The 132724-nt window shown below is 32.7% G+C and overlaps 21 protein-coding genes across 21 annotated transcripts in view; 10 read left to right on the top strand and 11 right to left on the bottom strand.

Moving 5' to 3' along the window:
* Nucleotides 1-7622: 7622 nt before the first annotated feature.
* On the bottom strand, nucleotides 7623-8768 carry TRIADDRAFT_55699 (uncharacterized protein; the record flags this gene model as incomplete). Its single annotated transcript, XM_002111520.1, has 1 exon — nucleotides 7623-8768. One exon carries the CDS (start codon nucleotides 8766-8768, stop codon nucleotides 7623-7625), a length of 1146 nt encoding a protein of 381 aa, XP_002111556.1.
* A 13440-nt stretch (nucleotides 8769-22208) lies between these two features.
* Nucleotides 22209-22586, bottom strand: TRIADDRAFT_24240 (uncharacterized protein; the record flags this gene model as incomplete). The annotated part of the gene is made up of 1 exon (XM_002111519.1): nucleotides 22209-22586. The coding sequence occupies one exon, from the start codon at nucleotides 22584-22586 to the stop codon at nucleotides 22209-22211; it is 378 nt and encodes a 125-aa protein (XP_002111555.1).
* Nucleotides 22587-25039: 2453 nt separating this feature from the next.
* Nucleotides 25040-27104, bottom strand: TRIADDRAFT_24324 (uncharacterized protein; the record flags this gene model as incomplete). The annotated part of the gene is made up of 6 exons (XM_002111518.1): nucleotides 25040-25299; nucleotides 25384-25465; nucleotides 25553-25696; nucleotides 25788-25916; nucleotides 25999-26165; nucleotides 26966-27104. The coding sequence occupies 6 exons, from the start codon at nucleotides 27102-27104 to the stop codon at nucleotides 25040-25042; spliced, it is 921 nt and encodes a 306-aa protein (XP_002111554.1).
* A 430-nt stretch (nucleotides 27105-27534) lies between these two features.
* On the top strand, nucleotides 27535-29983 carry TRIADDRAFT_55696 (uncharacterized protein; the record flags this gene model as incomplete). Its single annotated transcript, XM_002112015.1, has 8 exons — nucleotides 27535-27718; nucleotides 28070-28135; nucleotides 28249-28303; nucleotides 28423-28550; nucleotides 28648-29388; nucleotides 29462-29561; nucleotides 29650-29736; nucleotides 29812-29983. 8 exons carry the CDS (start codon nucleotides 27535-27537, stop codon nucleotides 29981-29983), a joined length of 1533 nt encoding a protein of 510 aa, XP_002112051.1.
* Nucleotides 29984-31074: 1091 nt separating this feature from the next.
* Nucleotides 31075-33431, bottom strand: TRIADDRAFT_35852 (expressed hypothetical protein; the record flags this gene model as incomplete). Its single annotated transcript, XM_002111517.1, has 5 exons — nucleotides 31075-31347; nucleotides 31889-31982; nucleotides 32829-32907; nucleotides 33166-33221; nucleotides 33398-33431. 5 exons carry the CDS (start codon nucleotides 33429-33431, stop codon nucleotides 31254-31256), a joined length of 357 nt encoding a protein of 118 aa, XP_002111553.1. The 3' UTR covers nucleotides 31075-31253.
* Nucleotides 33432-35240: 1809 nt separating this feature from the next.
* Nucleotides 35241-37399, top strand: TRIADDRAFT_24299 (uncharacterized protein; the record flags this gene model as incomplete). Its single annotated transcript, XM_002112014.1, has 9 exons — nucleotides 35241-35319; nucleotides 35570-35721; nucleotides 35924-36013; nucleotides 36157-36294; nucleotides 36359-36378; nucleotides 36554-36602; nucleotides 36757-36865; nucleotides 37014-37075; nucleotides 37214-37399. The coding sequence occupies 9 exons, from the start codon at nucleotides 35241-35243 to the stop codon at nucleotides 37397-37399; spliced, it is 885 nt and encodes a 294-aa protein (XP_002112050.1).
* An 82-nt stretch (nucleotides 37400-37481) lies between these two features.
* TRIADDRAFT_50208 (uncharacterized protein) lies at nucleotides 37482-41661 on the bottom strand (the record flags this gene model as incomplete). The annotated part of the gene is made up of 16 exons (XM_002111516.1): nucleotides 37482-37538; nucleotides 38679-38822; nucleotides 38932-39058; nucleotides 39143-39228; nucleotides 39378-39463; nucleotides 39553-39726; nucleotides 39837-39938; nucleotides 40018-40078; nucleotides 40153-40272; nucleotides 40350-40475; nucleotides 40573-40676; nucleotides 40768-40844; nucleotides 40961-41054; nucleotides 41165-41327; nucleotides 41430-41501; nucleotides 41611-41661. 16 exons carry the CDS (start codon nucleotides 41659-41661, stop codon nucleotides 37482-37484), a joined length of 1644 nt encoding a protein of 547 aa, XP_002111552.1.
* Nucleotides 41662-51751: 10090 nt separating this feature from the next.
* Nucleotides 51752-52932, bottom strand: TRIADDRAFT_23729 (uncharacterized protein; the record flags this gene model as incomplete). The annotated part of the gene is made up of 4 exons (XM_002111515.1): nucleotides 51752-51999; nucleotides 52128-52315; nucleotides 52487-52611; nucleotides 52822-52932. Coding segments are annotated over 4 exons (672 nt in total), but the record flags the coding sequence as incomplete, so codon positions are not given.
* A 3808-nt stretch (nucleotides 52933-56740) lies between these two features.
* TRIADDRAFT_55691 (uncharacterized protein) lies at nucleotides 56741-61843 on the top strand (the record flags this gene model as incomplete). Its single annotated transcript, XM_002112013.1, has 21 exons — nucleotides 56741-56781; nucleotides 57154-57289; nucleotides 57418-57503; nucleotides 57839-57873; nucleotides 58028-58116; nucleotides 58204-58320; nucleotides 58464-58541; nucleotides 58612-58789; nucleotides 58864-58940; nucleotides 59064-59255; nucleotides 59357-59515; nucleotides 59593-59673; nucleotides 59787-59871; nucleotides 59953-60022; nucleotides 60178-60343; nucleotides 60466-60578; nucleotides 60776-60976; nucleotides 61058-61142; nucleotides 61269-61428; nucleotides 61506-61610; nucleotides 61704-61843. 21 exons carry the CDS (start codon nucleotides 56741-56743, stop codon nucleotides 61841-61843), a joined length of 2394 nt encoding a protein of 797 aa, XP_002112049.1.
* A 2082-nt stretch (nucleotides 61844-63925) lies between these two features.
* TRIADDRAFT_23940 (uncharacterized protein) lies at nucleotides 63926-64851 on the bottom strand (the record flags this gene model as incomplete). The annotated part of the gene is made up of 2 exons (XM_002111514.1): nucleotides 63926-64106; nucleotides 64661-64851. The coding sequence occupies 2 exons, from the start codon at nucleotides 64849-64851 to the stop codon at nucleotides 63926-63928; spliced, it is 372 nt and encodes a 123-aa protein (XP_002111550.1).
* Nucleotides 64852-69064: 4213 nt separating this feature from the next.
* Nucleotides 69065-71548, top strand: TRIADDRAFT_55689 (uncharacterized protein; the record flags this gene model as incomplete). The annotated part of the gene is made up of 6 exons (XM_002112012.1): nucleotides 69065-69376; nucleotides 69467-69681; nucleotides 70004-70053; nucleotides 70190-70284; nucleotides 70438-70747; nucleotides 70953-71548. The coding sequence occupies 6 exons, from the start codon at nucleotides 69065-69067 to the stop codon at nucleotides 71546-71548; spliced, it is 1578 nt and encodes a 525-aa protein (XP_002112048.1).
* A 2729-nt stretch (nucleotides 71549-74277) lies between these two features.
* On the top strand, nucleotides 74278-77612 carry TRIADDRAFT_55688 (uncharacterized protein; the record flags this gene model as incomplete). Its single annotated transcript, XM_002112011.1, has 4 exons — nucleotides 74278-74838; nucleotides 76698-76880; nucleotides 77055-77165; nucleotides 77406-77612. 4 exons carry the CDS (start codon nucleotides 74278-74280, stop codon nucleotides 77610-77612), a joined length of 1062 nt encoding a protein of 353 aa, XP_002112047.1.
* Nucleotides 77613-79397: 1785 nt separating this feature from the next.
* Nucleotides 79398-83972, bottom strand: TRIADDRAFT_55687 (uncharacterized protein; the record flags this gene model as incomplete). The annotated part of the gene is made up of 15 exons (XM_002111513.1): nucleotides 79398-79550; nucleotides 79665-79724; nucleotides 79896-79963; nucleotides 80093-80243; nucleotides 80649-80758; nucleotides 80906-81038; nucleotides 81119-81194; nucleotides 81272-81333; nucleotides 81431-81780; nucleotides 81909-82057; nucleotides 82304-82472; nucleotides 82598-82641; nucleotides 82716-82820; nucleotides 82916-82991; nucleotides 83900-83972. 15 exons carry the CDS (start codon nucleotides 83970-83972, stop codon nucleotides 79398-79400), a joined length of 1779 nt encoding a protein of 592 aa, XP_002111549.1.
* A 1531-nt stretch (nucleotides 83973-85503) lies between these two features.
* On the top strand, nucleotides 85504-88784 carry TRIADDRAFT_55686 (uncharacterized protein; the record flags this gene model as incomplete). The annotated part of the gene is made up of 11 exons (XM_002112010.1): nucleotides 85504-85554; nucleotides 86442-86574; nucleotides 86714-86946; nucleotides 87128-87185; nucleotides 87305-87394; nucleotides 87478-87569; nucleotides 87727-87780; nucleotides 87870-88016; nucleotides 88130-88344; nucleotides 88440-88584; nucleotides 88665-88784. 11 exons carry the CDS (start codon nucleotides 85504-85506, stop codon nucleotides 88782-88784), a joined length of 1338 nt encoding a protein of 445 aa, XP_002112046.1.
* Nucleotides 88785-89825: 1041 nt separating this feature from the next.
* On the bottom strand, nucleotides 89826-90943 carry TRIADDRAFT_23561 (uncharacterized protein; the record flags this gene model as incomplete). The annotated part of the gene is made up of 3 exons (XM_002111512.1): nucleotides 89826-90047; nucleotides 90137-90259; nucleotides 90371-90943. 3 exons carry the CDS (start codon nucleotides 90941-90943, stop codon nucleotides 89826-89828), a joined length of 918 nt encoding a protein of 305 aa, XP_002111548.1.
* Nucleotides 90944-92356: 1413 nt separating this feature from the next.
* TRIADDRAFT_50205 (uncharacterized protein) lies at nucleotides 92357-94633 on the top strand (the record flags this gene model as incomplete). Its single annotated transcript, XM_002112009.1, has 5 exons — nucleotides 92357-92461; nucleotides 92935-92938; nucleotides 93152-93312; nucleotides 94272-94317; nucleotides 94539-94633. 5 exons carry the CDS (start codon nucleotides 92357-92359, stop codon nucleotides 94631-94633), a joined length of 411 nt encoding a protein of 136 aa, XP_002112045.1.
* Nucleotides 94634-96234: 1601 nt separating this feature from the next.
* Nucleotides 96235-97491, bottom strand: TRIADDRAFT_24432 (uncharacterized protein; the record flags this gene model as incomplete). The annotated part of the gene is made up of 2 exons (XM_002111511.1): nucleotides 96235-96932; nucleotides 97062-97491. The coding sequence occupies 2 exons, from the start codon at nucleotides 97489-97491 to the stop codon at nucleotides 96235-96237; spliced, it is 1128 nt and encodes a 375-aa protein (XP_002111547.1).
* A 7477-nt stretch (nucleotides 97492-104968) lies between these two features.
* TRIADDRAFT_23639 (uncharacterized protein) lies at nucleotides 104969-107997 on the top strand (the record flags this gene model as incomplete). The annotated part of the gene is made up of 15 exons (XM_002112008.1): nucleotides 104969-105179; nucleotides 105298-105373; nucleotides 105446-105542; nucleotides 105673-105741; nucleotides 105804-105888; nucleotides 105964-106102; nucleotides 106219-106282; nucleotides 106462-106593; nucleotides 106705-106829; nucleotides 106932-107031; nucleotides 107125-107223; nucleotides 107320-107444; nucleotides 107595-107677; nucleotides 107765-107790; nucleotides 107953-107997. Coding segments are annotated over 15 exons (1476 nt in total), but the record flags the coding sequence as incomplete, so codon positions are not given.
* A 406-nt stretch (nucleotides 107998-108403) lies between these two features.
* Nucleotides 108404-109898, bottom strand: TRIADDRAFT_24567 (uncharacterized protein; the record flags this gene model as incomplete). The annotated part of the gene is made up of 4 exons (XM_002111510.1): nucleotides 108404-108753; nucleotides 108850-108988; nucleotides 109147-109364; nucleotides 109637-109898. Coding segments are annotated over 4 exons (969 nt in total), but the record flags the coding sequence as incomplete, so codon positions are not given.
* A 5919-nt stretch (nucleotides 109899-115817) lies between these two features.
* TRIADDRAFT_55681 (uncharacterized protein) lies at nucleotides 115818-122802 on the top strand (the record flags this gene model as incomplete). Its single annotated transcript, XM_002112007.1, has 26 exons — nucleotides 115818-115829; nucleotides 115877-116157; nucleotides 116728-116787; nucleotides 117234-117319; nucleotides 117405-117625; nucleotides 117705-118143; nucleotides 118420-118497; nucleotides 118614-118870; nucleotides 118967-119037; nucleotides 119138-119219; nucleotides 119374-119442; nucleotides 119584-119640; nucleotides 119740-119811; nucleotides 119903-119963; nucleotides 120086-120117; nucleotides 120195-120287; nucleotides 120424-120506; nucleotides 120778-120848; nucleotides 120975-121089; nucleotides 121194-121290; nucleotides 121481-121567; nucleotides 121637-121732; nucleotides 121820-121888; nucleotides 122300-122437; nucleotides 122560-122664; nucleotides 122755-122802. 26 exons carry the CDS (start codon nucleotides 115818-115820, stop codon nucleotides 122800-122802), a joined length of 2880 nt encoding a protein of 959 aa, XP_002112043.1.
* A 9729-nt stretch (nucleotides 122803-132531) lies between these two features.
* Nucleotides 132532-132724, top strand: part of TRIADDRAFT_55680 (uncharacterized protein) — a gene marked incomplete at both ends in the record, with an annotated part of 2017 nt that continues 1824 nt past the window's right edge. The window contains one exon of the mRNA XM_002112006.1: nucleotides 132532-132556. Coding sequence (XP_002112042.1) covers nucleotides 132532-132556 — 25 coding nt within the window. The remainder of the gene's footprint in view (nucleotides 132557-132724) is intronic.

Here is a 132724-nt window from a genome sequence, read left to right as displayed (position 1 = left end):
ACCAATAATTTGTATCAAAAATCAAACTTATTTATTTCTATCAATCAAAACAAAACTAAAACGTTTATAACTATAATTAGTTTTACTTTCAAAGTCAAGATCAATAGTTGTCATTTCAAATCAAAGCGGGGTCTTCCTTCAGACTGCCTCAAAACTAGAATTATTTAGTTTTTTCTACTATTCAGCTCTATTGCCAAGTTTGAAACTAATAATTTTCCATTCATATAAAGCCTTAACTGAGCCTATAAAATCATTATAAATCATCGACTTGATGTTCGATTAGCTGCAACAATACTAAAATCCCTTCTCATGTACCAGCTGAAAATTTTAGCTGGTAGCACCGAAGAAATGACTATGTCTTTAATTTAATCTATAGTCAAAAGTGGAATGATTTCAACTTCTTTCCCCTTTCATTATGCAATCAGCGAGAAATGGTAACTATTTGCTACCAAGGATCAGTAGCTCAGCCAGTCAACTACAATTCAGCAGTGTCCACGAAGTTAGCTATAATATATCTTTAATTTGAACACTGTAAAATATCTCAGTAGCTATGGTGTACCATTTCCCAGAAGCATCTGCTATGTTAACATGACATTGTATAAAGCTGCTAATAGGACTACTATCTTCCCTAATTCTTTTATTGAGGCGGTTAGATGTGTAGCTTTTCGATAATAAAAATAGATTGATAATTATTTAATCGAACAGCGAACTTAAGTTGCATTACTTCCAACAAGCTCGTTTAGGTAATATATGTCATAACTCATCCATTTTAATTCAATTTAGTTACCGGATTCCGACCCGATCACTTAATTTTATATGCAAGCAACAGCTGTACCACAAATTTTAATAACTATCGAAATGCCTCTTGATCAAGTAGCATGGCTCTCATAAAATGCTAATCTCCAACCTTCAGTTGATACGCAAATTCTTGCAAGCAAATAAATATTGCTAGAATCGGTAGACTGCCATGTATACTTACCGAAATAAGAATTGAATGGAATACGTTAAACAGTATAAATGTCTGCAGAAAAAGCTTCCTTAATAAACAATTGCAATTGCCTATATTATATGATGTTAAGTAGTTATAATTATGTGGTAAAATAAGAATTGAATACTGTACTAAAATATCAATACTTAAAGCAATTCTTATCGATAGCTATGCAAAATTTTAATGGAATCTTACTATCGCTAGTAAGATTACGGAATACTATAACAGCAAACACATTATCATGAGCTGCAAAATATAAGTCAGCATTAGATATTTAATAAATAGTACATGTATGTTGTTTATTTACAGCAGTTTAATCAAATGAAAGTAAACACTCTGGTAGCTAAAAGGTAATAAAAAGAAAAATATTACTATCATCATTGGAGGGAAATTTTATTTAGAATCAAATCGAATAGTCCTCAAAATAACGTCTCATACCTAAACGGAACTCTAATAGGATCGTACTAGATTTTTATGCAGTAACTAAGGGAGAGACGTACTTGTAATTATATCAACGTTTTCAAATCTAGAAAATTTACATACTGTGGCAATCAATCTAGTTTGAGCTTGAAGGTTCATTAATTCTCAAATGAGGATCATAATGATTTCGTAGACTTTGCTCCTAAAATCATAATCTGTCGATCAAAACTTGAGTTCATTATGCCAAGATTGGCAATCTGATGAAAGAAGAAATGCCGTCAATCTATAAATATCATGTTAGAAACAGGTCAGAGAGTAATTTAAATCTTCTTTATTTCCAGTTAATTTTACCCTTTGAATATTAATGGCTTCGCAACTATAAATAAGCAATCATATCTGTACATCTTCCGTAGAGAGGATTAGAGTATAATTCTCTGATAGACAAGTTGCACTTGTTTATGTTAAATTATACCTTTCCTGACTCTTAAATCAAAATTATTTTACAGGCTTTCAATAACGTACTACTCGCATAAAAGATTTTGACGGACTAGGAAATTGATGATCATTATTACTCTGAGCGTACAAGCGACTAAAAAACGACTACTTTCACCTATAGATTCGATAATGTCCCATTAGTTTAGGATTAAATTTACAATGGATCACAAATAGATTATATTAGAATTTAGTCTTAATTAAATTAATTTATAACGACTGCAATTAATGTAATGCAGCAGCACTCCATGAGCATTGCTTTAAAATTTTAATAATTATTAAACATGCAATTATTCAAAGCAATATTTGTATTAATTTTATAATCAACGAATTTGCAAAGACTGGCTACTATATAAATGTAATAGCCTTCTATAAGCAAACTATTACTATTTTAATGCCGGACTATTAGATTAAATGAGGCCACATCTGTCCTATTGACGCAAATTCTTTCGTAAGAACTGCCCTATTGCTATAAAGGTAGTCTCTATTGGCGTAGTTACCAAGCCTAATTTACCATGGATAGATTAAACTACGGCAAGGCACCATCTGCACTAAGTAAGAATCAAAGCTACATAGGATGACTATTACTATCGCAAATAATATAATAAGAGCCCATTATTACTGTAGTAGAAGTTTAGCTTGCTTTCATGAAATGTGATGGGATTAAGCACCTTTCGCAATAATCAAATTATTTGTGTCTGTTTGGACTGCTGTTTTAAACCGTAAAAGTATCCAGAGAGTCTGATATTAGAACTAGCTTTACTTCTCAATGAGTTTTCCATTAAATAGAGTATAGCCTGCATATAAACAGTTATTCTCGATTATACAAGTACTAGTAGAGACTATTACAGAAAAAATTGAACGTAACCTCCCCGCCCAATAGAAAAGAACAGTCATTTTACCAGGTAAAGTGGGGTAAATTTTTTCTGTAGAAGTCTCTGAAATTAATTTAGGCTTCTTTAAATTGATAAGCCATAAATATATAGTCTAGTTTGCTTCTAATTTCCCATTACTTCTCGTCTAAATCAACTATTGATATTTTTGCTATCAAATATGGGGTTACTTTTATCATCACAAAACAACTAATGATGGTTCATACTAAATTTAATGTCTTTAATCAAACAGCATTAGTTATATATATATTAACATATATATATGTATGCATACCTTTTCTAAACACATACATGTCTAATCAGCGTATAGTAATCAAGGGAGATACTATTTACTATAAGTAATCTGGCGATGTATGACATAGAATCAATTAAATACGTCCAACGCTTAATAGATAATCAAATTCATTATTAAGAACTTAATATCATCTAATCGGAATAATTGTTCATTAGTATAGTCATGAAATCTTAATTTACTACCGATATTTCTCAATAGAATAAAGTAGCTAATGTACTTATTTGAATTAATTTGTAATTTGTATTACGATTTGTATAATAAATGGAATAGCACCGTAATGAATCATATTAGTATCCTAATTTATAATGAAGATGAGGTAATATAACCAGTAGATCTTGCGTAGATATCCACAGCTAGATTATGCTACCTAATTTGTGACACAATTTTCTTTTAATTTAAGTCATACTTGAATCAATGCCGAACACAACGACTTGAAATTCAGCACTAGCTATTCGATACTTTATCAAAAAATGAGTAAAAGTAATAACTAAAACAAAAATTCGTTAACGAGCATTTTACTCAAAGGGAAAGTAGAAATGCGGATATTCATCATACTTCAGGATATACTTCGAGACTGTTTTGCAGTAGCATTTACTAAGTAACTTCGATATCGATTAGATTGAACTGAAAGGCCCTAAAGCTATTTTGCCTCTTTCTTTCCATTCTTTAACAATTTTTGGCTGATCAATTTATAAACTTACAAACTATTCTATCATGAATGAGTGATTAAGTGACAACATGAATTGGGTTACGCTTTATTAATTTTTGATCAATTCATAAATTACAAGCAATAAATAATGTAGCATTAATTGGCTCCTTGAACATAAATCAATCAATTTATTATAGTTACAGTTAGCATTTCAAGGAAAGAAGTTGTAGGTAATTTATTTTTAGTCTTTGCCATTCCTAGATTATTTTGGGTATATCCACAGCCATAAATCAAATATATACTGTATGTAAGGCAGGGTGCAGAGGCTTATCCTATATTTATGTTAAATTGTTTGTTTCTTCATACGTGAATATCCTAGAAGCATATTCAAAATTATGATCAAGTAAATTATTAAAAGCACGCAATGCCAAATTGAATAGTGATACATTTTTACAATATAAGTCTATTCTACCGGAAATAATAATGTTAATAATAGAAGTTAGACAACTACGCAATCATAATCGTAAATAATAAATAATTGTAGCAAAAAGGTTCAATTCCCCAATACTTATAAGTTGTCAATAATCTAGACAAAAATGGATTGGTAATAACTGAGTCTAATCTAAATTAAGAATGGATAAGACGTGGCCAGTTCAAATATGTTAAAGCTTTGTCCGATAATTATTTAATAACAGAGAATGATTCATTAACTCCCAAGCTTATTTAAATGTTTAACAGAGTAAAATTACAATTAGTAGAGAAATGGCTCATCCAATTCTCTTAGCATTACCGAAAACAATTTTATTCTGACATAGAGATTAGAATATAAAGAGTAAATGATTGAAGATAACAATAATATAGTGCGACAATAATATTAAAGAAAGTATATAGTTGTATCTAAATAGTAACCAAATAAGATTGTCTTTCTTGTCTCACAAGGATACAATAGGCTTGAAATGTATTTCATTTCTTTAACCTTTTTATAGTAATAAGGATATGAGATAGTTGAAAGAAATTACCCATAATTATTGCTTTTAACCATTTATAAGACGCGGAATCATTCTGGCTACTTACATCAATTTCATTTTCGGTAAGGGTAGTCCTTTCTAATTTAGTAAGCGATAAAATCAAATAGATTTTACAGGCAGCTTCAAGCTTGAACTAGTAGACAATTCAAATATTTTACTGTTTTTTCACCGACCCAACTTGCTGATTATAGCAATATCCTAAAAGATTATTTATGTAGTATTATTTCAGTAAATTAACACGAAGTTTACTTTTTAACCAATTTCTTCATGCTTTATATATATAGCATTTCATTTTATTAGAGAAGATATCCTTTTAATCGATCTCACACAACTAGTGCCCTTGGAAAAATTAATTTTAAAGCTATACGTACTATCGAGGTGTTTATTTTAGTGTGGTATGCTAACGTGTTGTCTTTGATGCATAGTATACGTAGTAATTAATTGCGCGAGAAAATTAGCTCTTATTCCTATATTCTTTGCGGTAGCAGGCATATATGTATACAGATATTTCGAGACTAAGACTATTAATTATCAATTATATGCGCTAATAAAGCTTTATGTAAGAGATTCCTGAAAGAATCACAATAAGAAGCCATTATCTAAGACTGCCACACTTCATTGGCATTACGATGAATTCCTATTAAGATTAAAGACTAATTTTGAACTTATCAGCTAGCGTTGCCAAGTGTTTATAAAGTTGTTTATTCTATTTTCAAGACAATACCATCTATCTTTTCTATCATCAATGTATCGTAATAAATCATAGCATTATTTATTACCAATGGAGACGGTTTGTTCCTAATAAACAACTTAACAGACAATTATAATTAACGTCAGTATTTTCTCGTATAGATTTTAAATATTATCGATTTTAAAGTTTAAAAGGTTAATCTTGAACGATAGTACAGAATATTAGCTAACATCGTTTATATAAGTATTTTGACCATATATGAAGAGACTGGCCTGTGATTCCATTAATTTTTTACTCTCTTGTATTTTAATACAATACTATTTGTCTTCTCTTTCATCAATATAAATTATCGTGGTAAACTATAACTTTATTTATTACCGATGTATGGTGCCCATAAAAATTCTCAATTAGTAAATTAATAGACAAAGATGATAAATGTCAGTGTTCAATACTTGCATGATTTAAAGACTAATTTTGAACTGCTGTGGTGTCGCTAGCATCACTTAACGTATATGCGTGTAAAGTAGTTTATCGTACAACATATCCGTATAAAGAGACTTTTGAATTATCATTTAATCAATCCTACTCTATCTTCAAGACAACACTACGTATCCTATCCTAATGATATCGTAATAATAACCCAATTTACAATGATGCAGATATAGAAAGTAATTTATCGTATACAGAGAAAGATTAACTATCATTTAGTCATTCCTACTCTATCTTCAAGGCAATACTATGCATTCTATCTTAAAGATATCCTAATAAATTATAAAACCCATTTACTATTTATGCAGATATATGAAGTAACTTATCGTATATAAACAGATTGTACTATCATTTAATCAATACTACTCTATCTTCAAGACAATACTACCTATTCTTTCATAAAGATATCGTAGTAAATTGCAGCCTTATTTACTACTGATGCAAAGTATCTATTTTAATAAACTAATTAATAAATGATCATAAAGAGTATCAGCATTATCTAATTTAAATAAGTTTAAACTTACATGGTAAAGAAAATATCTTGAATAGGCTGAAAAAATTGATGGCGAAATTTATCCATGACGATATTGTAAATAAATATCTTAAATTAACCTTTCTTTTAAGTATACCATCTTTTTAACATGGAAGATGGATGCTTTTGCATCGTAAGATCGTTTAATTTGATATTAAAGAATTAATATTCAACAGAAGTATCGTTGATTTTGATTTGATTGAAGTATTACGTAATTGACTTCCTTCCAAAATTAAGGATGTGCAAAAAAATAAATTAATAGCAGCGATAAAAGTAAATAAATCAAATTCCATAAGTGTTTAGCTGTAAATTTTTCCAGCAGTGATGTATTCCTTGCCACCACCATCAGTTTTTTAAACACGTTGATTATTTTCAAATCTTTTAAAGGTGGAAGAAATGAAGATTATTATAATGTAGATTATATAGATCTCCATATCGTCATATGGAGATAGTGAGAGGGAATATGGTACGATAATTATTACTAATCTGTAGTAAGAATGATAACTTTTAAGTTTCGTATATATGCAAAGGAGATCCAGTACGTATTAAAATATTTGCATTAAGAATTTAGATAACCCTATCATTGCTATTATTGGTTAAAGTGATAGTGATATATCTGTATAAATAGGGCAAAAGAGAGAGAGAGAGTGATCGATTAAATATTATTCCTATATTCTAAAGTTTTAGTTAGACCTAGGCAGGAGAGGATCAGTAAAATTATTATGGTTCATTATTTTGAATCATTTCATTCTTTCGCGAATTTACGGATAGCTTTTGGTTTCGAATTGCTCGAAAGAACGGCTTTGAGTTTTATGCAAGTATGAAAGATGGTATTTCTAAGTGATTTCACTTGGAATCTTGATATCGATGAAGAGAATTCAGGAGAAGGGTAAATAGCTAGCAATAAACATGTGATCACTGAGAGTGATTATCATGAATCACATTGAATGAATGTTGCCTGCATTAAAGAATCTTTACTTAAATGATTTCTAGATGTTGATTAATAAATTGCCGAGAAGAGATTGTGTTTCACGTCGAAGCGAGAGGAATAAAGGAGATACATAGCTCTAGCTAGAAATAGTTCATTGAACTTATCGGTGATATATATACATATATTCGACAAGTAAAATCGATCCAACAAGCTTCTAGGACGAGCCATTTTGTCCACATGATTCTACTATGGCTTCATCGATGGTATTTCGCTGAATTTGATCTCCATTAGGCAATGTGGAGCGCCGTTTCATCGCGATTTCCTGTGGTGGATTCAAAGGAGCAGCAGCAGTTGTTCTTCTTGTATCCGCAAAGGATCGATCTCGGCGAATGGTAAATACTTTGACAACCACAGAACGTATAGCGATATCGAAATAGGCATAGAGAAAAGGATTGACTGCAGGATAGGCATAAGCTACCTCTTTTAACACAGCCATGGCTCTAACAAGATTACCTAAAATTTTTAAATAACTTAGACGGTCATCGATATTTATTGGCCTCATAGTCACTAATGGTACCATGGCATAACTAATTGCACTACAAATGTAGAAAGGAAGATGCATTAATATAAAGGCGCCAGTAATCGCGATTAAAGGTATTGCCGTCTTAAAATGGAGGCCAATTTTACGGCGTCTTCGTTGAGCTGGTGTATCATCATTGATAAGGAGTTGATGATCGAGTATTTTCTTCCATTGCTGCATAGCAATACAATAAATATAACTATAGGAAATGATCATACATATCACAGGCAAACAAATTAATGTTGAATAAAAAAACCAATGGTAAGGTATTTCATGATCTAATGATACTGTGGTAACACAAGAAAGATTGTTTTCAATCTTATATCGTGTACGAAAAGTAAAGAGGGGATAAAAACCGGCAGCTACTGCAATCAACCAGATAATCATGATTAAGACAACCATTAATTTCTTATTGGATAAAGAAGGGTAATGCAAAGGAAAGCCAATGATTAAAGCTTTATCCACAGCGATAATACATAAATGTAAGCTAATGGCGATGGTTAAAAAATTGCGTATAGGTACACTAATAGAACAGAATAAGCTTTCACGATAGAATATAGTGAAAATATAAGGCAAGCAGTAAAGCAAAGCAAAGAAAATAGCGCAAAAACTCATGCTACATATCATTAAATTATGTAAATTTCTTAATCGGTGTTGCGATAATATGACATAGATTAATGGGCTATTGGTTAAGATGATAACAACTCCAATAATTTCATAAAATATAACATAACGTAACTGGCGCTGTAATTCTACAGTAGCATTATAGGGAGTTGCCATTCTGGATAGTCAATTCTATAATGAAGGGCAAATTAATGGATAAATTGACGATAGAGCTAGATAGCGATGAAAATGATGAATCGTCCACCTGTTCAACTTGACGAAACCAAAATAGATACAGAGACAGGCAAACAGTGATTGTTAAGTCTAATTGAGGTCGGAAAATGAATTTTTGTGTAATAATTAATTGGATTTATTTACTATTCAATTCAATGGGTAAAATTCGTTCCTATACAGGTTTGAGCGGCCAAATGACTGTAAGACTCTTTAACAACTATTGGCAAATTATCGCTTTATGGTGAAGACAGGATATTCTTGAATTAGATGAATGACAAATAGCATCAATGGCCTTAAAATTTTTTTAACACAAGATCAACCTTGGGGTTAAGTTTAGAGAAGCAATCTCAATAGGCTTAAAATTTCCGGTAAAAATCCAATAATTTCTATCACACCAATAGGTTAAAAAATTTTTTTAAATAAAAAATGAAGCCTTGAATAGAATATAGGCTTCAGTAGGAATAAACTTTGTCAAACAGCGCTAGATTAAAATATTCTTCAATAGAAAATCAAAACCGTTGAAATAGAGCGTCAAATCAGTACAGGAATGGATTAAAAATAATTTTTAACGTAAATGAATGTTGTAAAGCATTGAAGGTTTAATCGATTTTCACTAGAAGTTAATCTTGTAAAAACGCTGTGGTGACCTTGATTGTCTTTCCTATGAAAATTTCAATATTTCAATTGCTTTAGCAATAAATTTTTAAAATCTTCTCCTTCTAGTATTAGCGTTAGAAATAGGCCAAAAAGTGGGTAAAATTAAGTCTAATAAAGTAGCCCTTCTGTTTTAAATTGATATTAGTGATACTTTGGCTTAAAGACGAGGATAAATTAAATTCTCACTAGGTCATAAAGCTTTGCCCTACAAGGATGGGCGATACCGTACTTTAATTGGAGAAAAGGATATATGCCAACTAGGTAAATAAGAATTTGTCTTTTAGCGATACTTTGGTTTGATAGCAAGGGTAAATTAAATACCAACGCGATGAAAAAGCTTTGCAACAATAAGCAATCTTTTAATTTGAAGACAAGGATAAATTAAATACAGTTCAAAACTTGCACTATTGCTGGTTGGCAGAAATCAACCGGCTTTAATCGAGACAGGTTGAGATTTCAATCAAAATTCGCCTTGTCAAGCAGTAATCGAATAAATCATATATTAGTCTTGCAGGAAAGCAATCAATGTTTACTTTTTCAAACAAAAAGCCAATTTGGAAATACCGGGCTGTGATTTGATATGAGCTAACTTTGATCGGGATTCAAATTTCTTTGAATCAGTCCCAAATCGATCTTGCACTGCTTTCGCTTGAATCGCTTGAAATTTTCAAGAAAATGTATCTTGTAAAATCTTGGACTGCTTGAATAGGGAATCAATAGGGTTAATTCCTGCAAAAAGAGAATATTGACGTTCCTATTAGTGTATTAGAAAGTTCAACTTTGACCAAGATTAAAATTAATTTTCGATCAACCACAATTCGTATTGCACTGAGCTTGAATTACTTGAAATTTTAAGAAAAAAGTATCTTAAAAACTCTTCTTGAATGGGAAGTCAATAGCGTTTGTCCTTGCAAAAATAGGATGCTCGCGCTCACCTTAGAGTATTAGAAAGCTGAACTTTGACCAGAATGAAAATTTATTTTCAATCAGCCACAGCTAATATTGCACTGAGGTTATTTCAGTTGAAATTTTCAAGAAATGGTCTTGTGAAATCTTCTTGAATATGAAATTAATAGCGTTTATTCCTGCAAAACTTGATCTATTCACACTAATGTTGGTGTACTAGAAAGCTCAATTTTGACTAGGATTAAAAACTCAATCAGCTCCAAGTCGATATTGCTTTGCTTGAGCTAAAACCGCTTAAATTTTTCAAGAAAATAATATCTTGTAAAATCTTGGACTGCCTGAATATGAAATCAATGGCCTTTGTCCTTCCAAAAAAATTAGGATATTGACTGATATTAGTATATTAGAAGGCTTCAGGAAGAAATGGGTTTTCAATTTCAATAAACAGCAGTCTTGGAAATGAACTCAATCCAATCAGCTACAGAAGCTAGCAGTAAGAGATTTGATTCATTTCTTTCCCAACTAGGTATTGCAAAAAAATGAAAAGAATGGTAGTCAAAGTTTATTACAGGAGGATCGAGAAAAGACTGAAAAGAATACTCAAACCGTTACTTATAACTTGTTATGCAAGGTGCGATTTGTAATTATAACATCAATGTTGCTGTCAAATACTGCTCAATAACAGCATAGGATTGATTATTATTAGTCATGGATTGAAAATGAGTTGTTTGTTATTGAATCTACTATATAATTTTGTTGTACTTAAACAAAAAGAGATCAAATAAGCAGAATAAAGAGTGTATAAACTCCTTGTGAACAAAGGGCAAAATAAAATTTGGCCAAGTCAATAGCAATTATAATAATGTATCTCCTGTTTCTGGAGATTAACAATCATGCAATAATATTCGGAAGCATATGTGGATACTGTAAAGGGGAAGAGTAAATTAGTTCATGAGTGAAAAAAGTGAATTAATGCCATTTTGTAATCATCGTTATCATGAGAAAATATTGACTTACGGTACTCAAACTAGTTTGAACGAGGTAGACGAATTAGAAAGGTTTATATAACGCTCCTTTTCGCGACTTATTAATAGATCAAAAATGTAGAAAAAATAGACTATAAAATATTTTCATGAATAATGGATCAACTTACAAATCAGTAAAATGATCAGAAATATGTTTAGTGCGGTTATTAATAAATAGGATTGAATCCAAATCTTTTCAAAATAAAGGAATGATGTAATATCGAGTTTATAGCCTTTAATAATGTACAATCTTCAAGCTAAATTGAAAAAATAACATCATGTTGTCATCCATATCAATAAGAATTATTTCATTAAATGGATGTTATAACATCGAATTTATAACTCTAAATAATATACAATCTTCAAGCTAATGTCATATATATTAATAAAAACTATTTCATCAAATTCATGGTATAATATCAAACTTAAAGCTCTGATGTTTATAATGTACAAGCTTCCAATTCTACCTTCATGTCGTTATTCATATTAATGAAAACCGTTTAATTAAATGGATATTGTAACATCGAACTAATAGCTCTAATAATGTGCAATCTTTAGCCTATATCGAAATTCTATCGTTATGTTTATCATCCATATTAATGGAAATATTTTATTAAATGCATGGTGTCATATCGAATTAATAGTTCTAACAATGAGCAGTCTTCCAGCTTAATTGAAATTCTACCTTCATGTTGTCATCTATGTTAATAAAGCTATTTCATTAAATGATGGGATAATATCGAGTTTATAGCTCTTGGTGATGTACAATCTTCAATCTTCAAACTAAATTGAATTTCTACCGTCATGTTGTCATCCACAATAATGGAAATTATTTCATAGAAATGGATGGTATAATATCGACCTTATAGCTCTAATAATGTATACACAATCTTCAAGCCAAATTGAAATTCTATCATCATACCGCCATCCATATTAATGAAAACCATTTCATTAAATAAATCATATAATATTGAAACTTATAACTCTAATAATGTACAATCTTCAAGCAAAGTTGAATTTCTATTGTTATATTGTCATCGATGTTCAAGAAACTATTTTTTATTCAAATGGATGGTGTAATATCTAGCTTATAGCTCTAGTAATGTACAATGTTTAAGCTAAATTGAAATTCTACCGTCACCTTATCATCGATATTAATGAAAACTATTTCATTCTGTTTGTTTTCTTTTCTACTGCTAAAATTAATCATTGATAACTTCATCAAGAAATCTTCAAAAATCTGCAGCCCTATTTATCAGGATTATTGTTGTCCATCACCGTCATTGTGACATATTCTTTTAACTCGAACTTGGAAAAGATGTATCAACTAGAATGAACTTTGATTTAATGTATCTTCTAGCTAGTGCAATACCTTTGTCCGTGATTTACTCATTTATTGTTCATCAGACATGAGTCAATGAAACGATAGAGGAAGCATAAAATCTATTTGCTTTTATGTGCGTATACCGTAATAAGGATTGCTAAGCTCTCATTAAATGTTATAATTATTAAGGAATAAATAAAATCAAACTCGAACTCCAATAATTTAGTATTTCTAAATGTAAATTAAAATCGAATAAGTGGTAAATATACCTGCAAATATCACTTTCTTATATTTTGGCAATAATGATTTAATAAGCTCATTAGATTATACTTACAGATTTCATGATTTAGTTATGATTAACGTGACCAAGAAATACTTTTTAGAACACGATTAGTGTCAACAAAAGCAAATAAAACTTATGAGTCATTTCGTCGTAGTCAACGTAATCAAGAAATATTATCTATAAAATTATTAGTGTCACCAATAGTGCATAAAGCTTCGAATTATAAATTCACCAACGGCATGATCAAGGAAAGGTTTTATATAGTACTGGTGTTATCGAAAGCGCATAAAATTTACGGGTCACTTCGTCATAGTCATTGAAGTCAAGAAATACTAATTAAACATTATTCATATCATCAAAGGCACAAAAAGCTTCCAAATTATTTAGTCATAATCACTATGGTCAAGAAAAGTGCTTTTAAAAGCATTGATAATGTCATCAAAAACATATGAAAGATGCAAATCATTTAGTCGTATTTGATATAATTACGAAATACTTTTTATATTACTCTTAGGATCACCAAAAGCGCATAAAACTTTGAGGTTATTTTGTTCTATTTTATATGATCAAGAAATACTTTTTATAGCATGCAAAGATGCAAATTATTTAGTTTTATCGGCATAATCATGAAATACTTTTTGTAATACTTCTAGTACGTCAAAAGCGAATAAAAAATTTAAGTCATTTAATTATAATCTACATAGTTAAGAAGTATTATTTATAACATTATTAGTGTCGTTAAAGTCGCACAAAGCTTCCAAATTATGAACTCATCATCAGTATGATCAAGAAATTTTTTTTATAATACTATTAGAATCATCAAAAAGTGCATAAAATTTTTAGGCCATTTAGCTATAGTCTGCACAATCAAGAAATACTTTTTTAATATTATTAGTGTCAAAGGTGCACAAAGCTTCCAAATTGTGAACTCATCATGAGCATAATTAAGAATGCTTTTTATAACTCTATTAGTATCGCCAAAAACGCGTAAAACTTTTAGGTCATTTACTTATAGTCAGCATGATCATAGAATACTATTTAGAACATTATTCGTATCATCGAAGGTCCACAAAGCTCCAAATTATTTAGTTATAATCGATATGATCAAGAGGTACTTTTTACAGCTTTAGCAGAGCCATCAAAATTGTATTAAAGATACAAATCGTTTAGTCATAATCCGCATAATCGTGAAATACTTTTTATAACAGGATTAGTGCCATTAAAAATGCATAAAATTTCCGTATGATCTAATTATAATCAGGATAGTCAAGAAATACGTTCTTTAGAACTATCGATATCATCAAAAGTGCGTAAAACTTACGAATCATTCAATCATAATCAGTATGGTCAAGGAATACTTTTTATAATACTGTTAATGTCATGAAAAGCGCATAAAACATATACATGCAGATCACTAGGTCATAATCAGTAAGGTTAAGGAATCCTTTTCATAGGAGGAAGTATTAGTGTTATAAAAAACCCATAAAAATTATAGATTTAGTCATCATCAATATGGTCAAAAATACTTTCTATAACACTATTCCTATCATCAAAAGGGGTGAAGCTCAAGAATAATTTAGCCCTTAATCAGTATGATCAAGAAGTACTTTCTATAAGATTATTAAAAGCCTTTTTGTACTTCTTTATGTCAGTATCTTCCACGCGGTTATATTTATCAGATAATATTTCAATTAAGATTATATTATAAAATCATTTTGGATATCGTAATTATGACTATGTTAACAGTGATTTATATCAATCTTTTAGACGAGTCTTAAATGAACAGATTATACGTATGATATTCTGATAGAAAATAAAAATTGACTCACCTAGAAAGAATCAAAACTGAACAAAAATATTACTGACACAATTGAGAATATAGCCCATGTCTTGAAAAAATATCATCTAATCATACATTGGTAAGATAGAGAATGGTAAATTAATAAATATTGTGCCTTATTTTTTAGATTCTTTAACATTATAACATCTACTCAAATTTTCTTTTTGACATTACAAATTAATATATCTCAACTAATAGAATAAAGAAAAAATTAATTTATCCTTTCCTATAATAGCTCGCTCAATATTCACCTTTATAAAATTATAATAATAGTACATTATATTTGGCTGAGATTTGATATCCATGTATGAGAATAAGTTAAATCCATATCATAGTAGTTTAAAAGTGTACAAAGTTTATCGTAATAATGGTATATGTTTAACTCCATTTCTCAGTAATTTTATGAAAGAATCAATGCCATAAACTGTAAAAATGTGTCAGTAATTCAAAAAGCTGTTACATTTTGACATGATTTCTTCAGGAATTTTATTTTCGTTCTTTTTCATCGATGACGTCAGAGCTAAATTAATATTTCAAATCAAATTCAATCATTTCAAAAGCTATTGTACTCAGTTTAATGCTCAATAAAATGAGTAAAAAGATGATAGGTGAGGATAACTTGATTTCAGCAATGAAAAGATACTATCAATTTTTGCTTGCTTGCAAGTGGGTAGAATTAAATTGATGTGACAATATTCACATTTAGAACTAATTATCTTCTTGACAATTTGGGGAATAATGCTTGCTGTCATTTCCGCCTATATTCTTATCCATAATTATGACATTGCTAAAATACAGTCTATTAGATCATCATTGGCATGAAAAAAACTTGATCAATGCCGACTGTCGATAATATTACCGTAATAGGCGGCAAGGCAAATATGAGACAGCAGTAATTAAAAATAATTCTTGTACACACTTTTATTAGCGCAATATTTCTATAGAGCCAAGTACATGATTACATGATGATGAAATTCGGTTTTAAATAAATTTTTTGTAACAATTGTGGGATTTAGGATGGAAATCTAGGCTAGCTATAGGATCTATCTGCTCATTATATAATAATCAAATCAGAATAGTAAATGGTTGCGAGTACAAAAATAGAAAAGTCTTAACTATGAAAATACGAACCTAAACCAATTGATGGATAATATAATTTAGGATAGAATTCAGTAATAGCTTGAGCTTGATCTAGCTAATTTATCGAGACTAGTTTTCTTTTTAATTTTTACAGTGACTTTAGTCAAAAAGCTACCAAATAGGAAGAAAATATCTCTATCATAACTTTAATAATCTCTCCATTCTAATAGCCAATTGTTGTTTGTGTTGCTAAGGTATTGGGATGGAATTTGCCTACTCTACGACTATTTGAAAATTTTCTCCTAAGATCTTTAATTGAAGGTTTACTGCTAATATGCGTCTATCCTATGAAATTAGCTCGAATTAAATTCATAACACGTAACCAATCCAATCATTGAGTGAAATAAACAACGCTCAGAAAATGATAACACATTCATGCTTGAATTCATGTTGTTAAATTAATATAATAAAGGAAGATATATTTTCCATATCAGAGTAATTGTGAATATCTTCACAAACCAGGAATGACAAGAATATATCGAACTCTAATGATATCAATGGCTAGATTATTTTCGATTCTACTCATATTGTCCTTGTTAATCCAATTGATGTTTTATGATTAATTTGACCGTGATATATTTAATGGTATCGTCGATATAGTCTTTGTAATGGCATAGTGCATCTTTGGGAATGCCATAGTCTTGCTATCTGGATATATTTAAACTGTTAATTAATGATGTGCATTTCAACTAGTCATGCATCAAAATAGGCCAATTTAAAGTAAACAAATAAATAGAAGAAATTAACTGAAACCTTTCTTCCTCTCTAGCTTTGATTATTATTTTCTACTGAATTAGGGTAGATTTTTTCATTCGTGATAAACAGATTCTAAATCATATTAACATGAAGTCAAGGATCAATTTTAGTTAAATTCATTTGAAAAACAAAAGGGTATAAAAAGATTATTATAACAATAATGCTTTAGTACCCATTGATAATTAATGCAAAAAGTAGAAGAAAAATAATATTTGATTCATAATTATTTACTAGTCTGAGGCAGATTTACACTCTATTTTTATACCTTCTGCGGCCTAATTTATATTGAATGACCTTGTACTCATTCATAATCATAAGTGGAAGATAAAGTAATATTGAATTCACAATAATTTACTAGCTTGAAGCAGATTTCCGCTCTGCTTTAGGTCATATGCTCCGCCTGATTTATAATAAACAATCTAATTAAAAGTTGAAGGGAACGATAACACTTGATTCATAAATATTTACTAGCTTGTGGCGGATTTACACTTCATTAATGCTGCACACTCTACTTTATCGATGTTGAACGACCTATTACTTCTTGATCATTGTTGGAATACGTAGAGGAAAAAGTAACAGTTAGTTCACGATTCGTTTATGCTTCGTTCTATGCTTTATCTATATTAAGCAATCTAGTACTCATTAATCATTATTGCTGTAAAAATATAAAAGTAAAATTAACTTGAAGCAGATTTATCCTCCATTAATATTGCATGCTGTACTTTATCTATATTGAACAATTTAGTACTTCTTGATCATTGTAGAAATAAATATGAATAAATAGAGAAAGAGGTAACAGTTAATTTCTGATTACTCGCTAGAGGAAGCTTTCAAGCTCCACTTGTGCCTCGTTCTATACTTAATCCGTATTAACCAATCGAGTACTCATTGATCATTATTGTAGTAAGTAGAAGGAAGAATAGCATTGGGTTCACGATTATTTACTAAAGTGAGACAAGTTTTCCCTCAATTTTGGTAATGATCGTTAAACTACGTAAAAGGAAAAGTAATACTTTGTTCGAGATTACTAGATTGTGACAGATTTGCCCTCAGTTTTATATCGCATTCTCTACTTAATTCATACTATACGATAGGTACATCGTAGGCTAGATTTAGCACCTATAAAGTGATCAAGTTCAGTATGATTTTATACTATTCATAATAAACCATTTTTCAAAGACAAGAGAATTAGATGAAACAGACAAATTTAATTATTAAAAAAATTGAAGGATGCAAATGGTTATTTGAGAGGCAAAATTGAAATTAAATTAGAACATTTAAACTTGGAAACATTGCATTTTCTCCTGTAGATAATTATAGTAACGGTTGAATGAGTGGGAAAGACATTGAATAGTCATTAAGGACTCTATTTTAGCTTACAAGTTAATTCTACGCATTTATTTTGATTTTGTTAGTTATATTTTTCCACTAACACTTAATACAATATTTTAACTAGTTGTTTTACTATCATTTGTGTGATCAGCTGTAGTATAGTGTTGAAAATCGAGTATCCACTTTGACTAGCAAGTTACTATCATATATTTATTTATTTTAACTCTATCATTCGTTATTTTACTTTATATGAGATCTCTTTCATAAAGTATTTAAACTAGATATTAGTTATCGTTTGCATGATCAGTATTGGTGATGAAAATAGAAAATCAAATCTCCATTTTGATTAATAATTTGTTGCGGTACTACACATTTATGTAATTCAGTCATTTGTTGTTTCGCTTCATTGAGGATATTTTTTTACCACATTATGCTCCATATTTAGATTATCGTTTGTATAATCAGTATTGATAATATAGGTAAAAGTGAGTCTATATTCTGATTAATAACTTACTACTTTGTATTTTTTACTGCATCATTTGTTGTTTTACTTCATAAAAGATCTTTTTATATTTTATTACATATTTTGATTATCGTTTGTGTTATCAGTCTTGATAGCAGTAAGAATTAAAGTATTTGCGTTGATTAAAATGGACTCGCTTATCATGTAGCAAATGAAATGATGACCGTTGCTGACGTTTGAATTTTTAAATGTATCTTTGAAATAAATGAAGAAGAGTCAAAGTATATCGTCAGATAGTCCTTTACTTTAGTAGATTACTTACTTATTCAAAACTGGTATTAGTTATGTTTCTTTAATAGGTTAAAGTTAAATAGTTCATGTAAAAAAGGAAGCAATCGCTATACTGTTAGGAAGGCATTAACAAATCAAAGTTGGGAATATGACGTAAGAAATTAATTTAAAAATGGACAATTTCTATAGCCAAAAAGCCTTATTCTACGATAGCTATGAATTTACCTTCTTCTTTGAGTCGTTAATCAAGTTGATGATAAAATGCTTCAAAATTGAATATTTACATCTGAGTGTTACTGCATGAGTCCTGTTAAAACTTCCTTTTTGTAAGTTGACCATATATTAGAAAGGTCAACTTTTGATTTATTTAAACAGTTATATGCTCAAGCAAAGTGAGTTATAAACAATTACTTAATAGTTACTTTAATAACCGGTAGCTGCTAATGATAATTCATCCGGATTATAAATGGAAGTCAAATAATTAAAAAGATCCATTTAACACATGAACAATGTCAAAAGCTCGATTTAAAGTTATTATAGCGTCTCAGAACAAAGCTAATTGAGGACTTCCAGTATAGAAAAACATTACCTGAATTTGTTACTGCATGTTTTCAAAGTCACAATAGCCTTAGAATATTCAAGTTAAGACATAAACAGTAAAAAAAAAATACTGTATAAAGTTCATAGAGCCAAAAAATAGGATTTAAATATTTTGCTTAGCGAAAAGTTAAAAAATTCTATACTAAGTTACTTAAACTAATAAAAAAATGTTTTTTTCATTCATAGTTTAAAGAAACAAATATGTCGGATATTGTTGCTTCCAAAGTGCAAATATTTTTATTTTACAAAAGCCAAATTAATTTAATGCGATATTTATTAAAAAGATAAACACTTTTTTTACCGACCCAAATGTAAGGTACCTTGTAAGACTCTTCATAGCGTAAAAGTTAAGAATTCTGGTATGATTATTTTGGAGATCATATAAGTATCAAGTTATGCTTTTTCACAATAGTTAAATTAATTTAATTTATCAAATGTAAAGATGGACGCTTTCATGGGATCAAATGGAAGATATCTTGCCAAACTTTAAGAGTGAGAAAGTTGAATATTGTCCCGTGATTATTTTAGGGATCATGTAACCCTTCAATCATGTTATTTTTTCACAAAAACTTAATTAATTTCCTTAATTTAGTATGCCATAATAAGAGATTAGCACCTTTTGGATACAAACGGAGATACCTTGTAAAAACTCTAGTTGCATGAAAGCTACCTATCGTAGTATGATTATTTTGGGATTGTGTATGCGTTAAATCATGCTATGCTGATTGCTGTCTTGACAAGGCAGATCTTTGGCCATTTTCGTCTGGTCCGCCATAGTATATGCAAAGTAGATAACTTTTGTTATTAGGATTTTGCAGCACCGGGTAATCAACATAGTAGAAATATGTAAGAAGCACGTTTGATTTCACTACCAGGTATCTTGGTATAGCCAAAGTTTAAGCCCAATCTCTTTCAGTACAAAAAGAATATTGTTATTCGAAAGATTATTTATATTGATACCCGTACATATTACTGTCAGAGATTTTCTGACTTCACTACGGATTGCCCTGGCTTAGCTACTTTTTTGCCAATAGTCTAGGATTAGGATATCGGTAGTCATTAATTTTTATTAAGGCATAAGAAGTAGTCTAAACACCAGCAACTACTTACAATACCAAATATTTTTATTTATTATAATTTGATAAATTTTTCTAAATAGTTTACATATTAATATCCTTTGATGGTAATGAATTGATAACTACCGCCAGAATCGAATAATATTACTCTTTACGTGTTATGCTTTAATAATAGTTGCTGATCATGGATGATTGTTATACTTTGATATGTTACATCGCAAGCATTTCATGATTGCAAGCTCGTATGCAAATTTCGACTATTTATTCCGATGCCATTGACGACAGTCACAATAACAATTATATCATGATCAAGGATTTAAGACCGTTAGCGTTAGGATTGTTCTCTATTCAGGCTTAGATAAAGAAAGCAATTGGTATAGGCTGTCAGCCAGGTGTTTATTAGCTGATAATGCTGATATTCATAGTGGCGTAAATTAGCTTATATATGAAAGATAAATGATTAGATGAATAATTGACGGATATCATGTGGTACGTCATCACACTAAAAACTAGGCAAGATACTACTATGGTAAAAAAGGATAAAAGTTAAGGCGTAAAATTGTAGTAAGAATACAGCAATTTAAAACATTGTAACTACAAGATGGAAAGTTTATTTCAGAAAGGATCATTTACTAGCAACCCGAAGGATTTAGTATATATTAGCGAATTGTTAGAATAGGAATGTTTACTGTCACTATGCGAGTTCTATATCTCATTATTATATAGATATTACATCAACATTAATCATGTAATCAGGTTATTAGAATATAATCTACATCATATGGGTGAGAAATAGTTACAATAATTAAATATAACTAGAAATTTATACTTTAATGTTCGCATGGATGATCAAGGTAGATCTAATTTGAGTTTTTTTGCTTCATAGATAGCCTTACGAGTACCAGGACTACTACCAGAGATGACTATTATGAAATACTTAAATTAATAATTATACCTAGTCCTATTTTACAGATTAATTCTTATTATCGAATTAATAATACAATAGTCTCAATGAAGGTAAAAAACATTCGATTAAATATGCATGAAAATCTCCGGAACATGATATAACTTGTTCATGGCAATAATCTTTTTAGCTTAATTAGTTTAAAGACATCATTGCTGTTGGCATTATTATTATTTGATTATAAACATCTACATTAGTAATATAAGTTTTTAAATTTTGTGCTCCAACTTACTCTCCATGCAATTAACTGATTTCTATGGAGTACACTAACAGCGTTATTATAAACATAGCATACGAGTATGCAGCGATGGCTGCCTGATTGATAATAATACTATACTAGTATAAAATTGTTTTGCTTTGTTTGCTTACACAATTAATAATTTCTATATAGAGCTAGTTACACAACATTAGTCTTAAAAAATCTAGAGATGAAAGATGGAATACGGTATTATCGTGTAATCACTAGCTAGTTAAGTTTGGCAGCTAACCAGATAGAGAATTTGTAGAAATGATTTGTTGCAGTTATCTAAGTAATCTTGTATCGATACTTTACGAAGCCAAAGACGATTTTAAATAGATTGAATGGATACAAGGAATAGCTTAGATTTTGGGGAACTATAGTTGCCAGTCTTGAACAAATGCTGTACTACATCCATAGGCAAACTCTACAGTTTCGAGCATTCTAGATAGGTAGTCGACAGTTGTATGAAAACAATATTATAATAATCAAAGTTCGTTAGAAAGTTCTAATAAATTTCCATCAGGATCACGAAAATAAATGGATAAAATAGGTCCATTGGCTCCAGTTCTTTGAACAGGACCTTCTTCTAGGCGAATACCTTTGCTTTCTAAACGGGTTTGTATTAATTTGATAGGCTCGGATGTAATAAAACATAAATCGCCACTACCAGGAGTTGGATGGTGAGCTTTCGGCTCGAATTCATTTCCATATTGATGCAAGTTGATTTTTTGCTGGCCAAATTTTAAAGCCTTTCGATCACCTTTAAATGTTATTAGTTCCATTTGTAAATAACGTGTATAAAATGCACAAGTAGCTTGTACATCACGTACCGTTAGAACCAGATGATCCAGTCTTTTAATCATCTCGATGAGACTTACGATAGTATTGTAGTAAGTGCTAATAGTGTAATAGAGAATGAATGGATGAAGATCTTTTTCTTATTTCACGATTGCTGATATCCTAGATGGTAATCTACAAGAAATAACCGCCAACTTGTAAGATTTGATAAGCTTTGATTGCTTGAAAGATTTGATCTATTTTCCTCAAATTCGTGATCAATACCTAACCTACATTCATAATATGATCAGTTATCACCTGTATGATGATCGTCTACGAGAAATAACTCCTTAATTTGTAAGATTTGGGTATAGATATATGGTAAACTGTGATGGTTTTGAAAGATTTGACTAACTTTCCTCAAATCGGTAATCAACGCCTAGCCTACGTTAATACTTCGAAGTATGACTATCTGTTAGTCGTATAAGATACCGTACAAACTTTAGAGTGGCCAAGATCGAGATGATATGGATGATTGCAATCACTAAATCCAACGCTATAACCTGAGATGATCTACTTTCTGTGCGTAGAGCAATTGAGTCGTCTATAAGTAGAGTACTTTGGTTAAAATAAATAAATGATCATAAAATAATTAGTACAACAGCAAATTGCTCTCGGGTGCTGTCATAATATGGTGTCATATGTCCATAGGGCTGTGTATGAGACGCTATATTAAAACGTAGATAGTATCCATGCAATGATGAGAATACAGCAATTACACCGTGGTATATACTCGTATCGCACTATTAATGTAAGAGCATCTATTAAATGGCCAATATTTACTATGCTTGGCTAGAGTTTAATACCGCAGTCTACAGTAGATGCATTTCTTGAATTCATCATGCGTCGATAAAACTCCATATGTTAATAATGTTATACGAAGTTGCATATACAGCATACATTCCTATACAGGTTGCCTCCTAAAATAAAGTCTGTGTAATAGTACCAAATTGCTGATACAGCATTCGTTCCTATATAGATGGTCTTCTAATAAGTGCAAGTTGATTCGGAAATCCGCAAACTTTAGCATGCTCCTGGCAACAAATATGTCTAGTAGAAACCGAAAACACTAACTACTGTACCAATCACAAAACTACTCCTACTTGCTGTAGAATGTAAGAGTACTTTATACTTTACAGCATGCAGGAGCAGTTCTCTTAGCTGAACAATTCCTGATAAATTCATACCTGACTAGAATTTTCCCACCCACTGCTTTAATTAAAGACGCCTAGCAGGAAAATTTGAATCGTCTATTCATTGTTTATTGTACAGTTAATTTTTTGCTTTATCAATCTGTTAAACTAAGTCCAATTCAAACTACTTCTATTTATACTATTAATAATAAATAGTATATATATATGCTAAGTATATTTATCGATTAATACCGAGAAGATAGAGGCTACAGTCATTTTCCAAAAAAGACTTTCGTAATATAGTATGTAATGCGACAGGCTGCACAAAATGGAATGTTCTGCAATGATGTATGAAGAAGCATGCAAAATTGGCCTTCTTAGTTACTGATTAGGGAAATAAATTAATGACCATCTTTTAAATTCAAGTAAATAATTTTCTTAGCTTTTCAATTGATCACAGGTTATCAGCTTAACTTTGTTATGAAATATGGATATTTATTTGCCATAATCTCAAAAAGTTCTTAGTATCCGATAAGAAACTGTTTAAGTACATTACATAAATGCAATACTGAAGAAAGTAATACTGCATGATTCCACTGGTAACAATATTGGGCCCATCCTTCATTTACGATATATTTAATAACAGACCAAGACAGATTTCGCTATTTCCTATGATGATTTATGGAAGACCGAACATTGCAGCTGTTAACCGCTGATTATCTCTCTAAAGCTAAAATATTTCATACAGATTCTACTTGAAACTGTACATACATATAGTGGAATGCAGATATGTCTAGTGACATGGACTTCGTGTAAAATCTAGAAGTCCATGTAAGTGATAACAAATAATAAAATAAAAAGAAGAAAATTTACAAAAGTCGTGATGTTAACATGAAATTTGGTAGTCATTTAGTATAGATAAACAATTAGTATATCATGTAAATGCATTACTTGGATAGAATATTCTTATCTTATTACAATAACAGCTGAAAATTTTTATTTTACAATTTCTACGTTCTATCTAGAATATCCGGTAACTAAAATAATTTTTTCATTTAAATCAAACAGTTAGTAAATTCTAATGAACAGTAATTTAGGTAATCTGTAATTTCAACATTAATTAAACTAGTTAACGAACTCATCAATCGTAGTAGCATCAACGGTTATTATTAAAATTCCCTACCATTCTCTTAATACCAATGCTCTAACAACTTTAATATCATTTGAATTTACTAGATAAGCAAAATTCCAGTAGAAATTTCAATAAGTCTACATATGTTGAACTTCCATTATCATTGCCATCGATGGGTAATACGTAAGATTTTCGTACGAACTAGAGGAAATATTTATTCAGCGTGATATTTCTTCGGTATGACGTTGATCAGTTGATTGAGAAATACGAAACGTTTAACCTTGTTAAAAATAAATAGAAAGATTAATAGTACGGACAAGTACTGAACCCATCCCCATTTAATGAGCTGCCAAAATCCAGGTCGAAAGATTATGGTCTCTTCTGGATAATAAATTCTTCCGCTTATATTAAATGCTTGTTCTGGTGCCTTTCCTGAGACCCACACCGGAGAATGCGATATGTAATTGGTTGTTTCTGTAAGATATGTTAGTAAAATGTATAATTAATTCATGTTATTTGATAAGAACGAGTGCATAAAATTTACTACTGTAAGCTTACCATTTCTAGTTGAATATTCCGAAAAAATTGAGGATAATTTCCATGACGAGGTATAAATACTTGAACTATTTACTACAGGCTTCTAAATGCAATAGACGTAATAAAGTACGATGAATTCGATACGATAGTGTTAGCTTATGTAAGTGTAAATTTCGATCATGCATCTTACATTGTTAACGGAATAAATTCCAGAACTAGGCAAAGGATACTTTTGGTGAAATCGTAAATCTCCTACAGTATAAAATTCAGCCCCAGCTACTGCGGATGAGTAGTGAATGTAGGCCATAGATTCCATAGTAAAGGTTGGATATTTCTGTTAATAGAATTAATATTGTAAATCAATGTTGTAATCACTATAGAATTAAAACATTAAATTCGTAATACGGTATGTAAGGTATTATTACATATAATCTATAGTCGAATGTGAATAGTAATTGAAGCTGGTAAACTGAGTCAGTTCCAGTCATTGGTACTTCAATCGTAAAGTCGAGGTAGTCGTACAGGCCATCGCGATTGCTGTCTGTTTCTGAAGTCTAATTGGCAGAAAAATTTAAGCAGCTTTTTATAAATTAGCGATTTAGATAGAAGGTATTTATAATTTTGGTATGCTTTTACCTGAACAAGCGGAACTCTTAGCTTGCTTTCCATTAACAAATTAAGATTTCTATACGTACTCCAAATTAATTGTGAATCAGGAGTATCGCCCTGCAAGACCATGATTATGTCATGCTTAAATCGTACATCAGGCTGTTCTCTGAAAGTGCTTTCTCGGATCCAGAATCCTTAATACATAAGTAGCGATGTAAGTATAGATTATTGTGTATAGCTGTATATATGCGACGGATACATCAGAAATTTCAGCTAACTGTAGTTACTCTAGACTAAATTATACAGTCTCGTATGGTTCAGCCTCTGCAGTACATTTACAAGAAATTGGATTAGCATAGATATGTCATAGATTGTAACCTTATAAGATAGCCTAAATCAGAAATATTTTGGTAAAAAAGGATATTTGATACAAATTTTACTGGTATAGTAATATAAAAAGTAGTGGCAATAAAACTATATAGTTGTAGTTATTAGAGTTCCGAAATATCGGTAAATGCGCGAATATTAAGTGTTGTACACCACCGTATCTGTATCTTTGTGTGTATTAGTTCGTAAATAACTAACTTATTAGATTTTATACAGTAATGTAACTAAGGTAATTCTTACAGTGAAAAAGAGAACTTTATGTAACTGTGAAATTCTTATAATCTGAAAAATACTATCACATAAGCCAACTTTAGCTTAGTAAATAGTGGATGGGTCAGAATAGCGCATAACGTACAGTAAGTAGTGCGCTTTACGATGGTAAAGTATAGAACGATCATCTCCTATGGATATTACATGATTTTATAGCATATACGACATGATAATAACGTAAAAGCTTCTGTATTGCTTCATCTTATACTATATTGTATCCTATTCGACATTACAGAAGTTTTATAGAATGTGTATGAAATTATTTCAAATATCGTCATTACGTTTTCTAGAAATTTTAACTCGGAATTATTCTCGCTAATACTTTCGTTAGCCTTACCTTGACTATACCAAGCTAAGATTAGCGGTGGAATAAAGGTTAAGATAATACAACATAGCAAAAATATGGTAGCTTTGGAGCAAACACTTGCCGTGTAATGTTGATAAACCGGGCTACTATAAACAGTATAAACCGCCATGACTGCTAGAAGATTTCCATGGAAATATTCCACTTTTGCGCCTGCGTATTATAGTCAAGTACTCCATGTTGATCATTCTCTCCCTGACAATAGTTGGTTGTAGTAGACTGTAGTGTCTAGTTTCTATCAATAATGATACTATATTGTGCTCGTAACAGCGCTCCCTGGTTATACTGTAGTTATTGCATAGAATTGAGAGGATGTTTATGTATGATGCTGAAGTTTAGCTTCAGTTATTGGACGTGCCTAAAGGCTATGCACAATTGAGCAACCATGGATACTGTTAGCACCTGGATTTGTTGCTGAAGCCTTGGAAGTAAGAAATTGTAGACTTATTTTGCTCTTTCTCTATGCTTTTACCTGATATGGAGGAAACGAATGCTCAAATCTTAAAGTGTGTTGTAAAGTAAATAAGTTAGCTAAAATTGTTATGTGGCAAGCTAGCCCAGAAGCAGATGCTGATTTTGCTGAAAGACTAGGTTCGTTATGCCTAAATTTCTACCGATGCAAGCTTAAGAAATCAGGCAAACCGCAAGCTGGTCGAGAATGGACTGTTATGGCCGCTATTGTCAAATCAGAAGCTGTATCTCTTCGCGGATCGCAGGCCAAAAATGGTACAGATTGAGAATAGAACAAGTTGAAAATATCGTGCATGCAAAATTGTAATCATGAATAAATTACATTCTGTAGCTGTACCTATCGTAACTAGAGTTGAAATCGTGATAAATATGTTAAAGAGTCAATCCATCATTAATCTCTTACTGCTACAGTCATTACTGTATAATATCACTTTTATTAATACATTTATTACCTTGGTATCGATATTACTGAGGTTTTCTGAAGAATACAGCTTCATTTTTTAGACTTAAAATAATATATTCCGATGAATCAACAATATCTATATCGTAATAATGTTTATTTCGTATTCTTACTCCTAATTACCATTATTGTCAAATGAAATTAAGAAATGACTGTTGTAGCAATGGGAACTGGATCGAAATGCTTAGGAAGAAATCAAATACCGGCTGATGGTAAGGCATCAATTTACGAGGTTACTTTGATCAATTATATAATAATGATGACTACGCGTATATGAATATTTTATCTGTGAAGTTTGATGCGGTTTATTATTTTTCTTTTTAAGGTGGTAGAGTAAATGACAGCCATGCGGAGGTTCTTGCACGAAGAGCATTCTTAAGGTGAAAGAATGAATTGCTATACAATTTTTATACGAAAGTGACGTTCAGTATAAAGTTTTTGTATTATAATGACAAATTTCTAAGTATCAAGCTGAAATTGTTTTATATTATTATTGTAGATATCTGTACCATCAACTGAGTTTAACCAAGTCTGATAAGAAGAGCATATTTTGCTATAATTCTGAAAAAAGATTTTACCGGTTACGAGACAATGTAACTTTTCACCTATTCATTAGCCATACACCATGTAAGATAATGAAAACGATAACATCTAAATATTTACTTATTTCGTATTATATGGTTCATTATATTCGTACTTCTGTATTTGTAAATATCCTTTATAGGTGGTGACGCATCTATTTTTCCAAAAGGACCAGAAAGTGTAGGAGATAAAGAATTTATTGATATTTTAGAATGTAACTCAAATATCAAAAGGCCAATTGATAAAACAGAAAATGAAGGAACTGTTATAGGAAATAGTATTTATAGAAGCATTCCAGATGTCGAACGCGGCAGTGTCAATAAGAAGTTACGCACTGAAGATACAGAAAGTAAGAGGGATGACTCTTTTATTGAAACCGGCTTAGGTAATGGTATTTTGCATTATCAAGCCAAATTATCTAAAGAGTTGCGTACATGGTCTGATAAATTCATGGATATATATCGTACTGGAGCAAAATGTGTCCCTCGAGCAGCTCAAGATCCCTGCCTCCCTGGTGTAAATTATCATGTATTAGGCGTAGTCCGTACTAAACCAGGACGAGGAGACCCTACTTTATCAACATCCTGTAGCGATAAAATTGCAAAGTGGAACGTCCTTGGTTTACAGGGGGCTTTGTTATCGCACTTTATACACCCCCCTATTTATCTATCATCGATTATTATCGCAAGTTGCCCTTATAGTGAAACAGCGCTCAAAAGAGCAGTGTATGATCGCATTCTGAATATTAATGATTTACCTCAAGGATACAAAGTCAATGAGCCGTTACTATTACAAATTTCTAGTGTCTTTGAGGAATGTAAAGCAGAAGTTATTAAACGATGTAATGACAGAAGCTCCTTGCAACCCTCGATATGCTCTTCAGGTATTGCAGTAGTTGAAATTTACTTCTTTAAATAGAATAAGAGTATGATTCATATGATATCTTATCATCTTAGGTATAATATGGTGTAGCGATGATACGTGCCAGCAGCAGGTGGTAGTTGATGGACGACGACAAGGGTTTTCAAAAAAAAATGCAGCCTCTCCAAAAGCAAGGTTAACATCACGGCTTAAACTTATTTCAACTAGATCCTTACACAAATGATATCTTCTAACTTGTATTATGTGAACACATTACATGAAGGTGCTATATTTGCAAATACGAACTTTTTAAATCATTCTTGAGGGCCATTAAATCGACTAATGCTGATAATATACCAAGAACATTACAGTAAGGATGTTAAATTAATTTACTCTGTCATTTTGTGCAATCTGGACTGCAAGCTTTTTAATTTCTTGATACTAGGGATACTGAACTCACGACTTACATTCACTACAAAATAGCATCTGCAGAATATCGCCGAGCCAGAGAAAAATTTTTCGAGAGATTTCCTTACTGGCCTAGGAAACCAACATCTCTTGAATCTTTTTCAGTTGATTTAGCTGATAATGTGACTAGTCATAATGAAACTGTATAATTAAGAAATATTTTACTATTTATATTTTGTTTTGATAAAAATATTTTAGCTTCTATTTTCGATTGTTTTATATTTGTATATCCGGAAAAATCGTAATACAGTTGGGTAAATTTATGGACGGTGTACATAGATAGATGAAATTCAATGCGATTATTCCTATAATCGATAATGCCACGTAATGTTTACTTTTGCTAATCAGTTTTAAAAACTTTTCACTGAATAAATGTAATAATTAGGCTTGATTGTGTTACTAGACGATATTTTGACCGATTTTACGTTGATGTACATGTAACTTATTAATTCCTACGTGGATACATTAAGGTAACTTAATTGATGGATGTTTTACGTGAGAGATCCCAATACGAAAAAGAGTCAAAGGAATTGTACGTCACGAAATGAATGTTTTAATTGGATTCCTTGGATCTTTATTATAGTGACATTACTTCTGTACAATCCAAATTACCTCACTTGCATGTGCTACATCTGCGACTGATATCATCTAAATAGCGTTTGTAAGATAGTTATTAGAACACAAAACGTCTAAAATGTCTTACAGGTTACCATAGTTACAGAGAATTACTGCTATTGAGCCATAACTAACTTGTACGTAATGAATAACATTTCTCTATCGGCGTAGTTAGGATATAAGTAGCAATCAGTGAGAGCTTACAGTAAACTCGACTTGTCGACTTGTGAATAACGAAGTTTTCGTAGTTGCAAATGTATTCACGAAATGTCTAGATATAGCACTAGTACACAAACAGATGACAAGTACTGAAGCAATCGGGAATGTATTACCGCTGGAATTGTGTATTATTGCTAATACTCGTTGACATTTTAAAACGTAGAAACTCATCAGAATGCAGGTAAACATTTTACTACCACAATTTTAAATGTACGTAGTATTTCTACACAATGTAATAGCAAGTTAGATATAATGCAAAATTAATTCTGCGTACAAATCCTATAACAAGTAGTCAAGTACTAAGTAATATTATAATGATAATCATTAATACCGCAGGTATAAATCCTAACATTGTCTAGACTTTAGGAGTTGATAAATGTTATTGCGTGCGTCGATGTCGAAGGTAGCTAAATAAAGTAATATAGTATAACCTATACAGTATCACTGAATTAATTTAATTATAGACGATTGTTGTTCATGACTAGGAAAGTAATAGCTTTCATTCAGCTGATTCTAATAAAAGTATGATTCAGTAACAATGTCCTTTTTTTCTGTTCGTGGTCAGGTAATGTTTTCGGTACAGGCTTAATCGGTACCAAAGGTATTTTCTCCGCTATATGCTATGTATAGGAATCCATCTTCATCTTTATGTTCTTCATAAATTGCACCCATTGTCGAACTAAGACATACAAGATGATAAAGAAAATTATCAACTGCCTTATATTCAATGAAACTGCTGATCGATCACAGCATTAGTATAACAAAGCTGTATGAATATAGCCATGAAATTAAACAAATAATTTAGTTAACACATTAATTGTAATCTATTCTCACCAAGCGCACATCATTTGGTGACAAGATGAAAGAAATGAAAACTTTATTTACTAATTGGTTAAAGTCAAACTTGTTGGACGATTCTTAGTATAATTTAAAGTATTAGGAAAAGTATAGATAGGCGTGCCTGCTATATGCTGCAGATAAAGAATACAGTAAGCATAGCATCTGCATTACTCTACAGTGTACAGGCATAAGTGTTTTATAGCACATTATATAATAAGTGAGACGCTAGGAGGCAAAGTTTGATTTACTATCATAGCTGTTGCAAAATATAATAAATACAGCATCGATTTTAATACGTGTAGCTTAAAAACAACGTCAATACACATTTTATAAACATGAGATGAATGGTACGGTAATTTTAACACAATTTCATAATGTACCTTGTTGTTGGCAATATCTTGTTGACAAACAGGAACATAGCCTTTTCTGGAGGTAGTTGAATTCTTTTCCTGATGATATACATAAACTGGGCAACTGTTTTATGAAGAAGTGTACAGAAGAAAAAATGTTAGGACTGACTGGTGTTACATATGTCTTCACTCATTTAAACATCGCAAGGGCAACAAGCTTATTTACATGTACTGTACAGTACTGTATAACAAAATCATGATTAGAATTTTATATCCAAAAATATCGATCAGAAACGAGTGGATAATCTTTCCAATGATAATTATTATAATAGGTGCACTTTTATCGAGCAGTTACATGGGCATTTTTAGCTCCTTCAAATCTACTACTACGCCTATTTTAATAGTAACTGCAAGGATATAATTTTAGTCAAAGCATGGTTCTAGTTGGTCATTTTACAGTATTCTACCGAGCGACTGTATACTACATATTTTATACTGCAAACAGATACCAGTCCAATACACTACAGTAGACTATATGACATCCATACATAGACATGTAAGCATTGAGATGTTTCAGGCATGGTACTGTAATGTATGATTATAATAAACTTTTTTTAAAATTTCAATATGACTGCCTACTGTAAACCATCATGTCGTCCGTATGTTCGCTTGTTTTTCTAATAACTAGTATAACTGGGGCTCGTTCTACTTCGCGTACGCTAGTAATGTGATATCCAACATTCAAGCAGTTAAAAGCAGATATCTATTTCTTTGTACGAGTAGAAGCGGAAATATAAATCAGGAAATTTAAACTATTTAACCAAACGCCATCAAGGTCCCCAATCTTTGTTGGAAAATAAGAGTACATACTGTCTAGTACCGTACGATAGGTTTTCATAAGATTGCCGATTCGTTTGAACTATTGTTAAAGTAATAACATAATTAATAGGCAATATGCCCGAGTTTCTACCTGTCAGATCCGATGGCACTAAAAATTTTCTTTTATCGATATCAGGGATACTAGACTTTGCTGCTTTTTCAACCACCACCTATTAAAAGACAAGTATAAAAATTATTGTATAATTAATGATAGAGAAAACATGGATGGAAATGGCGCAGTCCCCTAGTATTGAACGGTATTCGATCTACAGTACATTACTTTAGTTCAAGTTTGGATTTCAATACAAGTAAATGAAAACATGCAGCATTCATACAGACTATTGTACAGTATTACAGAATACAGTCTACGTGTAGGGGGATATTACATTCATCAAAAGAGAATGACGGAAGTCATAGAATTGTCTTACCGGGATTCGGTCTGGGTATTTGGCTCTAATTTTCGCCGATTCTTGTCGCCTTTGCTCTATAAAACATGAATGAAAGCGTCCTTTACTATGATGAATTTGACGCTCGAAAAAAGAGTTGGTTATCTATGTCGCGTCGCGAACTGTACTAATTTGCACTCTGACTTAAAGTAACTTCAAATCGATATCAAACCATCTAGCTTCGAGACACATAAAGACTTTCATTCTAAATAACCTAATGTGTGTTCTTCTTTAAACTGCCACTTCATTCTGATTCTTGTTCACTTTCTCTTGATCAAAAAAAAGTCAGGATAAATATTATGACGATAACAACAATTTCAGCGTTTGAGTAAAATCAAGATACACGTCAAAGCAGTACTCTACCGTACTGTACTGAGTTCACACCGTCCAACTGCACCTTTACGCCTGACCAGCAGTTTTTAACTAGCTTTCCCCACAATACGTCATACAGTATAAGATCGGGACGGACGACGGTACGCGTAGTGTTTTGTACCATCTACGGTACTGTAGATCATCTGTATCGTTGGACTCTACTAGCTCAGTCATGCCTTAGCGTTGTAGACTGGAAAGCAGTCACCCCTCATCTACAGTAATGAGTATGGAGTGTCCCTACGGTGTAGTACAGTACTATATACTGTACATTACAGTACTCGGTATGGTACTCTGGCTACTGTACCTGTCTACTGAATGTACTGTACGTACGGTACGGTACAAATGTTCATCAAACGAAACAACATGGGGTAGTCCAAATCGATGTTGATATTCGATTCTACTACAGCTATTGACTAATGGTTAAATAATGTGTACTCTTCAACTGTATTCATCAGCAAACATATGTTCCTTTTTTATACGAGCGTTGGGTCTGTATAATGTAGCCCGATTGTCTCTCTTTTTCTTAGCTGTTATATCGAATTATTCGTACGTTATTTATTAATTATCTGTTGCAGGTGCGGCTAAATGTTTGCATGTACGACGCCCCGTAGTGGTTCTAATTATAGAAGCTGATATTACCAAGCTGTTACTAAATTTTGAATGGTTATCTAGATGAACTTTTCGCGAGATAATATGCTATTACCATTTTAAATGGAGGGAAAAAATCCTATACCTTCAATGCCTGTAGGAGCACATAATACAATGTACGAATATATATACATCTACTCTATTCATTTTTGAGGATAGTCGAGATATTTATAGTTACAATGATTTCTTTCCTTAATAACCTCTTAATAAAGTCATCTCCATACTACGCATATTTCCTATTTAACCTAACTCTCATGCCAATTTTGGCAGATCTCATTCTTGCTTGGCATATCTCTCAGTCTATGATAACTTGCTGTATACTTGTATGATTAAATGTAAAGGTGATCTTTATCATTTTAACCCATTAGTTTGTATAACCGTTTGTATCAGCACTTCTAATTCAGAAGATATGCAATCTGCAGATACTAGGCAGTGCAGTGCTTGACTTCAAAATAATATTAAAATATATATTGAACTTAAAATAAATAAATGCCAGTACTAGTTACGAAAATAGATAACTTGGAAGTCAGAACATTAAAAGGACCAATTTGTAAAGTGTACAGCAACAGTCTCTGTTATTGACTAAAATCTCTCTAGGATCAGCAGTACTGTCTATATGCACTGGTTGTACGAATATCTACAGTAGAACGTCGAGTCGAATACTAAAATTTCGATTTCAATGCGTGCATGTTGATGAAATCAAATAAAAGTGATGATTCATTGATGATCCTAATAAGATGACATCATCGATAAATGCAGTACTGTACTGTACAGTGTACAGTGCACAGTACACTTTACAGTACTGTACTGTAAGCAATTCTATGGTTGCTCTGTACTGTACTGGATTCGGGACTTCTGAGTTCGTCTTTCCGTCTGAATTCTGTTAATACATTACATTATAGTCTCTAGCAGGAACGAGCAAGAACAGCAGTTTACGGTACTGCACTGTATATCTCCACTGCCTGTATGGGTGTAAACCGTGACTGACAGCAGTAACCATAGCACTGCAGCAGTTGCCTATTTCTGTTTCAATGAAAATGGCAGAAAACGACGGAGAAGTTTCAGAATTGCAGCAGCTACTCGATAGACATAAATTAGAAAGGAAAGAACTGCAAGGTAACCTCGTATTGATTATATAGGATTAACTCCAGCTTGGATTTATACTGTATAGCTTATAAGCTCAATCACTATCGTACTGCAGACGTGCACAGCTGGAACTGTTGCTAGCAAAGATATTGAGCTCTATACAGTACTGATCCATAAATGCGTCAACTGTGCACAGTTTGGAAAGTAATAAGAAAGGTAGAGAAATTGGGCTATTGTTGCGGATGGATATCTTTAAAACTTTTACTCAATTATTCAATAGCTAAAACACAGAAGCTGAAACATGCTGTTCCTAAAGGTGACAAGAAAAAGAAAAAATTCGTTTCAGCTGAAGTAGCACAGCTGGAATTGGAATTGACTCAGCGTCACGAAGCTGAATTAAAAGCTCTGAAAGCACAATCCCCAGACACTCAAGTTCGTATCATAATGCTACATTTGAATGACAAATTATATGAAATTTACTCGATATAAATGGATAATTATGATATCTGCAATTGTGCTATAGACAGTATAATTATATGTATATATTAAGTCTCCAGACATCTTGTAAATAGAGATTGAAGATGATTACTACGGCTATATTGGGTATTATAAACTAATTGTAACGCTATCGTAGGATGAAAATAATTTGGAGATTTCAAATTCTAATGAAAAGAATGAAAAGAATACTTCTACTGCAAGGATATCAAGGGCTGAAAAGAGGCGTGTACGTAGAAACTATAGCACTAAGTTCTGAGATGTAATAGTCTTGTCTGTAAATGTCACAAATACTACACCTACGTGTACGCATATAGGTCTTTTAATGTGCACTCCTTTTGTGAACATAATAAAGTATTTCATACACGTTAGGAAAAGCAAGCAGCTAAAGAACGTGAGCGGCAGCAGAGAATTACTGAAGCTGAAGCAGAAAATATTAATTCTGATCGAAATTTAGAAATTCGAAAGTTTCAAGATATACAAAACAAATATAAATTGATAATGTTTGAGGTACGACGTCATCCTTTCTATTTGTATCAAGATATTTACTCAGGCAATACTTTACTTCTTCTAGGTACCCCCTGATGGAAATTGGTTAGTATCAAATAAAAGTGATACCTGCAAAGACTTACAGTGTCTACTTTACTGAACACCTGAGATAATCTTTCGTCTTATATTTAAGTGTCAAATTAGACAAATTTATCGATTAACTGCTATGCTTTTAAATAGAACAGTAAAATTCGTTAAATTTTACTTGTATTTCATTTAGTTTATATTATGCTATTTCCGACCAACTCGATACTCGCTTAGGAACTAAGGTATCAAAGTAAATCATACACTTATTACATAATGCGGTGCCTCCATGGCATCCCTCAATTGAATAAAAGCGATAACAATTTGTTGTTCTAAGGATACTGAAATAATTAATAATAAATAGTCTAATCCTTCATATAAAAATTTATCTGGCTGTAGGCAACAGTTAGCGATCTTCGACAACAAACAGCTGACTATATGGTAGCCCATGAAAGCGAATTTGTACCTTTTATAGCTTTGGATGGAAATGATAGCTCTCTTGCATCTGGTATAGTACTTTTGTGCTTTGACAAATTTAATATTGCAAATAATGATTTTAAAAAGCTTCGTATATCGAGTTCAGAAATTATTCCGCAGTTCTTAAAAATTTTACGAAATGTTTACATGTACTGTATGCTTCTAACTTGATCGTACAGAAGAGTTTAAATCCTATTGCCAAAATATCACTGAAACAGCAAAGTGGGGTGGTCAATTAGAAGTAAGATTTTCGCACTGTGATTACGGTTCCTTATGCATGGAATATTAAATGTCACTGAAAAAATTGTGAAATGTAATATCATCTACAGTGTAACGCAATATTTCTAAAGCAATACACTAAATTTTTCGATGACTGTAGATCCTTGCATTGTCTAATGTTTACAACGTACCCGTGGATATATATCAGGCCAATGGATCCATCATAAACATTGGAGAGCAGTACGATGTAGAAAATAAGATAAGATTATCTTTTCATCAATATCAGTATGCCCTCGGTAACCATTATAATTCGTTAAGACCGGTTCATGATACAGATACGCAATGAAGGTAAAATTATTTTAGCTTCTCAATTTGAAAATACTATAGAATTTATTCATCAGTTTGTAAGCAGATTTTCGGATCATCAATTACAGACGCCGAGATCGTATGTGTAGCTGTAAAGGTAACAGTTTTATCTGGTGGAGCTACTTGAAATGTTATTAAAATGTGTCAAATACTGTGGTAACTATTTTTTACGTAAACGCGTGATACTCCTATATATTTAGTTGTATACAAGATAATCCATTTAAAAATGAAATAAGATATATTAATTATTTATAATATAAAATAAAAGATTGAATATACTATATTCTTGTTGACAAGAGCCTGTAAAACGAGTACTGTATTGTATAACATAATATATGCAGTACAATATCCACCCGTCCGATATATGGTGCCGATGCACTAGTTTAAAATGCAAAATTGCTTTCCAATGACGATGAAATCACGTCTGTGTTTAGTGTACAGTTTTTGTACGTAAATATTTCGTATAGGCACTTGTGCGTTATGGCTATGCTATCGCCTTAATATTTTCAATGACACCCATCAGGTCCGTTATGATAATGTAAAAATATGTAAAAGCAGCCAACTGCAGATTTCGATAAATACCGCAGACAAAGCCTTCATTGCAATTGTATGTTTTATTATAAAATTGTATAACATATACAATAAGTGATAAAGTAGGTAGGTATATGCAGTATGATAAATTATTGTAAGACTAAAAACAAATTCGCTATAATTAATGTGATTACTATGCTACTTTTATTATATTAGCTGAACATTTCAGCAGATTCTAATATTTGGAGTCCCTAGTTATCGTAAAGACCTCATTCCAAAGAGTTGCAAAAAATATACTCAAGTTCGAGGAACTTTATTTGTATCTAGTATCTGATGTGGTACTGAAAAATTTAATATAACCTTTCGAGACTACAGTACTTGCAAGGGAGATGATATTAATAGTATATAATCCCTTGATACTTGTATTCTTTCAAGCGGTCTAGTTGAACTCTTTCACCTTGAGGTCACCAAATGTCTTCGTGACGAAGTTTTTAAACGGTGGTGTTCCCAGCAATAGGTTTGTCACTTTCAGTTTCGGATTTCGCGGGTACATCCGCTGTCTCAGAGGTTTCTTTTTCCTCTGGTTTCATTGCGGGAAATAGCAAGACTTCCTGTTGTTACAATCATAAGATATAGATATAATCAAAAAGAAAAGGCATTATTCTTATTATAATTATAAGATTGAAAAACTATATTAGTGATGAGGTTAATAGTATCTATGCACGTACCTTAATGTTGTTAGAATCGGTCAAAAACATTACTACGCGATCAATTCCCATTCCCCATCCTGCAGTAGGTGGCAATCCGTATTCCAACGCAGTGCAAAAATTTTCATCAACGAGCTGAGCTTCATCATCACCGGCAGCTTTATCCTAAAGAACAAATCACATATAATGAGATAGAAACTAAACCTTACAAATTATCGGAATGTTTATCGCTAGACCTAAATAAAGCACAGCCTATATTAAATAATAAATATACCTTAGCTTGCATCATAAATCTTTCCCTTTGGACTATAGGATCATTTAACTCCGTGTAGGCGTTAACAATTTCCTTTTTACACATAAACAACTCAAAACGTTCAGTTAGTCCTGGACATGAGCGGTGCCTAATATAATAGAATTATAGGCTATTAATCAAACATTTTATTATACTATATTTGCGTTCGGAAATAACTCCAGAGCTAACTCACCATTTAGATAAAGGGCTCATAATTTCCGGATGACCAACTATATACGTTGGATTTATACATTGGGATTCAATATATTCACCAACAAGCTAAATAAATTAATTAATCATTTCTTTATTACTGACGTAAATAGCTTGCTAGAGAAGCTAGTAGTTTACATCTATGTAGCAGATGTTATAATAAATGGAAAAAATAAAATTTAAAATTTACGACACTTCCTAGAGAGAAATCGTATAACCTTATCAAGAAGCCTAGCCGTAGTTCGCGGAGGATTACACTCAACTCCTTGCTTATCGCATAGATCGGAAAGGAACTGTCTAGTCTCTAGATGGTAAAATACAACGACGAAATAAATTACAATATATAATACTATAATTACGGTTAGCTATTTAAGTAACGATTGCAATATTGACCTTCTGTATGCAATTCGGTTGCCGCAGGAAATTTAACCTTTAAAACATTCTCTAATTCCTCTATCATGTTTACTCTCCGGAAAGGAGGAGTAAAATCTACCGTCCACGTCTCCCCTTCAGGTCCATCTGGGTGGTACTCAATTTGGTGACTTCCTCTAACTGATTTGACCATACCTATGGATTTGAACAATAAAGTAAGACAAGGCATATGCGTAAAATTTACAATTAAAAGTGATACCGATTTTTCATTGAGATAAGTTTAAATTTTATAATCCTTTTGTTACCGTGCAATAGTTGTTCCGTTATAGACATTAAATCGGTGTAATCTGCAAATGCCATGTAAAATTCGCACGAAGTATACTCGGGATTGTGCGTTAAATCGATTCCTGTAATGTTAACGAATGTATCTTAACTACTACGATAACTATCATTTCGTAATGATACGAATGCATTATCGATCGTTACCTTCATTTCGAAAGTTTTTTCCAATTTCAAACACACGATGCAAACCTCCAACGACTAGTTCCTATGAATGAATGGTATCTGATTATTTTGAGACTATAAAGAAAAATTAAATTATTAAATCACGGACAAGTATACCTTTAGATAAAGCTCTGGAGCTATCCTCAAGAATAAATCCATATTTAAATCATTGTGGTGAGTGATGAATGGCTTAGCTGTAGCACCACCAGCAATAGCGTTCATCATCGGGGTTTCTACCTATTTTTGACAATTAAGCGTTCAATGAATGACTTCTACAGACTAGAATAACTAATTAAAATAAAATAGATTATCACCTCCAAAAATCCCAGATTCATAAAATATCGTCGTATGTATTCGATTATCTTAGCGCGAGTAACGAACTTAGAACAGCTAACCGAATTAATCATAAGGTCCAAGTAACGTTGTCTAAATCGTGTTTCCTAAAATGTATATATACACAGCCAATAAGCAGTTATATAGAATGATAAAGTCAGTGAATCCCATCCTTAAACACAATACTTTGTGGAGAGTTTTTACCTTGTCCTTAACACCAAAGTGTAAGTGAGGCATCATGTGTAGGCATGGAGACAACAGTGTTGTTTCAGTAGGTATGATACTAAGTTCACCTTTCTTAGTTTTACCTAGGGAAGCCATAGCAATGATGCAGACAAAATTATTCACCTTATTTTTGTGGTAGTTCATTTTTAATAATTTTGTACCAAGTTCACTGACCTGGATTGCCCTTGAAGCCAACAATGTCACCTCGCCTGATATTTCCATTAACTTCTAAGAAGTCCTGCTGGCACTGTCTACATTATACAACGTGTTTATAAATAAGAACACGGTTGAAAATTACTAGACCTACTTGTAACCGGTTTGTTAATGGGTTAATGACATGTAGAGGTTAGCAACTATTCCTATTTACCTAGCATCAGCCATAACCTGAACTTTAACACTATCTGCTCTTAAATCGTAAAAAATCAGTTTCTGGCCGGACGCCCTCTTGGCGTAAATTCTACCTGTATAATTTTTTGAATAATATTACAGTAAATGTAAAACCTCCACATTAAGAACAATTGTCTTTGATAGCTATTTTTCCTGTATCCTTAATTGTACTATAACGGCAAACCTGCAATACTGACAACGTCTTCCGATCGATCGCCAGGTTGTAGAAGATTGTATTTCTCAATGAAGCGTGGCAAAGATATTGAGACATGAAACTTGTGCGGATAGGGATGATTATCCGAATTTTTTAGCTTGGCAACAGCTTGACTTCTTATCTTGAAGTATTGCTGTAGATAAATAGTGTATGCTATCATATCACCAGTATGCATAGTAAATTTGTAGTGGTAAGATTATTAAGAAAATTTCAACTGTAGAATACTGGCATTTACATTAGGATCAAGATTTTCTTCATCAGCTTCGGCGCTCGTCTGTTTGGCATCCTTTGGTTTGCTTTCAGGTTGCTATAAAGTAGTTGCACAATATATAGTTTAAGCTTTATGGATATTTCATTCTAGTACTATTGTGAAAGACTTTAATTTGTCAAGGGTACGTTATAGTAACAGGGCAAACCTTGCTGGCTGCTTTAGCTTCTTTCTCTTTCTGTTTCTTTTCAGCTTTCATCCTTCTCTTTAATTCACTATTTGGATATCGAAAAAATCAGTTAATGGCGTTTGCTTCCACTGAGAGAAATGGATAAAATGATATATGCGGTAAGCTATGATGTTTTAAGTGTATCTGATAGACCGGTCAATGTATATATCGTACATTGCCATTAACTACAGAGCAAAATGTTGGCAAGTTACAGGTAGAGATACAGACTGTAGTTTATTAAATTGTTACGAGTTATATACTCTTTAACAGTGTATATACATGGTCTACAAAAGATCAAGTACAGTTCTCAGTTCACTTTAAGGATAAGAGGGTTTTTGATAGCTTTTTGAAATGCGATTTTTGATTTTGAAGAATTCAATGGGGTTATTGGCAAACTTGCTACAGTTGAAATATAAACTCATCTATCATGTAGCTTAACAGATGATCCCACTTCGGATCATCATTCCTTATCGAGGTCTAAATCGTCGACATTGACCAAGTTATGGATATCGATCACATTTTACAGTACAGTCTAACAATGACGCAATTTCTCGGTCCATGGCATAACAGTATATGATACCAAAATGACACATTACAGCATAGCGTTCTCCAAACCACAATAGACGTATTGAGCGATGCAAGTACGAAAAATTCTTCCGACTGTATTTTACGGTAAAAAGGAAGTTGAGATGGAATTGAATATGCTGCTAACATGGAATAGCCACTGTAAATCTAGGGAACGGCAGATGGAGCCAAAATAAATTGGATTCATGTCTGGGGAGGAATTTTTTTGACAGTTTATTCCGATCACAATCTGTACAGCACCCATTGCCATGAATGGTATTTGTGCAGTAGGGTTGGTTTACACTACATCGTTGTAATTTGTACATGATTGTAAAAGTAAGCTTCTACCTGACTGTCAGTGCATCTTGATATTGTATATAAATAATGATAATATGACTTTGATTGAGGATTTACCCGCGGTTGTCCATGAATGCCCAAGTACGAGCAATATGGTACATTGACAAGTAAACTCCATTAGTGAGTGAACCATGTGTCGTTGTGGAGTGATTTAATGGAAGTCATGTACAGGGCATCGGATTGACATTACCGGTAGGATTTTTCACTGTTGGAAAGACGAAGTGTTGCCGACACATGTCGCAGCTTTATTAAGAGATCCTTTTCATGCATGAAGGCTTCCTTTCAAATTGAATGTACATCTCTTTGGGTTAGTATTTCAGTCAATAAGTGGAAAATCTTGGCAACATGAAGCTTTCATTGTGGCATCACTATCAATTTTTGTATAGTACAGACTGGCAAAATACGTAGGAAGCACTACTGATCCTATCGCGGAGACTATCAAGCCAATTGAATGTTTTACCCCAATGGCATGGAGATGAAAGGAGGACAACTATTGTGTCAATACGCACTATGTAGCTCGGTGCAGTATTTCAATGGAGTCTTTTCTCATGTATTAGACGACTAAGCTATGTGTCTTTCTTCCATCGTATAGTATCGCCATTTAAACTCGATTCAAGACCATTTTGAACGGCGTAGAATTGAGATTGTATTGAAATTATCCAACTTACTTTTTACTCAATTTCTCTGATTGATTTTCGTCTTCCGCCATAGTCAATCCACGTGTGCCGCCGCCTGCAGATGGAGGAAATGGGCAATGGCCAGTCGGCAAGACTCGCAGTAATTTCAACTGTCTACAACAGTATGTGCCTGACAGTACTGTACTGGACTTACCCCTAACCACGGTATTAGTCAAGTAATGAGGTATTCGCCTGGCTAAAACGTTCATGTATCCCGTTGGTGAAGACACACCAGGCTGTTACCATGGTTTAAGAGTACGAGTGAGGCGACTGAAGTGTCACGTCGCTGCACGTCGTACTTGAAGGAAGAAGTGACGTCGCTACAGCCGGAGAATGGCAGCGATTAGTCGAACCACGGCTGGTCATTTCACTATACCGAAAGACCAGAACCGTACACTTTACACCATACTGTATGCAATCCACTTCGCAGCCTACTCAGCCATAAGACCACTCGAAGATCTGGATCGGACCGAACCCCACCGGACACTCCCCTCGGATAGACGGACTTTCAATACTAGAATGGCAGCGATTAGTCGAACCGCTGCTGGTCATTTCGCTATGCCGAAAGACCAGAACCGTACACTTTACACCATACTGTATGCAATCCACTTCGCAGCCTACTCAGCCCATAGACCACTCGAAAGACCTGGACCGGACCGAATCCGACCGGACACTCCCCTCGGATAGACGGACTTTCAATACTAGAATGGCAGCGATTAGTCGAACTGCTGCTGGTCATTTCACTATACCGAAAGACCAGAACCGTACACTTTACGCAATACTGTATGCAATCCACTTCGCAGCCTACTCAGCCATAGACCACTCGAAAGACCTGGGCCGGACCGAATCCGACCGGACACTCCCCTCGGATAGACTGACTTTCAATACAAGAATGGCAGCGATTAGTCGAACCGTGACTGGTCATTTCGCTATGCCGAAAGACCAGAACCGTACACTTTACACCATACTGTATGCAATCCACTTCGCAGCCTACTCAGCCATAGACCACTCGATAGACCTGGATCGGACCGAATCCGACCGGACACTCCCCTCGGATAGACGGACTTTCAATACTAGAATGGCAGCGATTAGTCGAACCACGGCTGGTCATTTCACTATGTCGAAAGACCAGAACCGTACACTTTACACCATACTGTATGCAATCCACGTCGCAGCCTACTCAGCCATAGACCACTCGATAGACCTGGGCTGGGCCGGACCGAATCCGACCGGACACTCCCCTCGGATAGACGGACTTTCAATACTGTACCCAATGAGGCCGAAAATGTCGAAAAATAATCACTCAGTATACCATAGATTTTCCGTATCTGTTTTCGAAATCATTGGTATTCATTGAAATAACATGGATCATCTAAGTTACTACTTCCAAGCAGAGCTACACTGTACTGTATAGTATTTATAGGAGTTGTTCTTTCAGGTGGATCCACAGAGCTTAGTAACAGCCAATGGGATACAAATGTAATATTACTTCATTTACAAAAAATCAGTCAATTCAAAATCCACTCTCGTTATACTAAAGTCTCGCCATAACCAAGTCTTTGACACAATTTACTGACGAAATGAGGCCAAATGGCTGTCCACCCAACAACTCAGGGTGTACTGTGTAGGACATTACTAAACATTAGAATTGTGTTCTTTCGGTCAGCGAAGTGATAGGACTTAGATAGGACGTTAAGCTAATCCCCACCATTTGTACAGTACTAAAAGGAAAGAGAGGCCAACGGCCTTTCAGTACAACATAATCCTAAGGTTGACTACGTTTCTGGCCATTCTACTAAAAGCTATCACTCAAGTCGTAGAGTACACTTTACAAAACCGTTTCTAGATGGATACTATATTTCTGGAATTCAAGTGGTAGCCACTGCATACAAATCTCTCAAATTAGTACAATTCACTATCTCCAAACTACAGCAGTTTATGGCGATGTGACTTTGTAGAGCATAGTTTTGCTGATGTTGAGTGTGATGAGATACAACTTGATTGTTGGCTTAAGAATTACTGTACACATTATGCGTGAATAATTGTCGTATTTTTTTATAGAGAAACTGCTACAGATAGAAGAAGCACTAATCCTAATGTGCATTATGGTAAAGCAATGAAGACATCAATCAATTGAGTAAAAGTTGACCACTGCTGTAGAACTAATGTAGATGGAGTAATCACCAAGTCCAAGAATCCTCATCATTTCCTTTTTAGGTATACAGTAGATATTTTGGTATCAGTACCTTATCAATACTGTAGCACTATACAGTATGTATAAGAGAAAATATATATCGGTTGTACATATTTTTCGAGCGTTAGTGTTTGCTCATGATTAATGGTAAAAAAATGGGAGTATAGATCATATGCTGTAATGCAGCGGATTATATACTTATATAACATAATTGAATGATAAATAGATATGGATAGAACTCGAGATAACTGCTATTTCAGACGATATGCATACATGCGTATGGATGTCGTTGAAGGCTTGATAAATTGTAAAGTTTACAGCTAAATCAAGCAAAATTATTGTACATTATCCTGATTCCAGGATTTTTCCGAATATTGATGATTGTTATTTACAAATCATACACTTTAGAGGTACCTTTAATGGGTATCTGATAACTTGTGCACGGTGCACGAGCATGGTATACGTACATTAGTAAATAATAATTGGATGATGTATGTATAGATACAGTATATGATGAATAGCACATACACACCTGTACAAGGCCTAGAACAAACTGAAAATTCATATCAGTTGATTTCCTTTACATTATAAAACAGAACAATGTATATAATTTATCAATATCATGAATAGTATTGAAAGGGACATAATTAAATATTATTATAACCGGTATACATCAATAATTCAGATTTATCGTTGGAAATCACCAATTCTACTTTTATCTACACTTGAATCGTACGGTCGTTTTCTTTATCGATGTAGTAGAATTTACAACCTTAGTTAGAATAGCAGCTCCAAGGCCATAAGAGATTTACAAATGATGATTCAATTTCAGGAAGCAATGAATTATATGGATAGATAAACTAAACTTAAATTATGATGTACAGTAAATGGTACAGTAGTATATAAGAGTAATAAAGAGCGACTAAGGTTCAGTCATACAAGAACAATACAGTATAAATACCATCATAGATGTGTATACATGTAATTATAGCTACCTAATTGTTGCATATAAAATCATTACCTTACAAACTGTTTATGATAATCAATGTCTTTTAAAGGTCTAATGAAATTGTAAAAATTTCTTACTCTAGAATGTTAAATCTAAAAATTGGTAGGAAAATAGAATTAATAATCATATACAAAAGGCAGAGGAATGGACTTGTTGCCACACTTAAGAAGGTAGTGTTACAAAAAGTGATGTGGACGAATGTAACATTGCTATGAAATTGGAATAGTAAAAAATATATCAGAACTAGCTCAAATCCAACACCAATAACGATGAAAAATGCAAGTATATTTGCAATATTGTGTCTCAAGTTAACGCTGGATGGATATAATCTCCAGAGGACAAAGAAAGTCACCAGTATCATTGAGCATGAAAAAAGATATAGTGACATTAATAATGTGGTTGCGGGGCCAAAATAGAAATATTGAGGGCGGCAACCGTTAGCGAATAAGTAAAAACCTATGATCAATGAGATAAAATGAAGTCAAAGCTGATTAGATAATTGCCACATGAATCAATTCAATTTAATATATTCTCTTACCTTGCATAGCATAGAAGACAGGCACTACGGTGTAAAGAGCAATTAAAACTAAATAGCATATCGTTCTTGTGATCATTTTCAGACATTCTAGTAACGTAAGCAACAGATAAATCAATAAATATCATCGCATTACTTGTACCTACTTCATGATACAAGTTGAGAAATACGTAAATCAATGTATGTCATTATACTGTATAACAAAATAGATAACTGCTGTGTAATGACCTAGTTTTTCATTAAATTAAAGAGGAAGCCAATATACGATAGGAATATACTACCGTAAAATGGGTGTGCTAACTTTCCATACTGTACTGTACTTTGTGAAACTTGTCCGTTTCTTAGCCAGTACAGACCATAATCTCTATGGCAAAGACACATTTAACAGGTACATCTGCATTCAAGTTTGTTCAAATTAGTCTTGTGTTTTAACTTTCCTATTATGTATATGTCATCGCTGCGTACACCAAGCATATTAAGGGATCAGGTTGTTTTATTATTAGGAAATAAGTTCTATAGTACTATTTCACTAAATATGGGTTACTGCAGTCAGTTTCATATCGTGAACGATTACGTAAAGTACTGTACTATGCTTTTTTTTTTTTTACCGTGAGCGTACGTGTATTTTATACGTCCATTTCGCAGACAATTTTTAAAATCGGTCAAAAAATGTATTCAATTTCATTTTCATGAAGGAATTAGCCTTGAAAAGTGGAAAACGGTCTCTCCAAATTGGCCATCATATCAAACTGATTGGATTCATAATTTTTTTACTAGTCATCAACGGTACTAAAATATCTTTCTAACAGAATTTTCACATTCTATGGTCTTACCTTTAACACGATTTATGCAGCTAGTGCAATATTCCTCGTCTGCCATTAATAATGTAACATAATCGTCTTCATCCATGGCAGTTATAAAGAGTGTAGAGATAAATCCGTGATATTCTATCCAAATCCGGATTCTAAAAAGAGTAAATCACCACAGGACGTTGTTGTGTTGAGGAAGGGTGAAGGCCTTTGCTGAATGATCAAATTCACAATTTCGATGATGTAATTTTTATTAATAGGATAATTACTGATTCGTTTTAGGATCTTAAAATGAAATCAACTTTAAAAGTAGAATATTGATTGGTAAACAAGACAACCAAAATTAAATTGGGTAAATGTTATGATTTTGTAATGGTGAAATTGGAGATGTCTGAAACAACACGACGCGGAGATACTACAAATAATATCTTGATTGACCTACTGTCCGCGTTGTAGTATACAGTACATCTATAGACGGTTTACATCTGACTGTTATTTATACTCTACAATACGTTGAAAAATAGCAGAGCTACTTTACTAAGTACAGTATGGTGGCGGCAGTCCTGTACTGTACAGTATATAGTAGTATAGTGCTCTAGTTACAGACGTACGGTACAGACGGTGCAATCATGGCGTAATTATGGTTGGAGCTACAGTGGAACACTATTACTCGACAGCATCCGAAAGTAGTAAGCACAATTATAGAGTTGTAGATTATTTTCCTAACGAAGCCATAGAAGTGATGTCGATTTTGTATTCTCTGTAGATCGAAATATTAACTGGTTTTCCAAGGTTACTTATAACTTATTGTGGAGTAGTCTTAAAAACTTAATGTAATTGGAATCAAGTAGATCATTTTGCTAACGAAGTTATTGAAGTAGCCTTGATTCCGTAACACGGACAAATAGAAATACACAACACAGTGTAGCGTATGCACATTAATTAATTATCTCATTAAATAAAATAAAATATTATTGGAATGATTACTATCCATAACTAAAGTCTAATTGCGTAATTGGATAATATTTATACGGGTATATGATTAACTACATTTCTGTGATATGTATTTACATTAATTACTGCAATTAATACATCATATAATTTAAAAACATGTGCCCTCACACAAATGGAGGGATTACATAGTGTATTGTATTTATTTGTAGCAAGCCTGTCTGCCTGTGATATACTGACATCTGGACACAAGGGTGACATTTATTTTTTATATTAGGCTAATGTATCCGTTAGTAGCTATAAATTGCTCTAAACAGGATAAAATTTACCAAACAGTTAAAAGAAATTGAAATTTTATTTTCAATTCTATAGTAGTCGTCAACAATATGATACAGCAGTGAATAGTGATTAACAACGTGAATGATACATTTGTACGTTACATTAGTGCTGGTGATCAATTTACCTATTCCTATTTCGTGAAAACATAAACGTCAGCATTCAAAATCTTTCAAGAATATAGCCATTAATATTAAAAATATTAAACTCTCTAACAATGAATAGATAGCAGGTGAAATTAATGGTACATTATAATTATTTTTATTTTTGAATACATCATATCTGGGAGTTGAATGAATTTCATGCAAAATCTATCAACTAAAGAAAGCACTTTAATATATCTTTGTCTATATTTATTTATACCGTCTCAGATTAATTCTCCATCTAATGTCTGTAGTTGAGGCAACAGTTGTTTCACATCTTGACGGTAACTTCTTCGTTGGGAAATAGGGTTATTGCTTAAATCAAGAGACCTAATTGATGCACTGTCTTGCAGAGGCAGCAGGTCATCTATGTTGGTGATGGCTTTGAAAAGTTGTTAAGTACTTCACTGAATTATATGTATTCATAGTTAGTGACAAAAGTAGTATGGTAGTAATTGCATTTTGTAAGCTGTACAATTATAAATATAAATTCAAAGGATACCATTATTCTTTAACAGCAGTTCTTGTAGGTTTGGCAAGTATTGTATATTTTTCAGACTTTTAACCAAGTTATCATTTGCAATTAGAACACGCAAACAATAAAGTGGGCTACAGTCATCAAGATTCACTAATTCATTCTTCGACAGATCAATTTCAGTTATATGGGAATAAAGGTGCATTAAATGCAAACATGATAACTGCTTCTTGGATAAGTCAATCTTTCTAAGTTGCTGATATTGATCATTTAAAAATAGTTAATAAATCAGCATTTACACTTGTTACGATAGTAAAAGTTCTTAGTACCTGATAGGAAGGTTCTTGTATTAAATTTAAAGTATATCTTTCAAGAATGATCTTACTTCCTATATTTACGAAGTAATATTAAAGAAAGACGATTATCTTTTAAAAATTGGATGGCTTATGAAGCGAATAAAGAAAGTAAATCGCTTACTTAAGTCACAATAATAGCCTTTCCTTTTCGGATCGAGCGTGAGTAATTTTTCAATCAGATTATCAAAATCTTCTTCCGAGAATTCATAATCTGGTTTGACGCCATTAAGTGCGTGACCGAGGTAAATTTGAGATAATGTTAACCCTAGTAAAAAATCAAACGAAACTTTTTGTTAATATCGATAAACACATTCTGCGATGGGTTGGAGTTTTTGAGCATAAAATTTAATAAAGAACCGTAGTAAGTGTTAATACTATAACTAATTCTGTTTTAATAAATTACATTTGTTTTCCGGTTCAATTTCATATAGTTCATCTAATAGTTGTTTCTGAGTATTTAGTGTTTCTAATTCGACAGCCATTTTCTCTCTGTATAAGTTCCATAAAAAAGTCAATATTAAGATTTTACATCAATGAAACATAGGACATAATCAATAAATATTTGCACGTCATATGAATGACGCACTTGATCATATTCTCGTCTCTTGATAATACCCAAGCTTTGTTACACCCTACCAAATAAAAACGTTAGTAAATATTTTAAGGATTTTACGTGCTGGTTGTTGAAGCAGCGTTCTTCTAAAGACTTTTTCATTTACTACAAAAACTACAAATGTTGAAAAAGCTTTACTCATGTACGGACAAGTCGAGAATAAGATAAAGGTTGTTTAAAGGGGTGAAAGTCTAACGTTAAAAGATACTACCTTTTTCTAAATTTACTTGTAATGATCCGTGGTCTTTTGATCCAGCATGAATGACATGAGGTTCGCCAGAGATACCTTGTATCTCGGTTACCTTGATAATTTAAATACATTCACATTATCGAACGCAATTCACGGTGTAAAACGGAGGTACACTCAATCAGTGTATTTCAGGCTCATTGACAAATCCTAGGATAATTTTAATTAACTTTGGGTGTGCTGAGAATTCTTTACTTTAAGTAACATATCAGTAATTAAAATCATCATCATACATGACTCATAGTTAGTATATGTAAACTGAACTTAAAAGAAGATAAAAATATTAGATGCAACGCATACATGAATGGACAACATAGTAAATTTCTAAGTGATTAGTTTGTTATAGAAGCAAGTGCTATTTTGTAACGCAATTGATCAACTAGATCAACATTCATGAAATTCACATGTAGTAATGCAATATTTCATACCCAAATGTGAGAGGCATAAGAGTTGTTGTGATTATTTTTCCAGATACAGTCTAATTGCTTTTCATCTAGAGTAATAACTGTTTTGTTAGCTTCATCCACAGTTAGCGGAAGTGACCAAGTTACCATAACGCTGATTTGAGAATTTTCATGTTCAGCATACTTTGCAACATAGAGTGTGCATATGGTGGAAGTTACTTCTTCTATGAAGATATTAAATGAGGAAAGTCAGATACAATACTTCAATTCTGCGTTAGTGTCATCAATGCTAACCTCTACCGAGCAACCATTTATGGTACAGCCAAGCACTCTGGTCGTTAGGATCAGTATAAATAGCATTCATAATGTAATCGAGTTCTTCCAAGATAAATACATCAACGTCAGTATTATAGATGATTTTACTATTACTACACTTGCGTACATTAAAGGTTAGTAATAAAATCTACCACAGATAGTAAATGCCAAAGTTGCTATTATACCTTCTTTCACCCATATAGAATCTTTCCTAGGTATTTCTAGGTTATTATTTACTTTAAGAAGTAATTTACTCCGATAATGCCAAGCAGAAAAATTAGAAAATGTTTGCTTAATTTTCTTCATTGTATATTCTAACTCCGTTACGTCTGTAACTCCTTCTGTATATGCAACTACGAAGCGTCTGTGATCCCAACAGTGAACTGTAGCATAACATTTTTGCATTAGCTTTCTCAGTAACGAAAGTCTTTATGAATAATAATTAACATACGAATAAATTACAATTTAATCCATAATCTATAGTAAGAGTTAGTTTATGAGAGTTACTTACAATTTCTGGAATCATATTCTAGATATTTATTGCATAAGTCTAGTTCATGTTGCCAGTTTGGATATTTCATATGTGTCATGATCCACCTTCGATGACACCAGACACCATATGACTTTGGATTGATTCTCAAACATGCCAAAAGCAATGCAAGCTCATTATTGTATAATTTTTCCATTTCATCATCATCTCTGTTTAAAAATCCATTTGAATACTCGTATGAAGATCTTATTTAAAAATTGAATACAAGGTCAAAATTTATCTCGTCCATTTATTAACAAAATGGTACGATATTTTTAGTGAGATGATTTCCTACTGCAGTATCAAAGGTTAAAATTAATTTAAGATATTCAGTTAGATACTTGATCTCGGCTAATGATAGGAAACTTTCCCGGCGAATATTCCATACTGTATAGAAATCTGGGTTTTGCATTAATAAATTTTGACTATCCTGTAGCATTTTTTCGTCTAATTCCCCATTTTTACGCTACAAAACAGATAAAAAACGTAATCATAGTACGTTATGAAGGAAAGCTATCCATATGAAAGCTGAATGATTATGATAATAATTATTGCATGCTAATAATATAAAATTAATTCATTCATTAATAAAGGCCTCTGTTATACTGGTACACACGTGTGTGTAAAACTAGAAAAGGAATAATAATGTTTAGTTATGTCAGAGTAAACTAATTACCTTAGTAAAAATAGCATCCGTTTCACGAGCGAATTGATGAGCCCGTCTGGTCAGCTCAGCACGTCGCTCAGCTTCCTTTTCGGCTGTTGTCTTAACTTTGACTCTACCATGCTAGGAGAGAAAAGGTACAGTAGACAATTTTATTGAATATGCAATACGTTCATACTTCTTATTACCACTCATGACAGCATTTTATCCGTTACAGCTTCCAATTTTAGTTCAATCACTCAATGTAGATTATTACTTCTCTATGCATTCATTTCTAATTGACACTTCTGATCAAGCATTGTGTCTGTTACAGCTTCCAATCTTAGTTAAATCACTTAATCTAGATGATCACTTGTCTATGCATTCATTTCTGATTGACACTTCTGATCAAGCATTTTATCCGTTATAGCTTCCAATCTTAGTTCAATCACTCAATGTAGATTATTACTTCTCTATGCATTCATTTCTATTCTGATCAAGCATTTTATCCGTTATAGCTTCCAATCTTAGTTCAATCACTTAATCTAGATGATTACTTCTCTATGCATTCATTTCTAATTGACACTCTGATCAAGCATTTTGTCTGTTACAGCTTCCAATCTTAGTTCAATCACTTAATCTAGATAATTACTTCTCTATGCATTCATTTCTAATTGACACTCTGATCAAGCATTTTGTCTGTTACACCTTCCAATCTTAGTTCAATCACTTAATCTAGATGATTACTTGTCTATGCATTCATTTCTAATTGACACTCTGATCAAGCATTTTGTCTGTTACAGCTTCCAATCTTAGTTCAATCGCTTAATCTAGATTATTACTTCTCTATGCATTCATTTCTATTCTGATCAAGCATTTTATCCGTTATAGCTTCCAATCTTAGTTCAATCACTTAATCTAGATGATTACTTCTCTATGCATTCATTTCTAATTGACACTCTGATCAAGCATTTTGTCTGTTACAGCTTCCAATCTTAGTTCAATCACTTAATCTAGATGATCACTTGTCTATGCATTCATTTCTAATTGGCACTTCTGATCAAGCATTTTATCCGTTACAGATTCCAATCTTAGTTCAATCACTTAATCTAGATGATCACTTCTCTATGCATTCATTTCTAATTGACAGTTGTGATTAAGCAAGAACATAATCAAGTTGTTGTGGTGTTCGACCGCTACGTTTATTGCATTCATTCAGTGGCATAATACTACCATGTTATGTATTGCGGGATAGAGTATTGATATTAAATGCTATCACCGCAACATGACACTGTTAGTGTACTCAATATGATCCTATTGCTCACCATCTTTGGCTAGAAGCTGCCTTAATAGCTGAAAATTCCACAGATAGAAGCCGATGGAATGATAGTTTTGCCCTCGACGTCTTGATCGATCTTCTGGAAGATAGAGCAAAGATGATAGAATGTCAATCTATTTCGATTTGAATCATAGTAAATAGCGTAACGCTGAATGTGAAAATTGACAGTCAACACCAGTCTTTTGGCCAAGATGTATTTTCCACGATGACGTCAGCTGGAGCTTACTAGAAAACAGTGAAACTACTTCAGGCGTATCGTATCTCATACGGTAGGCTATATACGGCAGTCTAACGTCAGACAATAAGTCAAAATTGATATCCTATACTGTAACTTTGACAGCGTACTATAAGACTACAGTGTACAGTACATCGATGGTACGGTGCGTTCTGTACGTAATACTGTAGCTGACGCTGGAGCCAAGTTGATTAATTGGAGGTTGCGTTGGACAGTCATGGCTAAGCTGGAATAAGAATTTTCGAATATCCATTACCCACTTTTTTCTCTACCTTATCGTTGTCAGCTATTCAAGACAACTTCAGTTATGAGATTATTGGCCTCAGTACATCCAGATTATTATCTCTGAGTCATATCAAATTGTTACCATACGTATACAAGTCGGTAGTCCAAAGATTGATTAGGTAAGTCTACTCGTACAGTAGGTAAACTACCATTGTGAACTTTGTTGTTGTTGTTATTGATCGTGGATGATTCTGTGGTGCGTTGGATAGTCATAGCTAACCTGGAATAAGAATTTTCGAATATCGATCACCCACTTTTTTCTCTACCTTATCGTTGTCAGCCTTTCAAGACAGCTTTAGTTACGAGATTATTGGCCTCAGTACATCCAGATTATTACCTCTGAGTCATATCAAATTGTTACCGTACTGTATACATGTCGGTAGTCCAAAAGATTGATTGGGTAAGTCTACTCGTACATAGGTAAGCTACCATTGTGAACTTTGTTGATGTTGTTATTGATCGTGGATGATGCGGAGTTTAGCTCTTCAAGAAATCGGATAAACTAATTTTAAAATAAAGGGAATACCGATAATTCTGATTACTCTGTAGGAATTGCAATACAGCAGTTATTATTACCGTCTTGGGCAAAATAAGTAAATACTGTAAGTATCAACTCGACTACGGATAAATAGAGATACACAGGACTAGAACATTTTCTTGTACCATGTTCACAATGTTTACATCGACAGTACTTGAAGGTTACATCATCATGCAATTAGATACAAGTTCATCAAAATATTCTTACAATTAATAGATGGAATAGTAAGATTTTGAATATTTAGCTGATAGGAATCGTAATAGATCAGCTATTACTGTACTGTCTTCATGGAGTAAGATAAGTGTTACACTATTTTACAACATCGCAAATACATAGTAGGAGAAGCACACAGGTTATACAGGTATATAGTACACTGTAATGTATTTTTGCAAGACATGCAACACTGCTTGACCATCTGATCTAATTCGTGCTAGAGAATAGCAATGTAGGTAAACGTTGCATTAGTTTCCTAGATTAATCATTATACAACTCCCGGCTTATAGATGCATCTACAAATGTGTTTTTTGAATTTCTACATTTTACCTACTTTTCGCGTTAACGAATACGACATGGGACTAAGCGTCTGAGCGATTGATTATATTCCTCCTATTGTAGATTATACGTTGCGACCATGGAGCCTATTACTTGCAAGCATGATATTCGCGTAAGTAGAATGATTAATTGGGAATGATAATTTGGCAAATTTACTTTACAAGAATGAGCTAGGACCAAGAGATTTGCCATTGTTTTAAAGGATTAAAACAAAATAATTAATCTGTCGATCATTCGATCAGTTAAGCAGTTGGTTGGACATCGATAAGCAACGCTTACTATTCGCAATTTACTGAGTATTATTCTTGATGGTCAAATTAAGCTCCATATAAAACAGTACACTACAATAGTAGAAATTTTCTTATCTTAAGACTTATTGCAAATAGAAAATTTATAAATTAACTGTATATTACTTTGGAAAGCTGACTACTACAATATTGCTATAGCCAATTGCATTGAGGAAATGATTCTTACCACTATGATGCGCCTTGTGTGGTCAAAATACTTATGATGATCTGTACTATAGAAAAATCCAACTGCAACATTGCATTTGAAATATCAAATCATGAGCTATGCCACCACAATTTATTAAATGAAATGTGCAATTGTACATTAACATGCATTTGGTGTTACGTGTACTAACGACTACCGTTGCATTTCATGCAGCAAGTGTGAATTAATATTAATTACTAAGTAGATAGTTACAAATGTACATGTCATAGTTAGTCAATTTGACAATATACTAAATTGAGTAAACACTAAATGATTGTGTATTAAAGTAAAATGAACGATTTATCATTACTTTAAAATCTTTAAAATTAGTTTAGTAGTAGTCCGATATTATAATCTAATCATTAGCAATAAATCAATTTTCTAATCGTTACATTATCTTTATAAGTAAAATAAGGGACAATAAAATTATTGACGATAAATAAATTATGTGACCTAATGGCATTTTATATCATAAATGCATCTGCTTTTGAACTATCGTCAGGCAACTGCAATGGCCATTGATGGGAGCGGAGCTCGAGCTGCATTAGCATCGTAAGGCTAACTAAGATAATCTCGATGTCTTTAAAGCAAAGTCTATTTGCTTGAGAATTTACCCGTGTGATGATAAATTAATATACTGTACTTTCATGCTACTGCAACAATGTCTAAATAGTTTTTGACTTAGAACTGCCTTTTACGATTTTCATAAAGGATCTAACTACTCATGTTAACAATTTCAATTTATGCAATTTAATTAAAAACAAATATTTGCTCATAGCGATATTTCAACAGCAGCCAAATTACGCAGTAGATTTATCTTATAAATTAGACTTAGGCAATGATTAGTGAAATGCTATAAAAAGCCTTATAATCAGAATTTATTGGGTATAACGCGGCATATTGAAGCTCTGTTCTAATATTTAGGCGTCGACTAATAGCCTTGGTGGATTTAGATGAACCAGACAAAATTGTTTCTACATGGACAAGACCTAGTAAATTCGATGTTAGCAATGTGGAATGGAACCCTCACGTGACTTCTCGTAATTTTATGGCTCTCCTGGTATTTAATTTTTCCTTCATTCAACAATTAATAGAAATAGCCAGCTAAATTAAGGATTTAGCATCATCGGATACATGACATGTTGAAGTAAAAGTTTTTTAATTTTATTTATATCTTTCCTAATTTAGTTGAATCAAAAGGTTGTCATTGCCGAACTTACTGATGGTGCTTTCGAAGAAGTTGGTATCCTAAGAGGCCACACGCGTGTAATTAGGTATATAACTTTAACGATAATAAATAAAGGATGTTGCTATTTAATTGCAGTGTTATTTTTCGTAACAATAGCAGAGTAGATTGCATTAATGAACTACAATCACCAAATTTTTAATACCAACAATTATAATCAGTGATATGGATTGGTCGCCCGCTGAAAGTTCCGTTATAGCGACAAGTTCAATGGATGGCTACGTCTATATTTGGGATACTAGGCATGAATATGTTTTATCGAGATAATTTAAACAAATACGAATAATAGTTTTTATCGCTGTTAAACAAATTATTAATAGTTGTAGTTGGTGCTAATGTGATTATTTTGGTTAATATCTGTAGGCAGTATCGAATTGTATCAAAGTTATGTACACATAGTAAGTCCATGCGAAGTTACAATGCTGCTTGTTTTTAGATTCACGAATCATAAGTTCGTGACTTATTATAATACTAAAGTTAAAAGTATTTAAACACTACTTGTTTTAAATATTCACCTTGATTCTTTGTAATTTTGTAATTGAACTTCTACAGCCGGAATTTCTCAAGTGCGGTGGAATAAAAGTAATCCCAATATTATGGCGACTGCGCACGATGCAGCAATTCGTATATGGGATAACAGGGTTATTAAGCAAAATAGTACTACAGTCATTCATTTATCGACGCTGGAGAAATGTTGTTCTAAATTGATTGATCGATTGTTTATTTAGAAAGGCAATTGCCCTTTATTAAACGTAACTGCACACTCATTGAAAATTCACGGCCTAGATTGGAAGTATAATCAGGGCAACGTACTAGTTTCATGCGGTCAAGATTGCTGTGTTAAGGTTGGTACATGTACTGTATAACTAGACTTTGAACTTGTAACTATTTTAGGTTACATGATCTTACATCAAAGATGCACATACAATTTCACGATTTATTGGATGTATCTTGACAATAGAACCTGTCTATGTAATTCATAAACTAGATTTGGGATACTTCGAAAGACTTGACTACAACTCATAATTTATCACATACAGCTGCAGTCTGGAGAGCTCGTTTTACGGTATGATTGACTACTTGTAAGAGAAATTTTCTTTGCTGATAATAATGTCAATTATCAATTTCAATGATAGCCGTTCAAAAATGGATTAGTAACCGCATCAATGCCGACATCCATATCTGAGCAGAATTTACTTTTGTGGAATGTGTCTAGCTTTTCGAATAACGTGAAACCCGCGCCTATTTATGCCTTTGAAGGATATGATGGTGTCATCGTTGACTTCAGATGGCGTTATCCTTTCAATTTTTCAGGTATCAATATTGTATGATGCTTCCCTTAGATTGCTATAGTATTTAGTATCTTAATTAATATATCTATGTTCTAGGTGATAAGTACACATTGGTAACTTGGTCTACCGATAGAGCTTTACGTTTATGGACAATTGATAAAGAAATGATCGCAGTGAGTATCTTATATTTTAGACATAATGTAATGTTACTAAATTGTATTGATTATAATCAGTTAATACCTTACCAATGGTATAGTCTATTTCGGGCATGAGTATAATAAGTTTTATATTGTTAGAAGTTTATCGGTCCAGAAAAGGAAACTTCGTCGGAATACCAGTATTCAAATAATTCTGTAACTGATAAAAGCAATGATCACCGTTCAAAAATCAGAAAATCAAGCTCGATATCACAGCAGAGACAGTTAGCATTCGATCAAGAATACAATAACATATGCTTCACTAGTTATCAGCCATTAAAAGTACTACAGGTATGTATTAAACTTAAGGCTTAAATATTTTTTCATATCGAAATTAGGTTATAGCGACATGATCACTTCAATTTCAATGTTATTTTCTTCCTATTTCGTAGGATTTTAAAAATCGTAGCTGTTTAGTAACTGGCAAGTACACTGAATTCACCGTCAGCATTAATATCAATTTTCCGGAACACTATCCGAGTGCACCACCAAGGATAAAATTTGTTCACCCTACTACTCTTCCTAATAATTTGCAGGGCCAGTTGTCAACGGTACGACAAATTGACTAGCGTCTTTTCATTCATTTTAAATTGTATATTAAATGCTGTTCATTTTGCTCCGTGTACAGTCTCTGAATGAAGAGGCAGCAAATTATATGGGTAGAAACTGCCTTGAAGCATGTATTAATCAAATTTACTCCTTTCTATCGGTAAGGTGTTTTATTGGTAGTGAATAGTATGTAAAAAATTGTTAATTGCCAATGTATTCTTAATGGCAGTCAAAACTTAGTGAAGGAATTATTCAATAATACTACAATGCTAGGGTCGTGATGATCCCGGTAAGCCACCTGATCCATCCACGCGTGTTCCACCAGCTAGAACAAGCGGTGGTAGATTTAATTCATCAGGTTGTATGCGAGCACTGCTACCTTATCGAAAATCAATGATGATTTCTTTTACTAAGCCATTTTCACTAAATTTATTAATAGGTCTATTTGTTAGCTTTCATCGACCCTTTTCTGAAGAATCTGAAAAGAGAGCTAAGGAAAGCTATACAGAGTTAGTAATCATGATAGAATAATCTCGTTTATCTAGCGTTGTAAATGATTAATAAATATTGTACCTTAGTTATTTAATAATGAAATTATTAGCACTAGTAATTAATCTATAGCTATAACTTCATTATTTATACATTCTATGTAAATTAATATTAGGGTTGAACCAATTCGAAAGCATGGAAACTCTATTATTTATTCCCGACAAGTATCAGTACCAGTTAAAAAATCACAAAAGCACATCATGCGAGGCCATAGTAGTGATACTTTGGAAAATAGACAAAATCCATCTCATGTAGAAAATATTGAACCTGTTTCTTCAAACGTAAATGATATAACAAGGCCATAACATTGTAGACTAGACTTTAAAAGTATAGGTGTTTGGTAATAATGTTGTGCTAGTAGATGTCAATAAGTTTAAAATACACTAACAGTTTTTTGTATCAGCCAAAATTTTTAGAGAGAAGTGTTTCCAATGAATCTCGCTTAAAATTTATGGTGGCAATTAGTGATTTAACAAAATTAGAAGTTGTCAACAAGCAATTAGGAAAGGATTACAAGTAAGTTTCATACTACTGACTGAATTTAGGATGTAGCTTTAGTTTAATTGCTCGGTGGTGTATCAATTTAAGGAACCTTCAATTGTATTAAGTAATTGCTATTATTTTATTACGGAAAACATCGTAATGAAATAGTATTACTCTTCGATAGGCAAACCACTTTTAAGTCTGCTTTAAACTATACCGTATATATTTAGATTACTCCATAATGAAAAATATACATCTGAAGCATGTAAGGCAAACATCCAGTTGGCTGAGCTGATTGGCAGGAGTGATTTGATCCAAACATGGTCGATCTTATCAGAAATTACCGTTAATAATCTGTCGTTTGATGAATCTGATCCCTGGTCTTCTCCTTTCTATGTTCATCCATTTGGAAGGAAGCTAGTAATGTCATTGTGAGTAGACGTAGTTTAAATGATTTGTCGTTTAAATTCATGATGCGTAACGTTAATGTTCGTTTATATCAATTTTTGTAGAATTGATTACTATATCAATTTAAGGGATGTCCAAACATTAGCAATGATGATTTGTTTACTAGGGGGAACCGGATACATTTCATCGGTAATGATAGACTAGCCAGCTACTCGTACTTCTTTAAATTATACTGTTGTAAGGTTCTTACTAAGCGCTCTTATTATACGAGTATATTAGTTCATTGACAATATCGAAATTTCTGTTGCAATTTAGGATCAGTCTAAGCGTCAATGTTGCCTTTTAGATCCATCAAGAAGAAAACAATACATTTCTTTCATCAAATCCTACTCTAACATATTGTATAGCTGGGGATTTTTAATTTCTAGAGCTGAAATTATGAAATATTTAAAGAAAGATAGTGGCAACAGTTTGGGTACGAAATAATTCAAAATGGCAAATAAAAACATGCTTAAGATATTTCATATTATCGTATTTTTTATTGCATCCAAGCAGAATTCTTAGTTCCACACGAAGTAAACAGAACAAACGAAACTGTTTGTAAGGATTGTAAGCATCACCAATTTAGGTGTTCTGTTTGCAATGGTCACGTAAAAGGTGCGTAACAATAGAGAACGTGATGTGATAGTTTTCGTAATTTTAAACAATTCTGAAAACCCTTTTAATTAGTCTGCTATGATATTTATGCAGGGATATCCATTTTTTGCTTCAAATGCAATCATGGAGGTCACTATCATCATTTAAAGAAGTGGTTCGAAAGCAATAATTGTTGTGCGTTAGGTTGTGGTTGTTGTTGCGAAGACTATAATTTTGTAAATATTGGCGAATAGCTTTTCTTGGCTGCATTAATTTAAGTTAATAAGCTATTACAACTTTGATAATGCTGTTTTGGTAAATCGTTTGTGAATGAAATACAGGTTTCGATAGATTTATACATTAGCAGCATTCCGTCAGTATAGCTTGTACTAAATTTCCCATTGTACAGTAGATATATAATGTATCGATATTACTACTTAAAACTTAAACACAGGCTTTGGCTATCTACATTTATATTAATTGGCTGTAACTATTGGTATCTCTGAATAATTTACTCATGAAGGATATATCACAAATAGGTGACTTACAGAATAATTTCTTAACGTTTTTATTCATTAAATCGGATTTATGACAAAAACACTTGAGATTAAAGCATGTATACTCGTACTCTAAATGAGCATATTGTAATGCTTTATAAGAAAAATGAAGAGATAAGTAATAAAGGTATACATTTTGTATTATTTTATGAATATGCATTGAAATGTTTGAGATGCAGCTAAAAACATACGACCTTAGGTCTTGATAATTCTATGTACCTGTAGCACATGATGTTGCATCTTATCATCATTATGTACATATACGGGTATCATAGCTTGCTCTAGAAAGTCGTTTGCTGTTTCTAAATTTTGCTTGCAGAAGTAGCACTATCAGTATAAGTTAATTTCAATAAAGTGAGCTACACAGTCTCTCTTAAGTTCGGCAGCGTAATTTTTTTGTTTTTCTAGTCATTACTTGCTTATCAGGTCATCTTACGTTCAATACACAAGCGCATACTGCTAACATCACTACCATTCTGGGCTGTATCGTACTTATTTCAGATATTTCTCAAGTCGAGTCGCTATGATATATAGTAAGAAGCGATATCATCAAGTACGTACATACAAAATATATTGCAAAAATCGTGCCGCATTTTTATATGTGCAATTAATAAAACATAACCAGTAAATTTCTTAACGTTAATAATTTATGAAGAGAATTCTTTCTTTATACTCGTATATATATACTATAATACTAAGATACAGTTGGGTCCAGTTGGTATTTTAGCAGTGGTACAAACCGCCAGGGTAGACATCTATTAATTCTAAATATGCTTTATGATCTGTTTGCAAATTAATATAAATATCGATCTTGTAAAGAATACTCTTGGTTCATAAAATTCTTATACACAAAAATTTTTTCAACTTTGATCATAATTTTTTTCCATGCAGAAAATTATCTTCTACTCGAAGGTAGATTTGATCAACGTAGAACTACCCAAATAATATAAACGCTGATAACATATAGGTGATAATGCAATGCGGGGTAAATATCGTTAATAACACATGACACATCAAGTACATTGAATCATACAGTGATATAAGTCCCAGAGCATTAATTAAAATTAATTAATTATCGTGTTGGGTTTTATTTATATCTTTAATGCCTTATTTCCGTTGTTTACGAGGGTAGTATACGTATACTTGTCCTAAAATTAACATGTCGATGCAAACTTGTAGACCGCCACAAATCCAAAATTGCGCTGGAGCATGTCTTAATAGAAAGTAACAAGTCTTAAATGTATCCCCTGAGAACCAGCAAAGGACCATTTTTACACTGGAAAAGAAAAATTGAGAGATTAAAATTGATTGTTTTGAGATTCTTAACATGTAACTGTATCCAATTCTGCTAGGCCACAATTCATTGAAGTACTATTAATATACTGTACAATATCATTAATTAAATAAATAAAAAATAACTGTATATCGAGTTTGATATATACATGTATAAATAAAAAGGACTGCCGTCTAGATTAGACATACATACCTCATTCCGGCAGTATTTTTTTTGCAATAATTTTTATAGAATTGTGGTGCGCCTAACATAGATTCGATAAAAACTGAAACAAATCCTAGTGTTTCCATGTATACAGGAATATGCATCAATAGTAATGTGATAACACCTGTAAATGTTGAAAAGACTACTAAAAATATCAAATAATCTTGAAAGTTAGTCCATTGCCAGAAATTTTTCATAGAACAATCTGTTATATAAAAGTAAAAAAGAAAATTATCAAATTATACACTAATTCATTTTTTAACGACTTTAATTGAAATATATCACATAATAAATACAAATATTTCAGGAGTTTGGCCATTATACGTACCAAAAATACTTTTGGGTTTGATAATAATTTCGGAAAGAGCTCTAGTTTTGACACATAATTGCAACATAACTAGCATGGCAATGTTCATGACAAAACTTTGTAGTAATAAAGGCATTTCAAATGGATGGCCAATCCTACAAGATTAAGATAAGTATAACAAGATAATCCGTGAAACAGTTGAAGATGCCGCATTTAGTTAATGGTTTGATAATTCTGTAATAATATGCAAACAGACAGGCTTCATATTCTTACGTATAAAGTACGATACTGTATACTAGTCTTACATTTATCTAGATTCAATTTCAGTACAATCGATAGGTATATGATATATAATATGACATTAACAGAATAATTTTAAGCACTAATGTACTGTAAGATTGATCGGCTTTTTCCTATAAACATTGTATACTTAAAGCAGAAAAATAAGAAATTAAAACTGGGTATTTTCTGAATTATTAAGGGCTATGCTATGCATTGTAAAAATATTTTGGATCAATGCAATAGCCATTTATTAAGAATATTGATAGATAATTTTCTATTTTGGAATATATGTGAGCTAGACATAGCACAATTTATCGGTTAATGTAAGTACGAAAAAGTATTTATGTTAAGTTTTTATAAAAACCGAGCTATTCAACGTAACAGTTTACGTACAGAATTGGTATTAAATGCATTCTATCCTACTGACCAGAAAAATATGCGGAGTGTATTAGCCAGCAGTAATGCCAAACATACATGGATTGAGAAGCCATCTGCATTCTTTGTTTGTAAAATATCTAAATATTGAGGTATATAAGGCACTATACCACCAAATACCATAGCAGTAGAAGCACCAAAAGTAATTAATTTGAGGATATTATCGCTAGTAATCGGAATCATCCTTCTATTCGTCGTAGTTAATTTCTTTTCCTATTTTAATTTTAGCAGTTCTAATGGATAGATATGTAATATGCAAAAGTTAATGAACTGATCAAAGTCGTCCTATTAGAGACACAGTTTTAAGAATACAGTCCTTTTTAATATTTATAACTACCGAACGGTAGTCTACGTGCAACAAATTTAGTGATAGGCCAACGCCGATGGACGTGGATATTTTTATCATACAGTTGGTATCAAAGAATTGCGATATTTTAAAATCCAAGCAATAGTTAAATTTAAATTTTTTTCCATTTCTCGGATAAAAAAAAGGAAGTAGTTGTTGTAAACTAGGCAGGCAATTCTTTTTACAATAAGTATTAAAAATATACGATTAAACAAGGATCAATTTATAGAAGAAAGTTTGTAATGTTGACGTTGGCAATTCAACAAACTATTCGTTTATGTACAATGTATGTTTTCTAATGTTATACTGCATGAAGTACAGGAATCATTGTAGATATTAACCTATAGACTGAAATGTTTTATTAGTTGCTCTGTGCTGCATTGAAGCTAAGACAAGGAGGACTGATCTAATGAAATAGGTATTACAATTTCATAGTACAATAGTTCTAGCGATCAAAAACCGTCGATTAATGTTATCCCAATGGTACAGTATTACAGTATATGACTAGAAATGTAAAATTCTTTTTCCTTTAATCCGTAGATGATGATGATATTCTCTATGTTCACAACGTCAACTATCCATGTAACGCAGTTTACCATTAATTCTAGCCTATATTAATAACTACTTTCTAATAATTAATTATTACTGACAATGTTGTACGATTAGGAATGCAAGTCTTCTTTTAATCCGTGAACAATAATATCGGACTATCGATGTATTACAATTTGGATCGCATTGAACTTCAATAGTCGCTATTATTCGGGGATTGTTTAAGGAAGGATTTGATAAGATCGGACAAAATGATTTAACATAATCAAATAGGCAATTAAAAGGCCTGCATTACATGTTATGTTACTGTATCGATTATACGGCATAGTGACTTGAATAAAATGAAGATTTTAACGGGAATTTGCTCATCATTCAATTATACGCGTACATGTATTACATAAAATAACTTTAATGATTTATTACTTACCATGCATACTCGGAAAGTCCATCAATGCTATCGTAATTACTAGCTATTACAGTAACTGTAAGGCTTAGCAACACCTACATAAAAAAGAATATCATGATGATTACCGTTCAAAATTTATTGCTGTTGTTGTTATTTTTTTTTTCATGCTGGTATCAAAATGAATGTCATTATAGGATCCAATCTGTCAGGGTTATACCTGTAACCGAGTGAAGAAAGCGCTTGGTAGTGATTGTATAGCGCTACTAATTGGTGTTCACTCTTCTAGTTCGTGGTTGAAATAGTCCTAAATTGCAAAAAAAAAGTCGATATTAATCAATGGTCAGATTGAATGGAACAACAATTGTTTTGTAAACGTATGGTAGTTTTTTGTTGATGATTAATCAGGATAGCCTTTGTAGCATTGCATACTGCCGATAGGGATGACAAATCAATTGCAGCCAATCAGAAGTATAAAATTTATCCAATAGTATGAAGACGATGGAAAAACTACATTTAGCGAAGAGTAAAATGAAGAGAATATATGCTCTGTAAACAATGGTTGCAGCCATTATGTAATAAGGTAACTCCACATCCAAGGGAAAACTACCGTTACATAAGTGATTGTATGTTAAACGATGATGGTGTTTTGGGCTAAACTGTAAAGTAGTAATTTAAAGATCTTTTTAGCCAATGATTGCGGTTCAATCCTATGTTTCAATATTAGGATATCAAGTTGGTGGATGACCGTTACGGAAAGAAGATGGAAACAAAAAAACTTTCAAGTCTAAGGCCAGCTATCCTTTACAAATATGATCGCGATCATTGTATTTAAGAGATGGTTGTAACGTAGTTAGCGAGGAGATTATTCTATCCAATGACTCTAGTTGAATATCAGGTTGGGAATAGAGAATAGTGTCAAGGCGATTAAAATAACTAGATAGAGAAAGAACAGATGATGAATATTGTGTTGGATCTTGATCACACTAAACAATGGTTTAAATGATCGGCTGATGATTTGGGTTAGAAAAGCTGGAGTAGTTTTCACCATCGTTAGCCAACAATATCATCAACAGTTAAAATAATAACAGAACTAGTCTATCACACAGTTGACAAGGTAGAATATTGCCTAATCTCAAGAAATTCAAGTCAAAAAACATGGGATCAATCAAGGACTATCTATAAATATGGCTTGCAAGTTAACTGCATCCATTCAATCCGATCTCCAACCTTGATCGCGTCTCCACGTAGGCCATCTGTACAAATTCTGATCACAAGGTGTGGATTATTTTACCCTCGACCATAATCGACGATTGATAATTAAGATCGTACACTAGATATCCTACAAGTAAATACATCATTCAACATCAACATCATTTACCTTGGATATTTCCAACTTGGAGAAGGTAGATATAATGTTGGCAAATTATTTTAGGTAATATTTTGCAATGGAAGGAAGTAGAAAATGAGTTCAGGCTGGTGGTGGTGCGTCTCTAAGAAGTGGTGGGACTGCGATAGCCTAGAATATACTGTATAATACATAGCAACGAGTCTTATAGAAAACCATTCAAATTCTCCAACTGTGTAAATACTGTACTCAGATTCTCTACTATTCCACGCTTGCGGTGAAAGCGTGCAAGTCTTGATGCCATACGAATACAGATTTTTTTCTTATTGAAGAATGTATTCTATGATTATTTGAGCGATGTATGAGCACTCTAGGTGATAGACTTGGAATGAGGTGGTCTGTCTGTCTGTATGTCTATATCGTAACTCGATGATGTCTACTTATTGTGTAAAATGAGCTGTCACCATAATAGAGTGTATATTTAAGTTATCGAACTCAGAAAAATTGACCTATGGGGTGATAATCGTTTTACACATATTATACTCGAGCTACTGTGCTAGAACGCTCGCCTCTGACCAGTCTAACGCCTGTAATTAAACAATCTCTTTACGCCATCTATTGAGATGCTTGCTATGGAAACCAATTGTCGCCATCACCAAATTCTTGTAAGATCTTCATTCCTACGAGGAAGAAATTTTAATCACTCATAGCTATAGCCATAACATCACAATCCTCATTCTTTCCTTTCTAAGCGATGAAGGAAATTGTGTAACATGAAAGATCGTTGAAAGGTCATCGATAGCATGGTAGTACTTGCTGTGTACTGTCAACATTGGTGATTTCCCTTACTACACCTACTTTTGGAAATTATAATCATTATCAAGTCTCTAAACGATGCAAATAATCGCCATCGAACCAAGTTTACATCTATATGGCACCAACTAAGACGAACGACTGCTACAAAATTTCATTTCACCGTAAGTGATTTATCTACTCGTATATTAGGACAGTCTAGTGATGAGATAATTGCATCACAACGATCATGACCTACAATCAACAACAAACAAGTTGATCAAATCCTGCAATGACCTAATAGTAGCCTAACTGGCAGGATATTTTCACTTACGTAGATTGCATTGACAGCTTATTCAAGATTTTATGATCGTTCATCAAAATGGGTAATTTACCAGTTACATTTTAATAGTGATGACAAACAATTTAAATAACGATATTGAAAAACTAACGATCACTACTTGTATTCAATGGATGTACTTTAAGCCATCTTAAACAACTTAGATAATAATATTATTGACAGTTCGTATAGGCTACATCTATTCATTAACAGGAGTTGAATACATACGTTTGCAATTACTGTAAACTAATCTCTTGGTAGCGGTTTATTTACTATGGCAATTTCCAAAATTGATTATGATGAGTATACTATACTTGTAAGTGTACCGCTAGAATGACTACAGATATAGTACTTGTCGTATTAATGTCAGGCAAATAATTATAAAGAACGTCCATAGAATTACTTTTACGAGTATCCAAGATTGCATTACCTAGTTCTTAGATATACATATATATTACAGCATCACAGAACAAGAAGAGGATTCAAAAGAAATCTTAATTAACCGTAATTATAAAAATCAAAGATACTTAACTTTACGTCAACTAAATCACGTATTATTAATCCGTCATATTTACAGGTTATCTATTATGCTAACTATAAATTTAGAAAGACTCAAGCATGGAATCAATCGAAACGATATGTCCTACTGAAGAGGAGTTGAACGTCATCCAGAACCGCGTTCTTTGTCCTGTGGATAAATGTGGCAAGTTATTCTCCAATCCTTCCGCTTTGAAAATGCACTTAGCTAAAATCCATCGAATAACCACTGGATTGAGTCATAACCAAGTTTACAATCCACACCACAACACTCGCCAGCATAAGAATGATCATAAAGGACCACCTAAACGTCATTACTATTGCCCAATAACAGGATGCTCAAGAAGTAAAGATAGTAACAGACCCTTTAATCGATTTTCACAAGTAAAACAGGTAACTTTTATTTAATTTCGCGCTCAACAAGCTTGATCCTACGTCTTGGTAGATTACCTATCTGATTTCCAGTATCTTCTATATCTACAGCATTACTTATCTATCCATGGTGAAAAGAAATTTCACTGCATCAATTGCACGAAATCTTTCGGAATGGCCGATGTTTGCAAACGTCATCAACAATTATGTGGAAAGCTATTCCAGTGTGGGACTTGCAAAAAGCAATTTAATAAACATGCCCTCTTAATGCACCTTAAGCGCACATCTCATCAGATGTCAGAAAGCAACAACTCGAATTATGTAGCGTAAGTGATGCCAACTAAATCTTTACGACAATACTGTCAATAGCTATTAAAGTCCAATTTCAATGCAGGCATAAATCTGTATCCATTTTGCAAATGTGCAATAATACAGTAATCACAAAGGTGTTATCAAATCATGAAATTTTTAGAATCATTCTATTTGCATTTCGCCAATTTCAATTCTATTATTATCGTATTCACGCTTTAAGTCATGGTTAAGGTCAATTCAACTTTATTGTATATAATTGCTAAGTAAGCTTGGTATATGCTTGTACTCTTATAAACATATGATCTTGCAATCATTCACTATTACAACCAACTATAGACACGAAAATTTAAGGAACGACAATATCATCGAGAAAGACTCTGGTACAGGTATAGACTTGTAAAGATCTAAATGGCAAAACGAAACACAGTACTGCTTCTCCACTATTTATGCTATCTTGATGTTGTAATTACGAGATAATGAAAGGATAGGGCTATCCTCTAAAGAATCTTTTTACCTCTACAGGAAATTTGAAAAGTGCACGATATCGCCCTATACTACCTCAACCAGTCTTGAAGGAGGTCAATAAAAATGGAAATCATGAATTGACTGCCTCTGAAGTAATATAAATAAAGTAGCTAACTTTCTTCTTGTTTTAAAAAAAGTTTTGTAAACTATGTATTTATTCATTAGTTGCTAACGGTAATCATTTTTTTTACAATGGTAAGGATAGTAGCATTAGACTAACATTTTTTTGTGTATCCCATTTGTAGATGTTATTTTCCGTAGAAACACAAACTGAAGGTATCGATAGTAATTGCAGTAACAGGCTGCTGGTTTCTTATGGAACACAAACACCATCGCTGACACAAATCCAGACCTACCGGGATGAAGCTACTGAAAGATTGGTGAACAAATGTTCCATGACTTACTTATCGATTTCAGACGACTATGTCCAGACTACGAGTGCTGATGTTATTAGCACTTGTACTCAGACGCAAGACAGACAATCAGCTAGCAAAGATGTTCAATGTAATTTACTAGGAGGTGACGCCTATACTGAGGATCAGACTATTCATTTCGGTAATGATATACAGTAATGTATTGCTTTATAGTTGATGTTTATCTCAGTAGATAGTGAAAGATGTTGTAAAACTTGAAGAACGCTTATATATATACGAAAAGCTATTACAGTATACTGTATTGAGTCAGTATAATGAAATTTACGTTTACCAGGATGCACTTGAGCTTGTATCTTGATTTTCCTTTGGTATTAATTTACTTCTAGTACCGCAAACGCCACAAACCTTTAACAACTGTTGCTCCTCGACGTTAAGCGGTGATAATAATCTGACTGTTGATGATATTGATTTTAATGGCGTTACCGCAACCGATAAAAGCATATATACTGAACCATCACAAAGTACTAGAAATTTAAATTATTCAGATATACCTCGCCATTTCGACGTCAAAGTTCAAACGACTTTATCAGAATATGCTGATATGATTGATTCTGGCACTCAAACACAGTTTAGCACCATCAACGTTGAAGAATTACAGAAATTTTTAGATAGCATCGATACCGTTGACCTTGAAGCATGTGATAAAGAAAAAGGTAAATATGGATTATCTAATTCTTGTCACCATTCGCTTAAAGAGAATCTCGCGTCAAATCAAGAGCCATATAAGGTTGATAGTAATTTTACCCCGTTATTGGAGCACTCGAAAGAAGACCCAGTATTTACTGTTGATAATGGTTGTCAAACAGTATGTAACGAAATCTCTCTTACAGAAGCTGAGACTCAAACTTTACTATCTTCCGCCTTGGATAATGCTATAAATGCCACCGATTTTAATTTTAATATTACGACGAAAAGATTGTAGCCGCAACAATATCTTTCAATATGGAAGTATCTATATTGAAATTCATTCTTGTTGATACAGCCTAAAGATGTCTTTTTAAACTGTTTTATACCATTATCTGTGGTCCATCTGTACGATAAATTCAGTATCGGCTACTAATTGCAACACAATAACTCTGTTTATATTTCAAGTATTTTCTTCTATTAATATGCGAGTATTATTTGTACTATGTGTGTAGATAATATTGTCGGCAACAAATGGATGCAGTTACAATGGCGGATTAAATAAATTATTTCATGATCAGAAATAATATAAAAATGATAGCCTTCTATAATTCTAAAGGTCGATGATAAAGTTACCTCGATCTTGCCTTCAGAGATGTTAAATTGATTTTTGTTTATATATCTATAAAATAAAAAGGTTAAATCACAGTACCACAAATAGAATACCAGCTCCTATGTTTGGCAGCGAAAGAAAGTAAACTACACTGGTAAAAGTAGCTGCTCGGAAATATTATTAAAGCTATTCGCTATAATGTGTAGTATAATTCCACATTTATAGCTCAATATATAATTTAACTGACAAGAAATGTTGTTTAAGCCACAACAATTTTTTACACTTTAGGAACGATTCATGGATTTCATTCATTTCCTTTTAACTAAAAAATCACAATTTTAATAGTAGTAATGCAGATCTTGAAGATGACACTCTTTATCATTGAAAGTATCAATTTTCATTGCATATAATGATGTAAATAATAACTTCATAGAGCTTCAGCATTAATTTGATAGCTGTCCAATTTCAAGTTTGTCCATATTTCGATGTTAATAATCTATATTATAGAAAATCATTTAACCCGTTTTCTGTCTGAGTATCAGTTAGGAAATTCGCGAATTAACGGGCATTATTGCGTTAAATCGCAAACAAATAAATACCATATTTCCTGAAGTATGTAAGAAATGGTTGACTTATTCATTTTTTAATACAGAAAATAATTTGGTCCGTTTTCCGTCTATGTATCAGTTGGCAAATTTGTGAATTTAAAGTAATAGATACATTAAGCCGTAAGCAAACAATCGTATTTCCTGAAGTATTGGAGAAATGGTTGACTTATTCATTTTTTAGTATAGAAAGTAATTTGGCCCGTTGTCCGTCTGTGTATCAGTTGGTAACTTCGTGAATTTAAATGAATTATAGCATTTAGTTGCAGGTATTGTAAACAGATATCGTATTTCCTGAAGTATTTGAGAAATGGCTGACTTGTTCATTTTCTAATATAGAAATAACATGGTCCGTTTTCCGTCTATGTATCAGTTGGAATTATAGCATTGAGCCGTAAGCAAACAAACATCGTATTTCCTGAAGTATTTGAGAAATGATTGACTAGTTCATTTTCTAATATAGAAATAACTTGGTCCATTTTCCGTCTATGTATCAGTTGGAATTATAGCGTTGAGCCGCAAACCAACAAACGTCGTATTTCCTGAAGTATTTGAGAAATGGTTGGCTTATTCATTTTTAGATAACATTTTAACTACCTGACGTCGAATTATGATTGCAGCGAGCGGGCTCAACTAGTTATCATTAAATTAAATTAATTAATTATATATATATATATATATATGCTAGTAATTACTAAGGGTAATCATCCCATAGGATTTATTCAATATAAATTTAGGCATTCCCTAACGTTCGAGTTTGTCTACAACCTGCAGGAGTTTACAGTAATTTACTCGTACGAGGCGGGAAAAAATATTCGATACTATAACACTATTCCTCGGTAATTGTGTGAATGTCCCAAATTTAAAATAGGAAATTCTTGTAGGTAACCTGCCGACATAGGCAGATAGGCCATCGACTGGGACTACTCATCTTCTTATTTTATACTTTCCATACTAAATAGTCAAATTAGTACAGTATATCCCTTTTTCAAACTAGTTAGTCATAGCATTTCATCTGTGAATGCATTATTGAAAAGTAGTATTCTAGAAGCATAGCTGTGAATATAGTAGTGCCTGGCTATTACCGGGATATATATAATGTCGAATGGTAATACTATCTGTTAATTATTAACAAATAAGTACATTATCGTAAACCGTCAGCAAAGCGACGTGAATTTGTATTAGTTTAGTATGAAAACTATGCCCCCCCCCAAAAAGAAGTGAAGTAGTCCGTCCTCCCTCTCACCTGTTTCAATATCCGTTCGTCAACACGTCCGTGCTTGGGTGATGCAATCACTTCAGCTTCACTAGTCGGGGGGGTCACTCGATGATGACTAGTGCCAATGCCGATCCAGAAACAATACCATTTATACTAGATTACAAAGTACTGATGGCGTACTTAGGATTAAGTCAAGCGAACATTGTTTCTTGAATGGGCCCCACCCCATGATCTTCCGATGACGTTTGCACTGTACACTAGAGTGTACAGTGCATTGTATTGTAAATCCCATCAAGCATTACACCAGCATCTACAGTCTTTCATCATCCTGCTACAGTACCAATACCAGGCTTAGAATGGACGAGGTCATATAGTCAAATCGTTAACATCCAATCCCATCTTGCAAGGAGTCTCTCATCAGCTTTGGCCCTCCCTCGCTGTCAACAAATTACGTTATCCAGTTGGAAATCTTGGCAATCATCGATTGGATTTTGCTTGCCGATAGTAATTGAAGCTTGTAATCGATTGATTGGATAATCATTTCCTCTTCAATTGGTGACGAATTGGATAGAGTAAGGTAGAGGATATCCATGGCAGTCGACGATGATAATCGCCATGATAGCGCAGCGATCGATCATAATCATGTGGATGGCGATAGGAAATCAGCAAATGAGATCAATCATGATGATGAAAAAAAACCTGAACAAAATCAGCCATTGACACGGCGACAACGTATCTCTTCTATCTTATTTGCATATCATTTACCGATTGGCTTGATAGTACTCTTGATCTTTGGTATATTAGTGCCACAACCTGGAGCTTACTTATCGCAAACGCCTTTACAGTATATTTGCATCGTTTACATCTTTCTCAATAGTGGCCTGAAATTAAAAACGGATGACTTATTGAAAGCACTCAAATCATTTCGAGCATCGTTATGGGGATTATTAAGTATTTTCTTAGTAACATCAGTTATTGGAACTAAGTTAACATCACTATTACCTTATTTGCCACCGACTACCGCTAATTATACTAATACGTCCAGGAATATCGATAATGCTAGCAGTAATATTCTTGGACCAGCTGATTTCAGTATTGGATTGCAGATATTCTTTTGCTGCCCATGCACCATTTCCTCTGGAGTCTTAATGGTAAGTAATATACATCCAATCTAATCCATTGACTAAAACTAGGACTTATAAATGACGTAAATTGACTAGTCTAGAAATGCATAGACATAAGATAATGATCAACTATCAGATCCATTTCATTTCACAGACCAGTCCTATAGTCCTGGTCCGTGAAATGAAAGTGATCTCAAATGTCGTAAACTTATCAACGCTCTTGTCAATCAATTTAAAATATTAATCCATGACATTCAATGAATAAATGGATAATGAGTTAACGTCAGATAGTAGCTTTATTCTACGCCAACATTCTTATTAAACCCTGATCGGTAACAACAAATACGATCGTTTAAAATTAATTTAGTCATGGGAATTAATCAGTCTACACATGGATAAGCAAGCGGCAATGATCAAACTCATCAAGCCTGTTGTCATACAACTTAAAAAATTAATCCATTATATTTAATGAATGAATGATACGCTAATACAGGATTGTTGCTTTAGTTTACGCCGATATTCTTACTAAACGCAAATAGGTAACCACGATATCATCCTGTTATGCGCTCAAGCTATTCTTATTTTTTATTAATTTAAATCATACAGTAGTAGATATTAATACCTTATAAATTGTCCTCTTACGCGATTTATTGATGTACTATACAGTAATACTGAATAGTTAATCCTCTGACTCAATTCAGCACTCCACGCACTACAGTTCCTAACAAAATAGAGTAGTTTGTTGTATAGAAACTTTTGCAACATAATAGTGACCCTGTGTATGTCACTCTAAAGCATACGTATAAGCAACTTTTAAATTCATTAATGCTGAGGTAGAACATGCATATCAAAAGTATTATCGAGCAGACACGCAGAATTTCCGTAACGGAAAGACTTTGTCCATACTACTTTAATTAATTAATTAATTAAATCCATGCAACAACTCGTAGGGTTATTAGTATTTGCAGAGATAGAGTTTCACTAGCGATACTAATTTCGTCTTTGATATTATGTTACCTCTAGTTATCATAATTTATAGTCATTTCTATAATAAAACAATGAGCTAAATCGTACGACTCTAAGCAGCTCTTGAACCATGCTAAGGTTGAGCGTGTATTACAATAGGCAATACCAATTTTTGCCACTTGTTGTTATATTAAATTTACCCACAGTAGTATGGATAGCTTATACTAAATATTACTCCGAAAAACGACCATATTTATCGTATTATGACTGAAATCTTAGTAACAGCTCTTAAATCAATATACGCGTACGTGTATGATTTAAGAGCTGTAGGGAGTGAGTTCTACACTACGATAATATACTGATTTTATCACTGTTATTATATAGAACCCAAATACGAGTACATATTACTGTTTATAAGGAAGCTGATCTTATTCATGCTACATTAAACACTATTAGCAGCTCTTGAATCATGAGTTTATGTAAAAATAAAGTATAATATTCGTATACACCAGTTTCACTAATAGTATTGAACCTCAACTCTGTACTATAGTTTTATTTTACAGTAATTCTACATAGTTTTATTTTACAGTAATTCTACGCTAAGATGTACGTTAGCCATACCATTTTAGATTTTACAGCTCTTAAATTGTTCACTTCTAGAGATGAAATATATACGGTACTATTATTTTTTTTACTAAATCTTTATAGTTTACTTTATTTCAAATCCATACAAAGACTTTAATTGGATTTTTATAGAGGTAGCTAGGTTACCTATGAATAAAGCCCATTTCCTCGTAAAATTTAAATACTTGTATCTATATGTACCGTAGTAAACTCAAGGCGTTATAAACTTCAAATAATTAATAATCGAATAAAAACTATTTACATACAACAATCTCTTGTTTAAATTATTCTGGCAGGCTGGTCAAGCAGGTGGAAATTATGCATTGGCAGTGATGCTAACTGTAACATCGAACGTTTTAGGGGCTTTCCTTAGCCCGCTAATTGTTGCTTGGCTAACTATCGTCAACTCTTCAATTACTCCTGCTGATATCGGAATTTTAATCCGAAATCTAACCTTAACTGTCTTGTTACCCTTACTGGTAAGAAAGATAGCATTTGGTATACATCTATTAACTTAAGATTGAATTTATTTGCTATGCTTTGTACCGTACTTGTTATAGCTGCATATTACTCACACAAAAGTACTGTGTTATACACGGTAACTATCAGTATGGCCAAAATGACTCATTAAACGTTAATTTCTGTTTGCACAGGTTGGAAAGGCTCTATCATATATTAAAGTAGTCGCGAAATATGTTAAAAAATACAGTAACTTATCAAAATTGACAAGTTCTTTCGCTTTAATCATCATACCTTGGATGAAGGTCAGTAATGCTCGAGCAACTGGGGCATTCAACTTTATAGAACCTCAGAATATAATTATGATTATTCTGTGGTCGCTAGCAATCCATATCATATTTTTATTGACTAATTGGTCAGTATCATGGCTCGTACTACGGTTAGATATTAAAGCAACTAAAAGTGTGGTCATCTTAGCAAGCCAAAAAACTCTTTCTATCGCAGTAGTTTTAATATCATATTCACCCGTCACTCTTGCTAATCAGGGTCTAATGACAGTTTCTGTGGTTATTGCACATATGACACAAATTCTAGCAGATTCGCTCGTAGTTGCTAAATGGTCAAAATACGGTAGAGAGGAAAAAGAGGTGCAAGAGGAAGATACTAATAAACCAATAAGCCAAGATGACGTAAATGTATCCCCAACCGATGGCTCGACCAAACATGGTTCCATTTATGTGTCTACAGTATAGCTAGTATTTTCTATTAACTTTGCTTTAAAATAATATAAATTTAAATCTTGACTTTATATCTAAAATTGAATCGAATGCTTCGTTCATGTTTAGAATTATATTTTGTAATAGATTTGCAAACCTGCATCGGTAGTAAGCAGTTTGTATTAGGATAAATCTGATCTGAAACGTGTTCAAAAACTAAATGCTCGATTATGTTATATGGATGATTATTGTATACTCTCAACCTAGTGATCTCAATGAAATTCAAGAAAGTCTCATACGATAGTATTATAAATTTATGAAAAGATTACCTAATTCCGTCTGAATTTCACCTCAATTTCTATTTAAGTTGAAAATCCCAGCAGCAATGTGTCCTTTTTTAGTTTTTACATTACCAACCTGTAAATTATAACTTTAAGATGACGAAGCTTTTGCAGACTTCACATGTCTAAATACAATATTTGAACTTTTAAAATCAACCCCTACGCTATATTTGCTGCGCACAATACTGTTCAATTTTAAATGATTCAGTATGAAAGTTGCTAAAGATGCTGAATTTTAATAATTTTCTTAATCGTTTACTAATTTGTTTTCTGGAAAAGATTAATTAATTAAAAAATTAATTACATCATTTGTGCAATATTTAAATAATGTGCATAATGTGTGATACTACACATTTTGCGTAACTTTCTTGCCAAATCATAATTTATAATGGTGTTTTAAGATTTAAAAGCAATGAAAGACTAGCTTATCGCAAAATATTGCTATTGCTATACGTATTTATACAAATTATACCATCAAAAATGCTTTTATAATTTATCATTCCTATACTAACGGTATTTTTGTCACCATGATGCTGATAAAATATCACTAAAATACATTATCGGGATATTAACGAATTTGAACTACCACTTTTTGAACGATAAATCACATATATGCGTATACTTTATGCATATGACATTCATTCATATTGGTTATACATATTACGCGTGATATGTATTCTAAGATTCATGCACTTTTATAGACTGTATAGGTATACTAGTCTATCAGATGTGATACAGCACTTATAATAATTACGCTTACGTTTCCAACAAAAGGATTGACCAATAGTAAACTTGAGATCAATTTCGTCTTTCATTACCGTTGAAACTTTATATTAAAAGGCCAAAATACTTTATAATTTTCTTGAACTACGTTAGGAACTATCAGTTTTTTATAGGATTGTTCAAGAATAAATACCTTAGCTTAATTCCAACCGATCATTTATTAAACTGAGCTAATCGAATATTTCCCTATAAGGAAATGGAATATCTTAAAAAGTATATATAAAAGAGAGAATCCAGTTATATGTCCTAAGAACCTGATTCTAGGGCACATATAAATTAATTATCTAATTAGTTATATACAGGCAGGATTAAATTGTTCATATTTGGTAATAAGCCTGAATATCAATCTCAACTTAAATCTTTGGCAATGGTCGCAGCCATCATGACCGCAGATTACAATGCGAGTATATAATTCAATTCATAATTTAAGATAAATAAAACAAGAAAAATAGATTCAGTAGATTTCAATTTATATACATTGATCATTTTATATGAGCAGGTTATAATTTCTTACGAAAATATTAAATCCTGATGGCAATTTCATATTTGAAATAAGTGTTACCAAAAATTCCAATATTCATTTTATAGAATAGCAAAAATATACCCTTTTTGTAGTATTTTCTAATATAAGTAATAGCTTGGAATAGGAAGAAAAAGGAAGAAGCCTAACTTGCAATCTAATCTGCGAGCATCACTTTTATTTTGTGACACTGCGATTTTTAATGAATCGATCAGTAACACAATCGTGATTCCATAAATGTTTGAGTTTTGTATCATCTGGTTTAAATTTCCATTTTCCCGTACCCGGATGGATACTATGATCCTGTAATACTTCTCCCAAAATTTCTTCCTAAGTGGTTACGAGAATAATAGCATAGTAATTACTAAAAGCAATGTTAATACGGATGTTAATTGTATTTAGCATTGTAATGTATAATTTATTAGATTTAATATATATGTTTACCTTATATTGAGTCCATTCTCGATCTAGCTCTCGCTTCACATACTTCTCATTAATTTCCTCCTATTATGATTATACGAAATTGTGGCAGGAGATGCTTAGTATTAACGTGAATATAGAAATTATGGAATAGCATTACGTTTAATTCAGCTCCTAGTGGTCATAAGTAGTGGTCTCACATTTAATTCAATTATCTTTAACGATCAGTTTACTTTGATAATTTTATCGTATTACCTGAGTCAGATCTATACCAGTTGATTCTTCTGATTGCTCAAGGAAAGCAGCTGTTGTACTATCTAATTCTATTTAAATTTAAATGAGAATTTTTTATAAAATAGATATCCATTGTTTACTAATGTCTTTAGATTATGATATCGTGTCTAAAGAGAATAGATAAGTAATAAAGTTTGAAAGTACATAGCGAATCTTACTATTAATTCTAGTTTTGGTTAATAATCCTGCTTCTATTTCAGTCGCGGCAACAATAGTATAAATCTCCGATTTATGACTCAGTACACTTAAATTTCCAAAATAAGCTCCGGGCTGCAATACTCCCATAGGCACTTTTTTACTTCGTGTTGCCTTAATAACAGAAAACGTTAATTGTAATTAGGATCATTGCAAGTAAAAATGAAACAGCATAATTGAATTATACAGATTAAAAATTTAAATCATATGGCATAAATCGATACTAATATGCTATTCATAAAACGAATCGATATCTTAAATAGACGACCTGAGGCAAGTTTAATTTAGGAAAATACACAGTACTAAGATTACATCTTTTATTGGCTTAGAGTTACTAGTGTGATAAAAACGATAAAACAGAGAATGTTGGCTGCTATAACGAGGGCTTAAAGTACGCCATAAATTCGATATAGATATGATTATTTGCGATATATGGCTAGCATCGTATCTTTGAAATACACAGATATAGCAAGAGTAAACAACTGATTTGATAAATATATAATTAGAGTCATTCTCTACCATTTCCGTCATGGATGCCATATAGGGAACCCTAATCTGACGATACACTTGACATTGCCCTTTCTTGAGAAATATAATACTGCGGTTTTGCTCTCCTTCTCGAACAAGGACTGATTGATCAAATAAAGTAATAAAAAATCAGTGAGTTATGTACACAAGAACAGTAAGTAGCTTCTACGTGATCACTTTAGATAGCGACTATGCAAAGGCCAGTAATTTATCTTTACTAATGATCATTAACTATTTGTTTGTAATACCTGTTCCTGGAGGAAAAGTCCTCCAAATGATTAACTTAGACAATCTTGATAGTGTACTTTTCGGCCAACTTGAAAAGAGGAGACATCCACGCAACAATTCAAATTTATTTTTGAAATCTTGTTCCTCAAATTGCTAGGGCAAGAAGGTTTAAAATGGGAAATCATTTAAATACGTAATTTATTAAGTGTAAATTCGACTGTCACAATTTTTACCACTTTTATTCGCTTATAATCATCGATAGATATTCGAAGAAATTCACTCGGCTCTTGTATAGTGACCGCCAGTATTCTATAAGATCCAAAACGCATATTCACTAATTAAAATTTGATTCAATATCTGATACATAATTTCAAAGTACAATTTACTTTGTATAGTTTGGTTTATCTTCTATTTCCACTGTACCAAACGTATCGCCAGCAGTCAATTCCTGAATGATAATATTCAAGAACGAAAATTATAAATCTAATTTTGCTTCATATTATATTACGAATTTTAGTACAATTTTATTCCCATTTATCACTTACCTGCTGATTATTTACTTCTTCAAATGTATTTTCTGATTCATCTTGATTATAATCTTGACCGAATGTAAAGGTTAATGATGCTCGGCTTCTAGCTTGGCTGTAGCGATCTGTTGAAGCAGCAGATACGACTTCGGAATTGCGATCGCCATGAATACCGTCATCATCAGATGTATCAGATATTATACTAAAGTCGCCAGATGTTGCTGATCGCTTTAACTGAAATAGTGTTGGTGTATTTGATGATCGATGCGAGAAATTGCTTGATGATAAATTAAAGTAAGATTCTTGTGCTTCAAGATTTGGTACAACTTTCCCACGAAGGATGAAGTAAAGGCAATTATTGGCAAATGCTTGAAGTGCAAAACAAAGCAGATTTTAAGTTTTGAGTTGAAAATAAATAATTTCAGCAATATTGATATCGTTAGCTGTTTTGATTCAGAAATTATAGCTGTAGTAAAGATATCATTCACTTCTTTACCTGTGTAGCCAACATCAGGCCATTTTTCGTATTGAATTGTAGCTGCTAATTCTTTTAAAATATTCAATGGAATTTGCGATTTTAGTGATGACATGTGCCTTAGATGTTGATATATTATTATTCGTTGTTCTCTAGTTCTTTCATAAGGTCTATTTTAAAATTAAGATTATGTAGAAATTAGTATAGCAGAAACATTTTCAATACCAGTCCATAAGTAGAATTGCAAATAATGCTGTTATGCAATAATTTCTTATTCATAAAATCATTATATTTTAGGAATAAGGTTAGTATGCTATGCTAACTGCACGTTTAATTGAAATGATGATTACGTGTTAACAAAATTATGTAATCAGAATGAATCGAAGAATAAAAACGTCAATTACACGGTAACTTACGTAATTTTCACTAATTTCTTTAGATTTTTAATTCTTTCCAAAAATAGCGCTTCAGGATTTATCATTAATCGTTGACGATGTAAATTTTTAGTGAAATGTGAAATGTTATGGTCCATGGGCTGTGGAGCAGTCATAGTTCTTCGTATTGGGGGTAGTGCACTTGGAATCCCTATGCGTTACAAAATGTAGTTCAGCAATATGATTACTAATTTTAGGCAATAAGTATTGACAGTATGTCCGACTGATTAACTCTAATCGATCATTTCTGACGATATAACATATAAGGTTTTTTACCTGTCGATTGCACTGAATCGGCCTTTGTGGAAGCTTGATCGTCACTATAATTAAAATTGTGTAAGAATGTCAATGCTTCATTAAATTTAGACAATAAAAAATGAAGTGAAATTTATACTTTTTATCATTTTTTAAGATTTCATCTGCTAGCACTGGTTTTTGAAAGATGGTACGGTAGCGTTTCATAAACTCCTGATGAGCTTCTGGGGTTGTCTCTCGATCTCTTTACGATAAGAATCAAAATGTTTAATGCTATTATGAAATGTTAAACAGTATTAATTTAATTAAGAATAGCAATGCCTACTGGCCTAAACTTACCTTGATTTTAATCCCTCTAGATTAAGTAATTCGACCAAATTGGCATAATTGATTTCATAATTTGATCGTTCACGGACTAATACATAAAGTTTTATATATGCCGGTAATAAAAATATAATTGATAATGAGGTATTGTAAAATGATGCGTTGTATAAAAATTGGTCTTTGTAAATTAGAAAAAAATAACGTGGTTAATTAATATTAAAATGCATTAGTTAAGGTTGTCATAATTGCTGCTTCTTAACCTACGCGTACATTGATTCTACTACACATTCTGACAACATATCTTTAGTACAGTCCATGACGATTCATATACCGTAGTTTTAAATGATACTTTCTCTACTTTAACATTTTCGAGAGTTGAATATGCAACCTGGTGCTACTCCGACTTAGAAGAACTTTTAATTTTAAATGTCTGTTATCTTGCGCATCATCGGATTTACGCTATGATAACTCTTAGATCATAAATTTATTATCATTTATTTATTTTAATTTACTGAATGATTGAAAGCACAACTTATTGCTACTTTATTACAGTAAAAAAAATCCATTCTTGATTTTATGTTCGTGTTATTATTGCATAATATCGGATTTGACATGATTGCTAGTAATTATGCAAGTCTTTACGCCTATCATACTCGTTCTTATATTTATTTTAAAGCGTGAAATTTACAACCTGTTGCTATTCTAATGTACTAATAAAATATTTACTATCAGTTTTTAGATTATGAAGTTGATGTCGCATTGATAGAAGCAAACGTAATAAATGAATGCATTTTTTAATTTAATATACATTTAATGAGATCACTAATTACTAGACAGTAGTTTGTTCACGCATTACAAGACGACAAGAGTAATGCAGTAATTTTTCAACTACTAGTAATTCTTACTATTATTCTGCAAATTCATGTACGTATATTAATATTATCGACTGGTATTTAAAAAATACTTTTGCTTAATGAGATAAGTTTATTCTTGGCTTACCTTTAAAATGAGTCGTTTTTGCTCGCCTACCAGCCCAAGCGGTTTCTTTCTTAGAAACTTTAACTAGAGCCATTTTTGATTGACTAACTATGCATAACACAAAACTATCTCTCTCCAAATGGACGAGTATGCTAATGTTATCTTAATAATATCTACAGTATTGTACGTCTTAAATATAGCTAGTTTAATCGCTTAAACGCTTTACTGATTAAAGTAAAATGTAGATGAGCTAAAAATGGATTTATTCCTGTATAAATGGAATAGAATAACACAGTATGTATTCTATATTTCTATGACATGTTCATAACTGATCCAATGTAGATGATACAATAATGTAATATACGATTGGCGACGATATGCGTATCTCGTCGTTGCTATGGCAACACCCTGCAGGTCTAGGATAAGCTTTGATATAGCAACATCGGTAATGGTGCTACTGATGGAAAACAGTAAAATTGTTCGAATAGAGAATAGTAATAATATGTCAACATATTAATGTATAGTCTATTTATTGATTCGTTGATATGCATTCATGAATAGCCTACTGTGGCAATGAACAGTAGCTTTATTGATAATTGCTAGCCATGACTATTCTCTTTATTCATTTGGAGAGATGATATTTTTTCCTATACTGTATTGAGTTACAACATTAAGGTAAGGGAGATATGAAATACTGCCCTATATGAGTTAATATTCGGTACATGGGGTGCAGTGCTATCCATAATTGCATTATTTACTTGGAATATGTGTCTCAAACATGCTCACATGGGCTAGCATTGCCATAAAGTAGTGCAGTGATGATCGTAAGTTAATAAATGCCATGAAAGCTTTCAACCCCTTTGAACAGTCCTATAGCTAGGCGATGCTCTGGCTCTGCAAACTGTATCGACATCCTTGATTGCAAGGGAGATTCCAACACGGAATATGGATTCAAATGTAATCTATACATGAATGCGACAAGGCTCTACAGTATTGCTACGATGAGCAGCATGGTATAGTGTAGTATACTGCAGGGACTACTCGAAAGAACTACTTTCTCTTCTTTCGAGTAGTCCCTGCATAACTGCCATATTAAAATACGCCTCAAGCTGAAGTCATACTAATGTACTGTACTGTTCGATACAGTACCAGAGAAGTTGTTCATACAGTGTCATCTATTCTTTCCTCTTTCTATACTGTAGTCTATATTATGTTCTCTACTTTGGTACAGTTTACTCAACCGTACCTCGTAGACCATCGACTGCCTACAACCGTGGACGCTGAACAGTGCAGCGTTCAGTATAGACTGACTTGGACTCAGTATCTACGCCATAATAAAGTCTATCTTGGTACCCTTACATGCCATTGTGGCAATAGTATGCAGTCAACAAAAATTAGGACGAATTTGGGACATATTTAGGTAAACAGAGCATTGCAAGCCATCACGAATTGAAAAGCATCGGCACTACCTGAAGAAGAATTCTGCGATCGCGATTGCTGCGGCAATATTTGGAGGTAGTATAGATACATCGAGCGATAGAGTCATGATCTAATACGTAATATGGATTATCCATGTTACCTGATGATTTGCCTTTCATTTTGATAGGATTGAATCGATTTCAACCATGGCTGAATTTGATGAAAAACAATTTAGCCAGAAATTAGAAACTGCTGAGGTATAGATGATGGCTAAATTTAAATTGTATCAATTCAATGTCGTCGTCTTACTCTAATGCCCACTATCAGTCTTGTTAAGTTTTCCTAAGTGAATTAACAACACACGTTGATACCAGTCATGACTGCCTTAGTAGATATTGAAGTAGCGAATAGGATTGAGGAGAAAAATAATAACGTTGTGTAAGACGTCAAATTTACAAGTTAACCGGGCAATTGCTTATGGGCGAGTAGTCGCCAAAGTAACGTATCATCGCATAATATATCAATACGCTTAAGAATGATTTTATAAGCCTACGATAGCTTGTAGGCTTTTGTAAATTGTGAGTAATGTTAAATTAATGGTATTTTTTGTGCAGTATGATTAGTGTCAAATTCAAATCACATTGGTACTGAACAGTTTAATGATGAAATACATACGTAATTAATATTAAAACTGAACTTATTAAAAATAACTGTTACACCGGTAGTATTTGTAATTAGTATTTTACTCGTAAAAACTTCAAGCTATTCGCTATGGACCATAGACTGTTAATCAGCATATCCTTTCGCATCCTTACCCACTATCAACGATGGTTTGTTTATCATATTATATTAGTGTTCCAGATTAAGGAATACTGTTACGTTTTCTTCTACATACTGATACGGCATTATGATTACAAATAATGTCAAGAATTCTTTATAGCATTTTGTTATTGAATTTATCAACAACGATCAATAAGGCTATAGGCAATAGTTTACTGTGTATAGCTAGATTTAGAAGTACTCTTTACGAATTATTGAAATCCAATTTTATTAAAATATAAATCAAAAAATGTTGATAAAAATTTAATTTTACTCTCAATGTTAAATCTAAATGTCCAGCTAATGCTTTACCTGGAACTTTTAGAAATCTTTGCAGGAATTATATCATATGAGAGACCACTTCTTTGAGCTATATCCCGTTAAGCTCTCGGATAAAAAGTATTCTATGCTCCGAGAAAAGATGTCTGCTCTTATAGCAATTATCGATCAGATTCAAGGTAACTGTCGAATAACTTGGTAAAGTCGTCATTGATGCTATAATTTGTATATTCTAAACTGTAACAAACTTTTTTGCAACGTTTAATTAAACTAATGAGGTAACGTTATATTTCTTTCTTTATAAATTCAATCAATTAGAGCAAACCGACTTTAGACTGCAATCGAAAGAATATAAATTTAAATGTAGTTACATTAAAGGCAAAGCTCTCAATGTGTTGCCCGATTATAGTGACGAAGCTGAAAAAGCTTCATCTTTAGCTGTTAAATTAGATCCCACCAGTATCGATGCTTGGAATAATTTAGGAGAATGTTATTGGAAGAAAAAAAATATGGAGGCTGCTAAAAATTGTTTTAATGATGCGATAACGAGAGTGAGTAATCATATCTAATTTATAGTATCTTAATTAAGAACAAACATTGTGTTATTATCTATAAACATATTGTGCACAGATTCTACGATATTCACTCGCAGGTGTTGCTTACAATTTAAAAACTTTTTGACTTACATCAATTTGTGTATACTTTATGTCACCTCTATAAATGCGCATGTAGTCTAGAAACAAAGATTCTCTACGAAGATACTCAATGGTACTGAGGCAGCTGGGCAGTGGTAAGTAGCTAAGTATCTAAAGGAAACAATGTAGTATTATCGAACTACGATTTCAGTATTTTAGAACGAAATTACAACCCTGTTAATACGATAACAATGGATAAATTTTGTCCTTATAGATACCTCGGAAAAATTTAAAAATATTTGCGAATCTGTCGATATTGCAAAAGAGGCAGTTTCTCTTGATGTCTCCGATGGCAACTCATGGCGTACGTTATAGCATAAATATATACGCGTATGTTTGACTCTTCTGAAAAAATTTAAATCGAATCGTAATTTACTACCGCTCTAGTCGTACTTGGTAACGCCTATCTTGCTCGCTTTTTTGCTGGTGGCCAATCACCGAAAATACTGCAGCAGTCATTAAGCTCATATTCTCAAGCTGTATGTAGCATACATAATTAAATGCTAAGCATGCGATGTTGCTAAAAATTACCGTACTCAATAAAACATGAAATATGAAAATATCGGACTATCCATTCCTTTAATTAGAAATATATCTTTTCTTACTTTTCGTATGCAATCATTTCACCATTTTAAGGATAAAGATTCATCAACGGCCCTCTGCTCGGATTTACATTTTAATAGAGCAACTGTAAGCTTGATTTATGCTTTGTAAGCTATGTCTAAACCTTCATTAATCTTAATTGATACAAATAGCAATTAACATTGGCTTACCTATAGGTATATAAATATCAAGAGGAGTATCAAAAAGCCATGGAAGGATACGATCGCGCTTTACAATTAGAACCAACGTGGACTCAATGTAAAGAGCGTTTGGAAGACATAACATCTTATCTTAAGAAAATTATGGAATTTATTGAGACCAAGGTATTTATAATATAGTGCTAATTCATTGACCTGATTGTTTTGTTTTTCAATTTATTCGCAATATTACAAAATCGTACTCGTATTATTAACGATATCGATACTTAAATTGGTAGGGTAAAATTAAGCAAAAAAGGTTAACCGCGATGCTCCAGTCTTTGACCGAGAAAAGCCTCGGTCCTTTCGCAGGTGGCAATTATAGTAGTCCATCTGGAAAAACAATTAAGTTAAATCATATTCCCATATCTGGTATACGTCCCGGTATTAACAACGAAACAGTAATTTCTGGTAAAATATTAGGGATAATATCGTATATTGAACCGGTTCCTTAGTAAGTTTACAAGTAAAATTTCTATTCACGATATTTATATAATGTCTAACGTTACCATTTTTAGTTAAGTAAATTTACTATAACTGTTTTGATAGTGTATTTATTATGGCTGATTCTGAGTGCGATATCGTGGCCGTGTCTGTATATAATCTGGCATCAAATGCATCATTCAACATTGGGGATGCAGTTGCTATACCGGAACCATACGTCCAGACTAATGATTTTAGTTTTCGCGAGCAGGTATGCAGGATTTGTAACGTTATTCCTTTTTATTTTCTACACAATTTCATCGATTTAAAATATTTATTTTTTGTTATTAGCATTTTAAATTTGTAGGGGTTCGTGTAGAAAATCCAGTTGTCATGGTAGTGAATGGTAAAAAACTGCATAGAAACAGCCTCTCTCCAATGTTTTTATCAATTACTTCCAAAAGCGAGTGATTCTATTTAATAAATTTGCTATTAATGTTGTGTATAGAGCAAATGTTCTGTTATGAACTTGTTACATACAAGTTTAAGCAGGACTGCGATATTGTTAACCGCAATTTCCCATTTTAATATTTCAAAATGTATCGCATCGACTCATGTAATCTTTACAGAAGACATCATGTTAGTTCCATTGAAGGTTTATCTTCTTGAAGTATTCTCACGATAATAATTTTTTGATGAACATATACTATTTGATATTCTTAGTCTACGTGACTTGCTATAGTTCCATTTATGTCTGTAGATAATCAGAACGAAAATTTGTTAATTTCCCTGAATGAATAGTTGGATATCATTTCTGAAGTTTAGTTTCGATAAAAGTCTAAAATAAAAAGGGCTAATCCAAATCCATAGATCTATTGGTGCTAAAGCACGGTATAAATCAATTTCGAGATAAAATTCAGATGCAATAAATACTTTCCATTGATATGCAACTCATGGATGAAACAACATAGAGATACTGATTTCTAAATAATTGCTAAGCTTGTCATGCAAGCGTTGACATAATTGGACTACACAGTACGCCATGACAATAGCAAAGACTTTCAAAATTTTGTTTATATTAAAAAGTCATAAAGTTAAAGAAAGAACTTAACCCTATAGCGTATGACTTTTATTATTATGAACATTAAGTTATTATCTTGCATTCATTACATCGGATAGTCAGGTAAAGGTTTATCATAAACTTATTAATCCAAAATTACAGAAAGAATAATAGCATATATCTGCTTTGATAGCAATATTACAGAGTGAACCTGACGAAGAAAGTATTAATATTGTAGAGGCATTATAGGCAAGTTTCCTCACGCCTAGCGTTTATTCTTTTTTTTCTTATGTCTAGGATTTTGCTTAACGAGGTCTTGCGCTGATACATTTAGTGCTTGCTTATACGCTTTTTCTCGTGATTTTCGCTGTTGCTCTACAACCGTTCTCTGTTTTGCAGCATTATAAGCTATACCATATATATTAAAATATTAATTGCGTAGTCTTGATGTACTATAGTTTGTCGTTAAAACTAGACATAAGCATATGATATAGCACGGCTAGCTTACCGGTTTTAAAATTGCTGGCAATGCCTTTATCCTTACTTTCTTCCGGAGGAGGTTCAACTTTTATTAGTTCTGGTATACCAAAGGATTTACGAATTCTTGGAGTATTTAAGATTACCATTTGTAACATTGAACAGCTATTTGATGTCAACCAGTAACAGAATATAGCCTAGGCAACAGCGTAGGGATTTAAAAATGGTTAATAACGTGGTAGTAGTGAACCATAATTAAATATACCAGTAAGTATTAATTAATTACGGTAGGAAATTGAGCTGTAACGGGCAACATTCCAATAGCTAGGAATCGAAAGACTATCTTCATAACTTTCATTGTTGCTTGTTGTTGCATTCCAGAATTACGGGCTCCGACTTCGGTACCTAACTGTAGGGTATAGAGTAAATAAAGATTGGCCATTATTCTCTTACAAAGTTAAACGAGTGCAGTGTAGAAATGATTTGATGTTGTATGCTGTGAGATATGTTCAAGTTATACCTCTAAGGTCAGAAGCATCGTCACACACGATAATACAGGTAGGACATAATATGGATCAGCAGCAGTTAAATCAGTAAACCAATACATTCCGCCATCTTTCATACTTTCCAGCGGTGCTGTGCACATTCGACGTAAGCCTAAAAAGAAGGAGATGAATACAGGGACTTGCAATAAAGGAGAAATAAGACTTTTGAAAGGATTGCAATTATGTTTTTGGAATAGTAGCCTAAGTTCTTGCGAATACAAAGCAGCTTCTTGCTGAGTCGGAGCTGCCCTCATCTTATTCATCAATCTGCTAACAGTAGGTGAGATATTATTCATTCTAGCCGAGTTACGATAGGATCGTACTACTAGAGGTAGTGTTAAAGCACGTAAAATAGCTGTAGCCACCATAATTGATCCCCACCACGGTAATCCAACATAAGAGTGCAAGCTATCGATGGCATGTTGCAATAACCCAATAGGTGTATAGCCACCTAAACCTAAATCCGCTAACGTTTGACCAACATGAGTATCATTTACATGGAAGGCAGCATCCGATAATAGATCGGATGTCGATATTGGCGTACTCATCGACGACTCCACACTATTGGCTGTAGCAGCTTGATCTTGAATAAATTCATCGTTATTGGGAATATTAGATTGATATCTACAAAAACTGAGACCAGTCATGGGCAATGATTGATTGATGAAGTTATTACTAATATTATGATGATGAGGTAAATTATTGTGATGAGATTGATTGCAAGACAGTGGAGCTCTAGAGCAACTACGAAGATGTGAACGTGCAACAAGGCTGGTCAATGTTCGTCTTCCCTGGTTAAGAATGAAATTTGTAACGCCTTAGTACGATATCATAGAACCAACTACATCCCTCTATTATCATTCCATCATTTATTAGCATACTATACATCTATCAACAAATTAAAATTGGTTGTCGTTGATTCTACGATATGTAATATCCTTAATCAATTTCTATCTTCTCTATACTTCTACTGTAAACAGTATGTCTTCTATTAAATCATGCACTGCTACCTGCAACAGACGTGCCATGGACGATCCACCACGACCCGATAAATTGCATGCTTTCATTTTAAGATTAACGAGTGCAATCGTTGTCATCTTGCATAAGGATTTACTATCTACCACAAATTAGGATGGAATTATATTGCAATTGTTTCACTTCTACATGGAAGATAGGCTTAGATGGCAACTTGGCATATTCTCCTTCAGACGAAGGCGGCTCGGAGTCTTAACGAGAAAGGAGAGGAGCTGCAGCCGCGTTTGCACATGCACACTGATCGTGTCATGTGCGTGATGATCCCTACTGTAAGCTGTACCATACGGTACTGAGTGCAGTAGTGCTAATAGTAAAGGTAGGCTGAACAAGACGATGCTCTAGAGGCAACTTTACTAATGGAGGTATAAGATTTCTATGCAAATCATTGCTTATTTAGGTACAGTATCGATAAAATAGCCATAGTCAGGAGTGTTTTGTAGCGACTTATTAATTAGCAGAAAACACAATATGATGCGGTACTTGCTTCATTGGCAAATTGGATAGAACCAAAGGGTGACAACTTTTTTGCACAACTATTCTTATACTACCCAGTCAATAATAGAGCAACGAGTAAGAACTTAATACTCTATCGAAGATAACTAAAAAAAAATACCCCAAAGTGTACAAAAAGGATGTCACCTATAGGAATTTTATTTGCCAGTCTAAGTGTGTAAAACGCCAATCAAAAATGATGTCATGTCTAAGGACCATATTTTCCTACTATTTGAAGTAAAAAGTTGTCGCTATAGATGACATTATTAATGCGAACGATTATTCCTTATGATCCAATAAAATCACTCAGCACGGTACGGTTTACAGCAGTATATAAAGTAAGGAACTCATTCACGAAACTACTACATACGTAGAACCCCATCCAGTACAGTAGCAGTAGCCAGTAGCGCCAACTTATTATAACTGCAAGCGACATGTCGAAATTTTCTAGTGCCATCGGATTGGAAAATATCAATCCCACGGTGTTTTCGAAATCGAAAGAAAGAGAAATACTTCCCGAAGAATTAGATGATAATATCGTGGATAAAATTGACGAACGAGAGATATTTGATATCCTACAAACTTGAATTATTTGTTATTGTGTATTTGTCTACTGGTAGTAAAATAGTGTGCAAATGATAGTAATGTTACTTCTATTAGGCTCGTGATCAAATCTTCGAATTCGTCGATGTAGTCATCACGCTAGGTCTATTCTCATTAAGGTGTAATAAAAAAGCGAATGCAGCAACGAAATCATAGCTTATAACATAATAGATAATACAATGATGAGAACTTGTAGTCGAAGTGTATATATTATACACTACGTGTATAGTGTTGACCTTCTTGAAGAGCTTCTCGTTGCAGGTCGAACGGTACCTTCTTATTTCGTTAAGTTGAAGATTTCTGCATGTATTTGAGCGTATAATAATTATTATATTAACGCGAATTATTTTTCTTTAATTTATCATGTAATTCTACTTACTGTCTGCTGAATTTTATTATGTACGAATAGTACGGTCTATAATATGCTGTAAATAACCGTGACTTTTAGTATCATTGATATCTTTATTATTTTTCTAAGCTACTTTATGATTATATTAACTCTAAGAATGCAATGTTCTTGAGAATATCTGACATTCTATTCAATCTCATGCTATTTATCTATTACCTTAACTCTTTGATACATATTATTCGATCAATCAACGATCCTGAACATCCACTAACACTAGAAGAGCTAAATGTTGTAGAGGAATGCAAAATTGACGTGGACGATGATAACAACTTTGTTAAAGTTCACTTTACACCGACTATTCCACATTGTAGTATGGCTACATTGATTGGTTTGTGCATACGTGTGCGTCTCATTAGATCGTTACCTGAAAGATTTAAGGTAGGTGCTGGCATGTTACTGCCATTTTACGAACTACTAGATATCATTCCAGTATATTAATGTATTTATGACATACAAGGTATCCGCTACCCGCAATGTGGCAATGATTTTTAACTAAAAATAAAATCCTATTCGATACATTTTGTAAACTAATTATTAATTCCTTAGTAACATCTAGGATGTAAATACTGCACATTACATAACATTCTTGTTTGGTTCTAAATTAATCAACTAATTGAGTACAGTACGTGAACAATAAGCCTAATGTATAGTACAGCAGTTTAACTTGTTTTGTGATAACTGCTGTAATTTAAAGCTTAGAAAGTGGATGATCATGGACCCTAAAGAGTTACATGCAGGTCCATCAATGTCCTTTCCAAAAGCTAGCAGCATGTAACTATAACTACAACTCTACAGTATGTAGAATGGTGGCGGTCATCGCCGTTCGACTTTTATAATCTATAAGAGCTATACCGCCAGGAACTGGGGGGTATAGCTCAGCGGTAGAGCGCTCGCTTTGCATGCGAGAGGCCACGGGTTCGAACCCCGTTACCTCCAGAATTTTTTATTCTCTACGAGATCTAATACGCGTGCGCAAATTGATCTTAAAATGATATTTTATACAAGGACTACTAAAAAGGATAGAGCTCCACTTTGTTTTTGCCGTTTAACATCCCTCTTTCTTTCCTTTTTAGTAGTTCCTGCAGTACTATAGCATGTAAATACTTTTAGGTGGCAAATCTTCGTTTGGACGATGAGTATGATCGCAGGGTACCGGTCAACTATATTACTAAATACACAACTGCAAACCAAATAGATTGTACAGTACTCGTATAGTTTATTGTTCCTGTGCATTATACTATCCAACTCGGCATATATTCACTTTGCTACTAAAAGAGCAATAAATTTTGCGCAGATCTGTGCGCGAATACTTTAAACTATATTCATTTATTTTACAGGTTGATATCACGGTCACGCCAGGGTCTCATTCTTCTGAAATCGCAGGTGAGGATTATACTTAATTACTACATTATTATCACAGTTGGTGGCCATGGCAGAATTTTAATTAAATAATGTTGGTGTTGTAAGTAAATTTAAACTTACAAGTTCAACTCTACCTGAAACTCATAATCACAAATAACTAATCTTACAGATGTAAAATCACATTTGACAACAAGCGTACTGTCAATCTGTTTCTAATATCGCTACCTGTCACTGTTTTATAGTGAATAAACAACTAGCCGATAAAGAACGCGTTGCTGCAGCTATGGAAAACAGTAACTTATTAAAAGTAGTCAATCAATGTTTAGCTATGGATTGAATTGACGTAATTTACGATTTTAAGAAATGTATATAAACTTCTAATTTTCTACAGCGGCGAAATTCACTCCAAAAATGTCTGCTATAATGCAACGAACCTGCACTTTTCTGATTATTGTATAAGTAATCAAAACCCGTAATTTAGCGGATCATATCACATGATTAAGTGTTTTATACATATGTATGCATACACTGTGTATTCAGATCTGAATTATTACCCAATGCTTGTTCCGTTTCTTTATTCAATATTAATAGAAACTATACAATGTCTATTTGAATAAAGTTATACGTAGCAAGTGAGAAGAAGTAATTTATCCCCTAATCCATTATGAATTAGCTTCTTGTAAACTATGAAACTAAAGTATTCATTATAATTGAAGAATTTTTTAATTACATAGAAAACTTAATTTTACTGGTTCTAGAAACATCAAGATTGTGTGTTTATCATCTTTAATTGCTGACAAAAATAAAATAATATTCCTGTCTGGTTTAGTGATAAAGCTTTATTGTTGACTATTAACAATAACTTATTTTAGGCAGTATTTTGTATTTTGATTGTTACTAAGGTGTTGTATAACAATCCATTCTTTGAAGAAATCATTTTTAATTTTATTGGCAATGATTTTTAACGATATTTACAAATTGATGTATTCCCTGCATAGAATGCTGATTTATACCCATGTACGTCTACTAATGTAGTTGCTGTTATTTATACATGGGAATATACAGTGGTTAGGTTTAGCTGGAATCTGTAAGTTGGTATTAATATACAATACTAGAGTATCATAGAGGTAAGAAATTTCTTACCTCTATACAGAATTGTAATTCTCGTATATAGAATTATCTTGCTATTTAGGTATTGTATTAGGCTCTACCCTCTACAATTCCTTAATAATTCAACTAGTCAAAATGTGAAATTAAATTTGAGTTAACTGTATCAATAACGAAATTTATTTTTCAATCATTACTAATAGTATATTACATTAAATACAAATAAACGATTTAAATTGATTTTATCAGCAATATTAAATTCAGTAAGCAATAGCTTCCGATACATTAGATTGAGTTTCAACTCCGTCATCATGTCCTATTGGTGAAGGAGGTCTACTGTTACTTTGCACGGGATCGTTAATTTCCAGTTGTTCAGGTTCATATTGACCAAAAGTGACAAGGAATGTATCTCCGCGCTCTAATTTTACAAATGAATATAAGCAAACGTTATACTAAATCTTTTTTAATTTTCACCGATTAGACTGTTTTTAAGTCTTGTGATCATAGCAACCTAGTTTACTATTATGTACGTTATGAATGCATTACAGAAATAGTAGTTATTGTTTGTTTTCTGTTGTGATAAATTACCTCTAGTTTTTCTATTTTCGTATTCAGTATGAAAAATTCTTGAAGCTGTATTGCTGCTCTCTCTAGAGGCAGTAAATTAAAAACGATCTTTTATCAAATCCCGCTACAAATGTTTAAAGTACATAATCACGGTAAAATTTCTTACATTTTACACTGCTAGTACTACCGTACGTTCAGAATGATAAAATAGATGATAATTAATAAATAATTGAAAACTTATTACTGTAGGCTATAGTACAGTACTCACTTGATTGGTGGCAATCCAACCCTTTTTGAATGCTTCCAGCCATGTAGAAAGGCTTTTGAGACGCCACCTTTGCCGGTATGATGCAATAATATTTTTACCAAATACTGATCACGGCGACAAATACTTAATAGTTGTCTTTCACCCATAGGATTAGCAGTTAGATATCCTAAAGCTTTTGCTGCGGCTTCACGACATAACTCTGACGATGATGTTAGCAGCTTAGCTAATCGCGGTACAGCCCCTATAGAAACTATAGCAGACGGAATTCCAGCACGTGTATGACCTAAGCGAGCGATGCAATTTGCTGCTAGTGCTTGAGATTTTTGATTCTTAGAGTCTAATAAATCGACTAAAACTTTAATGCCAATTGCTGACGAAGTTGCTGGTTCCTCATCAGGTATTATTCGCGAAAGGACAGCAACTTGAAATGCAGCATTAGCACAATAAAATTCATCTTGACTTTGTAGGAAAGGTAAAAGCGAATGATAGCGAACGCCACCAGCTAACGCAATCTGTTTTTGTTGCACATTGTTATTGAAGGCAAATGTTGCTAATGCTGAACCAGCTAATAGTCGTACTAGATCATCTTTGGAGTACATAAGCCTTAGGATAAGGATATAATTAAAATCTTCCTTATAAATTAACTGGATGACGTCCTTATTATTTAAAGCAGTATATGATAATGTTAATGCTGCTTCAACCTGGATTAACTCTGGACGATTTTGCGTTAAAAATTTCACTAATAATCGGATTCCACCAGCTTGAGCGACTAACCGTTGATTATTTACATGTGGCTTATAACCAATATGCATGACTAATATACGCAGTGTGCGGATTGCACTTAAATGAACTTGTTGACGCGCTGAATTTAATATTCTAACTAATTGTGATATACCCCCCTCGGATGCAATTGCATCTTTTTTAGTATCAGATCCATCACCTAAAACACGTAATGCTTCAGAACTGATAAAGTGCAATTTATCGGATAAAGTTCCGAGTAAACTAACTAAGACGTTAATTCCAACAAGTTTAGCCATGTTACGTTGGCCATCATCTTCCGTTCCAGCTAAAGCCCACAACGCTTCTGCTGTCGCTTCTTGAAATTCTTGTTGTCGGGTCCTTTTTAAGGTGTTAATCAACGGTACTAAACCTGATCTTTGCCAAATATCTTGCTGAGCACTGGGATTACGTTCAGCAATAGCATGAATTGCGCGAACAGCATTTATTTGAATATCGCGTATTTTATGTCTCATCAATTTCATTAATGGTGTAACTGCGTTTAATTTTAAAGCAGTCATTTGATTCTCTTGATGTAATTTCACAAAATTAGCAAGCGCTAGTGTGGCTGGCAATAAGACAACTGTTGACGATGAGTTTCTTAATAAATGAACTACAACAGTGATACCACCATTGGTACCAATAGTGGATTGGATAAATGGGCTACAACGAGAAAAGTTAGCTAACGCTTTAGTACCTTCGCTTTGTATAACTTCATTTTTGGTGTTACCAATCAATTTGATAATTTGAGTTATACCACCAGAGGACGACAATATAGCTTTGTAATCATCATGTAATCCAATTTCCTTTAATATGCATAAAGCATGTATGATTTCATCTTCTCTGCTTGAGTTCAACAACTTGATAATGATAGTAATACCGTCTTCATCAACAAAAGCTTTATGGACACTTTCTTCAGATATAATTAAATTCACTAAATCTAATATATGAACCCTAGCGTCGTCAATATACGAATTTTTCAACATTTTTACTAGAGCTGATATGCTATTAGGATGAGAATAAAACTGATTTTTGTCAATATTGCCCATTTTAATTAATGCTGTTAATGCCTCAGCAGCCTTTTCTGTATCAGGCGATGAATCCATATTGATCATAAAAATGAGTACTTTAAATACAGGTATATCTTTACGTTGTAATCGAACAAAATATTCCAATGCAGAAATACGATTATGAAGGGTTGCGACTTGAATAATATTTTGATTATTACCATTTAAGACATCGACTTGAGCATCAAGTTCAACTAATGTTCTTATTGTTGGTACAACACCTTTTTCGCATGCTAACAATAATGGCGTTACCCATTTGGAATCGTTCGTTCTCAGTTCAAGTAATCGATGATTACTTTGAACCAAGCTCATTATACTCGCTTGATCATTTAATATAGTAGCTTGATGGATATGATCCAAGCCAGCATCATTTAATTCTTCCATGATGAATGTAGTCTCTACTAATTTACTGTCTATACGTTAGTTGTTTTTCTAATTAATGCTTTTCATTAGTCATTAATGAAATATAATTAATAAAGTAACCGTGCCAGCAACGATGAAACTGTCATCGTTGAAAGTAATTTATAAGTATCAATCGTACAAAAAATACCAATTGTACGCCGCTTTTAGTAATTGGTGATGCTGTATAAATTCACTGCGATTACTTTACGGTAATTAGTAAAGTACTTTATAAAATTTATAAAAAATTTTTGATGACGGGTATCGGAAGTCAGACAATAATCGTCGATAAAAATAAAGCAAAGTTAAAATTGCTTGGTCATAATTGAAAGATAAATCAAGGTCGTCGTGGACTTGTTTGTCTTGTTGTCTATCTATTAATTAAAGTAAATAAGATGAAAAACATTTCTTGATTGCAGTAAAATCGAAAAGCATGAGAATATTGTATCTATTTAGTGATTTTATAATACCGTTATTATATACATTGCTAATTTAATTATGGTATACTGTATTATGAGTTATAATATAGTTATTCTATATTACTGCTAAAATATGGAAACAATGCCAGCAATAGGCAATCAACAATTTAGTTAATCACTGTAGAATTATTTCAGTTTTTTTATTCGAATTCGAATATGCATTAATTTACCAGCCACTAATGTGGCTCTTCTATGTTAAACGTAATGTTATAATTGGTGGTACTGGATAAAGAAAGAGTATCGTAGAAAATGTTTTAATTGATGCGATTGGTTCTATTGAAATAAACTATTCTGTTATCCTCTATAAAATATACATGATAATATTTTAACCTGTTAACTTTCGTACATGAAGTTTTTGTATTTAGTATCGTTCCTTGTCAATTTTTAAAGACAGAAGTCATTCTGTTGCTGTGTTACTTAATCTTTTCATTTAATTTAACTATTATCAATTTCTAGATGTTATGATATTGTTGTATCGACGATGAAATAACGCAATATACATTTAATTTCCAGGATGATCGTCATAACTTATATTTCTACTATCTGCTGTAGAAGTTTTATTTATTAAAATACTAACTCTTTAAGTATTGCAGCTAAATAGGTTTTATTACGTATTTGATGTATTATCATTTCTACTGAGCTAGAAAAATGATATCATTTTTCTTATTTTTTTTTACTCTAGTATCATGCATTGAGATTTACTATATTTGATTTTTAAAATCAGTGTATGACTATATACTCGCTAGTGAATAAATTATTCTGAAATAGTTAGAAATACAGCAAAGATGCTGCTGTCAAGAATAATATCTAGAAAGAGGATATACTAATACTTCTATTTAAAAAAGAAATGACGTTTACTGATGAAAACTTGAAAAACGAAGAGTGATAGTGCTGTTTCATCATTCTTACCTATAGATTAATTATTGATGAAATGATTGTCTCACGATGCAGACAGTTTGTGCTCAACTTGAACCACAATATTCAGCGATATGGAAATTCGATCAATGATAATTATTTCATGATAAGGCTAACCACTAACTATATCATTGTAAGTTCTTTAGGATGCTCATGATAAAGCAAAGACAGTTGTTATTAGGATTTGTACCTTGATTTTGAACATTATAATTGCTAATTATTATTATTATATTTTTAACGACGTCAATCGTAGCAATAAACTCAGGTTTGTCTGCGATGTACGTTAAGCTACTCAATCATGAAAGAGTAATGTGTGAATAGACTGGATTAGTGATGGCCATAACAGCACTTGGGGTCTTACCCCGACGACAAACATGATACCGTTGCTAACGTGACACAGCAGTGTTGTTGCTAAGGAGCCAATTGTACACCTTAGCAAAGTTACGCGGTTTTGTCCTACGTCTCGTTCCGTCTGTCGTAGTCTATGACGTCATGTGTACTACTTGCATATCCGCCATATCGTCTTACAGCCCGTTGTTAACAGGAGACCCTGGTCCATGCCGGAACATACAGTACCATGAAGGCCTTTACTACTGTGGTGTACAGTACATTGTACTGTACAGTACAGTGTGTTTGTGGTGACTACAGTACAGTACAGTACTGTACTGTACTGTACACCACCTTGGTCTTTTTAATTCTGTACTGTACTGTACGCATGCTCACTGGCGTGTACCAACTTGTCCTCTGGCTTCAATGGCATTCCACGCATGTACGTCACCTTGGTCTTGGCTATCTTATTATAGATAGGGTGACGTACGTCAGGGATGACACTCCCTCCGTTGTATATAGTAAGCTATATACAGTATTTATATTTACTATCTGCTCGACTACGGGTACCTGAGCAGCTGCACGAGGATATACTGAGCTTGCTGTCCTCTCAATGAGCTCAAATTAATAGGAATAAGCGGAGAAATTAGCTTTTCAATTTCATCTTTGGCTCTATCCATCAACAATTTCGTTAGGGACTCATTCTAATTGGTAAGGTTTATTTTCAAGAATTTCATTTAATGGATATCAAACTAGTTCGTACAGGTTGAAGGATAGTTTGCGAGAACAAGTTGATAACATGCTATCTCACCTGTAGGTGCAACTTGGTACAACATCATGCAGAGTAGAAGAAAGATAGGTAATGTAGTTAAAAATACGGATCTACTTTTGCTTATGAGATTGAATACTGACTATTTTGACTAGAGTACACATGCATCATTCTTATATTCTGTACAGTACAGCAGTAGCCAACCTTTGATCGATGCTCTACTACAGTACAGCTCTAACTGATTGCAACTTCTTTATCCTATCATAAGTGGGATTTCATCAACAAAAACCTCCAACCTTGATAGTGTCTTGTCTTAAAGTGTATCCTAAATGATATAGAACATCTTTCTGTCCTACTATATAGTACACTGGATTTGAGATATGGTAATATACGAAATGGTACAACATGAAATTTCTACAGGCACTTTATGTTGAGATATGGTAATATACGAAATTGTACAACATGAAATTTCTACAGGCACTTTATGTAGTATTCATCACTATTCTAATCAATCACCTGCGTGTGTGTCTAAGCATTAAATATATAATATCAAGTTATAGATTAGTGCTAATCAAAACATCTTCCATCTGGCAAATCATCTCCTTCGACTACTGTATACGTATTATAGCGCAAGGCATCACTTGGTACTACGTTGCGATGTAATCTAGTGTACTATATGATAATAAAGATAACTTTATAACAAGAAGATGAAACTAAACTGACATTCTCATCATTTTCACTGACTGTAATCTTTTTTAACCATCAACTTACAAACTAACCGTTAACTATCCTTCTCAATTACTAATAAAATTGCAGTATTGCAGACGTGGAATGTAGTTCAGATGAAAACCCAATAATAATACGACGCTAGCCATCACCACTCAATTGACAATAAATCATAATGTTGCAAATACTCGCAATATACTTAGATGGAAATAAAACATAAGTGCCATCATTACGCAAATGCTATATAAACCTGCAGTAATGTCAGTCAGTAGGGTAAGATAAACTAATGAGAACAATGTATTTCGGTCGTTTATTGAAGCCTAACTATTTCGCCTACCATTCACAACATCATTGTTTACTAGCACAAGTCTGTTAATATTATAATTATAAAATGGTTGAAGGAATTAAAATGGTGCAAATCTACTACAAGAAAAATGGCGAAAAAAAATTTATAAATTGTGATAGATAATTAGTATAATTAACATCATCGTAAGCGAATGTATTATAAATTGGTACCATATCGTATGCTATATTGGTGCTTCATGGCAACAACGGCAATACCATTGCCAAGGCGTTAAATCGTGTTCAAGACAGTCACAAACTGAATTAAGCTACTTTTGTATCGGATGCTCTTGGTCGATGGTAATTCGAATGATATAGCTTTCATCGGCATAGATTGTAAAATTTGAAAGATATTAAATCATAATCATTATAAATAGAAAGATAAATGCAATTGCAAATATGAAGTTAATTCAGTATTGCTGTTCTCTGCATGGAAATGACCGGTTAAATGTTTAACTTTTAATTCCTGCGCAAATTTTACCGGATCCTACAGTATAGTATAGTTAGTTTCTTTTAAATCAATTTATGATTATTCTACTTATTACTAGCAAACATAACACTGCTGATATAGCTATCGTAAAGTTATCTCATTGATTAACAATAAAAGATGCTTTTGAATTGTGCTGGTACTACAGTATACTCATGAATTCATAAGTATAGTAATAATTATATAGATTACAGTATATTGTAATAAGAAACAATTAGCGGGTGCCATTTTGATACTCAAAATTATATTTATCATGCTTGTTATTTGACGATTATCCTTTACATTGGTTAACACAACAAAGTATTACCAAAAGAAAGAATAGAAATATTTTTATTGTACTAATAGATTTCTGAATTTCGATATGATTCGTCACCAATTATATCTACTCGTATACTATGATTTTGCAATTTTCACGTGTAGCAAGTTAACTCTCTAGGCTTAATCATCAATCCGTAGATTTATACTATAAAGGGAGGGTTGAATTGGCTATAGCAAATCATATTACAAGTAATACCTTATGAAGAACGTACAAAAATATATCCTATAATTACCTGTGTATCATAGTAGATATATGCTTTTTGTATGCTACTTAAACACACGAAAAGGCATCAATTGGGTATAGTATATACGTATGTATTATAATGTACATAATAGAATTGGATTATTATTTTACTACTCAGTTCTAATACATATATTGATATTTTTTCATGCAAATTTAGTTACAAGAAGTAATTCAGCATCAAAACGTCCTAAAATTTCTGCTGGAGAAGTAATATGGCAATGGGAAGATGATGGAGGCAAATGGCAAAATTTTTCCGATGATTGTTGTGTGGAGATCGACAATGCATTTAGCAAATCTAAATCGGAAGTACAGCTTAACATAAGTCCTGTTGCCAAACCTGTTATAATCTTTTCCAGAATGGTTCAAAGAAATAAGACAACAGGAAGAGAACGTTCCGTGAGATGTCAAAAGTTTGGCTCTGATTACAGTTAGTTATCTTTAATCAGATTATCTTATAGCGTGTACGATAGTCAGTTTAAATGAATAAGTTTTATACTCCTTATCGCCAAAGATATTTTTGCTTAAATAGATTTTGATACGGTACCGTCTGCTCTTATCAAATACAATACGGCATAATATTTATGCAATAATTATGATTAATGTTATATACTTTAAATCAACTTACTGGTACAAGCGTATAGATGCTGTAGCACTGTAACTCCACCTGATCTTATTTTTGTCATCTGGGATAGCAACTTGTCGATCGCGCATCAATTAGTATGCAAAGTATTATGCGGTATTTAGGATTTGTAACAATTTTAAATTACTGCTTATTTTTCCCATATTAGCATATAAATGGGAATGGATTGGAGATGATGGTACAACCGTTGAATATGACAGTGAATGCAGTCGCTATTTAGAAGCCTGTCACATTTACAATGAAAGCATGACTGAATTAAATATCAACGGTACTAACTATACGATCCACTTTAAACGCCTAAAGCAAGTCAATGTGCGTAGTGGTCACTCTCGTAAAATAAAGAGAACTGAATATCAATCAAACTCTGGTAGGTATTTTATGGATATGTAGTATATATTGAACGTATCGATGCTATTAGTAGTAGGAATAGATTCGTACGTCAACGAAATGTACCTACGCGCTCAAAGAATACAGTTTAATTCAAAGTAGCATATTTTTAGAGATACTGTACAGCGAGTTAGATGGTTATTGCTTGAGTCCTTGAATGAAAGGGATCGTAATACACTGTACTTCTCGTCCAAATTTTACGCAATCAAAGTGTTACAGCAATTGCCATACCTATAATCACATCAAGTATAGCGCAGATGGTCATCGTAATTTCGACTTCTCATAGTGTTTACCCTAGTTAGAAAATAAAAATATTGCATTCTTACGGTTTATTTAGGTGCTAGTAGTAGCAATAACGCTGCTGCATCGAATACAGCTGCAACAACAGATTCAGTATCTGATAACATACAGGAAGGAGATGAGACTGCAAGTTCTTCAGAATCTTCCAATAATGAGAATGTAACAAAAGTAAAAGCCAAGAGTTCTACCAATAATGTGAAAACTGACGCTACAGGTAATACAAATACCGTGAAGTAAGTGTAGACTTATAAAATGTTTTTATATAGGAAAAGAGCTACTTTTCTATTACTAACGATGTAAATTGAATTATGTATTAGTTATCAAATACTTGCAAAGAATTTATCAAGTAGCTGATATATTATGACAGATTTCGGGTGTCGAGTGATATTTCATCAACTGATCTAATACGTAGTATATAGTGAATTGTCGATTCTGCAAAGTCAATTCCTTCTATGTACAGTTTAGATTACTTTACCTTTAGAATGATTCTACAAAAATTTTACCTGTTTTAATAAAATATACTGGTTTTAACTTTGTAGATAATATTAGCTCTGTGCAAACTATTATAAAGAAAGGAAAAGCACCCGTTGATCCTGAATGTAGCCTTAAATCGTCATGTCATGTTTATGTAGAAGATGATGATATATATAATGTTATGCTGAATCAAACCAATATCGAATTTAATAATAATAAATATTACGCTATACAATTGCTGGAAGATGATAATGCAAAGCATTTTCATGTTTGGACAAGATGGGGTAGAGGTAACTATTTACGAATCATGCTCAGATTTAAATACAGAAAACTGTTATGGTTAAAATATTTGTTAAGAAATTAAGTAAATTTTTCTAAAATCTTATCAACAAATATATTTGTGTATAGTTGGAAAGAAAGGACATAGCTCGACTTTTGCGTGCGGTAGTGATTTGGATAAAGCTAAGTCGATTTTTGAGCAAAAGTAAGTAGTTAATTGTAATACACGCACACCTACTCCTGTTGTTAGAATTAATACAACTGTGATAATATTCAGGTTTTCGGATAAGACAAGGAATAACTGGAGCGATAGAGAAAACTTCGAGAAAGTTCGTGGAAAGTATGACCTTGTAGCAATTGATTACTCAGGAAATGTACGTACCTTTTTTCAATGTAGTTTTTCCTTTTGTATAGGAGTTGATCGAAATTCCAAATTTTAATAGTTATCTTATTCAAACTATTAACATCTTCCTTTCGTAATAGGATGCAGAAAATGTAGAAGAGAGTCCATCTCAGACTTCTTCTAGTGCTGCAAGTTCTCAACAACAGTCAAAATTAGAGAAATCAATTCAGGTAAGAAAGTTTTTTGTTTTATTTCAAATGACTGATAAAGCAATAGTGCTTGTCTTTATTAGTCACTATTGGAGCTGATTGGTAATGTCCAGAAAATGGAAGAGGTTGTCATGGAAATGAAATACGATATTAAAAAGTCCCCTCTTGGTAAGCAATGAGATTTTATTGTATTAATTTTGGTAATATCAATTTTGCCTGATTTCCAATGACATTGCACTAAAGGCAAATTAAGCAAGGAACAAATTCAGGCGGGATATCAAGCTGTTCGAGATATATTAGATTGTATCAATAACAATGATACTGGAAAAAATCTAGTGCAAGCCTGTAATCGTTTTTATACCAGAATACCTCATAACTTTGGGTACGATAGGCCCTTTTTGAGTCCACATCTGATGCTCTGTCTTTTTTATTGACATTAAATACTAAACATTCATGTAATTGGTATTTTTATTACGTATTTCCTGCATTATTCTTTAGAATGCGAACACCACCTGTCATTAGAACCAAAGCTGAAGCCAAGATGAAACTGGACCTTCTTAATGTAACTTGTCATATAAGTAAAAAATTTTGTCCTTACGTTCGCGCGATAGCTAATTTTAAATCAATTCTAACTATTCTAACTCTTCCATAAGTAGAATTTTCGCCTAATACTTATTTTTATTATCGAATATCTGCGCGATATTACTTTAAATTTGTGCTATCTGATTCACTTTTATGCAGACTTTAGCAGATATAGAAGTTGCTCTAAAGACTATAAATGATAAAAGCCAGGATGAGGACCCTATGTATAAGTTATATAAATCTTTGAAATGCGAAATTAAGAGCATGGATAAGAATAATGATACCTATAAGGTTTGTCATTTTTAAGTTGTCGCCTATTGCGTTTTTGGTCTATGATCAATGAAGGTACTTTTACCTCTTTAATTTGAGCCAATACCTACGATAATTTTTTAACGAATGTAGATAATTGATAAATATTTGCAAATAACTCATGCAAAAACGCACAATGGATATACTATGAGTATCTTGGATATCTACGAACTCGATAAAGATAAGGAAGAAGAAAACTTTAAAGATTCAGATAATAGGTATTATCCAATATTTCTACTCGACATTTATTGACTGAGATATATCATTGTAAGGCAGCTTTGATAAGCCTGTATATGTTATTTCTTATTGATACGTGATAGGATGCTTCTTTGGCATGGATCTCGGCTAGCGAACTGGATAGGTATTCTTACTAAAGGCCTCCGAATTGCACCACCTGATGCTCCTAGCACTGGTTATATGGTATAATTCGTAATTTAGTAAAATAGATGTCCTTATTATCTTGATAATAGTATTAAATTGTGTGATCTGTTTCTACGATATCTACAATGTTAGTTCGGGAAGGGTATATACTTTGCCGATATTTCTTCAAAAAGTGCAAATTACTGTTTCGCAACAAGAAGTAATGATGTTGGCTTAGTTTTGCTATGTGACGTAAGTTATCTACTGTGTTAGCGATCATTTTTGTTGTTTTAATTAGCGTTATTTCAATCGGCTGTCCTTAATACTAACTACTAATTGTAACGGTAGGTTTCACTGGGTAAATCTAGGGAACTACTAGCGGCAGACTATGATGCTGATCAATTACCCGTAGGCTATCATAGTACAAAAGGACTAGGACGAAGCGCTCCTAATACCACTTCTAATACAACACTGTATGTCAAGAATAGATTTGTTTTTGTGGCTTGTAAAACGGGCTGAAGCATAATTCGATAATTATTACTCGTAGTCGTATATTCAATACCGTACTTCGTCAGTCGCATTTATGTTGCATAAACTTAATTCTGATTGCTTGGTTAATAAAGGTCTAATGGAGTAGTTGTTCCTCTTGGTAAAGTTATGAATACTGGTGTTAACAATCCTGGCGGTTACACACTCAACTATAATGGTAAGATAAATACGTATTTTCTGATACATTTGCTTACTCTTTATGTCTTTATTTTGGATTGTAATGACCATACTTTTCTTATTTTAGAATACGTTGTCTACAACACAAATCAGGTTGGTATTAATGCAGTAGAATCTTTGCACTTATTTAGTTTATAACGTATTAATTATTGTCATATGAAAAATGGGGGCTCAAATAGATATTACTATCATGTTAGTAGATGAAATAAATGCATTGTGTTTCATGTTACTAATGCACTGATACGTATTCCGTAGGTCAAGATGAAATACTTGGTCAAGATAAAATTTAATTTTAAATAAATGAATACGTGAACTTTGTAGTTCCACAGAATTTGTAATTTGTTCGACTGCTATAGTTAGAAAGCAATGCAGTACGTTTTGCTTATGATCTGTAGCTTAAAAGATACAGGATTTGCCTGATTATAGGATTATGATAACGAAATTGCTTAAACCTTACAATATAAGAGATATTGGTATCAAGTTTTTAGACGTAGTTTACAATCGATCTATTTTATAAGGTTGCCCGATATTTAGATCTCTGTATACACATATCTGTATTTGGCATTAAAGACAGAATAATAAAGGCTGTTGATCATCAGAGATCTAAGAAAATCATTAATAGTTGCAACGCTTTCAAGCACTCTTTATGTTAATAAAGGAATTAAAGATACATCATATAAATTTGACAACTGCTGCAATTAGTTCTTTATCGGTTTAGTAACTTTCGTATCAATTCCTTCAAAGTTGGAATATTTTCTTTACATTCGGCAGATACTGGTATCACTTGTAATTGAGTTATTTGTTTTAGACGATGAATATTTTCATGAGCTTGAGGTAAATCAATTTTATTTGCAACAACGGCGGGTGATCTAGCTGATAAACCTTCTTGGTATTGTTCTAATTCAAAGTGAAGTGCCTCCAGTTGATTGCATAATTCGTCATCGGCAGCATCAATAACGTATAGTAAACCGCGACACCTCTCGATATGTCTCAAGAATGAATGTCCAAGGCCTACATTTTTATGAGCACCGACAACTAAGCCGGGGATATCAGCAACTATAATGCAACACGAATTGATTATTGATGATAGCTTACTCATATGGTAAAATAATAATCATATCCAGGTGGTAGAATATTCGTAGTTTAATTCACCTGCAATTTGCATATAATCTTCGTATTCTATAACTCCTACGTGTGGGTTTCGAGTTGTGAAAGGATAGGCTGCCACAGCAGGCTTAGCACGCGATAAAGCTCGCAATAAGGTTGATTTACCAGCGTTAGGGAATCCCACCTGGATATTAGTAGCGACAGAAAACGAGAAATTATTTCTTATACAGCATATTTATACGTATGACATATACTTTATAGTGCATTCTAGCAAGGCAAAAAAATATAATTTGTATTTCATTGATGGTAATTATTTTCGAGAATCGCTATGGAAAGACTTACTAAGCCAACATCAGCAATAGTCTGCATTTCCGCTTCTAACAGTCTTTCTTCTCCCGGTGTGCCCTCTGTGGCCTCTCTCGGCAATCGATTAGTGGGTGTGACGAAAGAAACATTACCATTACCACCAGATCCACCCTTACAGGCAACAAACAGTTCATCTTGCTTGCATAGGTCAGCTATAATTTCGCTATCTTCTTTAAAGACTGTGCCCAGAGGTACTAAGAAGATAATAAGCGCGTATAATCAAAAAGTTAGCTAAACTCTCTTAATTTGATACCATAGCAGTAGCATCTGAAATATTGTAAGAGCGCTTAGACACTTGCTAAGCTACTTGTAGCATACTGCAGAAAATAGCGATATGTGCGTAATAATAATTAATTAGATGGATTGCTTAAAACCAATGAAGGTGTAGCGTAATAATGTACGCGTAAATGATTTACAGCAAGACAGTGGCATATTAAGATTAAAGTCAGCGCCCATCCATTCATACCTTTTACAATTAAATTTTCTCCTCGATGGCCTCTCCGATATCGGCTAGTGCCACGACCACCATTCTTACCTTTGTATAAATTGCCAATAGGCTCTAAAGTTCTAACACCGTGATCGGCTTGGAAAATTACATCTCCTCCATCACCGCCATCACCACCATCAGGACCACCTTTGGGTAGGTTAGCCGCACGAAAGAAACTAACACATCCTGCACCGCCTGATCCTCCCATAATTCTAATCCTACGCCAATCGATAAAACGTCGATCCTGCAAAATATAATACGAGCACAATATTGATTCTACGAGTGATGTTGATTAGCACTTTTAAGATAATTGTACTTAACAGGGGATCTTTAGGTTATATTAGTAACGTCTGGCAATCGCTATGGTTGTTTATAAAAGATTACGTGCTAGCACAATCTGCAATCTATGCAGCACGGTATTGTAGACAAAGATGTAGCCTATTTTACAAGCCTACTCGTATTGCCTATTACAGCTTTAGCGAGAGTCGATTACCATACCATATAGGAACAGATTTGCATTAAATTAGATTAAAATGATATAGTAAGCGAATATGATTCAAACCTTTGCATTTTTGTAGTTTCTATTTTGTTTATTTGCCTTGGTAGCCAAGATACGCTTCGTTCTGATGTCATGAACGCGGGTTGAAATAATTCCGTACCATGGATTTTGGATTTGCTGCAGGAATGCCAGCTTATGAACACGATATAACGACATGACTGTCTTTCAGTTGCCCTGCAGGTGTTACTAATTGCTATTAAATTATTATCTCATTTGTAGTAGTATAGCTACGATTCAATTGGCATTACCAATTTAAAATAATGTCTCCTGCATGGCATCCACTGCTGCCTTGGAAGGACCTCAGCTGTGAATGAGCTCCAAATTGCCAGGGACTGTTGCGTCTGTCCGCTTGTCCGATACAGTACTTCTACGTGTCTATTCACCGTACTTATCACTCTACTGTACAGTACAGTACTGTAGATTCTATTGTGTCTTCCTTTTATTCTTCAATACTCTACTAACAGAAATGCACAAACAATACCAATAGCGACTACCCGTAGTATGAGAACAACTCAGTATTCCAACCATCTATATTGTACACCTATTATAATCACTCTGTTTACAGTAGCATGACTTGTTACAGTAAGCGATCTAGATAATCTAGATAACGTTTTCCAAACAATAGCAAGTTCACACCTGCTTTCCGATATAGTTCACACTGCGCAAGCGTAATTTGATCGTATTTTTATCATAGTTTTACTAGGAATCTGTCGAATCGCCAGGCCCTAGTGTTTACCTCTTGTTTAAGCCAAGTTTTAAATTTCCAATCGAGACAATTTTTATTTTATTTATTGGTTGGATTTAGCTCATCGTTTGAACGAGATGAAACGTCGCTCTTCAAGACAAATTGCACCTAGACGGGCGGTAAGTAGAGTGATGTTATTACTTAGTTGTTGTAGATGGAAAAAAAATATAGCTAAATAAGGAGTAAAGTTGAGGGAATAAATGAATGGCAATATCCTAATTTGGTCTACGCGTTGGAGCATGTTTTTATTTGTATTCCATCAATCATTTTTGTAACTACTATCGTCGTTTTTATTTGATGGTACTACTGGGATATAAGTTGCCCATATGATGAGCGTTATAAGGGTAGTAATGCAACTGATAGCATCATTTATGCTTGTGCCAATAGTTGTAATGAAAGGAATAGAGGCGTAGAAATTATTTTAAATAGTCGTCGAGAATTATCGAATTATTATTGAGAAAAGAAGCATCGATCGAATGGACAACGAGCTGATATTGACTGTGTACAGCACTGTAGTTTTACTGGGATGGAAATTGCTCCTGTTGTGGAAATTATAGGGTAGGAAAATAATTCATACTGCATACCTAATGCATAGCATGATTTATTGTTGTGCCATGTGGGTGATGAAAGGATCAAGGATGTGGATATAAAGTGCCAGTAGTCGTGCATTCTTGAATGATGCGGAAGAGAAAGAAGCATTTACTTAATCGACAAGAAGAAGATATTGACTTGATAGTTTGGCTGCGATGTAGGCTATCCATGTTATAGGAATCATGAGGATAGTAATGTAATTGATTGTAGCATGATTTATTATTGTGCAATAGTTACGACGAAAAGACTATTGATATCGAAATAATGAAAGGTATGCCACTACTATATTGTCGTATCATATAGAAGGGGAAAAAGTCCTTTTTACCTAATCGACAGGGAGTCAATGTTAATAATGAGTTATTTTAATTAGTAGAGGAAATGTAGGATACATCATTCACAGTTGAAATGTTAGTTAGTGTTCTATCCATGGCAATGTTAAACATCTGTAGGATTCTAGTATATTGAACATCTCATTTGCCAGACAGTATCATATACTGTAGAATTACTCTAGACTGGAGATAGATTTATCACGGAACTTTCAGCAAATTTACAAGCCATGACTTCAATGATGGCCTTGTTTAGATCCTACAAATTTTTGTTGTCTCTGCCAATCTATCCATGTAAAGGCTGCTTGTTATCATCGCTCACAACGATAGGTAGATTAGCTTGAATTATATAAGCTCATATCACCAGTATCACTCTTATCGATGCCTTGATTGCTGTTTCGAAAGTGTAAGAGTAATCAATTCTCCTCTTTTTGTTGTTAGTGCCATTATCCTTGTCATGACAAAATTCTTATTTGATCGTCTACAACAAATTTATTTTTATTATTTTCTAATGGTTAATACAATAAATATACTATACAAATGTTATATTGGAAGTATACGTGAATCAGTCAGTCATTTGGCATTGATGGATTGATGACTTTTTGCCCCCATCAATGCCCGACTCTTTTATCAGGAATGAGATAAATAACGATTATGATGATTTACTTAAGAATAAGCAAAAACGCTCTATCTGTAACCAATTGTTATTACTGCAGTCCAATACACAAACCGTCGTAATAACGGAAGAATCGGTTGACTAATGAGCATAGAGAGAGAAAGGAAGCGATGCATAACTATTTACAACACATCTTACTATAGATTTTAGCCAAGTCTCAAGAGTGGAAGTAGATCATAACAGACATTATGTCATTGGTTGGTTGCTTGTTTTTATTTAATTTTAGTGATATCAGCAATACTGTATTATTACTGTTAATATTATTATTATTCTAGCTTAGAATTAGTCTTCTCCATGTCGATTTGAGTAATATAGACTAGTAAGTTCATTAACTATTCTGTCCTATTCATGATGAAAGCTAGTTGATGGATTGATGATTTATACAGCATGGATATGGCTAACAAATGAGGTTACTTTTAATTTATCTACATCTTGAAGCGTGCGATAAAATAATAATCTATAGAAAATAGTCCCTGATATAGGTATGCCTCTAACCATGGGCTACTAGAAGAATCCTAGAAGGTCTTCTTCAAGTACCCCATGCTCTAGCACAGGTATCATACGAGTACAAACAGGAATGATAATTGCAACATATTTTTATTAGCGATAAACCTTTCTATCATCTTATGTATGATTCGATGACAAGTAGCAATTTCGAAGTAAGATTTCCGAGACTACAGAATGATTTAGAATTGGACTCTTTTGCCGTACTATAGAGAGAGCAAATACTGTATATATGGAATTCTATATACTCGTACATTAACAATTAAATATCCTAATGATGCTAATCAACGACGCTGTAAAAAGTTGTGAGATTTGAAGTACGATATTAATCAATATTCCGATTGAAATTGTTCGAATCTTATAGTATGAAATTTAATATTGAAACTATAGACTATAGTAGAAATATCTCTAGAATAAGGCAGCAGCATAAATTAATAGCTTGATCTTAGGCATTTTTCCCTTTCTTCATTGTCATCTTTTGCATTTTCTTTCTTTCTTTCTTAACAAATTATAAAAAAGGATTGAAGATTTAACGTTTTTGCATACTGAGTCTAGTTTACTGTTTGTATTAGGTGCCTGTAATATAGTTTCTATATAGTGTTTCGTCCACTGTTATTTTCTAAACTCAGCCATGACTACAATACCTGTGATAGAACTCTATTATCGACGCTCAATTGAATGGAAATACCAAGACAGTATTGATATCCAAGCCTTTAAATTAAGCTATAATAAGCAGAAAATAGTCAAAATTGACACTCGTAATTCATTCTAGTCTTATTTCCTCTCTCAAGATAGAAAAGAGTATTCTTCCCAAGGCTATTTTACTCTGTTGACAGGCATTGACCTTTTAATCTGCATATTACAGTGATAGAGAAAATGGCTATTTCATGCTCTTTTGTACCATAGACAATTTACGGTTTATAGTCTTGTAGAAACTTTTAGGAGTGGTACGATAGCAATTGTATCTTATTATCAATAAATTAACCAAAAGTTTACTAAAACACAAGGTAGACACTTAGTTTAAAATGCTATTTCTAATCTAGATGACATCGCATTGAACACTTCAGATCTTGCCTATTTATTTAAGCGAACAAGATGAAAGTCGGTTTTACTCCTAAAAGGTGTTGAGTAGATTGAGTTCAAAATACTATTCCTATTCTGGATTACATAACATTGAATCCGTCCGATCTTGCATATTTATTTAAGCGAATAAGATGACAGTCAGCTTTACTCTTAAAAGTGTAGGGCAGATTAAATTTAAAATACTATTTCTATTTTAGATTACATTGCGTTGAATACTTCAGATATTACATATTTATTCATGCGAACAAGATGAAAATCGCTTTTACTCCTAAAATCAGAATAGATTGAGTTTAAAAATATTTTTTCTATTCTAGATTATATTACTCTGAATACTTCAGATCTTGTAAATTTATTAAAGCGAACAAGATGAAAGTTGCTTTTACTTCTAAACTATAGAGTAAACTGAGTTTAAAATACTATTTCTATTTTAGATTAACTGCATCGCATTAATCCAATCTTGCATGTTTATTTAAGTCAACAAAATCAAAGTTGGTCTTACTCCTAAAAGTGCAGGGCAAATTGGGTTTCAAATACTATTTCTATTCTAGATTATATTACATTGGATACTTAAGGTCTTGCATATTTATTTAAGCGAACAAGGTGAAAATCGGTTTTACTTCTAAAGGGCAGAGCAGATAAAGTTTAAATTATTATTTCTATTCAAGATTATATTGCATTAATAGATTGGGTATAGCTTTTATAAAAAACCTGTTTCCAGTCTTAACCATATTGCATTAGCTGCATGTAATCCTGCGGTGCTTATTTGCATACGAACTCGATTAAAGTTGATTTTACCTTTAAAGTTCAAGGCAGATTTAGTAAGGTTAAAATACGGTTCTACTCTTGATTACATTGCATTAAATACTTCAAACTTTGCGTATTTATTTACATAAACTCGATTAAAGTCGCTTACCTTCTAAATCGCAGGATAAATTGAGTAAAATTAACACAGTGCATGGTTTCTATTCTTGACTGCACAGCATTAGCTGTTTGCAATCTTGTATATTTACTTAAACGAACTGGATGAAAATCTGTTTCACTTCTCAAGTATTACGTAGATTGCGTCAAGTTTGAAACACAACTTCTATTCTTGGTGACTTTGCGTTAACTGCTTGCATTCTTGCATATTTATTTAACTACAAACTCCATTAAATTCGATGTACTTCTAAAGTTCACGGTAAATTGAATAAAATGAAAATGTAATTGCTACTCTCGACCACATCGCTTCGCATACTTCAAGTATTGCACTCTTAAAGATTCACGTAAACTCGATTAGAGCTGATTTATTTCTGAAATACTAGATAACTTTAATAAAGTGTCTTTATTCCTTGAGCTAATATATTGAGAAGAGAAAACTGTAAATGCCAATTCTGTACAAATTGGCTGTTTGCTGACTGTATTCCATAGCCTAGTAGAGCAGGTATAGGGAATAGTACAGTAGTAATTGTTTAGCATGATCAATTGGCCATTCGTCAATAGTTCATTATCATACAGTTCTACTCTTGATTATATTTCAGTTGACTCCAATCTTGCCTATTTCTTTATATAAACTTAATTATATGTAATTTATTTCTAATGCAACAGTTGATTTTAATTGAATTTTTTATTGTAGACATTTGTCCTAAATTTTTCTAATTTGATGCACTAATGTCAATAGCACTGTTTGATCTAATAAAATGCGGATTGAAGTAGCAATAAATGATCCTTCTAAAATATTTTTTTGTTAACATAATAGAACGACGATTATGGCTTAATTAGAGCAGAAGAAATTGCTTTGAAACGAGCCTTATATGCCTCATTAAGAGAACAGCAAGATCAGAATGGTAATGAAGAAAGTAAAGAGCAACCTCAGAGTCATACCGATGACATAATTGATATCATATCGGAAGATGGACAAGACAGATCAAGTGTTACTCCTAATAATAGTGAAGATGACTATTCTGATAAAGATAAAGAATACGATACTTCTCCTAGTGGTAAAATAAATCGAAAATCACCGTTTGAAAAAATAACAAAGTAAGAATTAATCACTTAATTTTAAAAACCGTAATATGAGTGTAGAATCAAAGTCATCGACTCTAAAGTTGTTGCATCGATTTCGTTTCCGAAAGGATTTAATAAATAAATCGTGAATAGAATGAATTTATTGGAGTACGCTAAATTATTCTAGAAAGATGGGCCATTATACTATAGCATACACATAAATCTAGAATATTTCTCGATTTTAATACAGTTGTAATAATAATGAGATTGCAATAGTAAACAAAGCAATACAAGCAGAGAATAGACGCGTAATTTATAGTATTCATTATTTTAATTGGTATAGGTACTTGCATATAAGAGCATCTCAACTTACTAGTTCTATCTCATACTTAACACAGTAGTTGACATTTGACATTTATATTAGTATATTTTCATTTATTATTACCTTAGTATAATTGTATTTTAGTTAATTACTTAAAGTACACTCACAATATCTATTATGGTCCTGTGTAGCATTCAATATTGAGGAAACTTTGAGTATTATTGTAAAATTCCTTATTAATATTTAATCAATATAACTAATTTACATTTATATTTTAATAGTAGTCCAAGAGCTCAACGTAAATATCCGTCGAATAGAACATGCTCTCAAGCAAAGACATGGTAAGAATCACTACTTTCAGAACTAAAACTTTATTCCTTTAAGTATATTTCATATCAGCATTCATGAATATTGTGAAGTAGATAGAATGATATGCTTAGATTACTTACTAGGTGTTACCAGACATACATAGAAAGACTGTAAAGAGTTGATTTCTATAATTTCCTTAAAGCTTGTTAGTACTATTTTAATACTTCTGGAGACATATAATATTACAAAATCCAATTATGAATGAGAACCATGACAGTTAATCACTGCTTTATAAGTAATTGCAGAAATTAATTTTCACGCTCTAATCTCATCAAGTATCGCACACATACGCTTGTTACATTACCATAATATATTTGCTTGTAGATACAACCATGTAATATTTAATTTATAATTTCAAACATTTTATTGATACAGTAGCATAGCATATCGTTTAATGGCATATCATACTTTTGTAAAGTTTATCATTAAAGTACAACAAGGAAACAAACCAAAATGGAAGCAAAGTATACACCGAAGATCTAGTGAACTTTCTTTGTTACAAAGGTAATATTGGCATAATACTATCAAAATTACATTTGTAATCATTTTATGTCCGTTATAATTCACACCTCACATTTTCTCATTATAGAATATCCTAAATTACCATCTTCATTATTAAAATTGAAGAGTTCTACCGAAACAAATATGCAAGGTCATATTAACGAAAAGAGGACTAAAATAGTAAAACCTGATACGACATCTGTTGTTTGCAATTCCCAACATGACCTTAGAATAGATGATAAAAGTTCTTCAAAAACGGAAACTAGTCCATCATCTACCTGCTTACCTTCAGTTGCAAATAATATCGAGGTTATATCGATAACAATTCACTCTTGATATTACTAAAAACTTTCTGTTTAATGTAAGTTTCTATTTTTTTACCTGATAGGAGGTATCATATGAATCTTCATCTAGAAAGCGTAAAGAAAGTAAACAAAGGCATCGAGAAATTGTAAATAGATTGGAGGCATGTTCATCGTCGGAATACACCTCGACAACTTCAACGTTAATGTCTGAAATATATCCTGCCACCTCTTTAGCTAGTATCAATCCGGCTCTGTTATTGAAACCAACGCCATTGTATCCATTTCCACCTCCAGTTGTACATCCTTCTAATTCACCGACATTTTCAAACTATCCTTTGTACAATTATCCTTCTGTGCCTCAACCTTATTCGTACATGCAATTAAATTCGTGCCCGGATAATGCCAAACCCATGGTGCATTCAATGCCAATGAAAAGCAATGAGTATATTCAAGTTCCTAAAAAAAGAAAAAGTATGGAATATGATAATTCAGAATCTGCAAAATTAGTAAAAAATAATAAAGGTATAATTTCATTGATGTGTATAGTGTGGACGAATCGATTTGTTTTTCTATTTAATGTATGCCAACTCAAATTTAGTATGTAGGAACTGCCGTAACGCTGCAAATATTGTTTGTCTGCTCAGCTTGATACTAAAGCCTTTCTTATTTTCTTAATATGCTGTATCCATGTTGGATACTTCAGTTTTCGTAATCTGCAATTATACAGTATACTAGTGAGAATACATCAACTAATCGTACGCAGGATTCTGATGGTTGACTTTATTTATCTTTACGTAGGTCGTGTAGCTAAGGTTACCAACCAGGGTAGCTTTAATGATCAAGAAAAACTTGGAAAATCCTTCTTAGACCAAACCAGTAAATGTATAGTACTAACGTATAATGATATTAGCTAGATTTTCTATAAACGTCGCCTTAATTTGTACGTTACAATTACGTTATTTGAATAATACAATATTTGATAATTGTGGTAGAAGAAAAATATGATAAGGAAGGCAGTATAGAAATTGGAATGGAAACTCCTTCACACTCGAAAGTTTACGATAATAAGATGCATAAGACCAAACAACGCAGATCGACCGAATTGACTGTAACGAAAACAACAGTGGAAGCACCGACATTCAAGCCTAGTAAGGAAGAATTTTCCGATCCTGCCAATTTTTTAGATTCGATATGTTCGCGAGTTAAGGAATATGGGATTTGTAAAATTACTCCACCAAATGATTGGGAGGTTAAATATCTAATATTTTCATTAGTCTTTTTGAAATGTTAAATCATCGATGTAACTCACTACAGATTAACTACGATTCCAAATTTACAAACATAGCCTGAATGTAAAGTCAATGATAATATCCACTTTACAAGTAATGTGCAATACGTTGAACAATTATTTCAAAGGTATTTTTAGCTTTATCTAGAATTATTGGCAGTTTTCTAAATTTATCCGCGTAAACTACTACTTATTAATTTTTACATCTTTTAATTAAATTGCTGAAAGATTTGGTCCTAATTCGGAACAGCTAGATTGCATAAGGAAGCATTTAATGAAAGAAGGCATAGAATTAAAGCAGATTCCATCAGTTAGTGTTAAATCCAAGTCATTGCACAATATGTCTCTCTTGTAAAATTACCATATAACAGAGCAACAGTTTTCTAGTATAAAGAACTAACTTTAACACATAAATATATTGGTGATTGATAAAAATTAAAGATTAGTATGTTTTTATTCTTTAGCTTGGTGGAATCGATATCGATTTACCGAGGCTTTCGAAAGTAATCAAAGAACTTGGTGGATTACAGCAGGTAGTATGCAATTCTAATTTCTCTAACTTAGTTAGGCATTTTACTAGAAGGTTATGGTCTCTTTTGTTCCATTTATGAAGTAACTGTATTGATTGATAGTTTACTAGGCTCATAATGGTCTTGGTTTTATCCTAATTTCAGGTTATTAATAAAAATAAATGGAATAAAGTATGTGAAGCTTTATACATACCGAAAACAGTACGTCGAATTTCATATCATAGTGAACAATGATCTTGTTTTTGCATACATTATACGAAATCAAGATTATAATACTTCTAACTTTTAATATATTTAAAGGTACCTCATCGTGTAACCAAAATACAAGATGATTACTACAAATATTTGCTATCCTATGATATGTTAGAAGACGTTAGTATTTAATTTTTCAATGAACGTAATGGTATTTCGTACCCATCACAACTAACTTGTTATATAATTTCATACTCACGCCAATAATCAGGATGAAAAAACTAATATTTTAGAATTTTGTCGAAAAGAGGAAGAGAAAACGAAAGACAACGGTAAATACTTGTATAAGTTATCATAAGGATGACATGGTTTGTATGCGTCGTTGCACTGTTTAAAAATATTTCTAGTAATTATATAAAAAATTTTTTCATCTGCATTAAAACTTTTATTTTAGATCCATTGGAAATAGATTTATGTGACGTACAGGTATGAATGCTATCTGTATCGCAGATATTACTTATAGTATGCCTATAGAATTACTTAACCGATATCTGAACTACTAGGGTCGTAGCTTTGCACTGTCGTCATTTCGGCGCATGGCTTATAATTTCTCTGAAACAGTGTCAAAAACTAAACATTTACCGAAGCAACTAGAGGTAGTACTGTATTCATGGATATATTCACATCATTAATGGAAAACAGAACTTAATTGCACAGTTTCTTATACTTATTAGACCATGATAAGATTTACGCCTTAATGAACGTTACATTTAATTACATTTAATTTTTCAGAACGAATTTTGGAAATTAGTCGAGAATCGTGAATTCCACGTTAGTGTTCACTCAGTTACATTAGATACCAAAGCGCATGGCAGGTATGAATTGAAATTAGGTAGCACACCTAAATATTTTTACTTAAGCGAAATAATATCACATTTTTTAAATATTTTCTTTCGAGAAGTGGATTTCCTACGCAAAAATCAAGCCCATACTCGAGGTTAAACTAATATAATATCAAAAATTATACTTTTCTTACTCCAATTATGTCGTAGCTATTAGAAGTTATAAATAAATTAAATTCTTATGTTTTGCGTAAACAGTAGACCCTATAAAGATCTCTTCTATATCTTATATTTTTAATTTTAGGCATTCTTGGAATTTATGTTTACTTAATAAAAATAAAAATTTTATTTCTCATCATTTTGGGCCAGTATCAGGTAGCAAATTTTATGTTTAAGTATGATAATAAGAGTACGTACACTAAACCATTACCATCCGCATTTCTGTAATCTTATTAACTTATGGTTCGTTAATTTGAGATTTCTGTTCTATTCTAACATTAGATCTAACTACACCGCGACTAAATATTGGCATGTTGTACTCTTCTACGCCCTGGAGTTTTTCTGAGTATGGATTTTCCATAATGAACTATTGCCATACAGGCTCTCCGAGAATCTGGTAATAAAACAAAAATTTATCTATTATGTAAAAAATTATCAAAAAGTTAGATTTGTTTGCATATCAATACAATTAAAACGATATTTTCCTTGACATTGAATTAGGTATTGCGTTAGTTCAAGATATGCGAAAAGGCTCGAAAAGGCAATAAAATTTTATACATTGAAGTCTTGCAATAAAGAATATCATCCGTCAGTCCTTGTAAGAATTTTACATTATAATATTTATTTCGTCTACTATAGTAGTAATTTCCCTATTAACAACAAGAGTCGTATGATTACGGCTTTAAGTCACTACAATTCTAGCTGTATAGCCTGATTATAGGGTAATAATTCTTAAACTTTATTGTCTGCAAATTTTAATATTGTATACTATACAACACAATGTTTAGATACCACCAAGTATTTTAGCGAAAATGGGCGTTCCAGTTTATCGAATTGTCCAAGAGCCGAAAGAATTTATTGTTATTCTGCCTTCAGTGAGTGCAATTTTAAAGTTATGTGCGTATCTTTCAAAGGGTATAAATATATTTGAACAATTTAACTAGGTCTATTACACATTCACGAATTGTGGTTACAACTGTTCTGAAGAAGTACAATTTGCAACTACAAATTGGCTTACTGACGGAGTAAAGATATGTAAGGTGAGTAGTGCAAATGTCTGCTCTAGGAATTGGCATATCAATATTAATTTCGATTTTCTCTTCTATTGAATAATAATCATCATGCAGGAGTTAATGACGTATAAAAAACTACATTTTTCAATTGAGAGAGCAATTATTTGTATGTCAGCCGCATCCGTAAGTAACTTGTTACATATTTTTGATAAGTACTTTTAAGTTGTAATTCTTAAATAACATGCTAGATAATTATAATTTTGAAAAATCACCATGTTCTCTAATTGAAACGTTGAAATATACATAAATGCGCTTTGTTAGGAATCGTATGGTCAATCAATTTGTCGCCAACTTATCCATGAACTTTCGGCTATTAAGTAAATGTTGTATTTAAACGCTATTTTTTATTTATATTAAGCTTTTCACATTTTATTATTTACTTACGTGTATCAATACGATTATTTTGTAATAATAGAAAATCTGAAAGTGAAGCTATTGATTCCCTCTTAAAGTTTGGTTTGAAGATGACTGTAATTCAAGATGAAGATAAGAGTATGAAAAATAATATGGCTAACTTTTTATCACTCCCTACAGCATACTTACTTATTCAGTGTTAAGAAATGCGCTCATTTTTATTTAGAATCTAAAACTAAACACAAGGTTGATCCTTTAAGCCTTTTACCAAATGATCAAAAGTGTGGAAGATGCGAAAAGATTATATGCTTATCTATGGTATAGTAATGCATTTTTATAAGTATTGACGAAAGTACGATATAACAAAATATACAGCTTTCGCATAAAAATGGCTGATGTATATTATAACTATGTACGTCTTTGAATGAAACAACTTTTAGGTGATAGGAATGGACGAAAATATATGCCTCAATGATGCGTTGAAAGTGCTTGAGCAAGAAAATATAAAACGCAATAAGTTAAGAATTATATGCTACATGAAATTAGTAAGTTTAGCTTTAGTCCTCACTACCTACTTTCACGTCGTTATCCTTTCTGATTCTGATATAATAAATGTGAAAATTTATTACGTACAGGATTATATTGACGAATTATTGAAGAAATTGCAAAGCCGAATTGAATAGGATTCTCAAACGTTAATTTTTACGTTGTATTGTATAGATGAATACACAATAGGTATTATTAGAATTGTGGTTATATTTGCTTATTCGATTTTACAAAATCTCCCTATATAAATGATTAAGTATTAATATATACTGTTCAAACTTAATGGATATTGTTACATGTTTCGGAAGTGTGATACAATTTTTTTACATGACCAGATGATGAGGAATATGTCTACTTGCTCATTACTCAAAAGCTATTATTTAGTATCTGTTGTACGAGTATAGTCACAAGTATAGTTGATCAAATTATCGGTATCCGCACTTAATAACATTAACAGTACCAGAATTGCTACGTAAGAAAGGGTTATTTATTGGATACGCATTTAAAGCTAACAATTTACAGTTATAACTATAAACGATCACATCATGCAAAATTGATTTTTATTCTAAATTATTACATATCAAAATGTATACATTTATTACATATGTTTATAGACATATCGAGCACATTGCGCTAACTATTTCAATGAATATGTACGAACATACTCGCTTGCTGTATAATCATACAGAAGATTAATATATATTTTTAATGAAGATATCTATAAAATATCTGACAGATACGATATCCCCAGTAATTTATTCATAATTAATAAAAATGGAGAATAATATAATATAATAGAATTTAGCCTGAAGATATTCTAAAAATCCCATATGCAAGTTAAAATTTGTTTGATGAAAAAAACTTATAAGATATTATCAATCATAATTTATTCACTGTCAGTAGTATACGGTACATAATAAAAATTTTTATGCATTGATTTGACGAATCTGTACTAATTATTCATGCTATCATTATGCATAAAATAAACTGATATTTTGTGGACAAAATTAGGTAATAAAATTGAAGAGTGTAAATTTGAATCGTCGTCAGATTGGATTAGTACGGTATTGTGTTATCCAGTTATCGATTTTCAATAATAATCTTATAATAACGGTCACAAGATCGCGAAGTCGTACGTGTATGCGAGTATATTATTGTGGTATATTTACAGCGATATGTTTTCGTTGAAGCTGTTTAAAGCGAAAATTTCGACAAGTATTCCTATTTTGGAGTGATGTAATCAAAATATGCATATATTATTATGTATGTATAGTCCATAGCCTTAAATTATAATGCAAAGAGCTTTCACTTGCATTCATTTGTGATTTATCAAACCAATCCTCCTTTTATCGAGGTTACTCATTTAAGGCAGAGATTAGCAATTGCATGAAATATACACGTAGTATTAGTTGCATCATATACGGATTAGAATTCTAACAGTAATTGGCTGCTAATTTATCTTCTGATGTAATAGTAACCGAATTTGTATTAGCATAGGCTTCTACAGTACATTATACCATAAAAAAGAATTATTATTCAATACTATTAAACATGGTATCTAATTTTCTTATAACGTAGTAGACTGCAATAAGAGTACGGTCATTTTTTTAATTATGAATTAGTTTAACTTTATTATTTTAATCGATGACGGTCATAGTCAATTTTTAGTATTATTGTTTAGTTATATATTAGTGCCTTTATCAAAATTATTAAGATATAACATATATATTAAAATAGAGGTTGAAAAATATTCGTGTACACTCTATTAATTCAATTGTGTTGCTAATATTCATTTTTAAAAATCTTATCGATAACATAGCTTAGTTAACATTAAACGAAGATTAACAGATATTTTCGTGATATTACAATGCATGTACAAAAACAGCTATATCGATTTTATTGTAGGCGATAAAATATTTACTGATTTCATTTATGTGTTATAGGATCGAAACAAGTACTCTAGTCGAATGATAAAATATGCAAGATATAGATAAAGAATAACACAATGGTCATTAATTATATACTACAATAATTAGTAAAGGTAAATTAACCAGCATAAACTCTTACTTACTTGATTGTAAATCGATTTTTAGTAATTGCAATACTTTACTTAATAACGTTAAACTTATATTACATTTGTATCTTACATCTATTGGTATTAAACAAACTGGTATATTACTCATCATAAACTGATTAAGATTACAACTTAATAGCTTAGAGATTTGGAATAATGATTCAAGAGTAGCATTTAATTCTGAATCAATAATAGTATTACCTAGATTTTGTTGCACATTTAAGAGAAGAATTTTGGCAAAACTGAAGTATCGATAATACGTACTTAATCCAGAATCGGCAACATTTTTTGAGCAGTTATCATTGGAGAATTGGGCCAATAAAGTTTTATTTCGTGATAGACTAGTCAATGAAAAATTAGCAGGTACCATGCAATCTATGGAATTGGTAATTGTGGAACACAACTTCAACTTTAGGTTATCTTGATTCCTGCTCAACTTTTCTTGTAAACGATGGCTATTATTTGCCAAATATTTCAAATTGTTGAATAGTTTATTGTCTGATCCTGGATGATTATCAGCAAAAGCATCAAATACGTTCCTTTTCGATGGCCTTGCCTCAGCCGAATTTGACGATAAAAGCGCGATAAAGACCAAAATGGAATAGATGTGCATCCTGATAGTGGTAAATAAAAAGGAAGCAGGAAATAATAAGTTTAAAATTGATCTACTGTAATAGAGCGATGCTGTTCTTTGGATCAGATAATCTTTAGGAACGTCTTTTTATGAGCTTGCATCAAACGTAACGTTGGCAGAGCTAGCTGAAAGACCATGCATGACGTAATTTTTACCAGAATTTTAAAAATAAAGATTGCATAGTAATTTAATTTAATCGTGTACATTAATTAATATTCCTTTCGATTACGGTGTGAACATTTATGCTCTAATGTTCAAAAACATACAGTAGTTATTGTAGTCGCAGAGGTGTATATCATTTAGAATTGAAGTTGGTCGATTGGTTAAAAATGATTACTATGCATTCCGTTGTTGTCCATGTTTGTCCTGTAGTGGACAAGTACTGTACGAGAAGAAATGTACAATATTGCAAAGTGTTGCCAGCGATATTGTATAATATTGTATGCCGTAATTCATAATTTATAGAAATAACGTTTAAATCATGTTTATTTACCTTACTAAAAATAGCTTGTAGACAAGCATGGAATGGCCTTCAGCAATGATTTCCTACTTCATAAAAAGAATGAATGAGTAGTACCGGTAATACGAAATTCGGATTGGTTTACCCCTACCCAGATATGAAATGATAATGATAACAAAAATTAATTCTACTTACCGGAAATGTTCAAAATACTTGGAAACAATAGGATTTTAAAATGAAAGGCGATACTAGGCACAATACTTCACGATGACGTCAGCTACTTTTAGTTTCTTTCAGGTTGATCAATAAAGTCATGTGTAATTAACTGTACTGTATGTACTTTACTATAGGGATGTGAAATAGCAACTTGTCACTGCCAAATGTGCGGTTACCAAAATTAGCGGATGCTAGTTTATTTAAAGTTATCCCCTAAAGAACTAGGGGTACAGTACAGTATAACTTTCAATAAACTGGGAAATCCCCCTGAATGAACGGCCAAACAATCTGCAGTACTGTACAACTGTACTGTACCTTAAAAAGAAGATTTGCAGCTAGATTAACTTAATATAGAGTACAGTACACTGTACTCTACGCAAATAAGTAAATATGGCATAATTACACTCTACTTCCCCTCTCTCCTATTATTAACCAGTTGAGAATTCTAATGATGCAGTGTACAGTACTGTATTCTAATTAATTGCTACTACTGTACACTGTACAGTACACTGTACTGTACTGTACAGTATGTCTAAGATATTTCAGCCGATAAATTTTAACATCCAAAAACAAATAAATTTCGGAAAGTGAACAAATAATACATCAATCGATCTGGCCAGCACGATCCCCTGACTTAATCCCGTATTTTTTCTTATGGGGTTATGTCAAGGACCGTGTTTATAAAAGTAACGATAGAGTTACTTTAGTTGACTTACGAAATAGCATTGAATCTGTAATAAGTTCTATACCTTTAGATATGATACATAAAGTCATGGACTCATTTGAAGCTGTACAGTACAGTATTCAACTTCAAAATCTGAAAGGTCAAGTGTGCAGTACAGTACAGTACAGTACTGTACTCTGACTCTGCAATACTGTACCGTACTGTACAGTACTGTAATGTACACTTGTACAGTACAATCTGATTATTTTCGATGTCTCCTCTTCGTTAAAAAATCAAAGTTGTATTCCGTTGAAATTCCTGCATAGTATTTATATATACCCATAGAAGGCTATCTCCGAAGATAGATTATCATGATAACATGAACGTACTACTGAATGTCAATAGATAGTAAAAAAAATTGTACAGTACAGCACAGTGTTCACGATTCACTACTCTGACTCTACAATATTATGCAGTACAGTACAGTACTGTACAGTACAGTACTGTACAGTACAGCATAGTGTTCAGTACTCTGACTCTTCAATATTACTGCTGTAGTACTGTACTGTACTGTACTGTACAGCACAGTGTTCATTACAGTACAGTACTCTGACTCTGCAATATTGTTGCTGTACTGTAGTACTGTACAGTGTACAGTGTACAGTACAGCACAGTGTTCAGTACTCTGATTCTGTAATATTACAGTACTGCTGTACTGTACTGTACTGTAGTACTGACGTACTGTACTGTACTGTACTCGAACTCTGCAATATTAAATCATTTTCCTGCGGCGTGCCGTCCCACAAGACTTTTCGCGTCGACTCGAATGCAAGATGGTGTCATCGTGGAGAGCAGCCGGATTAAAGTACGCCATCCATGATTGTACAGTGATTTCAATAACTTACCCTGCATAACATCATAACATGACAACTATTCGGATCAATTCCATCTCACATATTCATCCTCAATATAGTTTGAACTACATATTGATTCTCTTATTTTTGTTCAGCGAACGCCTTTCTACTAGCCCACTGGCAGATTTCTCATGATCTCTTTTTCTCCCCTTTTTTTTGATCGTTAGTTATATTAGATATTCCAATGCTTGTGCACAAGCTTTGCGACGTTCATTGAAGAAGGAATTTCGCCAACAAGCTCTCAAAACAGAAGAGACAACATTAAAAGTAGCTGCATGGAGAGAGGGACAATCTTTAGGCAAACGTACGTTGAAATAGTGTATATTTGCTTCAATAGAATGAATGCTTTTCAAGTGTACTCGTATGATACTGTACCCAGTCGTTGCCATTTTCCCACTAGCATACGCTTGCACGTCGCGTCTTTGCTCAATTATTAACCTATCTGTTAGTACAATAATCATTTATTTTATTATTCATTTACAGGATCGGTCATAGAAAATTCCCTTTAATGAGCATTTATTATTGCCTATTAAACTATTCAATCTTAAAAGATATTTCTATTCATGTCAATCTTCCGATCATCAGTTTTTGATGAGGTTTCTGTCTAGTATCATCTTTTATTACTGTAGGAGAATTTTTGTTGATTCTGATGCCGGATATCAACAATCTTAATAACCATGATGGTAGGGTAATAATTGATGTGTTTATGCTACTACTAAATTCATAGCTCTATCTGCATCTTGTACCCTTTTCTAACGGCAATTGAAAGCTGGCAAACTGAAAATATTAGCAATAAAGCTGCGAAAGAGTATTTCATTGCTATACAGTACTTGATACGCCTTACTCTCTGTCAAGTACAATCTAGCTTGGTTATAAAAGTCTACTACGCGTTATGATACGTTAGGGTAGATGCTGTCTTGCAAAAAAATCCCGTCTTTTAAAATTTTTGCTTGGTTGTAGCTAACAGCACATTGCATAAGTTACTGATTTGTCCTGGTAGCTAATAGCATAATAAAATCGATTTTGGTATGTAAAGTATACATAAAGTAATCATCATTATAAGTGATCGTAGTAAGTAGTCATTTCAATACGACAGAACATGCAGTTTCCATGTGCTTTTACTGTAGTCTCAAAAGGATTTTACTTAATTTACTATTGACTTGATGGAATTGAAATTTTTATCTTCAATTTGGCCAAGTAATAAATATTGTACAAGCAAAGTAGATATTCCTTTACATTAAGGTATGATAGAAGATACATACTCGTAGAAGACTAAACAAGCAGTAAGCGCAACTACTAATTTAACTAACAATCCTATAGTACATCACTTGCATCGTTTATTATCATCAACATCTCACTAAGGATGTAGTTGAGAAGATGGTAGCTTAGACCGTCCAATATTGTATGCACAGCTTCGGTCAAAAGTAAGATTTATTAACATTGATGAATACTTCCGATATCGCAATATGCATGTCATGTAGCATGGTTACCTACTGTACATCAGTCTTATTGCATCAAATATCTTGCAAAATGATATACGAATATATAAGTTTTTTACAATAAAAGGAATTCGGCATGTATAGGGCATCAGAATAATAAATGATTTACAAAAACGTTTCTAGGATACTGTATTATAGCAAAGATACCACAACAACTTTATATTGTATGTAGACTCATTTCCAACGCTTACAATCTTGGTAAATCATCGGTAATGCTTTATTCGTTAATGACCGTCGGTTATACTAAGACAAATCATACCTTTAAGTTGTTTTTAGCTACCTTATAGCTATAATAGTCTGCTCTAATTACGCATTATTCAGAGCATATACCAGTATGTACATATGTTGGGACATTTTGTATTTAACGGTAAATCAGTAAATCGAGCTAAAATTTTTCTGGATGATCGACCATCTCCTCAATTAATCGTTTCTGAACGAGGTCTGGCATGACTTCCTCTGGAACGTTGTAGCTAACAAAGCTTTGCTTTCCGGTCCGTTTACCTATATTTGTTTTACAGATAACTCGGTTAAGAGTACTAATGATGCCATATGCTATCACCGCGAAGTACTTTAAATGTTTGACATGATAAAGAATATACTACGCATACATCGAGTAGAAGTCTTTCAGTAGTGCTAGAAAATATATGTGGCCTAATGATGAGATACATTCATTGAGTATACTGTATATTACAATGAGTGATTCGATAGGCTTGCTCGTTGAGTAAATAATTATAATCGTATCAAGGCAGTTTTAAGAAGTTTATAATATTGCATTACTTAATTAAGCGGAACGAGGGGCATTATCGTTCACATGCAATTACATATTAAGACATCAATAGTAATACATAGCATAGTAAGTAATTGACATCATAATATACAAATTATAAGTTTAAACTTGGGGTGAGCAAACACAAACAGATCAGACTATATATATATAGCAAGACTATGATGTATACGGTACAAATTCAAAATAGAAATGCACTATATTTAGCTATATTTGTATCGTTGTTATGAAAAGAGAGAGCTTTAGAAGCAAAACTTACAGAGTTTTAGTGCCAGATTTGTTTGGGTCATATCAGTCATGTCACCTATAATTTTACATGCAACAGGAGGTCCATCCTATAAAATGCAACAACAAAGGGTTAGCGATTTGTATGAATCAAAACTGTGACTTAGTTTATTAGGCTTATTACTGAAAATTTAAGAATAGAAAGTGGATAAAAATATTGTACTATTCGTGTTCACATTACTGGATGACAAGTAATCGAATAAAGGGATAAATCATAAGTTATACTGGCTGCAATTAATAAGTTCTACATTTTATACCTTTGCTTGATGTAGAATTGATTGCATTCATTGTAAAATCATCGTCTATGTAATGGGTAAGCTAACGTAATCATCGATGCAAATCTGGTCGAAGCCACCGTACACCCTATTATGTATCGCATGTGACCTATTGCAGTTATCAGCTAATTACAATTTTACAGTATATGCGAGTACATGTCAAATTCGTAGAATAACGGATCATGGTTTCAGGGTTCAATGACTATGCAGCACGTATTTTAATGAGGAAAACAATTTACAAATTTTCAAAGATCAAACGTTACAAAAAGATCGATAGAAATGGTGAGCTTCTCTATGTCGTTTTGCTTCATTACTAGAGACTCTGTGCATTTAGTCTCTATTTCTTGCTACACAGTCATAGGAATCTCATTACAGTTCGCTGGCCTTGACAATTTTATGCAGTTGTTTCTCCTAGTACATTGAGGACGACTGGAGAAAAGTAACCCTTGCAGTTATTGATGAATCATTGCATATTTTATTTAATGTAAGCTATCACGATAGAACTTCTCTCAGTAAGGTACAGTATATACCGTTTTGGCGTCAGCTCTCAGATTGGTCGGTCGTTCAATTTATAATTATTGTAGAATGATTTCATGACAAAAGTGAGATAGAAACCTTACATTGCTATCTCGATTTCCTATGGCAACAGCCATATCATCCATTGTAAGAGAAGTACCTATCCAAAAGAATAGACTCTGATCCATCTTCATGACATGATAATACACAGTCGTATCACCAATAACAGCTGAGAAATTATAGATTGGTGTATCTAGTGTTTTTTCTATATCCTTGGTCTCCATCGATCGTCAAATGGCGTTAACTTTGGTGGTATCGTTTTGAGCTCAGATCGCCATGACAGTAATGTACTGTACAGTGTACAGTGTATAGTACAGTACTGTAGTCTACAGTAACACATACTGTACTGTACACTGTACAGTACTGTACAGTGTACAGTACAGTGCAGTAGCAAACTCTGACTTTTTCTTGGTACTGTAGCAATTAGCGCACTCTAACTAATAATTACCAAGAAATTAGACGTCGTATGTAAATTTAAACAACGTAATCTTGTAAATGAAGACTTTCTCTATCGATTGGTATAAAATTTATTCAAGAAACAAGAATTCTTCGGCGGAAATTCACGAACGTACAGTACAGTATCTACAGTATATCGCATGTCTCGCAAGTCCCTGGTGTAACAGTACCGTACTGTACTGTACAGTACAGTATAGTACTGTAAGTATCTGTAAGACTGTAACTATCTTATCTTGTACTGAAAATGATAGCCAATCAGAGACGACTACATCTAATGCCTTACTAAGAGCTATAGCTTAATAAGTTAATAACTATCCATATACAAGTCTTATCCTTATTACAATTAAGGAGGATTACTGTCTTTTCTGTGCCGCTGACTGCCGGGGTAACCATCAGTAATCAACCTGTCGACAAAGCTCCTTCCTTCATCCTCAACTTGTCGACACAATCCTTGTGAGTCAGACATGACATTTACACCTGACAGCACGGTACGGCATTGTACTGTACTGTACCGTACTGTACCGTATCGTATCGTACTAGACCGTACCGAACCGCACCGTGCCGTACCATTCCCGCCATATTTCAAAGGTGACAGTGAAAACACTGAGTGTACAGTATGAACTCATTGATTTCACAGAGAATTTATGCTTCAATAGTACTACGCAATCAAGTCTCTATCATAGTACTTAAATATATAAGAGCAATCAGACTGCACCACTTTCTTGTTCAACAGCGAGAACGAGTTTATGCTTGCTCTTCAAGGCCTTCTCTACTCGAGATTCAGTGAAAACTCAAGCCGAGAATTGCACATTTATTCCATTTTATTGGATTCTTTTTAGATATAGTGAAGTAGAACTGAGTCCAGCTTTTAAAACACCGTTATCCTATCGTAGTCAACAAGAAAAATCGAGACAAATCTTGACTGACAGGGACGCTATTGCTCGAGTCAATGGAATAAACTGCTTGTTAGACGTGTCATGACGCTGTGGCTGATAGACTGTATAGAGACAACACCATGTTATAAGGATCATGGGACTGCAAAAAGAAATTAAACGTAAGTTATTCCTAAAATTGAGTTATGATACACCTATCATGATCACTATAAATTTTTGAAAGATTGTGCTGCATATCCTATTGAAACATGGAATGAAACACTCGTCAACGTTGAAACTTTGGACGCGTAAACATCCTTACTATCGTGCTGTTGTACTGTACTGTCCAT

The sequence above is a fragment of the Trichoplax adhaerens genome, genomic scaffold, assembly GCF_000150275.1.
Source record: "Trichoplax adhaerens TRIADscaffold_4 genomic scaffold, whole genome shotgun sequence".
Taxonomy (NCBI): Eukaryota; Metazoa; Placozoa; class Uniplacotomia; order Trichoplacea; family Trichoplacidae; genus Trichoplax; species Trichoplax adhaerens.
Note: the sequence above shows the minus strand (reverse complement) of the source record. Positions and strands in the feature narration are given on the sequence as shown.